The sequence below is a fragment of the Trachinotus anak genome, unplaced genomic scaffold (genome assembly GCF_046630095.1).
Source record: "Trachinotus anak isolate AG129_WGS33_773 ecotype Australia unplaced genomic scaffold, CSIRO_AGI_Tana_v1 ptg000025l, whole genome shotgun sequence".
Lineage (NCBI taxonomy): Eukaryota > Metazoa > Chordata > Actinopteri > Carangiformes > Carangidae > Trachinotus > Trachinotus anak.
The window spans coordinates 18,742,773-18,886,951 of record NW_027273876.1 but is presented as its reverse complement, the minus strand read 5'-3'; the positions used below and the strand labels follow the sequence as shown (position 1 = coordinate 18,886,951).

General features: G+C 40.4%; 3 protein-coding genes across 10 annotated transcripts in view; 1 reads left to right on the top strand and 2 right to left on the bottom strand.

The window, feature by feature from the left end:
• jmjd1cb (jumonji domain containing 1Cb) overlaps positions 1 to 27,009 on the top strand; it is a 124,705-nt gene extending 97,696 nt beyond the window's left edge. For 3 of the 5 annotated variants that reach the window (XM_071463645.1, XM_071463647.1, XM_071463648.1), the window contains 24 exons: positions 2,268 to 2,538; positions 4,059 to 4,604; positions 4,698 to 5,049; positions 6,447 to 7,434; positions 7,547 to 7,744; positions 8,850 to 9,022; positions 10,194 to 10,356; positions 10,866 to 13,395; positions 14,754 to 14,955; positions 16,456 to 16,670; positions 16,754 to 16,906; positions 17,322 to 17,411; positions 17,775 to 17,899; positions 18,185 to 18,431; positions 18,552 to 18,772; positions 19,056 to 19,403; positions 19,518 to 19,686; positions 19,777 to 19,867; positions 19,978 to 20,108; positions 20,321 to 20,443; positions 21,241 to 21,380; positions 21,510 to 21,686; positions 22,590 to 22,721; positions 25,385 to 27,009. In XM_071463645.1, the coding sequence (XP_071319746.1) occupies positions 2,268 to 2,538; positions 4,059 to 4,604; positions 4,698 to 5,049; positions 6,447 to 7,434; positions 7,547 to 7,744; positions 8,850 to 9,022; positions 10,194 to 10,356; positions 10,866 to 13,395; positions 14,754 to 14,955; positions 16,456 to 16,670; positions 16,754 to 16,906; positions 17,322 to 17,411; positions 17,775 to 17,899; positions 18,185 to 18,431; positions 18,552 to 18,772; positions 19,056 to 19,403; positions 19,518 to 19,686; positions 19,777 to 19,867; positions 19,978 to 20,108; positions 20,321 to 20,443; positions 21,241 to 21,380; positions 21,510 to 21,686; positions 22,590 to 22,721; positions 25,385 to 25,477 (7,878 nt within the window). In that variant the 3' untranslated portion in view covers positions 25,478 to 27,009. The remainder of the gene's footprint in view (positions 1 to 2,267; positions 2,539 to 4,058; positions 4,605 to 4,697; positions 5,050 to 6,446; positions 7,435 to 7,546; positions 7,745 to 8,849; positions 9,023 to 10,193; positions 10,357 to 10,865; positions 13,396 to 14,753; positions 14,956 to 16,455; positions 16,671 to 16,753; positions 16,907 to 17,321; positions 17,412 to 17,774; positions 17,900 to 18,184; positions 18,432 to 18,551; positions 18,773 to 19,055; positions 19,404 to 19,517; positions 19,687 to 19,776; positions 19,868 to 19,977; positions 20,109 to 20,320; positions 20,444 to 21,240; positions 21,381 to 21,509; positions 21,687 to 22,589; positions 22,722 to 25,384) is intronic. The other 2 variants (XM_071463649.1, XM_071463646.1) reach the window with 1 other exon arrangement.
• Positions 27,010 to 75,725: 48,716 nt separating this feature from the next.
• Positions 75,726 to 81,140, bottom strand: cyp26a1 (cytochrome P450, family 26, subfamily A, polypeptide 1). The gene is made up of 7 exons (XM_071463382.1): positions 80,282 to 81,140; positions 79,629 to 79,853; positions 78,621 to 78,902; positions 78,046 to 78,195; positions 77,774 to 77,908; positions 76,708 to 76,854; positions 75,726 to 76,570 (listed from the first exon to the last, which is right to left on the bottom strand). The coding sequence occupies exons 1-7, from the start codon at positions 80,468 to 80,470 to the stop codon at positions 76,232 to 76,234; spliced, it is 1,467 nt and encodes a 488-aa protein (XP_071319483.1). The 5' UTR covers positions 80,471 to 81,140; the 3' UTR covers positions 75,726 to 76,231.
• Positions 81,141 to 90,248: 9,108 nt separating this feature from the next.
• Positions 90,249 to 138,193, bottom strand: exoc6 (exocyst complex component 6). 4 transcript variants are annotated; one of them, XM_071462041.1, is made up of 24 exons: positions 137,984 to 138,193; positions 129,503 to 129,674; positions 126,710 to 126,757; positions 126,422 to 126,512; positions 125,939 to 125,984; positions 122,782 to 122,835; positions 121,310 to 121,460; positions 121,070 to 121,225; positions 120,624 to 120,692; positions 119,857 to 119,940; positions 119,546 to 119,592; positions 119,235 to 119,355; positions 116,481 to 116,552; positions 116,275 to 116,372; positions 116,049 to 116,154; positions 113,220 to 113,329; positions 112,985 to 113,096; positions 112,762 to 112,896; positions 111,863 to 112,042; positions 111,106 to 111,135; positions 105,789 to 105,930; positions 104,287 to 104,360; positions 97,809 to 97,921; positions 90,249 to 95,916 (listed from the first exon to the last, which is right to left on the bottom strand). In XM_071462041.1, the coding sequence occupies exons 1-24, from the start codon at positions 138,163 to 138,165 to the stop codon at positions 95,790 to 95,792; spliced, it is 2,520 nt and encodes an 839-aa protein (XP_071318142.1). In that variant the 5' UTR covers positions 138,166 to 138,193; the 3' UTR covers positions 90,249 to 95,789. The 4 variants fall into 4 exon arrangements, with proteins under 4 accessions (XP_071318142.1, XP_071318144.1, XP_071318143.1 ...); XM_071462043.1 differs by lacking the exon at positions 137,984 to 138,193 and adding an exon at positions 136,997 to 137,246; XM_071462042.1 differs by lacking the exon at positions 111,106 to 111,135 and having other exon boundaries at positions 137,984 to 138,192.
• Positions 138,194 to 144,179: the final 5,986 nt, after the last annotated feature.

Here is a 144,179-nt window from a genome sequence, read left to right as displayed (position 1 = left end):
TTAAAGGTGTAAGATGCCACCCACACTGATAATCTAATAATGTGTTTTTACTTGGAGTTAATATGAAAAATGTTTTCCCTGGTGGCCTAAATGAATTTATTTGCACCTACAAATTCTTTGCAGCACTGTTGAAAACTTCACATTGTTGTTCACATACAGTACACAGTAACATGCCATAGGAGCTTTTTTTTTAAACTAAACAGATTAAATTTACAAAAAGAAGCATTTTGTTGTCCCACAATGCAGTCAGAAGATGTCAGGGCAGTTGTGTTGTCTCTGTACAACAGATTTGAAATGAAAAATTTAACATAAGGATACATTTACTGTAGAGATCAGCAAGTAATTGAACAATTTATCAAAAACTTTAAGTAGTAATATTTAATATTTGGTATGATTTCTTTTTTTTCCTGTTCTCCAGCAGTGAAACACCTGATCACTTCACTGGAGGTCAGGTGACCAACTTGGACAGTCAATATCGTGCCCTTTTTATTTAAAAAACCAACAAAAAAAATGCTGTATTGCTTTTTTTCTGAGGCTGAAATTTGGAGTGTACATATAGAACTGGCTGCATGACATACACTGTTTACCCAGGGATGAGCACACTCTCCATTGAGACATCGAGTCATAACAATGAAAAACATATTACTGTCCTAAGACTTTCTGACTGCACTGCTCATAGCCAGTTTCAGTTTGTATTTTTACTTGTTTCTTTTCAGTCATTGTGTATATAAGAGAATTTCCAGTGTTCCTCTCTCATTTGATACTGATGAGTGTTTGGATCAGTTCATACACAATTCAAATGTTATCTTTTTTTTTTTTACCCTTTTCTGAATGCAGTAGCTAATTCAGAGAGTAAAGACCACTTCAGTGGAGGTTTCCAGAGCAGGTGTATTGTGTGGCTCAGATGTTGATACAGTCGCTGCAAGACTTTATCCAGCTTCCATTTACATACAACAGGGGAACAGAATACTTGAAACACATCCCAACATACACCCTGTCACCAGTTTATTAGGTCCACCTAATTAAAACTAATGCAGTCTAATGCAGCAGTCCTTCAGTAAATCCTTAAGGTTATAATGTTCAGTTTTTGTTTAGATGTGTTTCAACTGTATGGTCATTGGAGGATGTAGTTTGTGGTCCTTTTAAATGGCTGTTGGTTACACTGAGAGGTGTTCCTGATAAGTAGTAGACAAAAATATGAAAATGACCTCTCAGTGTTAATGTCACTGCCTCCAACAGCAGTACATGTGTTATTCATGATCCTTCCAGCGTGTTCATGCATAATTTCTGACTAGAGAGGAAGCTGGTTTCATGTGAGCTATCAGAGAATATTCTCTCTGTGACACACATGTTGTGTCAAAAGCTCCATGGATATCAAATATCACATCACTGGATATCAGCGATTAATAGGCAGTGATGATGAAGATCAAGTAATATAGAGAAGCTGCCATTGTTGTGCTCAGTCATGGAGCCCTCAGACTTAAGCTTTTGCAGTGATCATGTCATAAATGAGGATGTTCATATTTTAGAAGTTGACTGTAGACATTAGAACAGCTGGCAGTGGGGTTAGTGTTTGGCTGCAATAATTATAACTGATCAAAAAAAGCCTGTTCTGTGAAATGAACCTGAACTCCAACTCTAAGTATGGAGGAAAGATGGACATATCAGTTATTATTTGTTATTTTTAATTAGTTAGGGTTCTTTTTTTTTTCTTTTTGCACAGCAGTGCACAGTAGGATGATTGTGCACCTTGTTGTTAGATCCAACTGTCACCAATTCCAAAAGCTGAGCTTTAGTGAGGATATTTTTAGGCTACTTTAGGTCTCATATACACTGGTATGTGTTTCTTGTGTATTGCTTCCAGTCTTCGGTATCGTGATATTATGGCAGGACATTAATAATGTGATACCACCACCAGCACAACATACAGCCTCAAGAATTACCATAAAGTTGAATCAACACTGCTCTGAAACAGTTTAAACACAAAACACACAAAAACATTAAAGTCTCCATGAGGGTTGGAGTTTTTGTAGGACTGTTGGATCAGGATGGATTAGTTTTAGACTGGAGGACCTAATAAACTGGCAGCTGAGTGTAGTTTGAATCCAGTGTAACACCAGGATAAATGCACGGTTGTCATGTTAGGTTGCATTAGACTATAGAGGTGAATCTAATAAACTGAGTGTAAACACTCACAGTAATATTTCTGATTTTGGTCACTCTGTTTGTCTGTTTGTTCTGACCTTTGAATTTTCTTAATCTTGCAGAGTCATTACACGCGAGCCCAAGCCAACAGCCCCCGCCCCATCATGACCTCATCAGGCCCCAACCCAAAAGGTTCCCAGGGGACACTGGCCTCCCAGCAGCACAGCCAATCACAGCAAAGCCAGCAACCAGCCAGCCAATCACACCACTCACCCGGCGGCAGCGGACGGGAGCAGAGAGAGCAGCGCAACTCTCGCTCCTCCAGGAGGAAAGGATCAGACAGCAGTGTTCCAGAGGAAGACAAGGACAGGAGAGAGGAGACCACAGGGAGAGGTGAGGACAGTCACCATCAAACACTGCTGTAAAAAGATCAAAAGATTCTGTGTACAGTACCGGCATTTTTAAGGATTTGTGCTGTGCTTCTTTTTCAATACAGAATTAGAATAGATTTTACTGGAACGTGTTCTGTTTATTACAATAACATCCAAGCATTGGTCTCTATTATATATTCACTGTGGTTGTTCTAAACATTACACAAAACCTGCTACATCAAAAAAAATAAAAACAAAAAACAATCAGCATCAATTATGAAGCAATTTGACTTAATAATATAATATAGTAGTGAAATGGTCAAGCTCCATCGGTGTATACTGTTAATGATCAAACTGTGTTTATTGTTTTAGAAGTTTTGTATTTTCTTCTAATACATCATTAATAATGTCACTGTCAACAGTATTTCCAGGTAAAGAAATCATAACAAGTTTCCAGTTAGATGTTGCCCTCCAGCTGGGATCCCCCCCCCCCCCCCCCCCCCGATGGATGGATGTTGCTATCCACTGTCACCATTGTCATCACAGTCAGTCTTAATATAAACATTGGAAATGGTTAATTGTAGTGTTACAGAGGGAGTTTCTTTCACCACGGAAGTGATCTTTGGCTGAGCACAACCAGCAGCTTGCACAGAAACATTCACCAGAAAACAGCCAAGTTTCATTTTGGCCTGTTGGGAATTACCTTAAGGCAGGTGTTTTAATATGCTGCCAATGACATTTATCATTTTAACAAGCAAAAGCCAAGGAGCCACTGGCTAAGCACGAGAGCGAAGAGCAAGGAGAGACAAAAGATTTGTTAACCATGGACCTTAGTGAATTAAGGTATTTTATCAACCTTGAACCAGATCCAAAACCAAGCTGGTTATACTCCCTGCTGAACACATTTTATGAGCATAAAAGTGTCAGAGATTAGGCAGTTAACTGTCTGTGATAGTACTGAAATGATCAGTGAACCACCGACAATAAAAATGGTTTGTGAAATGTTCACTGAGGAAATTAATAGTAAAGATATGGTCTTCATTTGGTTATGTGTCTCTATTCTTTGTGTTCTTTTTGCGGTGTAGAGTTGTATGGTTTAATGTCAGTGCTGCTTTACACTGCACTTTGCTAGTTGTCAGTTATCACAGGAAGAAATGGAGGTTTCCACAGATGGGTGAATACAGGAAGCCATTTGAATAATCTCAGGCTGTTCTCACAGCAGAGATAGCATTGAGATGCAGAAATTTAAATTCACAATTTTGGATTTGAAAATATATCTATTTATCCCTATGATGGGTTGTACACACCACAGCCTCCAAATATGATTCATTGTAGTGGTCTAGGTTTTCTATTTCACTCTTTCAAACACAAAATTATCAGGACTATCTAGCCACTTTCCCTGGATTCAACTTGTATATCTTTATGTCAGTATAAATGACACTACTGCAGAGTAATAAAAACTACAAGCAACAGGATTCAAGTCAAGAATGAGGTGGAGAAGATGGAGGAGTAATCAAACCTTTTTCTTTTCTTTTTTTCCAGACTCCAAGTCCAAGGTGAAGCAGGCGGTGAACAAACGTAGAAAGGGTGAGGAGGAAGAGAAGAAGGCAGGATTAAAGAGGCTGAAGACTGACATGACATCTGATCTGTCAGAGAGTAGTGACTCAGAAAACCCACACAACAAGAGGAACGCCCACTCCTCCTGCTCCTCTTCCTCCTCATCATCCTCGTCATCCTCTTCCTCTTCCTCTTCCTCCTCGTCAGAGCCCAACTCTGAGAATGAACTTAAGACTCGCAGCAGTGACGTAAAACCAAGTGCCGTTTCCAAAATGGAGGAAGACGAGAAGTCGCTAATGCAGAGCACCAAACTTAACAATTCCTCATCTCTCATTGGTCGGCTTTCTCCATGGGTGGAGCTTCAAGCAGCAGAGGAGAACAAAAAGGGTGTGGTTAAGGAAACAGGCAAAATGATAATGAAGGAGGTGGAGGAACTGGTAGCGGTAACACAGATCACCCAGTCTCCACGGCAACAGTCTCTGATGCCTGACCAGGGCAGCATCATGGAGAGCAGCAAGAACACTGTGAAAGGTACAGTCAGCTGATACATGGCAACTGTCACTTATGTGACGATTATGAGTAAATGTAGCATTCTTAAAGTTTTTTTTTTTCTTCTTTTTTTAGCATCTTCTCGATCCCAGACCCCATCGTCGTCCCACCTCCATGGCAGTGGTGTGATCGACATCACAGATGACGCCCAGGCCACGGTGCACCGCGAGAGTTCAGAGGCAGTGTCAGCACTGCTCGCCTCCCAGAAGGCTGAGTCCACTGCCCTCTCACCTTACCTCCCCCTCAACCCCTCCCCAGTCTCCTCACCTCCCATTCCACCTTCTCCCTCGCCATCAGAAGGAAGCCGCAGGACAGATATTGAGACTCCCATGCAGCAGCAGCAGCAGCAAAGCATTATGGGAAGTGGCATGGCAGCAGCCAGGAGTTTAGCGAGCAAGATAGAGTTTGCTCCCTCTGAGGTCATCAGGTGAGAACAGAAGTCTTCAATTCAAAGAACCTTATTTATCCCCAGGAGGTCAATTTAAAAAGTGTGTAAATCCTAAAGGCAGGTTCTGAATATTATAACCCATCCTGCTTCTTGCATGTCCTGATATGGTGAGTAGGTGGCGAACAACAGTCTCTGCATGTATTTTTAATGATCATCCATGCAATTGTGGATGAGTAAATAAATATTCAGCAGAACAGCTTGTGAGCAAACATTAAACATTAAACAAGAGTTTGTGTGTGTGTGTCTCTCTCTCTCTCTCTCTCTCTCTCTCTCTCTCTCTCTCTCTCTCTCTCTCTCTCTCTCTCTCTCTCTCCCTCTCTGACAAGAGGCCATCTCTTTAACAAAGACATGAAGCCAACAACGTTATGTATTCAATATCTGAAAAGTGTTTTATGTGCACTGTACAACCTCATATGCATGCAGCAGGTCAGTGAGCAGATTTCTTCCCTACCTCAACCTTATTTTGAATACAATAATTCATTGCTGTACTGTGTATGCGTTCCTCTGTTGTCATAGTGATTCTTTCTGTCTAAAATCTTTTTACAAACTTTTTTTTTTTTTTTTTTTAACATACTTTGTTTATTGGTGTGTAGTTTAATCTACAACGATCAGAGATTAAGTTGGGCCAGAGGCCACACTTGCTGAGCTCCACCTCCTGACATCTGGATCGCACTTATCAGAGCTCAGCTCTGCCTCCTTTCGTTTCACAGCATTGCACAGCACTCTACTCTCCAAACTGAGAGAGGGGCTGTGAGCAGTTTATGTAGTTGGCACAGCAGAAGTAATTTCATTCATGATTTAAATCCTCTGATGTACATTGTGATCTCACTGTAACTTTATTAACAGGAATCCTTTAGTTTACAGCAAAAGGATGAGCTGTTACACAGTGATACACACAGTGGAATCAGTGAGTTCTGCAACATCAAAGCTGTCAGAGTTTTCAATTTTGCTCCTCCAAAGCAACAATATTTGCAACTGTGCCATCAATTAACTGATCTAATCACTCATGTAAATAAAATAAGGCAATAGACAATTATGGGCCTAATAATGAAAACAATATTTATTGTGAGACTGTAAGTTACTGCAGATACTGTAGTTGCATCAGTGTGAATCTAAGTGTTTCATAAATTCAATTAAAAAACAAGTAGTGTATTTGGCTGTAGGTCTATGCATTTGTGGTGTTGTATTATTATCTTCAGGTGCTTCATAGAAGTGAACATTTTTCATCATTCATTCACATAAAAGGTCGCTGATCAACAGAGGCAGTGATGGGATAAAATCACATGATTTGTCCTCATTTAAAATAGAAAGTGAAGGTAATCCTGAACGAATCCTGTACATATGTAAAATATCCGTTCCTCTGTGCTTTCTTTCAGGCCTGTCACATCAGCAGCTGATAATGTGGTGCTGGTGGAGAAGGAGAAAACTGTCCTTCCTCATCATCATCTTCATCATCATCAACAGCAGCAGCAGCATCATCAGCTGCACACACAACCACAGCAACACTACACATCTATCCACCCTGGCATTAAGAGCCCGTCTTTATCTGAAGAGACGAGAAAACATCCACAACAACAACCGCCCCCCCATAAGATGAACACAGCCCTCCCACCTGATGTAGCCAAGTCCAAAATGAGCCCAAACCCAAACCCTAACCCACCTCAACTCGACTCTCTGAAACAGAAACCCCAGCACCCCAACAACTCTCAGAGCCACCCCTACCCCAACACAAACCCAACTGAACTTCTCAAAGCTAAGTCCCAGCCAGGCCTGCTGGACATCTCCAAACCCAAACCCAACACCTCCCCAGAGGTCTCTAAGCATAAAATACCGAGGTACTCTGACACCTCACCACCTCCCACAGGCCGTTTGTCTGCCAAAGTAGAAACAGCAGACCCTGTGCGGTCTGGTTTCAAGCCGGTGCCGGCACGGCCTGAGTCGGGTGGAGCCAGTACAAGCAGCAGCACCAAGAGCCCTCTGATCATCGATAAGAACGAAACCTTCACTGTTTACAGGGACCCAGCGCTGGTCCGCTCTGACACAGAGAACTCTGCTGTTGCCACCGTCTCTTCCAACCACGTGGCAGCCTATCTCCATCCCCACCTGCACACCCTGCACTCCCCGTCCCCCCACTCCCCCTGCCTCACCCCTGCATCCCACCCCCATGCCACCTCCCACCTCCTTGCCACTTCTCACACCTCTGCCCTACCTCATCCACACCTTCTACCCCCTGGGGTGCTCCCAGCTATGCCTCCTCCTACAGCGTCTCTCCTCGGGGGACACCCTCGGCTCGACTCCCCCGGCGGGTTGGGTCACCTCGGCCTACCTCACCCGGCAGCCGCACACCAGCAGCAGTTCCTACAGGTGTGACTCCAGATAGAGAGAGAATTATTATCTCCACTCCTGATTGTCTGAGATGAACATTATTTACACCATTGTCTCTAAAAGCTAAAGTAAAAATTGTTTTTGTTTTCAGGGTCAGGGCCCCCCTCCACCCCCTCTACTAACCCAGGCTCACAGCGGGGCAGCAGGGCTGGGCTTGTACCCCATCCTCTGGCAGTACCCCAATGGAACACCAACCTCCTACCCACCAGGACTGAACCTGCCCCCCACAACTAAGTGGGTCCACCCCGAAAATCCTGTCACCGTAAATTCTGAGGCAACTCTCAGGAGGGTAGGTGTATTCGTGTCAGCATTAGGAACTATGGATGCACATGTGCATCTCTTTGTTTGATAGTTGTTGCGGAACAAGGAGAACAGTGGAGGATGGATAGAGGGATGTAGATAGAGGCATCTTTCAGGCACGGAGCTGGGCTTCGTTATAGTCCATCATGAAAATGAATTATTATAATGCCCTCTCAATGGTTTTTGACATTAAAGCTGGGTGTGATTATATTTCATACTAATGTATTAATGTGCCAACTTAGTAGAAGTTCACCTAAAAAAATTTAGCATGCTGGCGCACAGGAAGTGGTGAAGAAACAGGCAAAGTACAATAGCCCACAGTCTCAAATTCTGCCCTTCTGGCCTCAATCAATCACATAGAGCTTCTATGTGTTCAGCCAACTTATACCAACACAACTGTCAGAGTCACAGTGTTTGATGATGGCAGTAAGTGACACTGTCTGAAACTGGTACACTGATACAAACAATATTAGTTTGAACTATTCAATAAAATGACATTTCTATGAATGTATGTATGAATCTTAAAATCTATTTAATTAAAATACACAGTGACCCAGGGGTTCAGTTCTGTTTTGCTCACTGTCTATGGAAGAAATCCTTCATGACATTGCATTGACATACTCTTTGTGTCAATGCATGTTAGATATGAGAGACTGTATAAATCCACTCGGGTGTTTCTAAGCCTTTGTGACGTATTATTTTTGGTCTGCAGGTTGAAGTGGATTAAACCTCTTACACCATTTCCACTTGCGAGAAATCTAAACTTTAATATTGTCACAAAAGGAAACTTCAAACTTTCTCTTTACTCTAACAAGAAGATAGCAAAGTTACAGCTGAAATAGAAGACTGTGTGTGTGTGTGTGTGTGTGTGTGTGTGTCACTGATGATGATGTGCATATGTGTTTATCTGAAAGTGATCTGCACCACCCAGCCAGTTACAGCTGAATGTCCATAGTTTAAGACAATGTTATTAAATGAGCATGAAGGTTTAATCTATGGTGACATTATCTTATTATTATTATTATTAGATTATTATTATTTTAATGATGTTGTATTTGTGTGTTTGTGTGTGTGTGTGTGTATTATGTGTGCAGAACACAGCCAGTCCATGGCTGCACCAGGCTGCTGGTAGCGCTGGTGACGGTCTGGGTTTGCTGAGCCATGTTCCTGTTCGGCCAGCAAGCGCCGACCCCCACCGCCCCCCTGTCAAGATCAACACACACACAAGCCCTCCACTGTCAAAGACCAGCATGGATATTCATAAAGAGTGAGTAGAAATATCAGTAACGTGTAAAGTTCTTTTCTGAGATGTTGGATTGGCTTCAACTAAGAAAGTACCATCAGTCTATACCAAACAATTAATGGAAAAATACCTCAAGGCTACTCAAGACAGGGAATATGTTTAAAATGAGACTACTGAACATGTGTACAGCTATTATTCCACACATTTATAACATCAGATTATGTTCAGACCGTCAGTGAATCTCTCCAGTGTGTGATAGTGTCAGGAAGCTGGTGGAGTCAGTGGGAGCACGAAGCATTCCTTCAGTCTGTAGTTAAATGAAGCACTGGAGAGTTGGACTCAAAGAAACACCACAGGAGAAAGATGGGGCACAGAATATTTGCTTTGGACATTTGAACACCCTGCCCTTCCCGTTGTGAAGCATGATGTGTTCAGAGAGCTAAGTTAACCCTGAGAGGCAGACAAGCAAAGCCAGGTCAGTCAGATGAAGTGAAGTGGCACTAATCCAATATTAAAGTGGCTCAGACAGAATGCTGTTCATTCAGCAGCCTGTGCTCTCCTTATGTAACCACCAGCCATTATCTAGACACCACTGAATACACAAACACACAAAGACACAGCGTCACTGAGGAAACACCACACATTGCTTGTCTCTCTCATTAGCCTAGTTATGCCATGTTCATTAAAACTGCTGAGCAGGCAGTAATACCACAATACCCTGCAGATGACCTAAACCTGCCTGTCAATCAACTGTATTTAGACCTTCATACATCCACAATAATCACTCACATACTTGTATTTTTTTAGTAATTTGATTCTTTGTTTGGTGAATAATTTGCGTTTCATTTAGATTAACTGCAGTGTGCTAAAACTGACAGTTGTGTTTTACCAGTGAAAGTGATTCTCAGCTGATCTGCTGAACTTTATCTGCTGCTCCCAAAATGTCTGTTTTTTTTTTATTTTAATTTTCAGTCAGAATTCAGTGAATGTAGTGAAATGAATTTCAGTTTGTTTTATACGTTAATAAATAAAAATCTTTTTATTATAACAAGAAAGAAAAGCATGAACAAACCAGAGCAGAGTAACGTTTTAGAACAAACAAATCTTGTCTTACATTAGCAGCCATTTCATGCTTTAGTTTGTTGGAAAACCTCATGCACCTTATGATGTAAATGTTGGACTTGTCTGTATGCAGAGATATGGATAAGAAAGGCTTCATGGACCCGATTAGGACTTTGACGTTGGCCCAGCTGAAACAGGAGCAGACAGACAGGAGTCGCACCCCCACAGGGAAAGATGTCCACTTACACCGCCTCTACCTAGACCCCCTCAGCAAGGTTCGCCTGGCAAACACACAGGTACACAGTACTTTGATATTATTGTGAGCATCATTATTGTCTTTATCAGTAGCAGTAGTAGTATATTAGTTTGGATGTGTTAAAATGACTCAAATCCTTTTACACAATAGTGTTAATTTAAAAGTAGAACCACCATTTTAATAATAGATGAGTCACAACAAATAATTAATATTTTACAAAGCGATTTAAAAAATGTATACGAATAAAAGAGACAATAATAACAACCACACCAGCATGATTTCAATACATTTTAAAAATGGTGCATGTGTATAGCGTATTCTTATATTAATCTATAGTATTGAGTATCATTCTTCATACGTTTCTCTTTTGAGATCTTTTTCATCAGCCTTTACAGTTGTTCTTGGTTGACAGTGATCCCTCCCTTCAGACTGGAGATGGACAACACTAACTTCATGATGTCCAGTGTTAAATTATCAGACCCATACATTTGTCTACATGTGCTACAATCCTCAATCACCTCTTAACAGTGTTTGCATTTTCTTCCCCAGGATGCAGTTCAGGCAGCAGATCGAGCCAGTAAATACAAAGAGGAGAATCGGCAAATCCTGAAAGAGAGCATCGAAGTCGCTCCCTTCACTGCTAAGATCCAGCGCTCCAGTGACCCCGGGATGGACCGGGACAGGGAGCGAAGCAGAGATTCTGCCTTCCCTGTCCGGATACCAGCTCTCACCTCACCAAGCCCCAAGGTCAGCCACGCCCATCCCCACGTCATCCAATCAGAAAAGAGCAACTACTTCACCACACTGTCCAACAGTGTAGTGAATGAACCTCCAAGACTGTACTCCTCCAAGGAGCTCAGCTCTTATTATGAGAAAGCATCGGTCGGAGCTCCAGGAGTTGTTGCCAGTATTGGGGCTGCAGTGCCAAACCAGGGAGCTCTGTCCCTTGGCAGCCACAGCTCCAAAACCTCCCTCTCCAAGCCCCCTCCGCTCATTAAGCACCAGCCAGAGGGAGGAGAGGGTTTAGCAGGGAAAATCACTGAGCAGCTCAGCCAGCAGGTAACGCTAGTCCAACCGCAACATCAGCACCACACAGGTATAGAGAGGATAGAACGCCGCAGCCCTGCCATTTCTCCTTCCCTCTCCTCAACATCCTCCTCTTCAGCCCCCAACCACCATCATCATCACCACCATCACCACCAACAGCAGCAGCAGCAACACCAGCTCAGGGCAATGCCATCTCTCCACCGAGCGCCTGTCTTCCACCCCCCCACGCAGCACGCGCTGGAACGAAAAGAGGCTGCAGAGCGAGAGAGGGAACGAGAGAAGGAAAGGGAGAAAGAAAGGGAGAGAGCAGGTTATGGTGGACGTCTGTCCCCACCAACCCTCACACCCATCCAGCCAGTTAGCTTAGCAGCAACTGGTAGCAAAACATCAGCAGAGCAGCAGAAACCTCCCACACTGCTGCCGGAACTCAGGGACGTCAAAGGTCATGGGAATGCTGCCACCATCACCTCTGTGACCTCTGCCATCAGTGGGGAGATTATGACTTCATCAACAGACGGCTGGAGAGGTGCAGAGATCATTCAGGAAAGAGGAGGGATGTACTCTGGAGAGAAAGGAGTGTCGAGGAGCAAGCCCCAAGCCGCAATGGCATCAGTCATTGTACGTCCATCGACAGCCATTAAGTACGACACTGTTGGTGCTAACAAATCTGGTGCTATGATCCATCAGGATCTCACCCAGGGGAGGTTTTACCCATCCAAGCTTCAGGGGGAATGTCCGAGGATAGGGGGGAGTGTTAGAGACCCTGGTGCTGGCAGGGTTATCCAACCCAACTCGAACATGGATGACATGTGTGTCCAGTATAAAAAGACTTCTGTCTGTGGCCTGCAGGGAACTGTGTTAGCCAGTACCACAAACTCTGTGTGCAGGACTGTGGTTTCAGCCTCTTCAGCTTTTGGCATACAGAGTAAATGTGGGACAGCGGCCCGTGAGCTGGGTTACTCCATTTCCACTCGGAACGAAATTGCAGCTCATAAAACTGGCATTGGTGGCTGGGTGCTGGGTCACTCAGGACCAGGGGAGCACCCAGAGGGCTTTGGCTCACGTACCACATCTCCTGGGGGGTCACTGCCTCCCCCTAGTCCAGCAGGGACACCTCAACCCAGTCCAAGCCTCACCCCAACACCTAGCTCCATTTCTAGCTCCAGTCAGCCTTTCTCCTCCTCTTTTGTCCATCTCAAGAAGCACAAAGCTGCTTTGGCCGCAGCTCAGTCCAGAGGCAACTTCTCCACAGCCCCCCCATCCATTACAACTGGAAACTCCTCCCTGTCTGTGGACTCAGTTGACAAAGCTCCCATTCATAGCTCCCCGCCTCCACCCCCCATTAGCCAAGCCTCCTCATCATCAGTTGACAGCAGTAGCAGCAGCTCAGCAAGCGGGAGCACAACACCAGGGAAGTCCAGTCCCCTGCCTAATGGCCAGTCCTCAGGATCAGCCTCAACAAGCAGTGGGCAGCCCAGTAACTACCACAAGCTGAAGAAAGCCTGGTTAACCCGCCACTCAGAGGAGGATAGGAACACAACTGCTACAACAAATTCCACCAGTACTAAATCAGAGAAACTGACCACCACCACCACCAGCACCAGTAACACAAGTAACACTACAGCCATGTCAGAGATGATCAAACCCTGTACAGTCAATCTCAGTGCCTCCACCTCCAGTGACGTGGATATGAGTAAGGACAGTGGAAGCAAAGGTGAGAGAGAGAGACAGTCAGAGGAGAAGATGGGTGGAACAGCAGGAGGAGGTGGGGAGGAAAGGAAAGCTCCTTCATCAAGGCGAGGGAATAAACGGTCGTACGAGTCCGGTTCAGAGAGCGGAGGAGATGACTCAGACGCCAGCGAGAGCAAGATGGAGGGGCGGGCCAAACGTCAGCCTAAACCAACCTACAAGAAGAAACAGAATGACATGGCCAAGAAGAAAGGTGACAATGAAAAGGAGGAAGATGACATGAAACCCAATGGCATCTTCAGATCAGCTCGAGAGAAGACCAAGCTCAAACTGGCCAGCAGCAGTAAGTCTTATGAAGATATTTACTGTATCACTGACAGTCTTTTTTAATTAATTTCACAGGCAGAGAATCTGAAAACATTAGTGGCAGTTAAAGGATGAGGCTGGTGATATTCTCTACTTTTGTTATTGCTCTCACATCTCATGGACAGACTCCAGCCAACTGTGTGTTAGTCTCTCAACAGCTCTCAATCTGTAGCTCTCAACTCCAAACCTACTGATTCTTACTGAGAAGCTATCATAAAAGTAATTTTTTTTTAAAGTGATTTCCTGAAACAGCTGCTTACTGTAGGTTTTAGCAAATGTTACTTAGAGGAGGAAACAGTGCATTTGTCGGGGACTATTTTAAGCAGCAGATTAATCCACATTTGGTGCTGTGGTGAGTATTTGGGGCAGCAGGTCAGTGTGTGGAACTGAGTCAAAATAAACTACAGTGTATGTTCATGGTAATGACGGAACATGTCATGTGGCTCACTGATGTGTTTTTAATAGTTTTTGGACAGGAAACAGATACATCAGGCTGTGAGACACAGAAATTGCTTGTTAGTAGGAGACGGTCACTGTTGGTTTGGCTCTGCACATGAGATTTGTTGATAATGAAAACAATGTACAATATCACCAGGTTTTATCAACTGTAGCGGATGCAGGGGTTGAATATGGGTTATTTCGTTAGACGACCACCTCTGTATTGTCTGTATCACCCCGATGACCCCTGTTTGAAGCAATCAATTAATATTTATTGCTTGTGAAGCTAAGCAAAGAACCAATGTTACATCAGTATTATTACCCTACCTTTCTGACTGTCAGACCAAAATACAACAACTACTTCTACATCCTCTTATATTATTGTGATCTCCTATTTCAAGGCCACCACTGTGTCTACTGTTACCTGCCTCATTCACAGTTTAACTAATCAAATCATTGGTTAGCTACACCAGGCTGGTTTTAGAAACCAAATTCAAAGCTTATTTAATCCTTTTGTACCTGGGAATTCATTAAAGACAAATTTATTAACTATTATACATATAACACCAACACACTATGACAATACTTGTAACTTTTTCTCCCATTAGCTTATTTGCTTACTTTTAAATATTCTTAGAAGGAAGATTTCTGTAACTCAATGTTCCTGGATTTTGAACACAAAAATGTGAAAGTAGAGCAAGTAGATCCATCGTGTATCCCTCATCTTCTCTCTCCATCTTTCTTGCTGCCACAGTGGTAACAAGAAAAAGTTTTCAGACTGAGCATGTCCTATGTAAAAAGACTCAACATGGAATTGTTAGATATTAGGGCACGTGAATGCAAAACCCAACAATTTTTGAGCACTTTTAATGACTTAGTAATGTGCAATCTTCTCAGATGGGATCCCCCGCTCCGTGCTGAAGGACTGGAGGAAGGTGAAGAAGCTGAAGCAGACAGGGGAGTCTTTCCTGCAGGATGACTCATGTTCAGAAATTGGCCCCAACCTGCAGAAGTGTCGTGAGTGCAGGGTAGTCCGCAGCAAGAAGGGAGAGGAGCAGGCACATTCTCCTGTCTTCTGTCGCTTCTACTATTTTAGAAGGTAAATCTCTCACCTACTTTCCAACTGTTTCCTTTCCCCTGTTATTTCATCTCCCATTTGTCTTTCCTGACTACACTTGGAATTACATCCATCCACCAAACATGCAGTTTTGTTTAAAATCCCTCAGGCTCATCTGTGAATGTTTGGTCCCTTCTTACCCCTCATGTGTCCTCCGTGATGCACTGTCACACATTTACCTTCACCCCAGTTTTCTGTAAAGAGAGTAAGCACTTAGTTTAAGAGGATTCATAAATAAATAGAAAACCACAAATGGAGAGAGAGGACAGGACACAGAGATTATTAATCTTGTGCAGTATGCCCTACCTCCGTCTGTTCCTCTCTCTCTCTCATACACACACTTGCTTTGGACACACAGACAAGCACTTGTGTTGGATAAGCAGCAGCTGCAGTCTGGGGTCTAACAAGGTAAATCTGCCAAAGAGGATTTTCTGCTCCATAATCTTTTCCTCTCTGACTCACTGCAGAACTGCTGCTCTTGCAATCCACCCCCCCTCCACCAGCTCCATCCAAACCCCACACTTCTAATTCTTACTCTCTCACCTTATCTCACCTCCTTCCTGTCTGACCCAGTGGGCTGGGATTTCATAAGAAACATTCACCTGAGCTGACTGGGTTATGTAAGGGCACCAAGGACAGCTATGGTTTTACAGTGAGAAGCCTCATGGAGAAAAACATCCTCTCATTCATATACTGAGTCACTCTTGCTCCATGCCAACATAGGATTGAATATACCCTACTTTATATTGTTATGTGTTATGTACTAATTAGTATATTTCATTCACGATCAGGAATATATATATATATATATATATATATATATATATATATATATATATATATATATATATATATATATATATATATATATTCAGATTATCATATTTATATATATCAGATTATTATCAGTATATGAGTACTATAGTATATTGTAGGGCAAGTGTGGAGTGCTATCTCCCGAGCATCCTGTGAATGGTATAAATGTGCAGCAGGATTGATGGGGCGGTTCTTTGTTCTCCTTGTAATTTTCAGTGTCTGCAAGATTTAAATCTGTGTGCTGCAGTCCTGACCCTCATAGCTCACTGCAACATCTCTGCTCAAAAATGTGATATTGTGCATTTTCTAGTATTTATGGCACGATGTTGTATATCACGCAACTCCGAGTGGTGACGTAAACACTGGCGCTCTTAGCAGCAAATTGAGGCCATCTGCCACAGTGTTTATCAAAGCTTTTCTAATTTAGCAGCAACGTGAGGTCATTCCAAGTCCAGCTGCAATTTAACCAGCATGCAAACATGTCGTTGTGTGGTGTGCAGTGTGTAAAAGAGGCTTTCTGTTTTGTCCATCATGCTTTATTGGTCTGAAATAATACTTTTGTCACCTGTGGTCACAGTGGTCATGAAGGGTGCTATCATATTCCTCTAATGTCACAATTGTTGCTGTACAAAGCTGTTTGCTAATAACCTGTTTATTACCATCCAGGCTTTCCTACAGTAAAAATGGAGTCATTCGAATGGATGGCTTCTCCAATCCAGACCAGTTTGATGATGAGGCTCTGGCCCTGTGGGCCCCTGGGGCGATGGAGGAGAGTCACCTGGACCAAACCACCGCCAAGTACATCCTCAGCTTCATAGGAGACAAGTTCTGTCAGATGGTTGTGACTGAGAATACTGCAGCCACCTGGGTCAAGAAGGATGGTACGCTCTCTTAAAAATGGCTGACATTTTTAATTAACTAACCCTTACTGTGTTTTTAAATTGAACTTTTCTGTGTTTTTCAGCCAAGATGGCGTGGAAGCGAGCGGTCAGGGGGGTGAGGGAGATGTGTGACGCCTGCGAGGCAACACTTTTCAACATCCACTGGGTCTGTCAGAAATGCGGCTTTGTTGTCTGTCTGGACTGCTACAAGGCCAAGGAGAGAAGGAGCTCCAAAGGTCAGTATTGTTTCTGTCTGGACAGTTAGGAGCCAGATGAGGGGCCAGACGAGCTGACTGTACAGAAATTCTTGCATGCACTCGTATCACAGAACTGACTGGCACCAGTCCAGCCTGGATTAAACCCCACTGTAAAGACAGCCCCAGAGGTCATACAGTGCTCTTACTTCTGCAGAGTGTGTTTTTTGTACTTAACGTTCATTTTTTACATGTTCTGGTTTGGTTTTAAGTTTTATGCTTTTTGGATCCTGCATCACAGGTGGCAGTGACGCATGGTTTCTTGTGTGCATTTAAATATACTGGATGTATATGTAAGCTTCTATTGTAATCCACGTGACAAGTTCCTTCTCTTTTGTGTATTAGGCACATACGTGTATTATTACAGCAACTGACTTGTGTCTTTTTGTTTGATTAGATAAAGAACTCTACAGCTGGCTGAAGTGTGTGAAAGGCCAACCCCACGATCACAAACATCTGATGCCAACACAGATCATACCTGGCACAGGTACACTACATACTACTGTCTCTTTATCTTCCTGTTCACACCACGTCTGCATTCCACTGGCCTCTGTTTATCTCTTAGCTGCACATACAGTAGATGACTGTGTGGATGATGTAGAGATTAATAGTGATATTTTTGGACTGAAGTACTCAATAACAAAAAATCTTTTGTTTGTTATCTTTTGTTGTTTGTTTTTGGGTAATGAGCTCAGCCTAGTGTTCGACATCATCCTATTGCAGTGGTGTAATAATTGTCACTGGCCTACTGAGTGGGTCAAGTTTCATTTGGATAAAGGTCCAGGTTTGTTCTTCTCTTGTATTTTTCTCTGAAATGTTAAAACTATGCTGCATCTTCTTGGTTTGTCAGTGCTGACTGATTTGGTGACTTCCATGCACTCGCTGAGAGACAAACACAACATCAAATCCCACTGTCCCTGCACCAACAAACAGAACCCCCTCACCAAACTACCAGCCACCAATGGAGTCTCACAGGTACAGTCCATTTACAAGGCCAGGGCCACTGTTTGCTGCAACACAGTCACAATTTCTTTATTACTATTTTATAACTACCTAATAAACAGTTGCATTCTAAGTATTGAATAGATCAGAGATTTGTTATACAATTTGATGGGAAGGTTTGAATTTGATGGCTTTTTAGTAAGTTCAGCTTTTCACCATGTCTCTGACTTTCTTTCACAAAGAAGCCACTGATCATTTGTACAATAAGATCAACTAGTCAATAGTACTTAACCTCTGATTTCCACCTCTCTCTGGCAGGTTCTGCAGAACGTCCTTAACCACAGTAACAAACTGTCTCTGGTGAAAGCTGAGCCGGGCTCTCAGCAGAACTCTGATCCAGGAGGAACCAAGGCAGAGACTAACGGAGGAGGTGTTGGAGGAAGCAGCCCAGGCAGCGATGGAGGAAGTGCTCCTGTCACCCCACCAGAGTCTCAGTCACCTCTGCACTTCCTGGCCGACCTGGCAGAGCAGAAATCCAGGGAGGAAAAGAAAGGTGAGCGCAAGGGTACGAATCAGTAAGCTTTTAATTTTTCAGTCTTATTTCACCTCAAGAAAAGTCACAGACAGTGATCAGTGACCTCCTCCACTACTTCCACATGCCTCCCTCTTCCTCTTGCTCTTGCAGAAAACAAGGAGTCAGTGTTGCTGGGTAAATCATTGAAGGAAGACAAGGAGGGAGAAAGCCTGGAGGTCCTGCAGCAGTGTAAAACCACCTCACTGGTAGCCAACAGTACAGAGCAGGGATCCACACTCAGAGATCTGCTCACCACCACCGCAGGCAAACTGAAGCTGGGCTCTACTGATGCAGGAATCGCCTTTGCACCAGTCTATTCTACTGCTTCACAGGTACACACACACACACACATACACACTTATGATGTAATCGAGGAGTAGATGCAGGGGTTTGTTTCATCTGCTTTACTGCCCAGGAGAAGCATGTCCCACAATGAGTACACTGTAATCAAATATGTTTAATATATAAATATAGAAAATTCATCTGACAATGGCAGAAACAAAATTATACAGGCTGTACCACCTTCTCCTCTACAAAAGTTTGAAGAGTAGAGCTTTTCAAACTGAAGAGATCAAGTTTAAAATGAAAATATTACTTTTCCTCTTTTCTCTGAAGACTGGAAAGGGTGGGCGGACCATGCCCAATATCCTTGATGATATCATTGCTTCAGTAGTTGAGAATAAAATCCCCGCCAGCCGCCAGAGCATCACCACCAAGCTGTCAATCAAGCAAGAGCCTGTCACCATGGGTGGTAACAACACCAACAACAACGCTATCACTGAGGATACCAAACCAGACAGGAAGAAGTCAGTGCCTCTTACTGCAGCTGTGCCAGAGGAATCCACCAGTCAGTACCCAGACATTCCCCACTGCTGGTTAAACAACAGACGCTTACTGTGGCTCAAAGATCACCGCAACCAGAACAACTGGAAGCTGTTCAGGGACTGCTGGAAACAAGGACAGGTACACATCAGGCTTAGTAACACTAGCAGCAGTAGTCATAGCAACAGCACTGTAGTAACTGTTATTAGTAAATACATTACAGATAATAACAGCCATATAAATGTGTTTGTGCAGCCTGTTCTGGTGTCAGGGATCCATAAGCGACTGAACGCCAGTCTGTGGAAGGCCGACTCCTTCAACCAGGAGTTTGCAGACCATCAAGGAGACCTGCTCAACTGTAAAGACCAGGTGGTGTCCAACTCTGGGATCAAGGAGTTCTGGGATGGATTTGAGGACATCACCAGTGAGTCTTGCTCTTTCAGCCACTGGAACAGCACTGTCATTGATGAGCTAGTATTGATTCAGTCTGACTTGCGTCTTCATATCTATTCAGAGCGGCCCAAGTCCAAGGATGGAGAACCTATGGTCTATAGACTGAAGGACTGGCCGTCTGGAGAGGAGTTCATGGCCCTCATGCCCTCAAGGTGAACACACACACTCAGCACATACGTATTTCATGAGCAAACATCTAAAGAAGAATACAAACAATGCCAGAGTGACTGTTAAGCTCATCTAAATGAGATGTTTTTTGCAGATATGATGACTTGATGAAGAACCTGCCCCTGCCAGAGTACTCTGATCCAGAGGGCAACCTCAACCTGGCCTCCCACCTGCCGTCTTTCTTCGTCAGGCCAGATCTGGGGCCGAGACTCTGCTGTGCCTACGGTAAGAGAGACACTAACAACAATGATGATTTAACTTTGCAATGTTCATCATTTAACCTAAATTGTTTCTATGTGAATCTGTTAATGGGAAATAAAAGATTTGAGAGCCTCATAACTTAATGAATCTGAATCTGCATGAATTGTTTCCATTTAAAATGTTTGATGCAGATAGAATCCTGCCTTTTTCTTATGAATCAATGGTCTCTCCTCTAGGTGTGGCTGCGTCTCAGGACCAGGACTTTGGGACTGCAAACCTTCATGTGGAAGTGTCAGATGTTGTTTCTGTTCTGGTCTATGTTGGAGTAGCCAAAGGCAACGGAGTCCTGTCCAAAACTGGTAAGAATGAAGTCATCAACTTAAAGACTGAGTGGACTGACAGGGTACAGGGTGGAAAGGATAAACACTTCTCATTGGGACTGCTGTTATGAAGGACTGACAGCTGCTTTCTACAACCTTAGTCCTTGCCTCAATATTTCAGGCCGAGTAGATTTTTTTAGTATTTCCTACCGTCTCACCACAGTTCTCCTCCCTCACTCTCACACACTGACACTCAGCCCTTGCTGTCCTTTGACACATCCTAATACTTTTCTTCAAAGAGTTATCTTGACATGACATCACAGTGTAATCTTTATATGTATCCTGTCAAGCAGCTGTTTTAGGTGTGTATGTGTGTAAGAGTGACAGAAAGTGACAGTCGTTTTCTGACTTGAATATTCTGTGACACATTTTTGTTATTCTTGTCTGTTTAATACACAGCACACTTTAATCTTGGAGATTCGTGTACTGTGTACTGTACTGTTCCTTCTGGTGTTCTCACTGTTTCAGCTCTGCCATCTTCATAAATATTGTCTTTTGCATGAATTATGTACAAACAGTTAAGTTATTCATTCAGTAAAAAAATTAAACCAGGTTAGGTGGTAGATGAAGGTTTGCTTTCTGCTTCGTTTATCATGTTATAAACGGGATAGTTCAGAATTTCTGACAGTTGGAAAGAAAAACTTTAAACTAGTAAAACCCTTAATAAAGAAGGGTTTTTTTATTAACTAGAGAAAATAATCAATCCATTACCTAAAAAATGTAAATAAAAATAAAATGCAGCAGAAAAATGAGTGTGTGTGTTTTTGTGTGTGTAGGAGTGTTGAAGCGTCTGGAGGAGGAGGATCTAGATGAGGGAGTCCGGAGGAGGCTCAAAGACTCCAGCGAGACACCAGGGGCGCTGTGGCACATCTACCTCAACAGGGACATGGACAAAGTCCGAGAGTTCCTGCACAAGGTCAGCACTCTGAATAAAAATATTCACTAAGTACCACAGCTTTAAATGAACATACAACATTTAAATGAGAATGTAGTATTGACGTAACACTCCCCCACCCCCCCAACCTTCACCCACCAACCACCTCAGCTCTGTAAGGAGCAGGGATTGGAGGTGTCGCTGGACCAGGACCCAATCAGAGAGCAGGGCTGGTATCTGAGCAGGAAGCAGCGGCAGCAGCTGCTGGATGAGCACGGAGTTCAGGGCTGGACTGTGGTTCAGTTCCTGGGAGACTCTGTCCTTATACCAGCAGGGGCTATGCACCAGGTATGTAGTATACACACAAACACACACGCAGATCACCTCACAGGTAAGATGATTAAAATGTTTCCCCTCTTACTAAAATGTGATGTACACTGGTTGTCTGTTTTTGTTTTATATCAACATGAATGGTAGAGACAGCTGTCCATCTCAGACCTTGCAACATGTTTCTTCCACATGTGTCATTTAAATAAGTGAGGTCATACTCTCAGTTTCTTTGACTGTCAACAGCAAATATCTCCTAACAACCACTGTGTTTGTATCACAGCCTGATGTAGCTCCATTGAAAACACATCAATGAGATACACCTACTGTTGGACTCACGTTTGTTCAAACTACAGAAATTACTGAAGTGTTTTTTCAAAAGATTGATGTCTTGATAGGAACCAGTGACCTCAGACAGAGCAGGGAAGTCAGAAAGTGACCATATAACACATGCAACACATTGATGCAATTGTTTTAGTCTTTGAAAATATGAAAAACATAGGATAACACTACATTAACCTAAACCTTTTATGTTTGATAAATACTTTATGATCCTTTCTTCATATCTGCACATTCTTCTTAGTTTATGTACAAAACACAATCTGTCAGAAATCATATACATCCATATTTCACTGACTTCAAACTGAATATATTTCAGATTTCTAGTATGTTTTCATAATGTTTTTATTTCCATTATAAAGTGAAACCTGTTAATGTTTCATTTGTTTTATTTTATGTTTATGTATATTTATGTATTCATATCTTCTCTGGATTCATCCAGATGTTTGCTGTTATGTAGATTATTTGTCTGTTTAGACACGGTCAGGTTCTTGTTTCCTGATCCTTTGATTCGGTGCTGTTATTGTCTGAGCCAGTCAAAGTCTTCATAGAGCCCCCACACCCTCTCTCTTTTCTGTCTGTCAGGTCCAGAACCTCCACAGCTGTGTCCAGGTCATCAATGACTTTGTTTCCCCTGAGCATGTGGCCAACTCCTTCCATCTGACCCAGGAGCTCCGGCCCAGTAAAGAGGAGGTCAACTATGAGGATAAACTACAGGTGATAGATCAGAGCTCAGTCTCCTGTCAATCAGCACCGCATTATTACACCCTTTCCTGCCTTGGACTTGTTAAGATTTTGCTAAGATTCACATACCATTTTTAGTGTTAGTAGTGCAGCAGTCTACATTCACTTTATTAGGAACACCAAAACAACATGGTCACCTGACACATCAGTCATACCACAGTCAAAGTAACTGAGATCACATTTTTCCTCACTCTGATGTTCGATGTGAACATTAGTCCTGACCTGTATCTCCAGGATTTTATGCACTGCACTGCTGCCACATGATTGGCTGGTTGGATAATTGCTTGCATATGCAGGTGTTCCTATTAAAGTGCTCAGTGAGTGTAATTAGCTGTGTAGCTTATTTCTTTCACTGTGAGCCTCTTTCTGTCCTCCTATCTCAGTCACAGCCTACCCCTGTCTCTTTTCTAAAGAACATGTGTGTGCGTATGCGTAGTGTGTGTGTCTCAGTGTAAAATAAGGACAGACAGAATGGCAGTGAGTCATCGTCAGTGATGTTTTTTGGACATTGAGTTTGTCTGCTCTGTGTACACTCCACTCCACTCATCCTCCCATAGAGAGGGTTGTAAATGAGATGTGTGTCACCATCTTCTGTCTGTACTCCAGCAATGTTCATGCAGACGGGCTGCAGGGCAGGAAAAAGTACAGATCAACTCTGTTTGGTTCTACTCAATAAGACAATGAGCAGCGGATCATTGCTGGAGGATAAATCTGTAGAAGAACCATAGTACTAATAGAAAATCATCTTAATTTAATTAATGTCAACACTAAATGCTGTGCTCAGCCATGAGTGTCTAGATGTGCACAAATAAAAAATCCAGTATCATCGTAACTATAAATAGTGGGGCTGCATGAAATAATGTTTGTGCAGTGATTCTGTTTTGATTTATTACTGTTGGTACTGCAGCTTAGCTACAGGCACCAGGTCCAGCCCACCAAACTGTAAATAATATACATGAGCACTGAACAGTGTGTAAGTGGTACATATATGGAACTGGTCCCATCTCAGAACAGGTACTCTGTACTAAATCACACTGTCATATATCTTTTGCTGTTTGTGCTCCACCACCTGAGAGACCAGGTGATGGAGGTGTGTTTCTTCTGCTGTGACAGACCGTCCTGTCGCTACACAGGACCTCTGAATCAGAGTCATACTCACTTCTCACACACCAGTTTCCTGGACTTCATGTGTTGGGTTTCTGTGTACTGTGTGATTGCATAAAACAGGTGTGTCCTAGATACATGTAAACAATGGTGAAATGAAAATCAGCTGTTAGTCTCTAACACCTGTGAGAGATTTTTGACCACCAACAGTGCTCTCCATCACCATCATCAAAACACCAAATGAGGGAATATGTTGTGGAAGAACAGTGTCGTTCCTGCAGAGCTCAGTGATTCACAGAATCAATGCCAAGGAGCAGTGAAGCTGTTCTGGCAACACATGGTCACCCAACACCTCACTAAGACACTTTGTTTTTCCTTTCTCACCCGTCTACATGTTGATCTTCTCTAAAGTCTCTGCAGCTCTTCCTCTGATGTTCTTTGTTGACAGGCTGCTATGCAGGTCAGAGTGTAAACAGTGAATCTAATTAGGTGTGTCAGTGTCAGTCACAGTTCACCTCAGCTCCCAGTTAACATCCTGGAATCAGACCAGCAGTGACAGATATGGATAACTGTGGTCACTTTGTGTGTGTGTGTGCGTGTGTGCGCAATTTCTAATTATGTCAGTCAACTGTAGAATATATATGGTTAAACATCATCTTACATATGGAGAAAATAAAAAGTCATAGAACGTCATATTGCAGGAAACCTCACAGTGTCTGTGTAACTGAAGATGCAGCCTTAAAATGACAAAATAGGACAAAGTAGGAAATTGAAATTTCATACATAGATGTAAATGCACATTAAATGATTTTAATGATCATCATGATATGTTGCAAATTACACTAAACAATCATGAAACAATAATCAGGCTCGTATAAACACTGCAACAGTTTTTCCTCCTGTTCCCACTGTCTGTAAACGTCTCCTCATATTGCACCTTCAGTGTAAGAGATCGAAGACAAGCTCTGTGTGACAATGCATTCAAAAGTTTATCCTAAGCTAAAATGAGGCTTCAACGGTCTGAGTTAAACAAATCCATACCATCATACCATCTGAAGTTTCAGTTTCTTTAGTACAAAATGCCCTTTTTGTTTCTGTCCCTCCTCTGCAGCTCACATGGAATCACATAGATAGAATTTATACTAAAAACTTTGTTACTTTGGAGGAAACCTTGTTTGATTTGTCAAACTGTAGCTGCTGAATCCTCATGAACTTCAGATAAACATAGGAAGACATCACTCAGACTGAAGCTGCATTATGAAGGGATGTTTACCGACAGCATGAACAGGAGAAATGATGACACCTACTAAAACCTTGTCAGTGTTGATCTGGGCAGCTGATTAGTGTTTTAAGACAGATTTGAAAAATTAAACTTAAACTTTAAGTTCAGTTCAGATCTGATGCACAGCTCTCAGTCATTTCAGATATTTTACACAGTTTGTAGCCCAAGATTGAAATACGAGTCTGTTCCACAGGAAAAAGTAACATTAGTGTTGAAACTCTCCCCTCCTCTTCCTCCTCTTCCTCCTCAGGTGAAGAACATCCTGTACCACTGTGTGAAGGAGGCGGTGAGCTCCCTGAAGAGGAGCAGCTCTGAGGAGGACGATGAGGAGGAGAACTCATGACGGCCCCTCGTCCACACCTTCCACAGAAGGACACCACGCCCATCAGCACCTCCCCTCACCACACCCTCCCCTTCACGTGGAGGGCCATGTAACAGGAATGCAAGAGGTGGTCGGATCAGAGCTGGGCATGTGACCCAGGGGACCTCACGGTCTGAGCTCCACCTGCATCACACATCCAGGTGGCCAGTGAGAGGCACACCCACCTCCATCATCATCCCAGACCTTCAGTGCCAAGAGGAGACAAACACAAGACCAGAGGGCCTCTGGGCCGACAGGGATGAAACCTCAGCTGCCACCTCAGTGTTTCAGAGACTCAGAACACAGGGAGGATGAGAGGGGGCCTGACTGAAGCCACTACAAACCTCCACTGAAACACAACTGAACTCTTCAGTGTGACTGATGGTGCATCCTGCTAAAATCCAGTTTCCATGGAGACTCAGACTGTCCTGTAAGCAGAAGTGCACCGGTCTGATGGCAGCAGCAGTGATGATGGAGACTTAGAGACGCATTTAGCCCCCTGCTGCTCTCTCACTGTAATCTGCTGTGGATTATAAAGGCCAGGAGGTTTAATCCCTGTCTGTAGCAGCTGCCCAAAACGTCTTGGACAAAAGATTTCGCTGATCATGACAGCATCACCAGCAGCAAGCCGCATCAGGATCCAAACTGTCATCTCTGATGCTTAAAAAAATCAAGAAAAAAAGGATTTGAGGGGGAAAAATGCAAAACAGAGATCTCAGATGTTTCAGTCAGCAGTCTCTGCTGCTCCCTTGTGTTGTTCCTTATGTAATTGTCTGTTCTCGTCTTTTTTTTCTAGTTCTGACTGTCTGTCTGTTGCTGTTTTGTTCTTAATTTTCTTTTTCATACGAACCTTGTTTTATTTCCTCTGTGAAGATGTATTTATTTTACAGCTCTGTCATAACGTGGTGTTATTGAGACAAAAAAGCATTCATGTAAATGTGACTTGTACAGTTTCTTTTTTTTTTTCTTTTGTTATTTGGTTTTCAGTTGTAATACGGCTCTACTGTGATGGAGGACACACACACACATACACACACACGCACACAGGCACACACACACCCGCACACACCAGCTAATGCCTGTAACTTTGGGAAATGTTGATGCTCTACAGTCCTCATGCCATAAATACAATTTTTGAAAATGAACTGCCAAACTATTGTAAAGACTGTAAAGTTGTATTATGTAAAGAAAAAACAAAATGGCTTATTACACACAGCATTTTATGAAAAAGTATTCTCTGTAAAATGGAGACATTTACAAAAAAGATGTAATTTATTTAAGAAAATAATTGTCTTGTTTTTTGTTTTGTTAAGATTTACTATGGTGAAACTTTGAAGTTAAAAGATAAAATAATGAAAAACTTAACTGTAATGTGTAAATATATACTTTCACTGAGGTATTTTTTTAAAACATGGCTTGCTTCAATTTCAAATTTTAAAGTGCAAGTGTTACATGCTTTGTACATTGAAGTTCAAAAGGGTTTTACATTTTCCATTAAAATGGATTTATCAAAAGTTTGGTGTTGTGTTTTTGATGCTGAGGCCCACATAGTGTTCACTCTCCTGGAACTGTGGAAAGTTAGACAGCAGGCTGAAAAATGACAATTAACAAATTAGAAAATGTTTTAGAACATGGATGAGGTCGTAAAACATCTGACCGCACAGCCACAGCTCACCCGGTCAAGTTTGAGACCTTTTAATTGAGTACTTTTATTTGTGTCAAGTTAAAAAAAGAAATACACATACTGTAAATACAATAAGGGAGACACGTTTTGCCCATCATAAAAATAACTATTTCTGAAAGGAATTAATGTCTATTGAGCAATAAAAACCAGGTAAATTGAGAGATTGTCTCTGATTTTTCTGTCATGGATTTTCATAATAAATGGACTGTAACTCTGGAGGATACCTACTTCATTCAATTAACACACCTCATATTAGCTTGATATAAAATTATAATTACATCTTTGTACAGAGGGAGGACAGTGGATTTTGTCCCTGTAATTGATAAGTATGGATCTCTTCACATTTTACTGTACTTATGGGCATCTGATTACTGTTTTGAGGTGGGCTTGGAAAAAAATTTGAACTTATCCCAACTTGCATTGTGTGAACAATGCCACTGTGTGGTGCTGTTACTCCATATTAGTTGTGTTTCTAGTGACTCCAACCTCTGTAATGTGTCACCTCACTTGACTTCCCTTAAGGCAGACAAAAGGAGAAAAGATCAAATCAAATATTAACAAATCAAAGTTGGATTTTTCAAGTGAAGCATTTATTAGTAACTGATCCCATGTTTAAGTGCCAGTTCAACTGCTCTTTGTCCACATTTTATCTCAGTATTCAAACTCTATAGCCCTGATAACTGGTGCTGAATCCTCTGGAAAGCTTGAGGAAGTCTGAGGAGGGGGTGCAGGATGTATGCAAACGCTAATCCTGCACAGTCTCTTAGTAGGTCTGTAGTCGGACGTTGCAGATGAAAGTTTTTGCCAGAAATTATCTGCCTTCACAATATTTTATTCAGCTGTGGACAGGGTGGATCTATCACACTGAATTCATTCCCAAAATCAAATAATCACTTCTGTTTTTCTTGAAGAATGGCAAAGTTAGGCAGAATGAGGTGAACCTCTGTGGTATTCACTTTAACATTCAAACTGCACAATGTTTTTTTTTTTGTTTGTTTGGTAGAAAAAAAATTCACAAAAGCCACCATCCTTACTGAAAGCCTGATGACAGTGTTTGGGCTCTTCAGTGAACTGTCACACAGCAGCTATGCTCACACCTGCTGCACTAACCTTTCAGAATTTCAAATAGCCATTCTTCCCTTTTTTTACCTCTCTCATGTCAGCTCTGCTGAAATTCCCTTGAGCCGAGATAAAGTCAGTGCATTACATTAATCTCTCAGTTTAACACAGGTTGCTAGTTCAGTGTGTTGCAGGGCGAAATACATATAACATAAAGGTCACGCGAATTATGGACTTTTATCCTTTCATGTTGTCTTCAGATAAACAGTGAGACTCCAGAAAGTTGATCAGCTTCTAAACACTGTTACAGAGAAACAAAGACAACAGATAATCACATTAGTATGAGAGAGCTGCCGTGGGTGTCAATGAATGTCTTTCTCATTCTTTTGTTCAGCTCACTGTGTCACATTCAGGTTTGGATCTGAATTCTTTTTATACGCAGTCCAGAAATCCTTAGTCCAAAGAAGTTGATAGTTCTATATGAGACTACCTCTCAGAGCTGTGTTTCTGTCTTAATGTTCTGCTTACATTTCAGCATGGCCACAGTTAAGCACCCATATGACCAGTGAAACAGAGGGGTTTTTTTGTATTTATTTCTCCTGTTCATACTAGACAGGAAAGCATCTCTTCCTGGTGGGTTTTAAAGGAAGTGGAGCCCGAATTCTATGGTCCTCCTCCTGTGCACAAATGTATTCTAAAAGTTTATCCAATGCTAATTTGAGGCCTAAGTAGTCTGAGGTAGGGGGGGGGGAGTAAAGGGGGAATTACCACAGAAGCCAGCAGGATGTCTATTACTGCACTGTAAAACATCATGCAGGAAATTAGTAAAATCACTTTTTAACTCAATGTAAATAATCAAGTATTGCTACTGTGTTGTTTTGCTATGCTGACGCAGCTACTCCAAACATCAGCTGGGTCAGCTAACTCAATGTAACTGAGGACAATCGACAGGTTGCGAAGCCACCCCTACCAGAAAATGATGGTGATGAATAAACATAAAGCGTTGTTGAAGGCATCTGTGGTCAAGTCATTGAGGATTCCAATACTGTTCTAGAACATATGTAGGTAAGTAAAAGTCCATAATGCTGGAGCTCTTTTCTTCCTTCTTTGATGTAAAATGGTCTGAGGCAGTCAAACCTGCAGTAGTTGCTTGAGGTTGCAAGAGTTGCATCCATTTGCTCTTCCTCTTCTTCTGCTATCCTTTGTTGATACGTACATCTTCTGAACTAAATATGTAATATATATATGAGCTTGCTGATCCTAGGATCCATATGCCATTGAACAGAAGCTCACCCATAGTCATTACTTGCCCTTGATGGTACAGTTTCTCATGACAGTGTTTGATGAGTAATGTCGACCTGTTATAGTCTCTTGGTAGGACCACTGGCTGCTTCACATGTGGATGTAAGGCAGTATGAATTAAGCGACCTCCCAGTCTGAAGCTACCATGGTCATCTAGGAATGCATATAACTTGTGCGACTTGTTGGCCTTGTCCTTAATTTGTGTCTTGAACCTTGATCTTCTGCTACTTGTGATCTCTCCCACCTTGACTACTCCACTTGATAGCTCTTTCTGCCAAAGACAGTTGTGTCCTGTGAACCAGATAGAAGCTAAATGTTGCTTGTCTGTGAGACTTATAAGCCATGTAAGCCATGTACCTCAATTGCACAGACTCTGTTCTTCACTTGATGCGTTCATTGTGGTTTGCTATGAACACATAAAATTTCATCTCAGCTCATAAACTGGACCTTAAAGTTTGATAGAATGTAGTATCTCTAGATCATGTAGAAATCCAGGTCCTGGAACCAAAATTCCCACAATGGTTGAAGATCAATATGTAAGGTGTCATCACAACTGAGCTTGTCACAACACACCTGCTTAAGGATCTGTTTTCCCACCAGGATGAGGAGTGCCCCAAATCCAAGTGGATCGTATACTGAAGCTACCGTGGACAACATTCCCCTTTGGTTGGATGAATTTTCTTTGACAACCACTCTGAACTGGAACTCAACATAAGCCACGCACCACTCTAGGCTGAGTGCACTTTCTATGTGTAGTTCACCCTGTGCCATATCCAGGTCTTCAGCAGCATCGGTGCACTCTCCTTTGAGAATTCTAGCTAGGACATCCTTGCTGTTGGAGAAAACTTGTGCAGTTGGAGTTTATCTGTGCTGCAGAGCTTTCTTGCCACAGTACTACAGTAATCTTAGGTAATCTTGTTCTTTTGCCCTTACATGGAACTGGTGGAACATGCATTCTAAGTCACACATGATTGCCATGGGATCTCTACAAAAACCTTATAGCATCATATGTTTTTTCACATGTATCATAGCTTTCTGCTTGCACAGTCCTTTGAGCGATGGCCAAACTTCTCTTGAACAAACTTGACTCACTCAGAGATCGTCTCATAAAGTTATGACACTTGTTTAGATTGGGACCTGCCACAGAAAACACTGTCTGTGACAATAGCTTTTCTCATTGAAGATGATTGCCAGTACTTATGTTCCAGGGCCTCAGATCCTTTATCTTCTCGCTTTCATTTGGTTTTGGAGCGAGTAATTTTGACTTCACATGTGAGGAAACACTTGAGAATGTGTGACTTTGTTCTTTCATTTATATGAATTTCTTGCTCTATCTTGAGGTCAGCCAGTCTGGGAAGTTAGCGAGCATTTTCTGGTTCTTGCTGCTATTGTTCAGTACTTCACTGTCCCTGATCTGAGACATAGACTTTGGAGCTTACCCAGGGCCATGCATCGAACTTCTTTCTGAAGGCCTTGGTGATGAGGAATTGATTGCCATATCTCTCTTCTAGGATAGTCCAGGCTGCATGATAGACCGAATTTGTGCCTAACAAGAAGTAGTTCTCTATGGCTGTCTTGGCAGGTCCTCCAACGTTCCTTTGCAGATTATATATCTTTTCTCTGGCTGGTTTGTTGTCCCAGTCAGTGAGTGGATTGCTGTTGTTGGTTCAGATATAGATATGTGACTATGAAGATGGGTGCCCTGAACATACTTATCCCAATCAAGAACCCAATGCTGTTGAGATCTGTCCAAAGTACAGTTGCTCTGACTGTGCTGTAAGTACTGTAGTCTAAATCCTTGGAGCTATTCTCGTTAAGCTTTTTTTTGTCTTCTTCTTCTTCTTGTTCTTGAGCCAAATTCAACAAACAGAGGAGCAATTTTTTGTGCTGTCAGTAGGTTTCCTACTGTAGTGTTAATGTGTGAATTGTCTCCCTGCGCTGATACTCCTGATTGTAGTATGCACAGACCTGTGTGTGTCATGGAAGTATAAGGATTGTGATCAGATGTCTCTCCTTGATGTAATGAATGCTAGACATCTGGACATATCTGCGAAAGACTGTAAAGGTCAATAACGCAAAAAGATTCTTTCCCCTGTTTGGACAGGAGTTTGATGTGGATGAAAAGAGGGGCTTTGTACTACTGTATATCCAATTGAATATATATTTTCTGTAGCTATCATATACATGTAAGTCTAGTGAATATAGGCTACATATGTTTATTTTCCATTACATCAAGGGACTGACTTCAGACTTAGCCTGCTGAGGCATATTGCAACATGTCTTTAACACATACTGTAAGTTAACACAACCCATGCAGTAAATACGGGCCTTTCTTTTTGTTGGAATGGAATCTTAGTTCATTCCAATAAAATAAAATAATAAAAATAAAAGCTATTTCAAAGATCCATATAGTGATGCTACTGGCTGTTCTGAGTGACGAAGTGTTACTGTTGGGAGACAAATGTTGTCAGTATTCATGTACCAGAGTTGATCCAAAGGTGTGTGTGAAGTGTTTTGGTACATTAGTGTATTTTGGATGTGAAATGAATTGTTGTTGCTGAGCTGCATGCTGGTTAAGAGAAGTGTGTGATGACTTTTGTAAGAATGAAATATAGAAAAACCATTTGGAAAAATAATATGTGGCTATTGAATGTCCATTGCTCTGATTAGTCTTATCACTGCCAATGCAGACATGTTTATTTGTCAGTGATTTGTCTTGGTTTACTCATTTCTAAACCATACCTATCAGCCCAACTCTACTGTCAAATTCCAAATGTATCTTTTTGAATGTAAAATATTTTTTCTTGTTAAAATTACATTATTTAGGAGTGTCCTTTCTCTCCTCTCTCCTAGTCCTGTCCAGTTTCATGTTTTCTTTGCTGTGACGTGTTTGCTTTCAAAAACTGGAAGTCACATTTGTCCTGATGCCTGCTTGTGCATTCATGTGTTTCTGTGTGTGTGTTTGTGTGTGTGTGTGAGAGAGAGAGAGAGAGAGGGGGAGAGAAAGGCAGGGAGAGAAGGAAAGAAGCCAGTGCTGACATGACTAATGCTGGGATCAGCTCCCATTCATACTTCCAAAGCTGAACTGGAAACACACATATTATCCTGCTCTCCATTATATAAGCTGAAACTGTGCTGTGCCTCCTGGCACTGTGTGTGTGTGTGTGTGTGTGTGTGTGTGTGAAAGAGACAGGTTATCTGGAGTACACTGAGGCAGAAGTTCACCATTGAGTTCAGACAGAGGTCACTGTCTCTCCTCTCTTTCTCTTATTCCTCCTCTCTGTCTTTTTTAGTTTTTCTCTCTTCCTATTGCCCCATCTGCTCTTTTTCTTGCCTTACATTTTATTTTATGCCTTTTCTCTAATTCTAATTTCTTTCTTTCTTTCTTTCTTTCTTTCTTTCTTTCTTTCTTTCTGTCTTTCTTTCTTTCTTTTTTCTCTCTCTTTCTTTGAATTCTGCCTCTCCTGACTTTGTACCTCTCCGTCATTCTTGACCTCTTTATCTCTCTTGGTGTTAATGGCTTTTTAACAGGATTCATTATTTGCTGACTGCCTGTTTTCAAACCACAACAACTCACGTGTGTGTGTGTGTGTGTGTGTGTGTGTGTGTGTGTGTGTGTGTGTGTGTGTGTGTGTGACACGGACTTGTTGCAGCAGCCAGTGTGTACAAACAGTAACTGTTCTTCAAAGTGAAAAGAGGTGTCATAAATTGTGTCTGTGGACAGCAGGCAGCTTCCTGCTGCTCCTCCCCGTCTGAGGCTCAAAGCAGATCCACAAACAAGTGACAACCAGGACAATAGTTCACACAGAGCTCCACATGTACCTGCAAACAAGCTCAGACCACTACGACTGCTTCTATTGTCCATTTCAACCCGCAGTAACTTCGACCACAACGATGAATTCATGGCCTAAAATCAGAGGGAATCATCTCCAACAGGGGGCGGTGCTGTTCTAATGGTGCTGTTCTGAAAGGTTTTCAGTTCAGTTCCTGGTGAACAGGAGAGGTTTGAATGGAGGAAATGAAACAGCAGCACTCTGTCCTTCTTTCTAGCAGATGAGACTGTGTACAGAGACAGGACACGAGTTCTTGAGAGCTTTTGGAAGGGACTGACCCTTAGGTTGGGAACCACTGGACTAAAAAATGCCTGACTGTTTACAAAGTGGTTAAAACCAGCTCCACCACTGGCAGCTACAACAGGAAAATGCTGCTCACACAAAATCATAATATATCAGTCACAGGGGCCATTTTACTGCAGAACGAGTTCTACTTTTGATACTTTAAGTAGTTGTTGCTGATACTTTTACTTCAGTGGGAGTTTGTACACAGGATTTTTCTTCACATCGTGATGCCTGTAGTCCTCAAATATGCTGAATCCTAAGCTTCCCATGATGCACCTTGATAGTTTATTAGACCCGTCTGCTGAAAGCCCACAAACTCCACAACCTTCAGTTTCAAACACACATTTTGTTATAAATGTGTCCTCAGGGCTAAGCTGAGATGACATCATTATGACATCATCTAGGTTACTTCCTCAGCCTTAACAAAGCTCCTTCAGAGCCACAGAGGATATTACAAAACTGTTCTCACAAGCTGAGTAGTTTTAACCATGACTATTAAATTGAAAAATCAGTGAACTGTCCCTTTAACAATTTAATGCATGTTGCTTCACTACATGTGAGCCAGTTTAAACTTGTGGCTCTGATGAGGGTTCAACATCAGACAGATGCACAGCCCTCCCTCCCTGATTCCTCCATCAGATCACTGTGTGTGGAGGTCGCAGCCTCCTACTGTGTCTTCACCAACATGAACTCACTCAGGGCCTGCTAACAACAGCTGGCTGTCTGTGTGTGTGTGTGTGTGTGTGTGTGTGTGTGTGTGTACGCGCGCGTGCGTGTGTGTGCGCAGCATACCTCCATTTGGCTGACTGAGGTTTGCTCCCAGTAAAAGTGAACCACAGGTGCTTGTCTCTCACACTCCGACAGAAAAATCGGCTCCAAGATAGATTTCTGACCTCAGTCTCACATTCCTGCTGCCTGTTGGTTTATTCTACACACTTCCAACATTTCTACACAAAACATGCATTAAATTGCATACCAGAGAGGCTGAAACGGAAAAAGTAACTGAACACCTGTACCTATGAGGATGAGCATATTAATTCACAGGGGAAACATAACATGATCTTAAAATGCACTGTGGTTTTAATACTAGAACTGTATCAGCTACTGAGCAGAGCTGCTCCACGATAATCTGAAGAACAGAACGTTAGCATGCACAGATGTTACACCAAGGACAATGTGAATTTGAAAGCTTCTCTGCAAACGGCCTCTGGTCTTCAGCTGATTATTGGAGGGCTCAGAGGCTGGAAGTTTCTACAGCTTTCTACATGAACACACGTTTCCACAACATGTCGCCTGCTGCACATAATCACACAACAGAAATTACAAAAATATTGCAAACAGGATGAAGCAATCGGTGTATGACCTTAAGACATTTTTAATTTGCATTAGAGAAAGTGCAGGTGAAGGTAAACGGAAAACAATATTAGCCTGTTTATGTTACAAATTAATCTACTGGAACGAGTACTTATATTTACATTTGACTGTCCAATTCCTTCACAGATGAAATCCTGCTATATTGTCTCCTGAAGCCAGTTTGTTAATCAGTTGAGGTCCACTGGGATCCAGTTTGGACTTGAACCTGAGAGACCGCATTTAAGATGCTGGTTGATACCACTTCATCACATCAGGAGTTGAATGAACTGTGAGAGTGGGAAGTCAAGTCTGAAGGGTTGCAGTCTATTAAGTTCACTTTAGAGTCTGCCAACAGTCTGTCATGTATTAAGTTTATTATGGAGTATAATTCTTTTCATATTTTTTTGTAAATAATGCTTCCTTACATAATTCTTTCAAATCTCTACAATATGTGAGACTGTAATGACAGACTACCTGGAAGGTCAGGAAAAAGACAAGTTAACTTTCTTTGATATCTGCAGACATTGCCAATCATAGATTTTAAGTCATTTGTGTGTGTGTGTGTGTGTGTGTGTGTGTGTGCGTGTGTGTATGTGTGTGTGTGTGTGTGTGTGTTGGGAGGAGGATGGGGGTGGGTAAAAATGACAGAGGAGAGGCAAGAGAGGCAACAGGGGTAACAGGGCGGTGGGCATTGGATGTTGGGTGGGGGTTAAGGCTATGTGGAGAGGGCTGGGGTAAGATTGGGGTGAGGGTTTAAGTTGAGGGCAGAGGGGAAAGAGAGGAGAAAAGGTGTGTGTGTGTGTGTGTGTGTGTGTGTGTGTGTGTGTGTGTGTGTGTGTGTGTGTGTGTGTGTGTGTGTGAGGGTTTAATTGGAGGGCAGACGAGAGACTGCCTGTGTGTTTCTGTCCTCTGAACGACCCCCTCTACCTCTACACATGAACAAGAGGCTCCCATCTTAGCATGTGTAAGTGTTTGTGTGTGTGTGTGTGTATGAGGGATGCAGCAGCACAGTACAGGTAGGAGCATTTTGAGTGTGGCAAACATTTGTGTAGCTGAATCATAGAACATTAATAACTGCTGTGATACAGCCTGTCACATTTCATACCTAAAGTGCTGTAGTGAGAGATTCATTCATTAATCACTTATTTTTGATTTGCAGATATGATCACAAGTCAGCTGTTTGGTTAAATCATTGACCAAGATCTTAAAAAAAAACATGATGAACGAAAGTAGCATTGTTTGACATGTTTGCTCAGTGTACAGTTTGGAGAGATAAGACTTCAAATATCCCAGAGGAAAATGTTGTTCTCTTTTTTTTGTCTCACAGAAATAAATAAGCTCTTATTTTGAGATGACTGAATTTTCTCCTAAACCCACATCAAATGTTTGTTAGTGTCAACAAATGAAAATGCACTGATTTAGAATTTGTCTTTCACCTGATAAGTGAGCAGAGTCAGTTTTCCTCATCGTTTACACATGATAACTGGGCCTTAACTAAACTTGCCGTACTATGACACCATCTATCAAAAGACAGACCTATTTCTCAAAACTATAAACACTATTCCTCTGTTTTCACTCATGATTCAGATTTGTTTAACTTTTTGTAAAAAACTCTTCATTCCTTCATATATCACTGGCTGTGCCTGTGTGTCATGTAAAAATCACTGGCATTCAGTATCAAGTTGTAACAGCTGCATCACAATCAACACACAATTCCCCAGGTGGAAACATTATGAGTAAAAATTGTCGACACACCAATCAGAGCCTCAGGATAGACAGATAGATAGATAGATAGATAGATAGATAGATAGATAGATAGATAGATAGATAGATAGACAGACAGACAGACAGACAGACAGACAGACAGATAGATAGATAGATAGATAGATAGATAGATAGATAGATAGATAGATAGATAGATAGATAGATAGATAGATAGATAGATAGATAAAAGAAATATGACTCATCACTTGTTGGAATATTGATTAACAAAGACCTGAAGATAGAGGAGGAAGACACAAGGGAGGAGGTGGAAGAGGAAGAGGAAGGGCCAGGAGACCAATAATTTCTGATGAGATTTGTGCAACTCTAGCTGACCATGTCCTTTTCTGTGGGATGTCAATGGGGGAAACTGTGCAGGAATCTGAGCTTCCTCAAAGCAGCCTCTGTAATAGAAACCTTCAGAGAGTAAATAGGTGGGTAATTATTTGACAATAAATTGGCTGCAAAAATTAAATACAAATGTAGACACTATGAACACTGCTGCCTGGAATTCTACAATCGTTTTGAATTGTAGTCCTACCCATGTGTGTAGTAAACATGTATATGGTTCAAAATCCATTGACATGTTTATGAGATTTTACATCGCTACAGTCCATGAATGCATATTCAAAGAGATCTTGAAAAGATGCTTTCTCAGTAAATTATAACCTGATTTAGATACTGAAGTGAGCTCAGAACATGGCCATACGACTACGCCATTGTGAGTTCATTCATTCATTAGCCACACCGCTTATCCTTTTAAGGTTGTGGGATAGCTGGAGCTAATCCCAGCTGACACTGGGCGATGGTGGGGTGCACCCCGGAGAGGTCACCAGTCCATCACAGGGCTGACATGTAGAGACAAACAACCATTCACACCTACAAGCTATTTAGAGTCACCAGTTAACCTAACCTACATGTCTGTGGACTGTGGGAGGAAGCTGGGGTACCCACAGGAAACCCACACAGACATGAAGAAAACATAGAAACTCCACACAGAAAAACCAGGACCTTCTTGCTGTGAGGCGACAGTGCTGAACACTGCAGTACCGTGTCACCCGCCATTGTAAGCATTGTTTGTAAATGTTGGTATTTATGTAGTTTGTCTTATTTTGTTCTATTTCTTACATGTTGAGGATCACAAGGGAGAACACATTTTCTTGCTTGAGTAAGAAAATAAATTTTTTGTGTAGCTTAGGTGAACTCACTCTTTAAAGGTCAAACAGCTCATGGAGGGACGCTGCACTTGTTACTGAGCCGTCCTGACTGAGGATGATATCTGCAGCACCACACTGAGAATCACTGTTGTTCAGGATATGCATTCAAGATTCATTAAACCGTGTTTGTGTGTGTGCGTATGTATGTGTGTGTGTGTGTGTGTGTGTGTATGTATCCTGATGTTATCAGGTGTTTTCACACTCAAAGGTCCAACTGCATCTAGCCTGGCTGAAATTCAGAGTTGACCAACTTGTGGAGTTTTCTTGTGGACAATCAAAAGTTGTGTTTATGTTTAGTGTTTCAGAACACATAGCGTGTATCCTTGAGCTGTAACAAAAATGTTGGCTTATAGTTCCCTATTTTCCCAATAGGACACTTCGCTCTCTAAATGCAGGTCAACTTGTGGTTCCCAGAGTTAGTAAGAGTAGAATGGGGGGCAGAGCCTTCAGCTATCAGGCTCCTCTCCTGTGGAACCAGCTCCCAGTGTGGGTTCGGGAGGCAGACACCCTCTCTACCTTTAAGATCAGGCTTAAAACTGTCTTGTTTAGTAAAGCTTATAGTTAGGGCTGGCTCGGGTATGTCCTGACCCATCCCTTAGCTATGCTGCTATAGAGCTAAACTGCTGGGGGATTCCCATGATTCACTGGGCGCTCTCTCCCTATTTCTGTCTCTCTCCCCCGCTCTCTCTCAATGACTTCATGCCATTAACTTTGTTTTTTTTTTTTTTTTCTCTCCCGTAGTTTTGTGCTTCTCCTCTCTCTCCCTCTCTCTGTCCTCATTCTGCAGGTATCTCTGCCTCGGGAGCAGCAGGATCCAGATCCACCACTACTCATCTTTACTATTACTATTACCTGTCTTTATTATTAATAACGCCATTACCGACACAGCTGTTCCTGGTCTCTCTCTCTTCTCTCCCCTCTCCTCCCCCTCCCCCTCTTTCTATCTTCCCCTAAACCCAACCGGTCGAGGCAGACGGCCGCCCACCCTGAGCCCGGTTCTGTTGGAGGTTTCTTCCTGTTAAAAGGGAGTTTTTCCTCCCCCCTGTCGCCAAGCGCTTGCTCGTTGTGGGAACTGTTGGGTTTTTCTCTGTAACAAAGTAAGGTCTTGACCTTACCCTGTAAAGTGCCTTGAGATAATGTATATTATGATTTGGCGCTATACAAATAAAATTGAATTGAATTGAATTGAATTGAACATATTTCCTTCCTCATAAAACATTTGCAAAGCTGATTTTAGAATTTTAATTCCTGTATTGTTTTCATTCTTGTTTTCCTGCTTTCTGCATGTCTGTGGATCAGTGGAAGAGTGTGATACCATGGGTATAAGTGTGTGTAGTGTATAAGATAAACAAAAGAGGAACCTGCACACAGAAAAAATAGCTCCACAGTGCTACAATAAGTGTAAAACTCCACAAGGAACCTTAAATGGAGATATTTAATATTTCAGATTTGTCTCTGACCCCCATTGACCCCATTTTACACATGCACCTCACTACCTAAATGTTTATGTGTCAGTGTAATGTTTGAAAAAGATCCCAGGTGGGGTGGATTAGAGAACAACAGTGTCTGATCTCAGTCTATAGGCATCCAAGAAGCATTCAAGACGTATCGAAAAACAGACTGATTGTTCAAACCACCTCTGGAGGACGTTTGAGACGTACAGACTGTAATGCATCAGTCTCTCCAAGTCCGAGCCATGAAGACGATCAAACCTTTGTCTTGCTTGTAGATCATAAATACAATTAATTTCTGTTAGCTTAAGAATAGTTGTTAGCTAACTAACATTAGCTCCACTGTTACTGTTGTAACTGGACTGGCAGCCATGTTGTGTTTATATTTTTGCTCTTGCAAACTATTACTTTAATTATTAAACTTTGTGAGAGGCTTTTGCACAATAGTTAAGTGCACTAAACTAAATGACAAGATGGAAGTTTATTAGTGATGAGGCTGAAGTCATGTGACTGTGGTGTATTTCTTAGCTAGCTTTTTACTTCTGGTGATTGTATCTAGGCTTCAAAAATCACAAAAGTGGTGTTAATTTATGAAGCATATTGTACTGAACAAAAGAGGTGTCATAAACTTTTGTTAGTCACAGAGTTTATTTTCTGCAATAATTCAAAAGCCAGTGTTAAAATCCCACTGACTTTTTGTGGAAGGAACCAGGGCGATGCTAACACCTGAGTGGCTCTATAAAAATATGTCATCCCTGCATCACTCTGTGGGGTCCAAGTTACTTATCTGTAACTCTGCCTTTGTGATAATGGTATAAGCTCATTATTATTAAACTATACAGTTTAGCACACACATCATTCGTGTCTAAATGTCTGAATGTTTACTCAGAATATCACATAAAATCCTTTTATATATGCTCATTGGAAACAAATGCCATTTATTGGCCCATTGGTGAAGTCCCACAGAATTTTCAACTTTCATTTATTCCCTGTTTGGAAAAACTGCCAGTCTACACACTGAACAGCATGTGTGGAGCCCCCATTCACAATCCTGAGAGGTAGGTGCCAATGTCAACTTGCTGCTTTAGTTACTCATTTGCAACAACAGCAGCAGCAGACTGAACTAATGTGGAGGAACAGGGATAAGATTAAACTCCGTTTATCTCAGTTTGTAAATACTGACTTAGTTTATGGCTGATTCCCTAGAAGTCTGGGCATTACTCTTTAGTCAGTCCACACAGTATACCCTGCCAGCCATCACATGAATCTGCACACACACATACACACACAAACACACACACTCACACACACACACACACACACACACACACACACACACAAACAAACACACACACACGAATACACACACACACACACACACACACACACCCTGCAGCACTGTGGGCTGGTAGCCATGGAACAGACTGTCGGTTTCACGCTCCACAACGTTTTACCGGAACATTCTGCAGGAATCTGACTCGAGCTGGTAGAGAGGCCAGGAAGGACAGGTGTGTGTAGGTAGCTCTCTCTGTGAGTGTGTGTGTGTGTGTGTGTGCATGTGGGTGAGACAGAGGATTTGTAATTGAGAACATTGTAACATTTACTGAGTTTGTTGTGAATGTGTTTGACAGACAGAGACTGAGGAAGAGTGTGAGTGTTGATCATATCTCAGATGGATGAGATTTCAATCTGAGAGAGCACAGTTACTCCAAAGGTAAAATGAAAGATGAATAAGACCATTGAGGCCTTGTTTATCCAGCAGTCTGCAGACAAAATAAGATTAAGCAGAGCTGCTGCATGACCAAGACATTTGCAGGGGAAACAATGGATAACATCATAGAGTATCAACTAATTCATGAAAGTGAGCTTGAAAACTGGATTTCATTCTTGTAACCTTTATTTAGTCATCTTGTATGTTTAAAGCTCCCCTGCTGAGCTACATTCAATATTTCCCATCAAAACATATATTGTTCCCTAAAATATTAAAAACATCCACATTTGCTAGTTTGCAGTCTTCTTCACTGCCTTTGTTGGCTCATGGCTACCTTTTCAGTCACCACCATCTTTAGCATTAAACTGGCAGCAGGAGTGTGTATTGCATCACTCATGCATGTGTGTCATTGTGCATGTGATCCAAACATAATGGGAACTCTTTTGTTTGTATATTTAAATCTATGATTGGACTTAATTGTCTAAAATTTTCTTAATTTTTATTAACTTTAATGTCAGATTTTTTTTCTGTCTAACTCCATTTTGCTATTTTAGTGCATTTAACCCTCCTGTTATGTTCTGCGTCAAATTGACCCGTTTTAAAGTTTGAAGATCTAGGAAAAATAGTTAAAAGTATTTTTTCAGTATGAAACTTCTTCTGCTTGCCTTAATTAGTTTCTGCCCTTAATCAGCAGAAGCAAAAGGATGACAGTCCAGGAGGCTCTGGAAGTCACCATTGATCATGACAGTGAAATGGAGGAGGATGTGTCTGAAGATGAAGACCATCTTGAGCTAAATTCTGATTCTAATGATTCTGATTTTGAACCAGATGAGGGAATTGCTATTCCTATTCCTCCAAGCAAGACATTCATGTCAAAAAATGGTGAAATACAGTGGTCTTCATCCCCAAATATGCGTCAGGCAAAACTGTCTGCAGAAAACATAATCAAGACAGTGCCGGGACCCACTAGGATGGCAGTGACTCGTGTGACTGACATCAAGTCAACTTTTGAGCTGGTCATGCCAGATTCAATACAGAAAATCATTCTGGAAATGACTAATCTGGAAGGGAGGCATGTTTTTTGGGGAGAATTGCAAGGAGCAAGACAAAACACATTTAGATGCATATTTGGGGCTCCTCATCCTTGCTGGGGTCTATAAGTCGAAGGATGAATCGACAGCCAGTCTGTGGGATGCAGAGACAGGCAGGGCTATATTTCGAGCCACAATGTCTCTGGAGACTTTTCACATTTTCTCCAGAGTAATCCGATTTGATAATCGAGAGACAAGGGCTGGTAGACGGGAGAGAGATAAACTGGCAGCTATTAGGACTGTGTGGGACAAGTGGGTAGAGCAACTTCCACTACTCTATAACCCAGGCCCTAATATCACAGTGGATGAAAGGCCGGTGACATTCAGAGGTCGCTGCCCATTTAGGCAATACATGCCTTCCAAACCAGCTAAATACGGAATAAAAATCTGGGCAGCATGTGATGCTGTCACCAGCTATGCATTGAACATGCAGGTTTACACTGGAAAGCCGGTTGGAGGAGCCCCAGAGAAGAATCAGGGCACAAGGGTCGTGCTCGACATGGCTCAGGGTTATTACAATGTTATGTAAAACTATTGTGTTTCATAAGTTGGTCTTTCAAAAGCAATAAAGTGGTGAAACATTTTAAAAAAGTTTGAACATGCATTTTTTTAATGAAAAACAAGTGAATTATCCTAATTGAACCATTACCTGTTAGAGGTAAGGAACACCATTGCACTAAATATTGATAGAATAGTTAGTAATGGAGTTAGTAATGAAATATTCACAGTGCTTGTTAGGTTTTTTTGGTTTCGGACATCTTTTGTATAATTAAACATGCACTGGGTCAAATTGACCCGGGAACACCATTGTTGTTCCTGACAAATGAACATAACAGGATGGTTAAGCTTAATTTTAAAAGCTATGAGGTACAAAGCAAGAGGCAAACTCTGGAGTACAGAAATGGTTTTGGTCTCTATAGCTGAATTGTTATATAATTCACTCATTATAATTTTCCGAAGGGTTAATATTATGCATAATGGAGGGTGTGGCCACTTTGAGTGACAGGTGGGTGAGCGTATGCTTGCCACATACTGACATCTGCCTAAGTCTCAATTCCACACACACCAAACATGCCCTTTGCCATTTTTTTTGATTCGCTCCAGCTACTGCTTTCACTTTAAATGTGGACAAGCATGAGTGCAGGATTCAAAAGGTGGAGAAATGTGAATGATTTGCATTAAATACAGTATGACAAGCAAGAGACATTGTGAGGACATTAACTCATACATTTGCCATTTTCAAACACGCGAGGTAATGACACTCTTCCCCCCTGTGTTGGTGAAGTGAGTGAACAGAGACAAGCAGCTGCTGATTACAGTGATGAGAGGAGAAGAGAGGACAGGGGGAGTGGTGGGGATTGGGGGGGCACAGTGATGTTTTGTCGCTACGGCCTAGGCAGCAACATGAACTCTGTTTGACTCTGGAGACGGTGACTCAAGTTCAAATGTTACATAATATCAATGGGCTCCTGTAGACATGCTGCAAAACACACACACACACACACACACATACACACACACACACACACACACACACACACACACACACACAGGAATGCTGTTCTGACAAATCAGAATGACAATGTCAGTTGGTCCATCAGTCAGTCAATGCAACTTTTATGTCCACTCTGAAATATCTAAACAACTGTTACAATTGCCATAATATTTTGCACAAGCATTCATGGTCCCCAGAGGACGAACCCTAATGACCTGACTTTTCCTGTGGCATCACCATTAGCTTAGATTTTACACTCATCCTGTGAAATATGTAATGTTTTTTGTTTGCATATAGTTTCTTTCTTTGACATGCATTTTTGTTTCAATTACTGCTGGTCTGTCATCATTCCTGAATTAATATGAAGAAATTAATGGTTTTATAAGGTGTTGAAATGTCTCCTGTTCTGAGTTGCGCTGAACCCTTTTCCTTTAATTGGGTAAATGGGTATTAATCTGTTACTAGCCAATCAGAGATAAGGTTCTAGTAAAAACAGGGGCGAAAGAGATGACTTATGAGAGAAACTGGTGAAAAACAGAGACGTTAAGCACTAGTTATAAATGTTATCAGTGAGAACTCTTTTAAACAGAGTCAGCTGTGCTGTGGATCTGTTTTTTTTCCAGTCAGATTTTTACTGAACTATATATTTAGGCTACATCAACACTACTTTGTTTTAAAACGAAAACAATCTCCGGCGAAACAACTATTTATGCTCCATATCAGAAATAATCTGCGTTCATACACACAGAAAAATTCCATATCACAAGATCATTCACAAACACTGGGCAGGGAAGCAGATTTCTACTCTGCAGTTGATTAGTTGCAGAAAATACTTTGAATGAGAAGCAGCAACACAGCTATAGCATTAAAATGTAAACTTAAGCTGCACAACAGCTGCTAACAAACTCACCAAGGTCAGTAATGCTTATAATATGTTATCCATGTTGCATTCACCACTGGTAGTTGTGACTGATAAGCAGGAGGTGAATGTAGGTGTCTGTATCATTGTTTCGGGCTCCATTTTTTCCTGTGCACACTACAATGCCACACCAGTGTATAACTAAAGCAGGACTAGCAGCATGTCCAAAAGTCTCTATTTTAGCTTCTCAAAAACTCTGGAGTAGTGTGGACACCATGCGTAAGACGCTGTAAAATACAGCCGCAAGAGAAACCAGGGACAGATTGTTAGGACTGGTTTCTCCATCACACATCTCACAGCTGGACAGAGGGAAGGACTGTGGCTAACAGCTTTCTGAGTTTCCAAGCTGATCTCAAGGTGAGGCTCACACATTCCATTAAGATAAGAAGCTGTTGGCATACTTACTCAGACAGGATGAGCTGTTACATGCAGTCCATCATAAAGGTGGATATGAAATGGCTGACGTGAATCCAGCACATACTGACAAGCTGCGAAAGATCCTCTGTCTCATGTCCTAGCTGCCCCTCGCATAGAATGACTTCCAAACTCAAACCTCCAAGCTTCACTGAGCTGCTTCATGATGTAAGAGAAGACGAGAGGATGACCCTTGAAAGACTAGGTGTAAAGAATGTTGTTTCTTCAGCTGTGGGTAGGTGTGCAGGGTACAGCCAGTAGAGCCAGAGCCTGCACCAGTACTTGTCAAAGTAGAGAATGGCCCTGCAACAGTGTCTGAGTGAAGAATTTTAAGGACTTCAGAATGATGTTGCATACCCTGTGCCTGCCTCTGTAGCTGCATTAGAAAGTGTGCCAAACTTCCACACAACCATCTCATTGTAGTTTTACATCTGACCAATCAGAAGATCAGGGGGCTGATAAGAAGTATGTCATTAGTAGTCATTAGTTCAACAGTCACTCAGACTGTGTTCTGAGCAGGACTGTAGCCTGCTTCTGTAGCTTGGTAAAACTCACCAGTAAATGCAAATGGGGATGGTCAGTTGGCGCTACAGTGAGTGACAAATTTGGACTACCAGTCATATTCAGACTAAAATGCTCTGACTGGTTTTGGTGTGGAGCTGTGCACTGGAGCCTTGAACCTGGTTCCGGTGCAAACTCTGGGATCATCTGGCTGTGTTGAGGCTGTGACCATCTACGGTGTTGCCGCATCCAGGTCCATTGCAGGAGTGGGGGAGCCTGCTGCCACTGTATGCGTGGGCTGCAGAATTTGAGGCATCAGGGACGTGGGTAATTGGACAGCTGGGACAGCAAGAATAGAAGACTGCACATAGGGAATATGCATTTATTTGAATTATTCCCGTTTTCACAGATGATTTAGATTTGTTGAACTTTTGATGAAAAACCTTTGAAACAAATGAACACACACGTCCCCTGGTGGAAAAGTAACAAGTCAAAATTGTTCACACGCCAATCAGAGCTTCAAGATAGAAACAGATGAGAGGAGGTGGAAGAGAAAGAGGAAGGCCAAGGGCCAGGAGACAAATAGTTTCTGAAGAGTTTTGTGTGGCTCTAGTTCCTTGTCCATCCTTGTCAGTAGGATGTAAATAGGGGAAGCCAAATCTGAGCTGCTTCATAGTAACCTTATAATTCAGACCTTCAGAGAGAGAGATATGTCATTTAAACACACTGCTCTCTCCTGTAACTTTAGAGTGCTGGACTCTGCAATTTTTCATACTGTACAAAGTATGTGAGTACAGTGGTGTAGCTGTATTTACTGTAGTTCAGGCTATAGTGGCCTATTTTTGTGCACTACAGTAAAGTGTTTCAGAGTAGACATTTACTGTGCTTCATTCTGAATATGATATTGATGCCAGAGACCCTTCTCATTAACTCATCTTTGTTGATGAAGCACAATTGAATCTAAACAAAAGCAAGAGAAGGGAGAGGAACATAATTGGCCACTGGACCATTGTGAATGTCTGTGGCCAGTGAGTAGGGAATTCGACAGTGTCTGCTGCCATCAGACACGGGGAGTCCTCCACCACCACACCACCCTTGCTGGCTTTCCTCGATGGTCTGCAAGCTCATGTATACCGACTAGACCAGAGGGAGCCAGCACAACCACAGCGGCTGTGTTACGCTGTAGTTTGGGACAATGCCAGTCTCCAGCAGGTTCCTGTACTTTGTGACAGGTTCTCGAACAACCCAAGATTCAGCAACATCTTTCTACCTGCATATATTATATATGACTGAGCCTCTACATCTGTGTTCATCTCCCTCAGGACATGCAGGAGCCCTGTTCAGATATTCTGATTGAGGCTTACCAGGGGTGGATAAGGCATACAAGGGTCTTTTTCCCATTGCCTGGCTAGGACTAATATTGCCTCTGATGCTGATGAGAATCTCTGGCCTCACCCAGACCAGCGACACTGGGGCAGAATAAATGTGATTTCTTTCTTGATCTACAGTTTTTTTTATTGGTTTATATTGGTAAACACATGGAAATTATTTCGCTATATTTTACTTTTCACTCAATTTCAGTTTATTTTACTAATGTACATTTTCAAAATGTATAGATATGTTGTATCTTTATATTGTGTTCATAATTAAAAGAGGTTGCTCTGAGGGGAACAGGTTTTTACAGTAGTGTTTGACTGTTTGATTGTATAATGGCTGTTTTGTAGTGTATGTGTATTTGATGGCTTTTGTGTGATGTGCTGAAGGCAATGTTTCATTTGATGTTAGATTACATGGTGTTGAGTGGAGAGTTTGGTTTTGACATGGAAGTTTGAAGTTTGTGAAGATGAGTGTGCAGTTATGCATTTGTATTTAGAGTTTTGGCAAATGGAGCATAATTTTCTTGGTAATCAAAACAAAACTTTAAGATTGGAATTGACTGGAAAAATGAATGTTGTACGACAGTATCATTGTCAATATTCTTTATCTGCTTGTTCCAACACTTTGAAAGTGAATTTGAAAGTGTGATATATATCCAAACCAAAGATATCATTGTGTTTATGGGTGCACCATCCCATGAAGTGGAAATCATAGCTTTATTGTTACACATGTAATTCAGGGTGAAAAGTTTATGAGACACACAATAAAAGTAGTAAAAGCAATATTTCATGAGAATATTTCACATCAGCAAACCTTCCAATTAACTGATTTAATTACATTCATCTGTACAACCATATGTGAGTGTGTGTGTGTGTGTGTGTGTGTGTGTGTGTGTGTGTGTGTGTGTGTGTGTCTGACAGAAAGGAGGGAGAGAGAGAGAGAGAGAGTAGTGTGTCTCCCTGCACCCTGTGTTACCCCGGATGAACTGCTGCTGAACTCTGCGTGACTGTGGTCATGAAAAAGTCACACACACACACACACACACACACACACACACACACACACACACACACACACACTGTGGTCATGAAAAAGGCAGATGTTCCAGTAAGGGAACCCCAGAACATGCACATGCATGCCTCTGTGTGTGTGTGTGTGTGTGTGTGAGAGAGAGAGAGAGAGAGAGAGAGAGAGAGACATTGTTATGTACGTGCGAAGTGAGTGTTTAGGTGTACAGCAAATGGTAGTTCCTACACTGCTGATCCAGAGGCTTTAACCCTCCAGTCACCGTCAGGGCCTCCACCAGGAATTTAGGACCCAATGAGAAGACATCACACTGGGCCCAACCTTCACAGGCCATGTCAAGCTTGAAAATATAACACTGTGCAGACATGCATGCAACATTCTGCTTATAGTGGAATTTACTAATATCCTCTGTAAGAAATGTGCTAAAGGTCTGTTACAGTTTAAATGTAATTTTAATGGCATTACGCACTGCATGTGTGAAGGAGAGATACCGCAAGTATTTCCTTCCAGCTGCTGTCAGACTTTACAACAAACACTGTGCAAACCACACACACACCAAACGGACAACTCACCACTGTAACAACTTCACGTATCTGTCAATATCCCACAAACGCTGCTACTGTTGTTGTAAATATGTAATTTTTTGTATCTATATATCTTGTATATTATTATATTATTATTACTTATCTTCCTAAATGTTTGTTATTCCAGTTTCTCGCAGCTTTCCTGTGCTCTGCACTGCCACTTTGCTGCTGTAACACTGTGAATTTCCCCACTGTGGGACTAATAAAGGCTATCTTATCTTATTTAATGGAAATTGTTCTTAACAATGAATAACTGAGAAAATATTAATGTCTTCAATTAAAATAAATTTACATTGTCCTCTATAGAATTATAGAAGAATCAAAACAATAAAATTTTAACATTGGCTGTCACTTCAGTACAGACAGTCACTCAATACTTCAAACTGTCCAACATCCAATACTGACTATAGGCTGTCTTTCTTTCATATGATGATTATTATAGGAAAAAATAATTACTTATCATTGAAAAGGATTTAATCATTTAACTTTTTTCCTCATAATAATAAAAAATAATTCCCATGGACGTATTGCAATTATGCCAACTGATATTCATTCAACAGAATGCTGCTCACCTCCTTTATCAGGTGGAAGTAGAGCTGTTTTCTGGGGGTATGAGGATGAGGAGACTGAAGCTGTGTCTGTTGCGCAGCACCAGGCAGCCAAACTTTGAGCTAACTCTTGTGAGGTGTGACTTTGATGCCCTGCTGTCAGAACACACCTGTATTTACAATGTATAGCAAGTCATCGACACACACACAGCTGGAAATGAACATGCACACACACATACACATCCAAGCTGATTTACTGTATTACAGCATCTCACTAACACTGACAAACACTCTCTGTGTCTGTCATCCCTCCATATATCTATCCATCCATCCCCACATTCTCCCATGTCTTGTGTTGTCAACACAGGGCAGTGAGTGTGTATGTGCTGTAGTAACATGTTGTGATGAATCTGCCTATAAATCAGAGTTGTCAGGGTTCGAGTGAACTATTGGCCTTTAATGGCCAATAAATACAGGTTAGCAGGACAGAGGTTGACTACAGGTCACAGGGTGGAGGTGTGTGTGTGTGTGTGTGTGTGTGTGTGTGTGCGTGTGTGTGTGTGTGTAAGTGTGTTGCATTTGCTGTTGCTGGGGGTTCACAAATAGGGCTTACATTTGAATAGCTTATTTTAATCAGGTCAGTCAAACTATAAAATAATTGAAAACAAATTCAGTGTCCACTAATAATAAATAGAGATTATATTTTGTCACCGTGTTATTCCACATTTCATATCCTTCTTATTATAGCCATCATTTTTAAAATTCTCCCATAAACCAGTTTTTCACAGACAGCATTCTTCCTCTTCCCTCTATCTCCTGAACTCTTGGTCTTCCTCTCTGACTGGTTTTCCAGCTGGTACTGTCAACAACCCTCATCTTGTCGTCGCCCTCCTCTCATCTGTCCGTATCTGTCTTGATGAGACAGCGGTCACCTTTTAGCCCTGTGAAAGTCTCGGCCTGGTCCCACCTCCCATCATGGCGACGGGGTCAAAAGCAATCCAACCCAGGAAGTGATTTTACGCCCTTCACACATGTGAGGCGCTTTTAAAGAGCATAGAGAGAGGACAGGAGGCTGGAGGTGCAGTGATAAACACCACAGGCCTCAAATCTTCTAACCACCAGCCAATTCATGAAGACGTGTCTGCTCTTGATTCACCTCTCTTCTACCTTTCTCATGTTCTTTAGTGTCAGTGCTGTGCAAATTTACACCTGACAAGAGCTCACAGCTCGCTTCACACAGCTTAAAATTAACTAGTTCACAATCATAGTCCACAATTTTAAATTTAAACTAAGGTCACAGTCCCAAATAATTAAATAGTTCATGTTCACATTTTTAGTGGGCTCCTCTGAGCTTTTTTCTTTTGGCCAGTCACTGCCACATTACTGTGTACTACTATAGAACTACAGACAGAGATTACTTTTAAAGCCAAGAAAAAACTTTGTGAATTATTTTTTCTAATTACTTAGACAATGTTTCATAAAGCAGGACAACTCAAAACAGATCAGTTTACAAATGAAATTCAGCAGCTCTATATATACCTTTGCATAATGCAGAAGGTCAGAAAAGAAGTGCAGTAAAGGTAAACTGTTGATGCAATAAAAATTTCATTTAGCCTGAAGCAGTTCAAAAACATAAAATAGATTACAGGCTGGTACAGGCTTCAATAGAGTCGCTGGCTGAGAGATATGCTATGATTTCAGTTCACATGCCAGGTGCTGTAAATCCTGGAGTGCCGCCAATGAACTGTTTTTCTGCTTCTGATGTTTTTTGGTAGTTGGCAAACAGCTTTATAATGCTCCACATGGGGAGGGGGTTTGCGGTGGATAGATGGAGACCACTTCCTGTTTCTAACTGCCAATTAGAAACAGGAAGTGAACATGAGCTTCAGCATGACCATGATCATCCCATACACATAACCCCATGGTTACTACTGTAGCAATGATGATGAAGCTCCCATAACTTTAAAAAAGTATTTATTGTAATTTAAGCCATGATATTCCTTTGAACTTAACCAAGTTATTTTTGTGACATGGTCTGACCAAACCTTAACCAGAGTATTGTCACATTTTAAACAGTGACTTGAAACAATTTTACTAGGTACAGAGAAATAATGTCGTCCAGCTGAGAGTGGCATGAGATCAGAAGATGCTTCTTTATATTGTTCTTGAGGGGATAGACAAACAGGGAAATGTATTAATTTATGACACCAAAATTTTGTAAAATGTTCGGCGTATTTGTTTTTTGTCAGAACCTTTTTTACAGTGACTTATGATGATGTGTTTTTTAACATTTAACCAAAACCTGGTCTTTCTCTAACCTTAACCAAAATGCTAAACCACAGATGGCATGCACATTCAACCTGACAGCCATCCTACAACCTCTGTGCACTATAGGCCTTCATTCACTGAACATGATGCAGGCAGTGACTCATTTGTCATGTACACAAGATAATGTGATATCAGCCCATCATTTTGTGTTTGTATACTACTCTGTTCTTGAACTTTATATATTTTTGAATTTTAATAACCTTCAAAATGGTTGCACAGATTCACCCCTTAAATGCATCATTAAAAAGAAAGATTGTTTTGATATGCAGGTGTGACTTCAGTTTTTCTGCATCATTTCTGTTGAAGGATGGTAGATCTTTGGCAACCCTTCTTCTTCAGCAGTGATGATGCAAACTCTGTGGACCAGCTGACAACTATCACTGATCACTGTGGCCCTCTGTAATGGTAAATAGATGAAGTCAGCAGTGTTACAGAAACAAGCTTCTGTCTCCTCCCTCTTCTTCTTCCTATCCCCTAATGTCTGTCTCTCCTTACCTCTCTCCACTTCAATTTCTATTCTATTCTATAATTTTCACTGAAAGTACTAAGTATTGTAAAAAGTGGTCAAAGTGTCATGGAATGTATTATGTGATCTAACATGTGTGTGTACATATATATATATATATATATATATATATATATATACACACACACATATATATGTGTGTGTGTGTGTGTGTGTGTGTGTGTGTGTCAAATGTTGAATTATGCACTTCATACATCCACTATGTTCATGTTTGAAAAATAGAATTATATGATTAGAAGCATGTAATTTAGTTTGAATAAAGTTTATAGAGTTTAAAAAAAAAAAAGTAAGAGGACCTTTGGAAATATAGAAGTCAGAAGGCAGGGAAAGTTTGAGACTCACCAGCTGCCATCAAACAAACTTTGGCAGAAGCAGCCAAGGCCTACTGGCCACTTGGCAGCCTTTCGGGACACCTATATTTTCAAGGTAATGTTTGGTTGTTTTTAAAAAGATGAATGGATCTTCCACCCAAGAGACCAGTATATAAAATGAGGTTTAGGCACTGTGTTCTCAGTTTGGCTCTGGAGCCAGCTTGGGTTTATCTCGTTTCTAAGAATAAACTCTATTGCATTGAACTCAATCTGCCTCCAGTGAACTCCTTGGGGCTCTGGTGGATGTTCACTTGTGTTGAAGAATACGTGTTGGAGCAGAGGTTCAGGTTCTCTGGCCCATTTCTGGACTTCTGCCAGCACCACTCTCCCCCATCCCTCCTTCCGCTCTCTCCCCCTGATTTTGTCCATCCATCCATCCATCTCTTCTTCCTCATCCATGGTCTAACCTCTCGTTTACCTCTGTACCTGTGTTATCTTTGTCCAGGGTTATGGTGTGCAGCATACCTCAACTTCACTATGTGTGTGTGTCTGTTTGTGTGTGTGTTAGCTCTAAGCAGCAAGCTATTAGCCAGGAGTCAGGGTTAGGTCAGGTGCTGATGGCAGAAGGATCAAGCAGAAGGACAACTGCAACAAACAGTAACCTCCATTTTATTTGTGTATTGACCAAGACAAGCTGTATTTTATAAGATTGAACCCAAATGAAAAACTGGAGCACAAAACTGTCTTTGGCAAATAACCTCTTCTGGGCAGAGAACAGCCTCTTATTGGTTAACAGAGATGGACTGCACTCAGACAGTGAGCCAATGACATGACAGAACTCATTCGAGAAGGACAGTGCTGCAGCCCAATATTATAACTCATAACTACATACAACAGCTTCTTAACAACTTTATCTTTAAAGGAACAGTGCAGTATTATTGTCTTTGAGACACAGATTAAAGATAACATGAAAGGCTCCGTCTCCAAATGTGGTCATTTCTGTGCTGCTAAGGGGTGCAGGTGAACTTTGAAGCAGTCATTAAAAAAATAAAAAGGTAAAATCAAGATATCAAAAGAAAAAAAAAAGAGGGGGAACTTGTTCGCAATGTTTCAGAGTGGTTTATTATTGGTATGTAACATGGCTAGCAAACTAATATTATCTAACTAGGTGTTCAAAGTGCATATATACGAAAAGAGGGAAATAAAAGCCTGGTAAATACATTTCCCCACTGCAGTAGTCCTGTAGATTTTGACTCTGGGCAGCAGGGGGTATAGTTTCACTGTCTCGCTAAGAGGTCAGGAGGTGCCGGTAACACAAAGTACAACAAAATAAAACAAAAAATGCTGTTTGGCTGGGAACGGCTACTGCTGCAGACAGTGAGAAATGTATTCCCTTATTTATTCCTTATCCCTCATTTTTATTCTTTGTCAGTAAAAAATTACTCAGCGCAATACAGCAATATGGTAGTTAAATGTTTTCTAATGCACTTATAGAAATCTATCTTTTGTGTACTTACTAGATTTAGGAGTGCAGATGACATTTTTCTATTTGGTTTTTTTTATATAGCTCCAAATTATAAGATACACAATTTCAAGGCACTGCATTGGAGAAAAGTTAAAGGAGTCACCCACCATTCCTTTTGTCTGACAGAGGAGCTGTACAGGGAAGCTGCGTAGTGATTCATGCTACCCCTCCAATCTCATCACCTCTTAGTGCAGCAAGACAAGGCATGATCCCTCATCAACCTTCCAGTGGTTGTATTGGATGAGGAGTCTGGCAGAGCAAGGAAGCACCACTGCCAAGAATTAAAATAAGCTCTCTGCAGTGGTGTGCAGTTGTGTTTGCACCACCACCACCCACTTCAGTGACTAATTTATATTAGACAAGAACAAACAGGTCTCCAAAATTTGATGGGTTAGAGCAGATCAGTTTAATTTACCTGACACTTTGTAGAAACTTTTGTCAGGAGAGCAAGACCGTTCTGAGGAACTGGAACTTTACTGGTGTTTTGACTAGAAAAACCAGGAACTTAACTTTGTCCTTTCTGGTGATTCAGGTACTATCAGGATGGAGTTTGCCTCTGAACATCACTGATTGGTCAAACACAGACCCTGCAACTACAACTTATATACGAGGTGACTCTTGTATCAGTTTCCATCCACTCAAACATCAACCTTATCAACAGCAAATACATACACAAACATGATGACTGTGTTATTGTTTCTTCTGTTGTTTTTTAATCTGTCACTGGTCTAATTTGCCTTTCATCTTCATGGTTCTTCAAATGCAGTGCACTGATTTTATGAGCTAACTACTGGATGTTGTGTGCCAGGGTGGTGTGTTAGTTTGCAGAATTGTTACTCCAGTCAATATTTTTACTAGCTCCACATAAAGTTTACTTGTGTACACTGTTTCCATCGCAGCAACTTTTCCTGGGGCACACTAACCATTTCATAGACTCAGGAACCTCAATTCCAGTTCCACTTAGGGAACCAGCATGTAAATTTACCTCCTCTGATGGAAACACCAACACAACTGCACATGAGGGACTGAGTTCAGCTTCTGTGGCTCCATATTTCCTGGAACTATTTGGTTGAAGATATGTATATGTCTTTTTTTTCAGCTATTCCCACTGGAGCCTCACCTCTTTTCTTCGCTCTCCCCAGAATAAAAAACTCCTCCCTCTCTCTTCATTTCATTCTGTCTGTCTCTAGTCTCTCTTTTGTTTCAACTTTCTTCATGCCCAAAACTTCCATCTGGTCTGATCACTGTCTTCTGTGTCTGATCTGTTTGTATGTGATAGGAAAGAGAAACACACACACACAGCCAGGCATGCTACTACTTTGGGGTTACGAGGTGAGCAGGGTTCATGTGCAGGCCAGATAACAGTATGAGATGGAAGAAGGGAGAGGGGGGACTGTCACAGCCTTTACCTTTTATTGGTGTCAGCAGAAGCCCTTCAACATAAGTGCCAACTTGTCACACACGTGGAAATGATGTGCAATAACAACAGTCTTGTTATTTTACTCCGCTGCTATTTGCTTGTGTTGTAAATTATTTCAACTGGGTTTGATGAAGATTTTGTATATTCAAGGGGAGCAGTGAGGTTGGTGGATGTCACTTATCTATTGATGAGGAAAGTGTGCATTAATGAACACTTATAACATTAAAGCAAATAGTGTATGAAACAATATGAACGAAAAGAAACAAAAAAGTCAAATACAAGCACATATGACAATCTTCATTTTACAACAAGAGACAATATATCACAGAGGATGACAAAACTGTAGCATTACAAGCAAATACTTGTAAAACACATACATGACACACATATAGTCATATAAAAGAAGAGAGCAGTCACTATGTAACTAATAGTAGCCATCCTTGAAAATGAGAAACGGTCAGTTCCGCCTCAGTGAACTCACCTTCTTCGGCTACTGTGTCACCCCATCTGGCATACACCCACACCCCAACAAGGCAAAAGCTTTTGAAGGAGCCAGCCTCTGTGAAACACATGCAACATTTTCTTGGCCTATCAGGTTATTACAGTCACTTTGTTCAGGATTATGCTCGGCGCCCTGAACCAGTCTGTTAGGTTCTTCATTCACGTCTATCACGTTTTCATTTGTGCAGAGATTATGAAAGTTGCTGTGACATATGCTATTCCAAAAAATCATTCTCAACACCTAAATAGTAGTCCTATATTGCACTTATTTGGGCCACATTAGGCTGCACATTGAACGCCTCAATCTTCTGAGACCATATTTACGTGGCTGACCTCCCGCCTGTCCTGCAGGCTGGCCCAACGGTCTCTTTGTCTCCAGGTCAGCATGGTCTACAAGCCTGGCAAGCCTAATAAAGTGCCTGACACCCTTTCCTGCAATGGGTGCTCCCATGCATCTATTGACTCCACACATCGTCATCACATCGTGATTTGGACCTGGATCATTGTTTAAGTATTTGCAGTGGCCAAGGCCCATAAGAATTTAGAATTTTTATGCCTCCACTACAGGGCCAGAGGATTATTGGCTTATTGTTTTCCTTATGTATGTCCATCCCATTCTCATGGACACGATATCTCAGTAATGCCTTGATGGAATTTCTTCAAATTTGGCAAATCATTCACCTGGACTCAAACACAAACTGGTTACATTTTGGTGGTCAAAGGTCAAAGGTCAAGGTCAGTGTGACCTCAAAACACTTTTTAGCCATTACTCAAGACTTCACACAGCAATTATGACAAAATTTCACACAAATGGTTTTTATTTTATATGACTTGTGGAGACATACAACTGTGAGGTGTTAATTCTAGTTTTTATAGGTATAGAATTTTTTATATGCACATGCGCAGGGCCTTTGGTGGTGGTTTTGCATATGTGAGACCAACTAGTCCAACAATTTGTAAATAGTTATGTTGTCATTAATGAGAGGTATTCCCCAATTATTTGAACCACAGTGGATTTATAGCAAAATGTACTAATGTTCAGTCTGCAAACCCTACCTCTGAGGTAGGACAGTTTGTGCTGCTTACACGGAGCTTGACCTCTGCCTGCACTGCAACTTTTCCTCTGAATAAATGTTTCCAATGCTGCTTCATATGACTCAAGTAAATAAATGAAATCAATCAAAAAACAAACTACTCGTGCTGCTAGGTTGATTACAACCTATTCATGGTATCATCTAATATTACTTGGCTGGATGTTTGGCTGACTGCTGAGTCATATTATCAACATGATGAAACTGTTCATAAAGTCAGTCTGACATTTGATCATGTGGTCATAGTTGACCACATGATCCTAAACTTGCCACTGTAGGAACCAAGTGGCAACCCACTGCGATATCACCCATTGGTTAGTGGTCTGCTGCTCTGAATTTGGCCGTTGCCATCTTGGTTTTTTGAAACCAGAAGAAACCATATTTGGAAGAGAAGGTGGAGCTGAGGAGGAGTGAGGGGTGGAGATGACCTGTCGAGTGTGGTAGAGTCTCGTCAATCACACAGTAGCCCCACCCTAATGCATACCTTTCTTTATGGTCTATTTTGCTCTAAATGGGACAATAATAAAAAAAAAATTAACATCATGTTGTATTGAAAAAAACTTGAAACTTGTGATTGAGACCATAAACTCTTCAGGAAAACATTAACTGAGGTAATAAATTAAGAGAGAAGTAGGGTAATTTCCCATAAACTTCCATTCAATCTGACTTCTTTTTACAACCAGTGGAGTCATCCTCTGATGGTCATTAGGTAGAGTGGATGTTTAAGGCAGTTCTGCATTGACTTCACTTTTCAGACCCGGAGTGTTTTCTTAACCTTCATGTATGCACGTCATAGGTGCCCTCAGATGCTAAAACATATAGCAATTCACCTCTGACCATCATATGTATATCCATGAATTATATGCCGTCATATACTATATGACCTATTACCATTGTTTTTGAATCGAGAATCATTTTTGAATCAAGAACAGATATTGAATAGTGAGATTTTTTGAATCGTGAACCCCTAGTGTGTCCTTTGTGTATCAAGGCAGAAAGTAGGCATGTGGTGTGAGGCCAGCATGGTGAATGGAAGCGTTGTATGTCTTTCATGCAGGAGTCCGGAGTTTGAATCATGTCACACATGTTTGGCTTTTTATAAACTGCGACTACAACTGCCACTAACCATATATGTGTATGGATTATATTTTTGCTTCTTCCTAAACCTTAACCATATAAAATCATCCAATATCAACATTGTTGTCTGGTGATGTCGAACAACCCCCCCTTTGTAGACTGCAATGAACCCACTCTGCTCAAAATTACGCTGAATTAAATTTTTTAGATACATCAAATATACAGTGAATAATGATCACCCAAAATAACAGAGCTAACAAATGTAAAGTTAAGCTAAATTGCTATTTTAAATTTGTTAATTATGGCATAGTAATTGTATAAACAACCAATACCCCACAAGCTGTACACAGCATATTACACAGACACTGTGATAATTCAGCAGTGACCATGGAAGCTAGAAATCCAGACAAAGACCTGATGTTTCTGCTTTTAAATGAAACCCGTCTGTGATGCCTGAGCCTCCATCTCCCTCCGACATCACCCTTCATCTCTCTGACTCCACCAAAGACAGGCAGACATACATTGCTCGGTTACGCTCCATTTAGTTAGCTATATAGCTTCAGTCTATAAACTTTCACCTATGAAAGGGATACCTGCCCTCTCCATTACACAGTGACATTGGTGAAAAGGTGCTTGAATTTCAAAACTTTCAAGCCTGTTAGTTTGTGATGTGTTGGTATAGTTCCCTCACATTGATCAAAAAAAAAGTTACAACAAAACTCTTCCTCCATCTCTCCTTTTTTCTCTCCCTCTCACACACACACGCATACACATACCAACATCACTCTACACAGAAGACAAGATAATCCTTTGAAGGTGACAATGAAAGATGGCCGATAGCAGAGCAAACATTCAGACTGTGATGGATCATGGGAATACACAGAGCCAACATAAAGTGAAAGTGGATGATAAATGTGTTTGCACAAATGTGCATTTGTGGGTGTGGGTGGGTGGCTTTGCATGTATATGTGAGTGTATGTTTTTGTGTGTGTGTATGTGTGTGTGGAGGACATGGTATCGTGCCAAACAAAAGCCCTGCTCAGACCCATTATCCTGAATCCAGGTGTATCCAGATTGTGTGTAAATCCAGCTGAGACAGTTCACACCTTACATCAGAATGTGTCTCCAGTGACCACTGCTGGTCAGGTTTCACTTCCTTACTCACTTCTGATTTGATCTGTGGGGTTTGCTGCCAATACTTTCAGTCCATCTTTAAATTGGGGCGCAGTGGGGGTCCCAACACTGAAGGCTCAAAAACACAGGGTCATCTGGAAAAAAGGCTGAGTCTGGCTCATCTCACCTGAAGCTGAAGCTGTACCTGAAGCAAATGCACCAACACCACATAGTTGTGTTTGGGTTGTTTCTCTTCACAGTGTTATGTTGCTGTGTTGTTCATAAAAGAACAGAGTTACTCATCATATAAATCCTTGTAGATATCAACTGATCAAATTCCATCTTCTGATAAAGACTGTGTGATGTGGTTGAGAGCTCGGAAAAAGGTAATCTTAGCAGAAATGTAATTATGACGTGTATATCCTGATATCAGGAGTGATGCTACTATATTATGTTACCTATCACGGTATATATTATTATCACATATATACATCCTCTGCATATAGATAGATACAAGTTTAGAACCTATATCAAATAAATATGAATAGTAAAACTGGTATACATGCATATATTAAAAATATCTACATTATAATTTTTTATATGGTATAAAATGTTGTGACCATAACACACACACACACACACACGATATATATATATATATATATATATATATATACCCATTAATAAAGTCTTGTTTAAAGAATTATCAGTAATTATGGAATCAGATCAATAACAATTTATAATGTATGGCTTGGAGACTGGATTTTCTGATAGAAAATAAAAATGTGTAAAGTCTAGCCAGACGCTAATTTCTTCCTCCCTTGTACCTGTTTATTCATTTAACTGATGCACCTTGGTTGAACTGTAAGCTTACACCAGACTTGATCTCCATCTTAACGCTCTCTGTCTGTCACCAGCCTGCCCTTACACCCTCAATACATGTAGCTAAGTGCTGCTCTTTGTGGAAAGTGCTTGGATGGTAACCTCTCAATGCATTCCAGACCTGGGCATTCTTTCACGCCTACTCTGTCTTTCCCTCCCAGCCTTCCTTTCAACCTTCTCTTTTTCTTCCCCTCACACATCCCCCCACCACAGTGACTACTTTGTGATCAGACTTTCTCTTTCTCATCCTCATTCTCTGTGCTGGTACTAATAAGGTTCACTGGAGGCTGTGGGCAGACTGTAGTTACATCTCTTAAATGAGGTAGAGATGATTTGTACAACTTCATAAGATGATTCAATTTTATTCAAATGAAAAGAAATCAGGAGTTGTGACAACATCCCTTTCTCAATTAACTAAGCCTTGCAAGTAGGAGTTCAGCGATGGAAATTATCTTCCATATATGTCCATGACTATAACCATAACTCTATGAAAACATTAAGAGGTGCATGGGGCTGGGTCAGTCAGATTAGGTGTAGAGCAGGGGAGGCCTTTTGATTTTTAGCCATGCTCCAGACTGAAATATCTCACTGTTTCCTTGCCATGAAATGTTGTGAATTAATGGTCTCCAGATCATGAGTCCTAATGACCAGACTTAAAGCCCCACCAGCAGGTTGTCTCAATATCTACTGGGTGGATTGCCATGAAATTTGGTAACTCATTCAAGCCCCCCACAGGATGAATTGTAATATTTTTGGTGATCTACAAAACTATTGCTATTTAGCAAATGTTGGGATGCTAACATGCTAAACTAAAATGATGAAAATTATACCTGCTAAACATCAGAAATGTTAGCATTATCAGCTGAGAAATTAAAAACACAGCGAGAGACTACAAAACTTTGTGTCCTTCCACAAATTTTATGTGTCGCTGAATGCTGAAAGGTGGTGATGATGGAGTGGCTCCTCTTGTCTACTGATGAACAATAGTTCATCAGAAATCTGTATATTATTGTTGACATGGAGTAATGTGGAAAATTGCAGCACCAGCTGCACCATGTTCAAGATAATTACCACCTAGATCAAAATACTTCAAGTTTCTTCAGAAATTATATTTCCTGACAAACACATTTCATTATACTTGAACAGAAATACAATCAAAGTAAAAGATCCAGTTTACACACAGAATGTGAAGCTATAAAAGTAAAAATATAATGCTCAGATTATGTAACATTTTAATTGCACTATGGAGTTTCAATTTTACTCCTTCTATAGGGCAAAAGGTGTGTGTGTGTGTGTGTGTGTGTGTGTGTGTGTGTGTGTGTGTGTGTGTGTGTTTGGGGGATTTCTGTCCTTCCTGACAGGTTGGTGAAACAGTTATATTGGGGTCTGCTTGAAGACAATAGCCTTTTTCTTTCTGTCTGATCAAAGGATTGAAATGTGACATAGACCTGTTAGATCCTTTGGCCTCTCTTTGGCATCCAACCACAACATCATATCATCTGATGTGTGTGTTTGTGTGTGTGCATGTGCATGTGTGTGTATATGTGCATGTATCAAAATAACTGGTTAAGTAAAGGAGTTGTACCAATGATAAATTTTATAAACTGTAAGGATATTCTGCATGATTCACTAATTGCATATGTGTGTGTGTGTGTGTGTGTCCTCCGACTGGAGACCTCAGAGTCTATCCTGGGTCATCAGTGCTTATATTGCAAGGTGTGGTATTTGGATGTAAATGACGTTGTGGAGTTGTTAACGGCACTAGTGAAAAAGTGTTGTTTGTGTCTTTTATTTCCTTTTTATTGTCTTTTAGATGTTTGATTGCTCCAAGGCTCATGAAAGTGGGGAATCCTTGTAAAAGTTCAGTGACTGACCCCCGTGACCTCCTCACCTGCTCTATCCTGTCTTCTAATCCATCCTAAGCCTTTCTTTGAGCCTGGAACAGAGTGAGAGTTCACATGATATCCATTGTGGAGCATTAAGAAAACAGAATCATATCTTTTGTTTAATAAAGCCATGTATGCAGTATGCCAAATGCAGATTTGAAAAGTCATTATAATCAAGACTAAGCTATTAAAATCCTCTTAACTGCAACTGTAGCTACAAAGCACCCACCTCCCACCATATCTGCTAAATGATTGTATGATGTATGAAACTGACATTTTTTATTTTATTAAATCAAATGTTTTTAAACATAACATTTTACAATTTAAGCCGGACAACTAGAGCTGGCTGAGTAGGTGTTACTAGGTAACACTTGGTTCTGTATCTGAATTTCATCACTGTGGTTTTTGCTCTTCAAATTCATACTACATGGCCAAAAGAATACGGACACCCGAATAAAGTATCTGGACACCTTGACATTACACCCATAGGTGATCTGATAGGTGAGAATATCATTCCAAATCAATGAGTTTAACTGCTGTTTCTAGACTACATCCACACTTTTTCGCATTTTAAAATGAAAACAATCTCCATCCAGATAACCATTTTAGCTCTGTATCAGAAACAATCTGCGTCCATACTATCACATCTGAAAATACATACATACATGATTATTCACATACACTGGGCCTTTGCAGCAGTTGTTGATAAGACCCAGTCAGGGAGCAACTGGGTGTGACTACGTCATTGTTTCCAAAGGTCTCTGTTTTTGCTCGTCCAGGCTACAAAGCAACCCTGGAGTTTTCAAACCAAAACAGGGCCTGCAGTGTTTCCAAAACTCAATTTTCAGGGCTCAAAAACTCAGGAGTAATAGTATGGATGGGAGGCGAAACCCAGCAAAAGATATGTGTTTTAAAACAAAAATATAGAAGTGTGGATGTGGCCTTAGACTCAACTCTGCAGGGCCTTGGTCCCATTCAACCACAGAAGCATTCTTGGCGATTCATGGGTCCTGTTCACACCTGGTATTAAAGCAAATGAGGTTGTACTTCCACTTATGCAGAGGACGTCAGTAGAGTAGGCGCCAGGACAGTCGCTCTGAATGTGGTCTGAGCAATCAGATCTCAGTGCATCTTGGGTGAATTCACACCTGTCTGACCTGAGCTGTCTACATGTGATTAGATCACCCAACAAACATGCTAATGACAGGTATGAACAGGACCATAGTTGCACTCAAAGAGGCTATGGTGTAGATGGATAATACATATGAATGTAATTGCCAAAAGCTACAGTGTAGCTGATGCGTGCCTCATCAAAAATCAAACCATGGGGGCTAACAAATATAGGGGCTACAGCAGCTACTGAAAAACTCATGGAGACCACAAGAACTGCGAATGGCTGCTTGTCTTGTCTCCTTTCATCCCCTGATTCCAGTGGAGTTGATAGTAAAGACAACATTAATATCTCATTCAGACTGGCGCAGTGATGTGGGTCAAACCCACATCAGGCGTTTGTCTAGAACGAAGCAAACCTTCCCAATGTCAGCACCACAAAGTGCTGCAATCACATAAAAAGAACGAATAAATGAAATAATTAGAGAAACACACACACACAAAAGGCAAGTAATAGGGGATGAAGCCTCCAATGTACAAGGTCTGCCACAGTGCTGATCTCTATTGGTCCATGATGTGAGGAACCCTTGTGTCGCTCCTTGTAAAACAGACCAGCAAATTCAAATGGTACAGGCAGCTATAGATACAGTATCAAGCAGAAGCAGTACTTTAGATGAGGTATTGATTGCTGATACACTGTAAATTACTACACTGCTTATCCTGTTTTTCAGGCATTCTGTACTTCATAAAGGTATGTGATAATCTTCAACCTTTAGTGGGAGTATGAAAGCACAAGTGAAGGATCAGGGATTAATATAATCAATAGAAGGTAATCATGAAGATACAAAAATAAGGATGTATATTTTTGTACCTGGGTTAAACAACACTCAAATAGTTTGGCACAGTTGCTGCCTGTAAATTAGTGTTCATTCAGTTAGACAGTGTAGCGTGGGAATATTCTCAGGAAAAACATCACGCTACTGTACAGCAGGTTACAAGACATGAGGATGACAGCCATGAGTGATATATAGAAATGTTGCAGGTCTGTCCCACCAAGACTGCAATTGTTACTTGTACATAAAAGGGACCTGGGCGCTTAGTCAGGCATAAAATCAACATGCTAAATTAACATCAGATTAACAGAAAGAGTTGCTCGTTTGAAAGGCCCTAAAGACACACAGAGGAAATAGAAAAGATGCTCTTCGTGAATTATGATTAAATCATTGTTTAAAAATAGAGATAATGCACAAGTACACATTTTTAGACAGTATCTGAAACAACAGTTGTGTACACTTGAAGCACAGAGCTTGAGGAAGAAATTCTTACTTTTTCACCTCCAGGGGGATGTCAGTGTTGGACTGATGTTTTTGGACTTTTCATACAATCCCCCCTCCCCTCATATCAATGTTGGGAAGGTGTGAGAGGAGGTGCAAAGTTTCCAAAGCTCTGATGATGAATGTGATGATGATGATGATGATGTATACTGGCCGCTTTACAGGATTTTACAATGTGAATGACTATTTAATAACTGAATGCTCATTTACCAGAAAAAAAACTGGCTACCACTGCATCACTGCTGTGTGTGTGTGTGTTGCCTCATGGATGACCTCTCTGCTAAGTCATTAGTGTCACCCTCACCTTGGCCTCAAGTTGTAACGCCCCTGGAATCTTAAGCACTCCCTCAGCCTTAGTGAGAATAGCTGTTATTGGAAGTGCAGACCCTCAGAACAATAGACTGCCTGCCCCAGAGTCTCTGACAGAGTTCATGGCAATAGGGATCCAGGAAAATCTGCACACTGTAATCCCTGTGGACTTTGACAGCAGTACACAGAGGATTTCCTCATCTGAGACCAAGACAACCGCTCTTGCTTCATGGAATTGTCGGGATAATGGGTTGTAAATGTGTAAGCCTGCTCTGTACAAACCATGACTGGATCATTGAAACACTTAGAATAGATCAAACGTTCTCCATAGCTTGTCCCAGGCAAATAAGATAATTTGTTCCACAGATAGAAACAGAACTAATGACCAATATTCTACATTAACTCTAAGCCATTAACCGCAGTCTGTACAAACCCTATGAAACCTAAAGCTTATATGGATTTCCATTTTCAGAGAATAATGAAATGGCTGTGAATTTTTGGTGAGAGTTTCACTAATGATGCTTTAAACCACAGTGGTTAAGTCCTTTACCATGACCATCATCTTAGTTTAGTGTTGTATCATGTGACCATGTGCTTAACACAAACTACAGGTAACGATGGGAGTATCATTAGTTTTGCAGATATTGATTAATTTGAGAAACATTTGATGATTACGCCTCTATCATTTACACAAACTGATGTACTAGATATATACTGTATTACATGTGTTGTTTGTTTTGTTGACACTTCATGTGTTGACGCCTCGTGTTGGCTCACTTGTTCTGGGGTTTTTGACTGTATCACAGGAACTTCATCAACAGATGGAGATGTCTATTTATCAGATGTTTATTTTTCTGTGTGATGCATACAATAACTCGATAATTCAAGTAATTGTTGGTGAGGCTATTGCTATGTAACTATATACAACACATACATCAAGGGCATATGCCTGTCCATTCTAGGATCACATTTACTGTTTTGTGTGGAGTTTTTTTTATCTAAGATGACGGCCTAAAGATGAAGGTTTTTGTACACATTCTACAGATTTATGATTTTCATTTATAAAAATAAACTCACTTGACCTGACAATCTGATGTTGCTCCTAACAGGCCAGAATCATGTTGTGTATGTCATCACTGCTCAAGTCTTTGCTCTGAAAATCACCATCTTTACACATACAATCAACATGTGTAACTTACTATGAAATGTATCATTTCTCAGTAGTCAGATTTAGATAAATGCATGTGGACAAAGATACAGTTCAAAGAAGCAGTGTAGTGCTGCTCCTTTAAAACTACCAGGAAAACAAGCCCTTGCTATCTGGGTTACTGTTCTCATATCTGTAATGAGACTTGACCTGACCTGCAGGGTTCATAGAAAGTTTACTCACTTTTATTGCTGGCTGTTGGCTGAATGAATATAAACTCATGACAGCAGTCTGGGTGATGGTGACACTGTATCTGTGTGTTATGTTGATGAATGAGAACATGTTTTTGAATGACTAAAGCAGGTAGTGTACGATGAGTATGATCCCCCAGCAACAGTGTCCCTGCACTAAACGGTTGTTTGATGAGTACTTCAAATGACATTATACAGCTACTAATACCAGGGTTACTATTCATAAGCATTACATTAAAGGGGGCATTCCACCAATAGTATACATGAAGCTCAGTGATTATAGGGAGTACAGCACTGAAAAAACAGTTGTACATCTTCTTCTGTGAGTCTGGAGAAACTCATCTGATAAAATAACCCTGATGATGCCATCAGAGTGCTGACAAAGAAGGGAGAGTAACAACAAGACTAGGTCAAAACCTAGTAAATGGTCAATGTGCAACAATGAGGACACAGTTGAAACTGCTGTGGAACTGCTGTAAACAACTGACATCATTGCGTTGTATTTGCATTCTGCCTAGTGTCAATTCTCTTTATCTGCTTTTGTGTGCTCTTTATCTGTTTGCTTCTCTCCTCCTCTCTGAGCTCACATGTACAGTACTTTAATACAGCACAGTTCCCAATAAAGCTGTTATTATTTACATGTTTTTCTGTTTCTGTTGTCAGACAACAGAACAAGTTTGAAATAATGACTGAAGCGCAGCCCATTAAGATACATTCATCCAAGCTGCTGCTCTGCCACTGTTCAAATCCTGATTTTATAACCAGGACATTGTCTGTCAAAATCACCAAACACATAGGTTAAAGACAACGACTGTGCTGAGATGTTGGCTATATTTACTTGATCACTCAGTAAGAAAGTTATAAGTAATAGAATATCTTTCTTATTTTGTCTCTAACTCAGCATATAGCCTATGTCTGGGTAAGAATTGCTCCTCTGCCTCTCTGCCGCTCACTGAACACACAGAGAGGTGAACCTCCCACTGGCTGGCCATTAATGGTGACTCTCTCCCATGGAAAGGAGGCATTTCCTTTTACACGGTTGTTGCGGTCCAGCCAAAATGACTCATTGCATTATGGGAAACGTGGGACCAAAACTAGGGATTAAATGTCAGGATATTTAGGCCTCTGCTGCTTCAGGTTTGACCATTCTTTTTTAAATCTGTCGGTGCAAGTCCCCCAACTTTATGTAATAAATTCCAAGTTGACGGGGCACCCTTTTAAAAGACAAGAGACAGGTAATGAGACAGACACGAGTCACTCAACAAAATGCACACAGTAACTTGAAAACAGAAAATCATTGTTTCAGAGAAAGCCAATAAAATCAATCTTAAATGGTGCAGTTTCCTGCTTCAGACCATTTTATTCTCTGGAAATAGCATACTTTTGGAAAAGAAAAAAGAAATAAACATGCTATACATGATGGTGGGTTAGCCAGTAAGCTGCAACATGCATCATGCTATGGTACTTTAAGGCAGTAGGTCCTACTTGCATCACCTCAGGGTGCTCATACACTGTATTGCCAAAGGTACTTGCTCACCTGCCTTGATTCGCATATGAATTTGAGTGACATTCCATTGATAATCCATAGGGTTTAATATGAAGTCGGTCCACCCTTTGCAGCTAAAACAGCTTCAACTCTTCTGGGAAGGCTGTCCACAAGGTTCAGGAGTGTGTTTATGGGAATTTGTGACCATTCTTCCAGAAGCACATTTGTGAGGTCACACACTGATGTTGGACAAGAAGGCCTGGCTCTCAGTCTCCGCTCTAATTCATCCCAAAGGTGTTCTATCGGGTTGAGGTCAGGACTCTGTGCAGGCCAGTCAAGATCATTCACACCAAACTCTCTCATCCATGTCTTTATGGACCTTGCTTTGTGCACTGGTGCACATTCATGTTGGAAGAGGAAGGGGCCATCTCCAAACTGTTCCCACAAATTTGGGAGCATAGAATTGTCCAAAATCTCTTGGTATGCTGAAGCATTCAGAGTTCCTTTCACTGGAAGTAAGGGGCCAAGCCCAGCTCCTGAAAAACAACCCCACACCATAATCCCCCCTCCACCAAACTTTACACTTGGCACAATGCAGTTAGACAAGTACCGTTCTCCTGGCAACCGCCAAACGCAGATAGTCCATCAGATTGCCGGATGGAGAAGCACGATTCGTCACTCCAGAGAATGCGCCTCCACTGCTCTACAGTCCAGTGGCTTTACACCACTGCATCTGACGCTTTGCATTGCATTTGGTGATGTATGGCTTGGATGCAGTTGCTCGGCCATGGAAAAAAAAAAGGCCCATTCCATAAAGCTCTCTACGCACTGTTCTTGAGCTAATCTGAAGGCCACATGAAGTTTGGAGGTCTGTAGTGATTGACTCTGCAGAAAGTTGGCGACCTCTGCGCACTATGCACCTCAGCATCCGCTGACCCCGTTCCTTCAGTTTACATGGCCTATCATTTTATTTTTACACCTGTGGCCATGGAGGTGATTTGAACACCTGATTTCAATTATTTGGATGGGTGAGTGAATACTTTTGGCAATATAGTGTCTGGACCGGTTAACACACTTCACTCATCAGTTCATCATTCCTGATATCAAGTCTAATTGTTCTAAATCCCCCACTGTCCTTAATGAAGGACTTACATCGAGACAGATGATAGTGGGAGAAAAAGCACAAACTAAACTAAACAAAATCAAATCAGTAAAATCCAAAAGCTTACACAAACTTCAGTGTCTGAACTTGATCTTTTACCTAGTTTCTTCAGTTTCCTGGTTTTGTGACTATCACAAGTGTGTAGGATTTTTCATTCATAGACCTAAATAAACTGCTTACTGTGGCATAGCAACATTTTAATGCTTCCCCTTTTGGTTTTCACTATCCATCAAAATCTGGCATGGAAGCGCTGAGATGACATTTTTTCCCTAATCCTTTCCTCTCCTTTCCTTTTTTCCTTCCTCCTCCATCTCCATTTGTGTTGTTGGCGTGTTTAGAGCAGAGGTTGACAGAGGTTGGCCTGTAGCTGTCAGATGTTTTACGTTCAACTGTGAAGAGTGAAATCATCTATAGCAGCTAACTGTGGTGGCACTCAATTATGATGGCACCTCCAGCTCCAAAACCTCTTCAGCAACACAAATCACAAATCAAATCAAAAACAAATGCATTTTAATGAATTGTTAATGAAATTGGACTTGAGGATTGAGACGCTGGGCCTCATTTTAATCATACAATAACAAGGGCAAGGTTGTGGGTCTTGGGCTGTGTGGGCATCTCCACCTGCTATTTTGGTTCATGTACAGCATGCGCAGCAGTGGAAGAGGAATATAGATTGGAGAGTTGGGTGATCAATAAATACAATCTCAACCAATCACATGCTGGTCATATAGGTCTGAAATAGCTGAGCCAATCAAAGTGAACCATGACAACAACAGCTCAACAAATTTCAATATCAGGAAACCATATTGCTATCTGGATAGTGTGAAGTGGCACCACATATCTCCAGTTACAGGTTAATTAGTACACTGTTGATAGAAACAAATAATAATAAATGCTGGCCTCTGATGTCTTTAATTGTGTCGTTAATTCATGTGACAGCAGCGTTTAAATTTCAGCCTTCATCTAAGCACATTCAGCAGATATAGTTTATTCCAACCTAACTAAAACTGAATTGTGGTCTGGCTAAGGATCTTGGTGAATTATTGAATAATTCAACTAATTTCATCATAGGACTTCTCACAGTACCCAGTATAGAGTCCATCTTGACATTGTCCAGGGTAACTGATTGGATCTGATCCCTAGCAAGGTCAGGAACAGCGAAGAACACTTAAACCTCAAAGAAAGGCATCATTTAGAAGAGAAAAGCTTTGAATGAAACACAGTTATTCTGCTGGCAGGTATTGTGGGGTCACTGATCACTTGGACCAATACAAGGTATGTTTTATGTCTGTGAACCATGGGTCTTAGTAAACCACAGCACTAAATCTCAGCATTGTACAAAGCAGTCCACAGGTAGCCTGTATCTGGTTTTGCGTTGACTGCTGGGAAGCTTTCTGACCTTTTCTCTCCACAGCAAGAAGCACAGTGTTAGAGTGCAATGGCAACTCCCACGCAGACAACAATGCACATTGGTGGTTTTGGCTGAGGATATGGTGTGCAGATTGTGCTTCTGCTTCCCTTCAACCTAATATAAATAAATATATTACAAGTTAAATGCTAGCAGTTGTTTGTGAATGATCCTCTTCAACCCTGAACACATTTCACTACAAACAGTAGCAGGTAAACCTTGATCACAGTGTGATAAAGAAGTGTTGATGTAATAAGCAGCTCTCCCAGGGTGCTCAACTCTATCTGACCTGCTGAACTTGTCAACAATCTCTCAAATTATGAATAATCACAGTGAGCCACTAACAACCATGCTAACGATGCCATTAGCATCACTTATTGGGCACTCATACAGCTCCACAGCAGGGGCCGAGGGGGCCAGCGGACACTGTGCAAACGCAGTTTGAGGAATTAACACTCCCATTGACTTACATTGACTTCTCCACCAGACGCTATAAGCTGATTGACTCTCATTAAACTCTGTCATCAAACCAAATAGCTGCCCATTGATGTTAAAGTGCATCCTTACTGTGAATGATTAAGCACACATGCTAATAATAAAACAGCTGACTTTCACTTGATAAGATTATTTCCTTCTGCTAACTCTAACCCTATTTAATGCACACAGTCCCTTATAAATTACAAATATGAAAGAATAATAATTAAAAAGACAATAATATGATACCATAATTAAAGATAAATCTAAGAAATACTAATATACTGTCATTTGTAGCCCTGTATCAACTTATTTGACACAAAACACAAGCCTTATTGTGCTTTAATAACTTAAAAAAAAAAATTTAATATCTTGTTGAATGTATTTATACTCAGTAACTGTGATTACAGCATTCAGTTTTATTTTGGTACAGAGTGATAATGGGAGGATTCACCTTGTCTCATTAATGAATGGAAGACGCCTGCTATTCACTCATTCTGTTCACACTGTTTCAATCACAGTGATCAGAACCTTTGCAGAGTCTTTTCTCAACTTTGATCATGTGTTTTTCAGCCTCAACATTTTCTACCAGCATCACAAATGTATATAATACAAGCAGTGATATCACTGCTATGTACCCTCCATAGCACAGAAATGTAGGTGCATTTTTGAGGACATGCTTCAGTCATAGAAAAGCTACATGAGCTATATATGTTAAACGGAAACAACTATAGATCCACCTTAATAATCAGCCAATTTAACCAGATCATAAAGTGTTTTTAGATCAGCACAAAAGCACATTTTCTATAATAAACCTTTTGTTTGATTCAGTTTGCAGTGCTGGAATGCACTAATCACATTCATTCAAGAACTGTATAATTTTTGTATAATTACCTTAAAATTCAGAATAATTTTAAGGTATTTTTTTTTTAAATTTACCTTTCTATACTACATTTGTTTGATAGTTTTAGTTACAACTTCCTTTTAAGATGTAGAGTTTACATAATTGATAATATAACTTGTATTTTAAAATACAACACATTATTAAAGATGCTTGGTGATGATTTATCTGTGTCCCTGTGTATAAAATCGTATATAAAGTAATTCGAACTAGCTCCAGCTCCATCAGCGACAACAGTACCATGCTGCTCACACACTGGCACTTCAGTATTAATCATCTAATGATGTCATATATAATAATAAATCAGTCAGAGGGACCAAAGCAGTACTTTTACTTCAATACTTTAACTAAATTTAGCTGACCTATGTACCTTTATTTATATGGGACTTTTACTTGTAACTAAGTACTTTTACTTTGCTCTACTGGTACTTTTACTTGAGTAAAGAATCTGAATACTTCTTCCATCACTGTGGAGGCTATTTGTGTGATCTACTCATCTCTTTAGTTTTGAGACAGGAACTAGCAGCTATAATAACCATGTCGACATAATAGATTATAGGTGTGCTGTAAAAATAGAAAGAAAACTATTGTACTTCTAAAACAACCACTCATTTAAAAAAAAAAAACTTTCTCTATATTTACTTCTATACTTGATAGAGCGTACGATGTACAATATAGTTTTGTTTTATTTTGGGTAAAATGGTGCACAAGCATATTTTCCAGTGTTGGATATCTGCAGAAGAATCTGTAGTAAAAGCATGGAGACAAGTACAGTAATGGTGTCAAACAGTAGATACTCTATCTACACAAACCATCAGAAACCTCAATCCAAATGTATTTCATGGGAGAACCTAGTAATACAGATGACAGGGATTTTAAAAATCTTGAAACAGATCAAATCTTTGAAAACAGAGCAGATTTTCCCTCCTTTTCACACTCCTTTCATTTCTGCTTCCTCCAGTCACCGCCCCTCACCTCTCTCATGTACTGTTCATGGCAACAAGTGGTTCAGTGTATAAAAGTGCTGCCTTCAATAACACTACTTCACTGGCTATTACAATGATTTACTCTGGACCATGTTCAGGGCTGGGGATCTAAATGAAAGCAAGCTAGATTCAAACCTCTTTCAACACTGTGTTGTAAATTCACTACAATGGTCACAAATGTAGACAAAAATGGCCTTGGCCGTGTAAAGTTTTGTCTCCACTGGGTGATGGTGAACAATGGAGGGAAGCAGACGGCTCTTTAGAGTGAGGAGAGGAGGCAAAGTTCAGAAAAGTTCATTCAAATCGTTCGAGGGCTGGACCAGCGGGGATAGGATGGCTGGACATAAAGGTGTCAGCTACAATTTAGTATTACAATTTGGCCATTAAACTGAAACTCTCAGCCACAGTGACTAACAATAAGTACAACAGTTCAGCATTTGTGGATCCAATAATTGCAAGTAGCACAGTAATAAACAATGGTCAGGGACAACAGTACAATGCTAAGAAGCCGGCGTGGAGTGCAGGGATGTTGGGTGTAAATCAGAACGGCACCAATGAGAGAAACAACTTGTAAAAGAGGCCAAAGCACATCTGCCAGGGAGGCCGGAGAAACACTGACTCTTACTTTACCAGCTCAGTGCAGACTGAAGAACTACAAATATGTACAGTCAGAGCATTTCATGCTGCTAATTAGATTGACAACACTTCAAAATGTTTACTTTCAATTTTCTTCAATTAACTGTTCTGATAACACGGTCATCTACAGTGAGGTAAACGTAAGGAAAATGTGGTTTTTACACCTAAAAAGTCAAAACAAAAACACCCACCAAAAGCTCAGTGATTAACACCATGTATCTACTGTTTGGGCATATGTGTTTCTGCTGGGTGGTTGAACACACTGTGGCACTTTTTTACATTTAATTTTAAACAAGCAAGATACATCATGTAAGAGGTGGGGTAAGGAAGAGAGAGCTTTAGAGGTGCAGACAGTTTGAACTTTAGACAGAGCCAGGCTAGCTGTTTCATCCTGTTTCCAGTCTATGCTAAGCTAGGCTAATCACATCCTGACCTCAGCAAACAAGTGAATTATCCAGAGTGTTGACCTCTGCACTCTAACATCGTCAACTGCAGGTGACTGACTAATTTTTTGAAATGGCTCATTAAAAATGGAGAAACTTGTGACCCTTTATTAATGTCACACTAGCATTTATAACTGCAAACCTGCTGACTTTACATTTATAACTGCATTATATAACAGCCATGTTATTACTAAAACATTTTAAAAGGACACACTGATGCAAGAGTCTTTATTCAAACAACAGAATGGGAACTTCAATTTAAAAAGTCATCAAACAGCTCTTAACAGAAACATTTTATTCTTATTATTGCTGCACTATTTTAAGGTTTGCACAAATATCTACAGCCAGTCGAACTAGCATAGTTATAGCATTATAAACCTGGAGTTTTATATGGTAAATAGTTTATAAATGTGTTTTGGTCAATAATGGTGCTTCATCTGAATGTCTAATGACTTCACATGTTTCAAACAAAGTGCCTGTCAGATTATCTGACAGTATCTGGAGTGCTCCTTCTCAAGGCCGAATCGAGATGGAGGTTTGTCAGTTGTGTGAGGGTATGAAAAGTAGACAGGGTTTGAACTGCCTTTTTTTTTTTTGCGTACAATGAATACAACTCTTAAGGAGAGACTGTGTGACACTGCATGCCATTATCCACATGGAGAGATTCATTGTGGAGGCAGTAGGATGACAAAGCTGTGACGACCCTGCATTGGTCATTCAGAACAAATGACTAAGAATGTTTTCTCCTTTTCTACAACTCAGTCTGTTCCATAGATACTGAAGCATTTTACACCACATCAGCTGATCTCTCTACCAGCCACACTCCCATTCTCCTCAGCGGTCCTCTTCAATACCCAGATCCACACTTTTAACTGCAGTGAAACACCTACAGCAATAATCCATTTACTGTTTGTTATCCTAAATACACAGGAAGAGTCTTATCTCTGACCCCGCAGCAAACACATATCTATGCTACTGGCTCACTTCCACTGTTCCACTGGAGGTCTTTACTGGTTCAGTGCCCTGAAACTGAACTGATCAGTATGAACTCAGTTTCACCCTCCCTGCTCATCTGTCAGGGTCATCAGGCTCTGCTTTGCTTTCCCGCCTATGGATTCCAGATTTCTCTCCTATTTTCCTTTTCTTCTCACAACTTATTGATTCTGTAAGGATAATGGAATGTGTGTGTGTGTGTGTGTGCTTGTGTGTGTCTGTGTGAGACAGAGGGAGACCACCCAGTAAAACACATTAACTGTCATCAGCAAACTTTACCTTGTGTTTTTGAATAACCCAGAGAGCTGCTTTTTATCTCATCCAAACACAATCACACAGTAATCACTCATGACTTTCTTCTCATTTATAGTCATTATACTCAATATTTTTTTTAATTATAATAGAGTTGTGATTCCTCTAGTTTCCTGAAATTAAATGTAGGAATATTCTTATTGCAAGACCAGTACAGCAGGTGTAAAGGTCCCAGTTTTACATCTCCTCTCTCAGGCTTCTCTCTGGAGCAGGTCTGTGAGCTGAGTGTTTTCTGAGACATTGCATAAAAATATAGCAGATTTCAGGTAAAAATGGTGGCTGGTGGGTCCAGGTGGGCTGGGCTTGGGGCGTGGCTGAGGGCAGTGACTGCTTTGTTGTGACATCACAAAGTTCCAGAAGTCCTGACAGCTCATTTTAAGGCTCAGTTTCTGAATACAGGCTGTGTGCATTTCTCTGTGGACTGAGCACTTTGATACTTTCACAGTATTAATATAGAACCTAGACCTGCTTTATAATCAAAAAAGTCCACCTCAGTCTTGAAAACTAGGAGCAGGGGAAAACCAGTAACCTGACTCTGTCCACAACAGCTGGTTTTAATGTTGCAGCTGATTGGTGTACATTTATTAGTGAAACAAAGTTACTAAAACATTTATTGAAAAGACTTTGAAACACGCTAAAATCACATACTGTGAACATTTTTGGTTTATGCTGTTTGAAACATTGACACTTTATTATTTTGCTATTTTGATGTATTGTAACATTGGTTTGTCTTGTGGGAGGAGCCACCCAGTATAAAGCCAGGGTTAGCAGATCTTCTGCAGTGTTTGAGATGGAGACTGAGACAAATTTTTGTCATAAAATTGAAAATAAAAAGCTCACTACATTAACTCCTCATTGTGTGTAAGAATTGCTGTGGGAGTGTGTTAATGAGATGGGAGGCTGAACTGACTGTGCTGTCAGGTGCACTCCAGTAGCTGGTCATAAACATTAGACTTTAACCCTTTTCATTTGTGCATTTACATTTAAATGAAACAACAAAACCAAGATTTAATGCAAAAAAGGTTTTATTAAATAAAAAGCCCATACAATGTCACATAAGTCACTTAAATAAGTTGGGATAAGATACAGAAGTTATATAAACAGACTCTACATTATATGTATATATATATATATATATATATATATATATATATATATATATATATGTACATAATCCTATAGATACACCTCTGAGTTGATTAAAGTGTTCCATGTCTGTGTATAGTGCGTCTCGTTTAGTTTGTTCATAGCTTCAAAAACAACAACAAAAAAAGAATATATACAAAGTATTAACACCATAATATAAAAAGAAACAGTTCTCAAATCATCTACAGTATGTACAATTCATGCCAAAAGACCACACCGACACGAATCCACAAGAACACCTTTTCTGCTCATGTCTGAATGCAGCCTTTTATCCGTTTCATAAGAACACCAGAGTGCTTCCACTCCCCTTGTGGATTCAGAAGTAAAACACACTGATTTAGTAAACAACACTCTTCGTCATCTCAAATTAATTTTGTACATAGCTGGTAAACTTGGTTGGCAGATTGTCCACAGGATAGACAGTAGGTCCTGTTTTCATGGTGGGCGGCCCATTTAACAGAGTCCAGTGACACTTTGTGACCACTTCCACCAGGAAGATCTTCAGCAGTACTTTGGCAAATTCCTTCCCCACGCACATCCTCGCCCCCCCTCCAAATGGGATGTACTGGAACCTGGAGGAGTCGCCCGAGAATTCGGTCATGAAGCGCTCCGGCCGGAAGTCTTCCTTGTTGGGGAAGATCTCTGCCACATCGTGGGTGTCACAGATACTGTAGATGACATTCCAGCCTTTGGGAATTTGGTAACCCTGAAGTGTTGAGGAGAAAATGATGAGTGAGCAGCTAGTTTGGACACATGCCTGTCAAATTCTTGTGGCAGCCTAAGGTTCGCATCATCTCCAAGCTGCCAAATAAATAGCCCTCATAGGAATCTTTGTTAACTTACATTGAGTTCAAAGGTCTTGAGGGCCACTCTGAAGCCTCCAGGGACTGGAGGGTTAATCCTCAGAGTCTCTTTAATGACACAGCCAGTGTATTTTAACTGCTCCAAGGACTCGATGTTCAGGTTCTGGATGTCCATCCCCTGCTCCTCCTGAACACAAAGAGGCAAACAGAAGACAATATTAACCAGTGTCATGACGGCTGGTGAGAAACAAAATTGTGCTGGTTTTTCATTTCAGCCTAATTTGTTATTTCATAGACCTGAAATAATCTCAGTGCTTGACGCAAAACACAGTTGGTGGTGCTACAAACTGAAATCAATCTATTATTACATTTCTAGCTTACTTTAAGCTAGCTTGTTAGCCCTGCTGGCCTTCAAAGTTCAGACAAGCTTTGTTATTCAGTAACAGCTCACACAGGGAAAAGCCCATGTTTGTGACTGATCTAAGTAGCTCATTGCTGTTCATCTGATCCAGCTCCTGATCAGGGTTTAATGTCTTACACTAATTAGTTTTCCTGGGAAAGCTTTAATGTGGATCTATATCTATCTCTATAGGGTATACTAACCCTACTGTGTATTTTAATATAATAACATTATTACAGTAGATATTCGCAGGGACTTTCCCCAAAAATAAGTTGTGCTAAGTTGCTTACTCATTGTCTACCAAAGCTTTCAGTTGCATCTCACGGTTCTCCTTAGCAGATGCAGTTTTTCCTCAGCTGTCATCATATGAGCCAAATATGATGACTCAACTATCGCCAGGACAGCTGAGCAAACTCCATTTGTTGAGGAAGGCCATGAGATGTGATTGAAAGCTCAGAAAAGGGAAGCAAGTACACTTTAAGTTAAGACCCTTTTTAGTCAGCGACTGTTTGCAAGTCAAGAATGACTTTTTCCTGCTTGTGTGTGATAATTAAATATGATGGTGCAAGTTCTCATAAAACGATCACATGAATTAAATGAATTCAAAGTTATACTCTGTCTGTTTCGCCGAATGTTGAGCATGAAAACTGAATCACAGCAGCCCCTGCAAAAGGTGTTGGGACAACAATTAATGCAGTGTAATTACCTTGTCCATTAGTTCCTGCCTCAGTCTGTCCACAACTTCAGGGTTTAGGCCCAGGAACATGATAAGAGAGGTGGCTGTGCTGGCTGTGGTTTCATGTCCCCCGAACAACAGCTCAGTAGCAGACTCCTTAATGGCCTGGACACAGAGAAGCACACACAGAATTAACCCAGGCCCTAAATAAAACAATGGCTAATAAGGATAGAAGACATTAGAGATGTCTTTCTTGTTTTGTCGTTTGACAAGTAATTGTTAGGTGATCATGCGGTCATTACCTGCATGCTGAAGGGCTCTCCGTTCTTCTTGCTACTGTCTATGAGCTGCTGCAGAGCATCTCTGTGATTGGACCCCATCTCTGACTCCTGCACCTTCTTCTTGATGTTCTCCTCGATCTTGGAGTGGATGAAGTTCCTCGCCTTCAGACCCTGGATGGCAGGAGGAGCAGGAACGGAGTGAAGGATTGAAGGGGCAAAGAAGAAGAAGAGACAAAGTTAGGAGATGAATTAGACTGACACTTGCATTCATATATCACTGTATCTGCTCTGTACATACAGACACATGTTTCAACCATTTCCCTATTCTGCTCAGCTCATGTGATGTGTTTGTGACTTAAAGGACCAAAGTTTTAGGTCATTACTACAAACCATTTACATTTCAGACAGCCATTGGCCTCCATTCATTTCATTTCTAGACTAATTTGTGCAAGTCAAGTAATCCACCATGTTGAATATCATGTGTTTGACTGTTGATGTCAGCATGCTTTTATTATGATTCACTCTGATTTAACAAGCAAAATGGTTGTAATACTTAAAAAGCATAGCTACATGATGATTAGGAGTATCTCTCTTACCCTGTACAGTCCGCTGAAGGGCACGTCAATGGGCAGAGAAAACAGATTCTTGATCATTTCCTCGAAAGCCTCCACCAGCTCCTGCTCGTCGGTCTTGATCTGCTCCGGCTCAAAGCCCAGCAGGATCCTCATGGCTATGCGGAACATAAGCCGCTTCATCTCCGGGTAGACCAGCACACAAGAGTCCCTCGCCAGCCACTCCTTCACTGAAGCCCGCACCTCCTCCTGGATGACGGGGATGTAGAGCTCCAGAGCCGTCCTAGAGAAGGCCCGCATGATGGCCTGGACAGGGGCAGAGGGGTGAATGGGGTTGTTGGAGGATGGTGGTGGTTGGGGGTATTATTTTCCACCCCAACATCCAAACTAAATTTCTGAGTATTGAAAAGTTACTCTTTAGAGAGTGTGCTCAATTAGCAGATATGAAGACCAAGTAGATCTTGTTACATTGTCTTAGTGCAAATTAAACAATCAACCTCTGCATTACAAATGTTTAAACCTGTTTCAAAGTGCAAATCACCTTACTTCAAGTAAGTAAAATCAAATTGGACTTTTCTGGATTATAGCGCAATGACTGGTCTTATTCCTGTTCCAAGGTACGAACACAATTTTTTAGAAAACCTTTTAAAAAAAATTGATGTCCATTGGAAATAGGTTCAAATATAACTTTTTTTCATTTAAAGATAGCCTATAAGGTTTCTTATTAGGTTTTCAGACACAGAACTGAGATGGTACCACAGTTATATTAGCTGTATAAATATAAAGTAAAGCAAAAAGTGAAAGAGGTACTTTCTCCTCATTAATATGCAGTCAAATCTAGATTTACTGTAATTAGACTACAGTGCCTCCTGTTATCTTCTATGAAAAGTGAAGGTGTCCATGACAGAGGTTGTTAGACAGTACTAATAGTTTTGGACTCTACTGGAAAGTAACATCTCAGACATACTGATAATGACGATTCACATCCCTTTAGAGGTGAAGCCGGAGGGTTTCATATAAATCCTAACTTACCTTCTTCTTGGTCTTGTGCAGGGCTCCGTGGACGTTGGACAGCGTGTCCGAGCCCAGGATGGTGCGCACGGACGCGGGCCACTGCACGGACACGAGCCTGTGCTCCCCCAACAGAATCTGCTTGACGTTGTCGGCTCCGGTCACGCGCACCGTGGGGTTCCCGAAGAGGTGTGTCCGGTAGATGTATCCGTACTTCTGCCGCTTCATCCGCAGGAACCTTCTTCTCTGGAAAAAACATGCACAAAAGACAAGACGATTAAACAAATGTAAACACTAAGACGCACCAACAGATTTAAAATGAAAATAAAAAAATCTAAATAAAATAATAAATAAATAATAACTTTATGCATGGATTAAAAATTTAAAATACTATAAACGTGATGTATTTCAATATTGTCTCTTAGTCTTAAAGACTGGGTAAAGTTGGCTGGACTTAAATGAAAACGGTATATTTACTCCAATTAAATACAAAGTTTAACGCTGTTCGTGGAAGCGCAAAAAAAGTTGAAAGCAGCGTTATTTGTATGCTAAAATAAAAATATATATAAAGGTTCAAATTAAAATGCAATTTCCTCATAGTGTTTGGAGCATCCTTATACATATGTGGATATTAGTCATCATAACGGAGGACTGCAGCTCTGTCAAGCAGTTACCTGGAGGATGAGCTGCAGCGTCTCTCCAATGAAAGGTAACCCCATGGATCCGGGGGGCAGCGGGCTGAGACAGCTCGGGTCTCTGCCTCGGATCATGTACACCTCCCACAGCTTCAACGCCACCAGAAAGAGCAGGACGGGGAGCACGATGGTGCAGAATAAGGTGGCCAGCAGTGTGCTCAGAGCCATGTTGCAGCGGCTTCAGTGACGAGCAGCGTCTCTTTGCAGCGTTGGATCCGTTCAGGTGAAGCGCTATCAGCTACTGAGGCTCCAAGCTGCTCATCCTGCGCTTTTATAGGCTGTCAGGACTGCGGGCAGCCTGTTACCTTCTCCTCCCGCAGATAAATTAGTTCACACAAAGTTCATCTTTAATTGTGGGTGTCGCTCGGCCCCGCCTACGGCCTGTACTGGCTGACTTGGCTCACCATTTGCTCCAAGGGCCGCATCTTTAATCCCTACCTCCTGTTGCACGCAGACAATCCGCGGCGGATTTCACTGAGAAAAGGTGATGGTTTTCTCCGAGACAATGGAAGCACGTCCCAAGACGCCTTTGTTGGCAATAAGGCAGCTAGTTTACACACTCATTACCTTGGCTTAAGGCCCGCACGTAGGATCAGTGATCATGCCTGCAGGGCGGCCTGCATTCAAGAGCAAAAAGCTTTAAAGCAGCACATTTTCAGCTGCTTCAGAAAATGGAAACGAGGGTCCGGGTTGAAGAGCGTCTTAATCCCCCTCCCTGTGGATCTCACTGGTGCCATTCAGAGTTAATCTTTATTTAAGTATATTTTACTTTTTCTTTATTTTATACTGAAGCCTAACTGCACGCAGTTGCGCTTTTTATAATTTGATTTAGATAGAATTAGAATTGACAAATTTAGCCACCCAAATGTGATCAAAGTCAAACCACCCTGATTCTTGTCTGCTGCCTTGATGGTGCATCAATATAACAACGAGGCTGCATGTGAGAGAAAGATGAAATGATGATTAACACCTGACTGGAAAGCAGCTCTGTCCTCTGCTTGACTCGCAGCTTCTATCAGGACACTTACATCTTCACCGTCCTCCTAATCTAGAAAAAGACTTTAACCTGCCCTCTCTCCGCATCTGTGTGCGTTATAAAAATGATATCTCTCTCAGTGAGTTCAAACCCGGGTCAGCAGAGACGGGCGGAGGGACGCAAGGTTGTCCCCTGTTACACTGCATGAAGAGTAAACAGCGCGCAGGGGCTCAGCAGCCAGTCACCACATCCTCACTCGGCGTTTGGACTCTGTTTTTTTTACGACCTGCCATAACGTCAGGAGTGTGTGTGTGTGTGTGTGTGTGTGTGTGTGTGTGTGTGTGTGTGTTTGGCACGGCCAGTGAGTCAGTCAGTCAGTGAGACAGCTTGGCTGCTGCTTTTACAACGACACATTACATGGATGGATCTGACTGTTCTGGCTGACTGTGTGTGTTTTTAAAAGAGGGTGCCCTGAGGTTCACCCTGGTGGGCAGGCACGGCAACTATCACTATTACAGTCTCACAAAAGCATAGAATCTGATCTCCCGTCTTGGCTTGGACGTCAAATTCAATGACTTTACTTTGACTTTCTGCTGGTTAAAAACAGGTTGGCAACTGACTAAATTCAGTAAAGTGGAATAAAGGGGCAACATTCCCACCTTGAACAGGCTGTGTAAGGGGCTTTGGAAAGCATGTAGACCTTTATTTGGCTAATAAAATAGTAACACTATCATGAGTGTGCACTTTCCTGACAAGGAGTAGCTAAATGTCTGCTGGAAGTAGCAAAATAATCTGGTACAAATCAAAACAGTATTTTCTGACACAGTTAGTTTAGGTAGTTTAGGGGAATTTAAAAGCATATTCTAAAGGAAATCCCAGTGTTCAGGGGGCCTATTTTTATCCTCAACACAACGACTGAAATAAATTAAAATTAAAAAAAAAAAAAAAAATTATGCTAACTCAATAATCTGAAAAACAAAAACAATTTAAAGTTTGAGTTTCCCTTTTGGGTATGAGGTGGGGAATGTGTCTCATGACTGAAGTAGAAATGCAATTCTTCTTACTTTAGCCTTTGGCCTCAGTTCCACTTGGGTATTTAATGTGATGACTCTGTAAGTTAGAAAACTTATTTTAGTTCGTGATACTAAGTGATTACTATGTTAAATTTACTTGTATTCACACACTTTCATGAATAATTATGAAGTAGCCTGATTTCTCATGAGAATCTCATATGACAGTATTTCATATGAATACAGTTATTTTGACTATAGATTATTTTCATCTGTTTTTAGACTTTAAAGACAGGTTAGACAACTCTGAACATGACAATGTATATACAGTGTCTAGAATATTGAAAACTGAACACAACATCAGCAACAATATTAATGGACAGATCCTTGTTTACTCTGTGTTGGGACAGACAGCAGTGGGTGATGCATGTTCAGGGTGAATGGGTTTCCAGCTGGACATGCTGTAGCTGGTGAGTTTTTCTCATCACAGTGTGAATGTGTGAAACAGGATTCTGCTGCTCAGGTGTGATAAAGCAGGAGTAGGAAGGAGGAGGGGGTGGGTGAAGGGAAGTTCAAGTGTAGAGAATGATTCCCGGCTGTTTATATGTCCTCACCTCGTCATGTTGCTCTAAGAACTCATTTTAAACCTGCTGATAAGCTGCTGGACTCCACTTCACCTCAAGACTGACCTACACTGATCTACACCTTCACTGCTGCCACTACAGTATACAGTTCATAATGTATCAATGGATATGACTATAAAGATACAATTTACAGTGCTTTTATCCTGCTCCAAATACAGATTCATCAAGATCAAGAAATATAAAGCTGAATACATTTCTTTAACTTCTAATAATAGTAAAAAAGAGAAAAGGTTCTAATAAGTTAAAAAAAACTGTTTTGCTCTTATATTTTTATTTCATCAATTTAATCATGCACCTATTCTCTATTTCCCCCACCAAACATTTCCTACATCATGTTATTGGAGCTAAAGAAAATAATACAAAGATTTCTCTTTTTTGCTATAGGTGACTTGAGGTTAAAGGAAACCTAGAAAACCTAGTAAAGCTTTATTTCTTTTTACACTCCATTTTAGTGAGTCAGCAAAATATAATTAATTTTTCTAACAGTTATATTTTTCAATTAGATGATAACCTAAATAAAAAAATCCTTTCAAAGTAAAAGTGTTCATTCAAAAATATATATGAATGAATAATAGCAATAAAACATGTTTACATATCAAAAGTAAAAATACTGAATCTGAAGGTTGGACTCTTTCATGGTGAATAGTTATGTTCAGTTATGTGTACTTTATTTTACAGTCTTGTGGCAGAACAGGTTGAAATTTACAGAAGTAACTCAAAACTTACTTAAACATTGTCTGAGTCAGTGGACGTGGTTACTTTCCATCTGTGTTGTGATGATGATGAAAGCTCAGGCAGCATGGCCCTGTTCCAAACACACACACACACACACACACACACACACACACACACACACACATACTTGTACTTCTATCTTTGTGAGGACACTCATTGACATAATGCATTCCCTAGCCCCTTACCCTAACCTTAACCATCACAACTGAGTGCCTAACCCTGACCCTAACCTTAACCTTAACCTAAACCTAATTCTAACCATAACTCTAAAACCAAGTCTTAACCCTCAACATGTGATTTGAAGGTGTCTCAAAAAGTGAGGACCGGCCAAAATGTCCTCACTTTCCCAAAATGTCCTCACTCTGTTAGTAAAATACTTTTTTTGGTCCTTACTATGTAGCAAGTACAAGTACACACACACACACACACACACACACACACACACACATACAAACACACACACACACGCACAAACACACACACACACACACACACACACAAACACACACACACAGGCGTGGGCAGAGAGCGCGCGGTCAGCACATGCGACAAATAACCGCGGTGCACGCGCGCGTTTGTAACGCTCCTCCCCCAGCTCGCGCGCTGGCTGACCTGCCTCTGACCCTGACATCCTGGTGAACTCCTGTGTGCAACCAAGTTCACTGCCCGTCAAACAGAGAGAGAGAGAGAGGGAGTGTGTGTGTGTGTGTGTGTGTGTGAGAGAGAGAGAGAGAGAGAGAGAGAGAGAATTTGAACTAGTAGGTTACTTAGTTTTTTAAATATGAAATAATTGTTGACTAATGTAAGTACTGGAGCACAGTCAGTCCCACCAGTCCACAGTGAGCCGAGGGCTGTTATAACTGTTTTCCATGAAGATTAACATGAATAACTTGGAGTCATATTTTAGCTCCAACCTACAACATGAAGTTTTCTTATTGCTGTGACACTGGGGCAACAGAGTCCAGGGCTTTTCTGGGACCCTACTTTGAATTTGACCCCCAAAGAGTCACCCAGACACAGTTATGATTTCAGTAACATAAATGCAAGATGGAACTGACATTTTACATTATGTTCTTCTATGTTACATTTTATAACAGAGACGTGAGGAGTGACAACAAACCACCGCACAAGGGTTGTAAGCTACATAATTACTTTAATGTTTCGTCCCTTTTACAACTGTTTACTTTATCAGTTTTAAAGTGCCCTTTGTAATGCTCTTTGTAGGACGTCACAGGGCACTTAGCAGCTGCTTATACTTTACTTGTACAGCACCTCTACCTGGCTGCACCGGGGCTAATGAGACACCAATACCTCATTCAGATCGACACAGTGACACAGATCAAACCCATGTCTGAGTCTGTCTGAGTGGATGCAGGTTGGACACTACGCAACATCCCTGAACTGGTGTTTCTATGTTCATTTCAAGCCATTTGGAGGGGAGAAAAATTGGATCATAATAGCTTTAAAACCATGTTAGTGGGCAGTAGCACAAGTGATCTGTCATGAAGTAATGCATGAGAATCAGGTTAAATAAAGGTTAAATAAAGGTTAAAGAGGCTAAATGATCTCAAAACATCTGAAAATGAAAGTTGACGATGTTTAATTAAATTGTTTGAGTAAAGGGAAATCCACATTCCAGACAGTGAAATCTAATTGTAACCAAATATGAAAGCAATAGGTTGATTTTGTATGTGTATGGTATCTCTGTGGTAATTAGGCCTGCACTGTGTGAATGTGATCAGTTCAGTTGAATAGCACAGGGACATAAAGCTAATCCTATCCTACCTGCTCTTCTGCTCTCATCTCCATCACCTTCTCTCTCACCCTCTACAGCCACGTAGCGCAAGCGCACAGGCTGCTCCAGTCTCATGCTACTGCTAGCTTGATTTCCAGATATATATTTCCTGATATGTAGCTTCAACCGATCAAATGAATCTCCTATCGTGAACGGTGTTGGCTCACACTGTCCTGGTTCACTCCCAGTGTTGTCGTAGTGTCTGTTCGGCCGCAGCAAACAGCTGTTTTCAGAGGAACAGCTGTGAAAAGCAATAGTCCAGTACCTGCTCAGCAGCAAACAGCAGACAGACACAGTTAGAGACCAGGTGGTGAACATAGAGCATTTAGCAGCTAAAGAGCCAGTTATTTCACTCAGAAAACATATACAGAGCTAAAAGAAGATTAAAGATTGGAATATTGGACTGATTTCTGATTCAGATTTCCTTATACAGTTTGAATGTTCTGCCTTCTTTGGGGGTCAGCTGGTTGTGATCTATTAGTGGTTCCTAAAATTAAACATGGAGAAGCTGCTTTTGGCTTCACTACTCACATCTGTAACCAATTACCTGAAGATCTCAGACTGAAGACGATGCTGATTACTTTTAAATCTCAACTGAAGACACATCTGTTTACCTTTCCTTTTAATTAGATTTTAGAGCTGCACTTCATAATTTTAATCTTTTACACAGCCTTTTTTAATGTGGTTTATTTGTATTTATTTCATTTAATATATTTTACTTCTTCAACTTTGATTCTTTTCATTCTTTGGAGCACTTTGAATTTTGTTCTGTATAAAATAAATGTGTCCCTGATCTCCCCTACTATCATTGTCATGACTCTTTTTGCTGAAGAATACTTCAACTAGGTGAGCAGGACCCTGTTTGTGCTGATTTACAACACTCACTTTATGGTAACTGGTGTTCCTCACTCCTGGGTTTTGCAGTTTGAGGTGCAAATCTGAGGTGCATTCCCAGCGGGAGGAGGTCAGAGGGAGTGTCAGGCTCCTGGTTCAGCACAAGGTCACTCACTGTTTGTCTACTGATGTCAATGTCTCTGTGTGTCAGTGTCTCTCACTGTAGAAACTCTTCAGCTTTCAACAGCAGAGTGAAAAATGAATTAAATGAACCAGCCACTTCAGAGTGCTGAGTAATAACAGTTAAACCAACCATCTACACTTTCCTGGCAGTTCAGTGATGCTGGTTTCAATGACCCATTCATATATATAAAGTGAGTTCACTCTATAAGATGCATCATATCATCAGATGTAACACAGCCTGGATTATTATACAACAACTTTGGATGGTTCATTAGTCTACAGGAAATAACTGCACTCCTCAGTAGAAGCACCTCCGCCAAAGTAAAGGAAATAAGGAGATTTCTGAATTAACATCTGGGAAAGTTTAAAACCCTTTTTCCTCATTGTTTGTTACATATGATCCAACTCAGTGAAACTGTAATGTTGATGCGCCCCCTCTCTCTTTGTCTGTGTATATTCAGTCCAGTGATGCTTTAGCATCATTGCACTACTGTTGAAAGAAAAGCTAACAAACAGGATCAATGATGAATGAGTGTCACTGATAAAAACAAATGAAATGTCCCCAGTGATTTTAGCATGACAATAAAGCCAGCCTTGATCTCACCAGCAACATGATGACACTGATCAACTGCACATCAGAGTAACAGAGTCTTTTATTAGACCCTCTTTGCCTCTAAATGCCTACTTTTTTCCCCCCAAACTCCACACCTTTACTTTTGAACTCAGACTTCCTGTTGTAAATTTTAAGTCTCAAGATGAGACAGACTTTGGAAAAAGCCACATAAGACATTATACAACTGTTCTCCCAGACTGAGAAGTATCCGTCATGATTCTGTGTATGAAAGTGTTGGAGTGATGCTTTAATTATATTTTCAATACAGCAAGAAGAAAAGCTGTAACCCTGTAAAAGATGAAGAGAATAAGCCAATATGGGGTTCACAACCTGCCTCTATAGAATGAGGAAGGTTCATTATCTTTCAGAAGTTAAAATAAGACTTACAGACACAGTGTAACACTAAAACACTGGTGAAGCCAGTGTGTGTGTGGATCAGAACATGTAAAGGAGGTAAGTAGAGGTGTGGAGGTATGTGTGTCCTCCTCCTCTGTCTGTCTGCTGTATTGTTGAAATGAATGTAAAAGCTGTTTACTGCCTTGTTAAAGTGTTTGATCTCTGCCCTAAAATACTTGTCACTCCTGTTGACACACAGGAAGGACCCCCCACCACTGCCACCCCGTCTGCCTCCCTATTGTGGTGACTTGTAAGTAAGTCATAATAGGCTTTAAATTAACCCTGGCAAAACACGTATATATATAAAAAATTATATACATATATATATATATTTATTTCATATAATTATACAGGTAGCAGTACTGATAAGTAAAAATACTCCATTACAAGTAACAATCCTGTATTTAAAATTATATCCTTATCACTGAGACTTTAATGTGTAATTAGCATATTAGTATAGTAGTTGGTTGAGTTATATTGTCAAATATAAAATATTTTATAGTCAAACAGTGGACCACATCTTATCTTTAAGTTGATAATGAGCTGATCTATGTGTGTAAATTATTAACATACAAAATAATTAGTAACTTGTAAGTGAAAACTACAATACTTCATTCTGACATGTTGGGATGTGGAAGTCTAAAACAGCAAATAATAATAATACTAAGCTGCCTAAAAATTTTACTTAGGCTAGTACTTGAGTACATGTATTTAATTTTCAATACTACTTTTCATAGCTGTTGGTTTGTTGTCACAGTGAACATCTGTGACAACCTCCTTGTAGCTCTGCAGCAGCTTGAGATATAAACACTGGCCCTGATGTTGCTGCACAAATGTCCAAGACAGTAGGAGTGTGCAAGCGATAAATCCACACTCACTCTGTAGATGCAGGGATGGAGGAAGTATAATAAGTAGTTAAAGTAGAATACTGACAGAATGTAACAGGCAGTAGAGTAGAGAGTGCACACTAACCCTCTGAGGAAAACAAACAGATTTCTGAGTGTGTGAGTGTGTGTGTTGGCAGGGTGGCTGCTGTCCAGTGATAATAGAGGTCTCCAAATGTCTCTCGCCTCATTACATCTGTGGCGACAGGGATCCTCGCATTCAATCGCTGACCCAGGCCAAAGTTCACTTGCTGTTTCCCTGTTAGCGTGTGTGTGGTGGGACACAGCGAGGCTCCAACGGTGAAGACACAAGACAGAAAACCTTCACAGAGCAAGTGACACTTCAGTCTTTGTGTGTGTGTGTGAGAGAGAGAGAGAGGGAGACAGAGAGCACCCATATTTAAATTGTAACTGGTGGTACAGTTAAAGTTGAGGCACTGCTTCTCTCATTGGTTTTAAAGGACCAGTTCACCCAAATTACTAATAAAACACAGCAAAAAGTATCTTTTCCCTCCACACAGAGCTTTGATTTGATTTGTCCAGGTTCTCAGAGATCTGTTTTAATTTGTGTTGCTCACAGCACTGAAAAAGCATCTTTAAAAATGAAACAGTAATGTGTCTTTCACTGTTCACTGTACTCTACTTATCTTTATCTTCTTATGTATCAATGTACATACATGCACATAATACAGCATCCTTTGGTTCAGTCTTAACAACTAAAGATTTACTGTCTAATTATGTCTGCATTGTGAAATGTGCTGAACATCATCCCAAAAGCTCTGGGTGGGGGGCAATTGTTGTCTGTTGACTAATCTATGCTAGTCCGATTATTAATAGTGGGGACACTGCTGAATGTGTGAACAGCTGCAATACAGCATATGTGAACTATAAATGCAAGACCCTGCAAAAGAAAGGGAGGACAGCAAAGGAAATCAATGAAGTGCCCCTCCCCTCTGTTTGGGACATGTATCAGGAGCGATGCCTGCAGAAAGCCTCCATTGTGAGGGACCATTCTCAGCCTGAGCACCTACCACAGACTGTTTGCCTCTTTGTCCTCCAGGAGATAAACTTGAATACACAGTTCACAACTGGAGACACTTTCAAGGCCACATATGCTGTATCTGGCCATGTTTTTAATGCACTTTTTAACCTTGGCACTCAGGATATTTTAATTTCAACATTTTATTTGAATCTTTTATTAGTTTAATAATAATCCTATCATCAGTGTCTTAGCACCACTGTCCCACAACAGCTCTCTGTATGTTAAATATGTAGCCAGAATGACAGGCTAAGCTCTGCAACAGTTTCAGATGTTCCTTCACATGTACAGTCTGAATCCTTTACTGATGGGTGGAGCCAGTGAACAGAGGGAGACTTGACTGAGCAGTAAGAAAAACTGCACTGCTGACTAAAACATTCATTCATTTTCATTACTGTCAATATGCCAACATTTGCAGAAAGAATCAACAAGATTGAGACAAGATTTAATATTTTAAATTCTCAAAATCAGAGAGAAAAATGTTATCTTGTGTTTTTATTGTTGTATTGAAAACTGAAAAGAGCAGTGACCTCAAAGCACTGTATCCACTGAACAATTATTATTATTTCTTTGTATTATTACAGCCTTAATGTCACAGATATGATGTCTAAAATTACAAATATAAGAACCAATTTGTAGATGTAGTTTTATCTTTAATTTTCCACTATACATTTCATGAAGATGTGGAAGTTTTCCTTTGAGACACTTTGTCATAGATCAGCCTGATGGTCGCAGTAATGGGTCACCAAGTCTGTCTCCATGAATAACCAGGACAAATATTATACAATGTTGCCACAAATAGATTGTGATGTACAATATGCTCAACAACAAGCAGACTTTACTGTTGAATAAACTTTTATTACAGCACACAAAATAAAAACAACATATTTAGGAAAACAGCATCTCAGTCAGGGTCTCACTGAGAACAACAACAAAGGTAAAGCAAGGATTCCTTTGGATATCAAAATGTTCCCTCTCTCCACTTCTGTGGAGGACAAGAAAAACAATCTCACTTTTTTTCATTTGAATTGAAATAATCATTGGCACACAAGCAGTGTGATGTAAAATCTCCATTTTTTAAATCTTGATTTGTGCCATTACGCCAGAAAGGCTCTGATCAAGTGACCGTAGATTATGTGACACATTATGTTTTATATTCATGAACATTAAACACATATTTCCCTCAACTGCTGAGAGTCAGGCCTTCCCTTGTATTTCATCTTCTTTTACAACCCTGTCTCCTCAAAATTACATTCATATACAAATCATTCCCAACAGCACGAGAATGCAGAATGAAATGTATCAGTGACTGGATTAAGTTGTTAATTAACATCCACTGACAACATATTTCATATGTTTTTGGTCAAAATACCCAATCTAAAATCTAAAACAGAAACCACTCTTTCTCTAACTTGGATATGAACCTGGTCTTTGTTAACCAGTCACACATACTGTAAACCTAATTTTTTTCAAATTTTTTGGAGACAGGGTTGTGTTTTACAGGAAGCATCTCTCTTTTCTGATTTGCTCCTGTTTTTACTGGCGGTGTGTTAATGTAAACTCAACACCCTCTCCCTCCATGTTTACTTGTAGTTTGATGCACAGTCCAGCACTATGAGTCAGGCCATGCTCACCACCTTGACTGCTCAGGGTTTCTGTTTTCATACGATCATTTTTTTCAAAAGCTTCTACTTTCTTCTACATTGCTTTAACCACTGTTAAGCTGACAACACTCAGCTCTTCCTGCAGAGTGCTCCAGCTGCTGAAAGGACACACTTCCTCCTTTTCTTTCTTTAGTTGCCTTTAAACGTGAAACCCCCTGCACTGACAGCAGCTTCGAAAAAATCAGCAAAGTAGAAACAATTGGAAACAAGTAGTGAGTAAAAACAGTATTTGTGGTTAAAAAAAGAAAGTGAGAGCAGCAGAATGGTGAGTATGGCATGAAATACATACTATGCTGTGTGAGAACAGGTGCTCCATCTGTCCTCAGTGATTTATATCCAGCCTGTAAGTGATTGGTCCGGTCCAGCTTCTATTCTATAAACTTGACAAATATTTGAATTATGGTTTTTATTTGAGAATTTATGGAAAAATTGACATTTTGGGAGAGCTGAGTGATACAGGTCTTACACCTCCAACCAGGAGAACCAGTTTCCACTCAGAGAGGAGAGAATCCCTTCCACTGAAACTGAATATTGACCTGCCCTTTATTTTGTATTTTTATCCATGAGCCGTTCAGCTGAAATCTTTTGGACCAGGATTAAAATAGTTCATATTGGAGTATTATGCAGGACCTCTGCTAGAACATAACATTTTTTTTAATAAGTTGACCATGCCAATGAGTGGAGACAAGGTGCCAACATACGTCAGTGAGCTCCTCACACTGCATTCGACCGTGTTCACCAGGTAAGCAACAAATTCAGCAAATTCCGACTCTGACTAACGTCATATTTACTTCAGGTGTTGATGGAGGTGAGTATCACAGTGTCAACCTCCAGTTCTGTTTGTAGCAGACAAACTGCTGTAATATCTTCTTTACAAAATATGCAGTATATACAGTGGCATTTACAAGCAACTATTAAAAAAGGCAAAACATGAATCTAAAAGAAAAAAAAAAAAACTTAATCAGCTTCAGTGCAAAAACGCTAAAAGTAGAGCACAGACCCAAAACATCAACAGAATAGAAACAGTCTCATTATAAAATGTTTTCATCAGGAGTCCTGTGCAAATTTTAAATAATCAATCAACCTGACTGTGAGGCTGTAAAGGAACCAATTCATTATTGCTGTGCTTTGTGAAGAGATGTGGGTTATGAGATTCTAAAGCTTAATTTCACCCTGAGGAACAAAACCAAAAAATTTAGAAGTTGAGCTGTTAAATATATATACGTATATATAATCACTACTAACATGACAACCCCCTCATGTGGGGCATGTTTTCTTGTAAGCAAGAGTCAAGTAGTTTGGGTGGACTGTAAGACAGAACTGCAGTTAACTTCACATAAATAATGTCCTTAACTACAACTGACAGGAGTACAGAGGGAGGAAGAGGGCATGCACTGATGTCACCTTTCACATGAAACCATCTGAACCACCACCGAGGGGCCAATCACTGCTCTGGTTGCTGTGAATGAGTACAGCTGTGATGCTGGGAGGAAAACAAGCTAACGGTTTATAAAGTAAAAGTCATCAGATTTGAAGTTGATGTGTACGACTTACTACTCGGTCTGTCAACACTGAAATGAGCCGGGGAATTTAGACCCAGCTCCACCTTGTATTAACATGTGATATAAATCTGAGAGATGACATCTGATTACAGGCCTCTGCATTTACACCTGATATTAAAAGGTGTCTGTCCACACTGTGATATGCAATGCAGGAGTCACTAAGTGGGCTGCTATAATGTGCAAGGTTAGAGAGGCACCCAAAAACATGTGCAAACTACCTGCTGAATAGTGCAAATTATACTCTAAGTATCTCAGTAAATTTCCCTCTGTCTGAGCTGCTCAAAGTTGGAAGCATGTGCAGACTGTACATGAGGATCATTCTCTCCAAACTGCACACATGAACATGTCTGCCTGTACCAGAAATGACTGCACACTCACTGTGTCTGCTACAGGTCAGGAGTATATTTGTCTGATAACAAAAGGGCTGATAAAATCCAAAACAGACACAGACAGCAGATGTGGCTCTGTCTACACAGCCCGGTGTGATTTCACATGTACAGTCACATATTTTTGAGCTGGAGCCTTGTGGACGCAGCTTAATCTCTCAGTTCAGGAGAAACCAAGTAAACTTATGTTTCACAGCATTGTCTGACAAAAATGAATCAAAATACAGGTAAATAACAGCAGCTGTGCAGCAAGATCGGCTATATCACCTTGTAAAATGAGTGATGACAGAGGCTGAGATCAGATACACCTCCACAGGCAGTCTGGCTGATCCACTCACACTCCAACTGCCATGTGCTCTGTTTGCATTGATGCCATATATACAGTTTATATACTCATACATGATTTACATGTTAATACCAGGTGTCAGTATCCTGTGACCGAGACATTTCTCATATGATGACATCACATGCTAACCCTGTGTCAGGACTGCTGCATGCAGTCTTCACTTTGACGCTGTGACCCAGAATCCTCGTCAGCTGCTTGGAGCTTTGTCTATACAAAACCAGATGAGTCCACATGTACAATCTATTAGAATCCAGTTAAACAACCTACGTCTGCATGAGTTTGTGTAATGTAATGTAATTATTTGGTGTGTTACATTATGTCGTCCAACCTGTGTAAACATATTGGACCAAATAAAAAGAAAAATAAAACACGTCACCCTAATTTCTGACATTCTCACATGCAACATGAGAAGATTCCAACTACAATCTGGGTGTCAGAGACTCGTCCTCATTACATCTCTCCGACACTGAGCTCCTCCATGTTCAGTCACTGTGAGGCTCTGTCTCAGTGGGGTGGGTTTAAATGTACAATGTGAGGAAGAAAAGAGGACAAACAGCAAGCAAAGCTACCAAGGAGCTTCAACAAAACTTCACTTTTTTTTCATGAACATCAGTCTTTCAAGACGTCATCATCCATTCTTCTGTCCTTCCATCAATCCATGACCTCAGCATCACTTTATGTCTGCTCACACACACACATACACAGAAGGGACTGTTGAAGTGTTGGGACAATGAGTTTAACTTGGTCTCAAAACTGTCAATGCTGCAGCTCCATACCCATAATTCAGTGGGAGAAGATAGACGGTGAAAACCAATTGGAGGCAGTGAGATGTTTTCAGAGTAACCATTTGAGATCAGAGTAATTCAGCAGAATCTGCTATGCTGGTTCACAAGGTCCAGCTTAAATGAGGAGATCAGAGAAACCAGGTTATGAGGCTGGTCAACAATGTAAATGTTCAACTCTGTACAGCTGTAACAGAATCACCCCTGTGAACCATGTGGAGCAGTTTATTCTCTGACAGCGGGGTCCTTATGGGCCTCTGCTGCTGTCTCAGCTTCTTTAGAGGCTGTGTTGAAGTGTACATGCAATCCTGGTGCATATTTACTTTGCCTACTTTGAATCTCTTGATTCAGTCTGAAATTTCACAGTCACAAATGCTGGAGAGGACTTTCCTCCATGCATTGAAAAAGACAGTATTGCAATGTGACTCCACATGGAGCTAGACCCGAGGTCTAAAGACAGCATGTATTCAGGAATCTGGGTTACATTAATCTGAGTTCTTTAATGTCATTTAAATGAGAAACCTGTTGAGTTCATGGTAGAGGATTAGGGAGAGAAACCTGATATATTTCCATAGCTACATTCCACCTGCAGAAACCTACACTGTATACATGACACTGGTTTATCATAATCTTTTCAAATTTGCTTTTAAACAAAGATAAACAGCCAAGGTTATAAAATAATATCATGCTTAGTAAAGAGATCTGGATACTGGTCTGCTGCATGTACACACGCAGCTGACAGTAACAGGTCTCTACAGTACTGTGTGATCACCTGCATAACTTGATTTCTCTGAGTAACCTGGTTTCTTGGTTTTTCTACTTTTAATGTGAGACTAATGTCAAATGGACAAACAGCTGCTTAAGGTGAAGCTGTCCATCTGACAGAACTAAAGACAGTTGATTTGTTTGAACAGAACAGCTGGATCAATATATTACCGATAACTTTATCTCTCTGAATCAACAATTATTTTGTTATTCTTCAAAATGAAAACAAGAAAATACATCCTGACTTCATCCATGGAGGACAGGAGTAGTGTAATATCATGTTTACATGTGTTGACCTTTAACCTCATTGTCCCAGCACTTGTGTCACTTCCTGTGCTGCACCAGTCTCCCTCTGCAGCTACAATCATTTCACTCTCACAAATGTACAAACATAGTTTGTCTTATCATAACCATTAAAAATACTTTACAAACATTTACTGTTCAGTCCAGTAAACTGTTTAGAGAGAGAGAGAGAGAGTGTGTGTGTGTGAGTGTGTGTATGTGAGAGAGTGTGTGTGTGTTATTTACATTGAATATTCATTCAGGTACAACAGTAAGGAGAGGATACAACTTCATATGTGTATGTGTTGTATATGCTAGGAGTCAGTTCCCTGCATGCCTTGTACAATGTGTGTATTGCTGTGCTGTTATGCGGTGTGTGCGTGCGTATGTGTGTGTGTAAATTCCCTGTGTGGTTCCTCTGTATGTCACTGTCATGTCGTGTGTATCACTCCTTCCATGAGTGTACAGTTCAGTGTGTGTGTGCATGTGACTGCATGCATGTTTCATTCATCCCTCAGCGACACCCACATCACTCCTGTGTGTGCGTGTGTGTGTGTGTGTGTGTGTGTGTGTGTGTGTGTGTGTGTGTTTTCATGAGGACATGCCATTGACCAGACTCCTCAGCTGTTTCACCACAGTCTCTATCAGCTTCTGTTTGTCTCTGTCGTTCTTCCTGAACTGAGAGAAGATGTTGTTCTTCTTACTGGTGTCCTTCATCCTGGAAACAGAGGAAGAGGTTGTCAAAGAGACAAGTCAGAAGGATGTATTCTCTCAGCTGTGGGCTCACTTGCTGTTTATGGGAGGGTTAATATTTAGATGATGATGATATAAAGTAAGGAGGACAGAGGGGGAGTTATTATTGAAGGTGTTTTCATACTGAATTTATTTGGTTAAAATGAACTCCGGTGGTGTGAAAGCTGTCAATCAAACTATGGTGCAGACTGAGCAACTGGATTTCAAGCAGATGCTTGTGTAGTTAATTTGTGGTGTAAAAGCAAAACAAACCAACCACAGCATTTCCTGACGGGGCATTTGATTTTAGTGTGAATTCAAAAACATAGTGATCACAAACTGACAGTCATCCTACTGTGATGTTAGGCCATCACTGTTAATGATGCAGCAGGTCCAGTTGCACATGTGACTAATAGAACTCATCATCAGTTGTGTCCTGCTGTAAACTGCAGTAAGAAGCAGGATTATCTGTCCATTGCTGCAGTTTCAGTTTCCTCAGATGGATAAAATGTAGAATGACTGAATGGATGACTGAAAAAATGTAGAAAATCATTGAAACTATCTCCTCAGTGAGTTACCTGCCAGGTGCAGGATTCATAGTTGGTAAAGGGAAAAGCAGGAGCATCTTTATATTGGAGTTTAGCTTCTGAGCTTGATTAGACTAAACAGACAATGTTTTAACAGGCAAATGGCTCACATGACAAAGTCTTTATATTCACAAAACCAGTGACACCATGCTGATGTCATAGTTGTATCAAACATTTCAAATAAAATATCATATTAGACACAGATAAAAAACTGTTTCAAATCATTATTTTTACTTTGAAATGTAGCTCATACGTCAACGCATGAGCCACTAGACAACTTTTCCTGTTTAATCCTTTCACATGTCAATGCACACAAAATGTAATGGATAAAAAATAATATGTATGATGGATCTGAACCTTAACAAAAATGTTACCCATAGTTCAGACTTAAGTTAGTATAAGACAAACTCTACTGCAGAGCCAAGACATGATATCAGAGCTGGCTGTAGAAGAGCAAAGACAAGCAATGAGGAAGCTGCACCTACCCCCTGTAGACTCTGAGCAGCAGCAGCAGTAGAAAAACACAGCAGACAGAAGAAGAGTTAAAGCAACAGGAGGGAAACAAGGCAGCCACGTTCAGATCTGAGCGCTTTATAATCTATTTAAGTTATATGCAAGAATTCATGTGATCAAATTATGTTAATATGAGAAGATGTTTGAAAAACCTCTTACAAATCATACTAATAGAAAAAGCCTTGATGTGTTAGCATGCCATAAGAATACCATAAGAATTTTTGTTCTCACGAAATCTCACACAAACCTCTTATAGATTTACAGGCTTTCCGCAGGAGTGTTTAATATCACATTGAATGAACTTTAATAGCCATTTCGTTACTGCTCAAACTATGACAACCTAGATTGATTTAATGTTTTATCTATCACATTTTTTAGTACTTCCCAACAGGAAATAGTAATTTCCAGTGTTTTCCACTCCAAATTAATGTCACCTGGATCTGGATGCCATGGGACCAAGAAACCATGACTTGGCCTTCAAGCCTTTTTTGAGGAAACTGAATTTATCACATTTTAAAAAACACCTGCAGAGACCCTGATTAATCCAAGGGCATGTTTGGAAGCCCTCATCTTATTTTATTTTATAATCATCCATACTGGAGCATCCTTTTCGAAAAATACTAGCACTGATACAGGTTAAAAATAAATTTTAGCCTGTTTCTTCTTCCCAACACACCCTGAGCCTTACTCCTGCTAAAACATGCTGCTATAGTAAATACCATTTCAAAAATTGTTCATGAAATATTGTACACACTTCCACTGCAGTGTTAACACTCACTTCTCAAGTAGAGCCAGGGCAGTGGCTGGGTTCACTCTCAGGTATTTGGAGGTTGGCTGGCCATAATCTGCCAGATAGGTGGACCAGTCCCACACCATGAAGAGGTCCAGGAGCTACGAGACACAGAGATACACAACACTCAGACACACAACCGAACTTCTCTTAGGAGAACCTCAGACAGAACCTCAGAGAGGACGAGAGAAAGATGGAGGGCAGCAGTTTGATTGACGAGAAGATAGTGACGTGGTTGTTTTGCGTCTCTTTGTTGGCAGCTGTCAGTCTCACTTTGGATGCTGAGCTAATGTTACGTTAGCCAAGTTTCACAGTGACAGCTCCCAATGCTGTGCGGCTCCTTAATTCATGTTTTTTTTTAACCTAAACAACAGACTCTGTCTGCTGTACAGACGTGGAGGGAAGCCTGAAGAGGAAGAGCTGCAGAGAGAAGAAGGGAGGAGGGAGGGGCCTCTGCTGCTACATGATAAGTGTGAACAAGAAGATTCAAAATGACCACCCCACGACCTCTGGTTAACCTGATGGAGATGACCCCCTTACCCCACCCACACACACAGTGTATGCTAATGTCATAGGGTGAAACAGCTGGGTGTTTGGGTCACGTTGAATGAGCAGTGAAAGAGCAGCTTAGTGATAATAGCATTATTCAGCTGACTGAGAGACTCCGACACACAGAGAGAGGCTTAGCAACAATGCCATTATTCTCACCTGGAGCTAAGTGATGAGCCTCTAGCAGGCATGTAGAGGGTGCCACATCTTACCATGACACTCACTCAGCTCTCCACAGCTTGCAACAACTGACAGGATCTAAGTGACTTGGTGCAATTTCCCTTGAAGAAAAACAAATTGATTCTTAACCACCAAACAAACTGCTGAGAACTGGGAGACAAGAAACGCAAGTATAGAGCTTAGACTTCATGGTTCAACTTGCCAGAATGTTGCACCTTTACACCTCGCCGTTCTGTATAAGGGGGGTAATGTTGTTGCGTAGTCACAGAGCTGGATTGATGTCTGTGTAAAACGCAGAGCCGGCGTGATGGGACAGACACTGTTGTGTTGTCTTTGGTAAACCACAGTTTTTAGTGTCGTCTCTGGTCTGCTATACTGTCAACAGCGCACAGACGCGCTGTCCTGGGTGTACACATACACATACCTGGGTGTGAACTTAAACAATAAACTACAATATCATTCATGTAAACAATGTGAAACATTACATTTTGTGTAAATACACTGATGGTGTTAATATTTTTCTCTCTTTATGACTCAATACCTTCCTTCATCTACACCCTGCTGCTGCTGTGGAATTAATAAAATTCATCTTATCTTAATGTGTGTTCCTAATAAAGAGTGTTTATCTGATGACAACAGTCAGTGTAATCTAGAAGGATCCTGCTGGGCGAGCTGAGTCATGTTATCTTAACAGTGAAATAAGAGTAAAATGAGGAAGGCCTGACTCCAGGTGAAAGTGTAAAGTTTGCTCCCAAATTCAAAATGCTGCTCTCTCATTAGCTCTCTACAATGAGTAGGGATAGTGTTTGAACGATTATTTGGTTTAAAGCAGCTCATTTTGATTTTTTTAAGGGTGCTTGGGCTCAGCATTGGACTTCTGTTGAGGAGCTCAGACAGCAAGTCTGACAAATGTTGAAAAAAACTCAGTTAAATAATTCTTTATTTGCTATTTTACCAGTCACATGTGAGTTTTATTTGCCATTGGTCCAAATAAGGACAACAAGATTTGTGGTCAGAAATGTAGGGATGGTCCTTGCCACTTAAATCTCATCTATGTCTCATCTATGACAATGGAAATAAGAAAATGATTCGACAGAGGCTCTTCATTTGTGCATATGCACAGGTAAGCATGACAGGAAGAGTCCAGCTGTTTTTAAGATCCTACTCCTTTGAGATGCTTTGCATTTATATGTTGGTGTATGACATTTTCCCCATTCCATTCCATACTGTTACCATTTGACTACTGGGAAAGAAATTGTTGATGACTGTGAGACGATTCTCTGTCATTAAATCTGACAGGCCAATAACCCCAAAACAAGTCTGTGAAGCAGGAGAAGGAATTCTACAGTTTTGAATAACAAAACGGCGTGCTGTTTACAGTCATTACAATGTGTTTAAATCAAGCACAGAGTATATGCTACAGCATCAATTATAAATGACCTGTGTATTCAATAGGCTGCAATACACAAAAGATGATGAAAGGCCACCTCTACACAAGAATGGAAATGTCTGCTGAAGAGGAGACGGAATGGCGGAGACATGACGGAGCTGCATCCAGCTGACGTACTCAGTCAGGCTGAGGTGAATGTTTACGATTAACGGAAAGAGCCCGAGAGAAAGAAAAGGAGAATGAGATGTGTGACGGTGTCAGATAAATCATCATCTCTGTGGCATTACTTCATGGGTGTTGTGAAACTCCCTGGTTTCACCTTTACATTGAAACAATAAGCCAGGGCGGCGTTTGAAACTCTAGAAATCCTTCTCTGCTTTCCTTCCTTTTATGCACTTGTGAAGCTTCACTTTGGACGTCTCCTGCTAGATGCTGGTTGTCTAACTGACTTGTATTGTCTGGCATAAAAGGAGTTGGAATAGATGTGTCTATTATCTGTCACTGTGGGCTGTCAGCAGAGTCTGGTGGTCCAGAGGTGAGGAAAGGTTAACTCCAGGTGTCACTAGATCATATTTACAGGAAGTCTAGCTCAGTTTTTACACCTGTATGATGGATGATGGTTCTGTCATGAGTGACTGAGGGTGCTGCTTGAGTGAGCACCTGCTGTCACATGTCACCTTCATGTGTGAGAGACAATGCCTCAAAGTTGTATTATTCTTTGTCAACTTCCACAACTCATCTGCCTCAACTTGCAGTTATGAGAAGGGCTGAGCCAGTCAGTGCTCTACCCACAGCTCTGCAATGAAATAAGCTTTTATCCACTAGAAATGACAAAATCTTTTGGGTTCACAGTGTGTTGGGACTAATCAAACTGTAGCAGAGGAAGTCAGTACAGTATGTGTTCTTTCAATGTGGCCAGGATACATTTGCGTTCACACTGCAAAGAGAATGTGGCCATATGTGGCCCAGACCACCTTGTACTCTTCTTTTTCCCTGTATTTGCTGCAACATTGCATCACTCATCCACAGCTTTACCAGAAGTCAAACATTCCACTGTCCTTGGTTTTCACTTCCACTGATGGAGAATTAGCTTCACCCACTGTCTGTCTTGATGTGGTGAACTCCTCATGTTTGTGCGGATGTGGACAATGTGGACAGTGGAAACGCACATTCATTTGCATTTTCTTTTGCAGATTTGTTTAAAATGTAAGCGACTGGAGATGGAAACTTGACTCTTGCTTCGGCCACTGTTTAATACTGACATGTGTTTGTAAACACCTGTTAGCTTGTGAGTAAGCACTGTGTAAATAAGCAACCTATGACTTTCTAGAACAATTTACTCCTTCTGCCAAGTAGCACTTCAGATTTATTTTTACCATTTGACTCAGTGTCTTCAGATGTAATCATGACAATGTGTTTTTGTCATGATTACACCTGAAGACATACTGTATAAATGCATTACTCTGCCCAAGGCGGCACATTGGTACAGAGATTAGCACTGCTGCTTCCCCCACAAAGGTTCGATGTGGATGAAGCTGATCCTTCATATGGAAACTACAGCAGTATAGTTTATTTCATACATGTATTTACTATGTTTTTATAAAATGTTTTTTATTATGAGACTAAAAATAGCAAAATAAGTAAAAGTAAAAATGTAATGAATGAAAAATACTGTATGTGTATCTTATGCTGTTCTTTATACACCAGCAGTGTAATAATCTGTGAGCTCAAAGACTCAAGCTCAAATGTTCTTACGCATGAAGAAATCAAACAACGCTACTGTATAAATGAGCAGGTTTCAAGCTATAGGAAATGCCCGTATGTAATTTAAAGACTATATGACTTCATGTGGTGAATTTAATGTCTGAAGTGCAGAATGTTATTAATCGAGATTGTTTTTAAGTCAGTACATTAACGTTAACTCCACTGCATACAAATCTGTCTATGATGACCAGAACTGCATTTCATCCATTCATCAGTCTAGAGTTTTGACTTTCAGTCACTCTGACTGGTTACAGGATAACGATCTAAAAAGCAGTCGCTGCTACAAAATCAGCAGCCACAAGATAAAGGGAAAGTAAAAGGTTGACCTCTGTGTAACCTCAGCCTGTGGATGCCTGCCAAACCCTTTACCTAAGGCTGGGATTAACGGGTCAACCAAGCAGCCGGTATACAAGGGAACATCATTAGACACATCTTGTCTAATGAGCTGCATCACAGGAAACTGGGAGCTCTACTTAGAATCAGACCCGGGCAGGGTTGGAACCACCACCCAGTACACTGAGTTCACATCCTACTGATGCTTTCTGGGTATTAAGGCATTTTAACAACCTTGATCAGTGTTTATATTGTTATATTAAACAGCTGATTCAAGTATTTTAATCTTTAAATTTATTACAAATTATCGTGAAAATACAAAGTTCCAGTATTGCAGTTATTTCATCGATTAGTCGATCAGCAGAAAATTTGTAAGTATTTTGATAATGAATTAATTGTTTAAGTCTTTCTTTTTAAAGCAAAAATGCAAAAAAACATGATTTCATTATCTCATTTTTGACTATTTGCCTGTTTTATTAGTCTTCTGTGATAACACACTGAATGTCTTAAACATAGGAAAAAACATATGAATACCTCAACTTGCAATAGTCTGTTCTCACTGTTTCCTTACATTTTACAGCCAATTAATAAATAAATCAATCATCAACAGATTGATGGATAATGAAAATAATCACAAGTTGTAACACTGTTGTGACGAGTTTATAAACAGTTGTTGATTTCCAGAGGGACTTTCCCTGCAAGAACTGCTCCAGCTAAACCCAAGCAAATATTAATTTTTCATATAATGGTTTTTCAGTTTTTTATTACCTGTTGAAAGATTTACTTTGAAAGATATACCCAATTAAGCACTGCCTCAGTTTCATACATAATAGACACTAAATCACGTTATACTTTTCATGAAATTAGATAAAAAGAAAGTAAAGTAAAATAAATAAAGATTTAGTTTACCAGCATTAAGAAGGGAGAGAGCTGTAAAACAGTCCTTGGACTCAAACCACTGGGGCTGCAACAGAATCAACCAACATCCTGCCTTCATATCCCCATCTCTAACTGTCGCTTTTCATTTCTTGTGACATAATTTCAATCGAATAAACAGGGTGGGAAAATGCACAGACAATTTTTTTCAAACTTCTTGCAGTGATTTCAACAAACTGACTCTTTTTAGTGCTGTGACCTGGACTGGATGCAGAGCCGAGCCTCCACCTCAGGCTCAGATTAACAGGTCAACGCAGACACAAGTTAATGAGACAAAGCAACACTTTACATACCACTGCTGTTTACAACAAAAACGGAAGGGGGTTGTGTGCTGTGTGTGTGTGTGTGTGTGTGGTGGGGGGGGGGGGGTGTTCTTGAGCAGGTGAACTGTAGGACAGGTGAAAGTTGAAAAGGCCAGTGAAACACAATATTGTTGAATGTGATAGAGGTGAAATGTGGGACAGCTGAAGCAAAAGGTGCATAAAGGTGAAATCAGCTTTAAGTAACAAAAATGAATTTTTAAGTAAACAGGTTCTTATTGTATTGGTGACTCTGTGACTCTGCCATCAGCTGTTTCGTCTTGACCATCCCTTTATCATCTTTGTTTTGTGCTTTAAAGTCTCTGGGCAGGTCTGCATGTTTTATCTCATGGCTTCAAACACTGCTCTTCCCTGGTCATTGCCTTTGACTGGTCCTACATCTGATCCAGGGACAGGGCGAATGACGGCCCGAAAGTGACACAGGCTACATCCAGTTTTGGTTTTAAAACTTGTTTACACCTGCTGTACACACTGCTCTGGAGTTTTCAAGTGTCTAAAACTGACACTTTTTAAAAACGCTGCTGACCTTGTTTTAGCTTGAAAACTCTGGGGTTGCGTTTTAGTCTTGACCAGCAAAAACAGAGACTGGCCTGGACTACCAGTAGTGAAAGCAGCAGTGAATAATGAAATACAAGCTTTACTGACCTTGTTGTCTTTGCTGATAGCTGTTGTGCAGTTGAATTCTGCATTTTAACGTTACAACGACTGTCTTTACTATTCCTCGTTCGTAGTATTTTCTGCAATAACCAAATGCAGAGTAGACAATTTGCGTGAATGGTCATGTATGTCTGCATTTTCAGGTGTGTTAGCATGGACGGAGATCGGTCATCTTAATGGAGATCGTTTTCATAGTAGTGTGGACGTAGCCATAAAAACTTTAAACTGAAATGAAATGAAATAATTTGTGCAGTTAATGACGCAGTTCTAACCTTATGTGGGCGAAGTCTGTACATGTAAATGTATTTCATCTGTGCTGCTCAGTGACATATTTTACCTGTCTTAAGTCAATGAAGGCCAGTTGGAGCGTGTCTCCTTGGAAACCAGGGACGGGCTCTGAGCTGGCAAACACTGAAAAGAAAGAAAAATACCACCAGACAACAGTCACTTTAAGCCAAGTGGTTAGGACGCATATCACATGAGCGCAAATGCTCTTAACTGGTTCAGCTCCTGACTGGCCCGACTCTTTGCTGCATGTCATTCCCCCCGCTCTGCCCCCTTCCTGTCACTCTCTACTGTCCTATCAAATTAAAAAAAAAATCCTGAATGCATATAAATTGATCTGTTACAGATTTTATTTATACTTTGAATATTAGATTACACAATTTTTTTTTTCAGGTAAAATTTAGATTCACTGATCTTGGTTTATGGCATGAGAACAACACCCTGCTTTACTGTTCACCACAGAGCTGCAGACTGAGGTAATCTATTACTCAGTAGGATTACCTGACATAGCAACTAGAGATGGGTGATAAATATTACCATTACCAATATTAACTTAATAAGCCTAATGTTCAGTGTGATGGAACTGTTTTGTTATTAAAGTAGTTAATACAAAACTTGGTCATGCAAGATGCGCTGTGGATTTCAAGAAGCCATTACTGTAGTTCAATAATATGAGTTTTGAACTTTCAGTATTGATTAGTCATAACTTTATCTGCGCATCACTACTGATCATTTTCAGCCAAAGTGGAGCTGTTCTACGTTACTGCTAAAAAAAACACAGTAAAAGGGCCTGGGACTGGGGCAATTACACACCCACCAGAGGAAAAAACATAATGAGACTTAACGTAACAACTGCAGTATGTTTTGTTTATATACCACATTGACTTGGTTGGGTGTATTTTTATATTTTAATCGTAAGGAATATTTTCCAAAACCCCAGAATTAACTTATGACAAATGATGATGGTTGTTGTGCATGAATCCTACAGGTTGAACCATCACTGCCTCTGCAGCGGCTCAGTGGATCTCTGGAGTCAGTCATGTGTTGATCTGATAACCTTTCATTTCTTTGTAGAAATTCACAGCATCACATGAGGATAGAACAGGAAAGTAACATGATATCATTCTGTTGTGACTCCCTGGATCATCTGACGTGGCGCTGAACTTTGGTTGACCCATACGCACACGCACACGCACACGCACACTCACACACAGATTCACAGCCATATTTACAGAGGCTCTGTTGAAGTTACACACTAAACATACACCTAGATGTGAACACACAAAATCTACCAAAGTGCGTGTTGACAATATTCCTAATATGAAATGTCCATGTGTAATAATGCAGTACAACCTTGGCAGTCAGGATTCAGACCATGTCTCAAAACCTCTTGACACAGTTGACAATATTTCAATGAAAAGAAAAAAAATCATGCTTAACTGATGACAACAACTTTTACCTTGTCAGGAAAAACTAAATCAGAAGTTTCAAATGTGGATGTGTCATTGAATTACAACATAAATAAAATAAAATGTGATATTTATTGATACTCACATTCACACTGAATTACATCTAAGTTGAACTGCTGAATGGCTCCCATACTGATCTGTTTGAGCTCCGTGTCCAGCAGCATTTGCATCAGTGATGTGGACAGATGCTTACAGGCTGACATACAAGCTGTCTGGGCCACTTTACCCTGCAGGGAGAAAGAAACGGGTGGAGGGGGGTGAAGAGAGGAGGCAAGAGAGAGGAGAGAGATGGAAAGGTGTAGGAAAAATGAGGATGGGGATGAGAAAGATGGAGAATGAGAAGGAGGGAGCAAGACAGTCGGGATGAGGTCACAGAAAGGGGTGAACATTAATAAAGAGGGGGAGGAATTGTGCATGGAAATGATTGGGGAAGGAGAAATTGTGTAGGAAGGACAGACGAGTAAAAGGAGGAGAGCAGAAAGGTATAAAAAAGATTGTGTGAAGCAATTAGCAGGAGAGTAAAAGGTTAGATGGTGACAGTACAGATGGAAGAGGAAGGTAGAGGGAGGAAGATACAAGAGTAAAAATAGATATAGGGGATAAAGAGCAGGAAGGGCAAAAAATAATTCAGCGTTAGTTGTTATCTTCACACACTTCACACCATCTACTTCCGAGCCCAGGGGTCAGGAACCTATGGGTTTGTGAGTGCTAAAGTTTTGAATTATACAGCTGCCGAACCCCACCTGGACAGAGGGGAAAACAGTAAATGAGTTCTGTTAAACACAATATATTGTAAATACAGCAACAACTATAGCTATTAATGAAGTTATTCTTGACCAAAGGTCATTGGCTGCTCAACCAGGTTACTGGAAATAAACAACAAGCTTTGGATTAGGCTAGGCAGCAATTTTGGTATAAAACTGTCTAATATCAAATGTAGTCAGAAAGAGCTTTGTCAGATTTTAAGGCACGCTCACATCAGCTGGAAAAACTGTGAAATTTTGCAGCCATATAATTTAGATACAATGAAATTGCTGCAGTCAGCTGATTCGCCCCCCTGGACAAAGTATATCCGCACATATTTTCAACTTTGATGAACTTTGACATGCAACTTTGCACTGATGAGAAACTGCAAACCACATTGGCAGTGCTGGTCTTTGAGGGAGGAGACAGCAAGAGAGCCCAAAGCAGAGAAAGCTACAGTGCACTTTGCTGGTCAGCTGCAGGAGTTCAGATTCTAGCAGCACCAGTTTAGTGAAGCCTCTCGGATGAACTCTGCTGTGCCACTTTCTGGTGTGACAGGGCTTTAAAGTGTTTAGGCTCAACGCACTGCTGTCATTTGCTTTTTTGGCAAAGTGAACAGCTGATTGCCTACAGGATGAGTTTGTTTGGTACCACAATCAAACCAAAAGGGGAGATGCTGCTGCAAACATGCTGAGAGACGTATTCTCAGCAAGGGCAGCACTGAAGTGAAGACTGGTGAGGCAGCACTTACTGCATGCACTACAGTCCCTACACCACGAATCCTAAAGCAGGGATTTGTGTCGACGTCATGCACAGTCTCAATACAAATGGCAATGATAATGACAAAAACAGAGACAAAATGGCAACAACAGATCATGTGGCTTTTTGGTACAAACGTTGATGATGAATGAAGCAGTGTACAGATGATGTGAAAGAGAGATCGGGAATGCAATTTGAATTTTCAGTTTTGAATTTTGTTTGTTTTTAAAAATACCTGTCCTCACTTGTGTCTGGTGGTATCTGTCTCCACAGCACTGTGATTGTGAGCCTTGTCTGTGAGATTCATGCCACCCTCCAGTGGGAGGTTAGGACTTTAAATGGTGGTGCATTGGAAGTGAAGAACTTGTCTGTGCAAAAACAATATACCGATTCATCTGACTAACTCAATGTGAACTGTTTTCATTGGAGGTTTGTTCTATCAAAGTTAAGGTTAAATTTGGCAAAATACCACCAGGAGAACATCAGAGCAAATGCTTGTGTGAACTGACCCTTTAAGCTCGGTTATTAAAATCTCACATGCGTTTGCAGCTCTTCACTCATAGATATTTATTTTTTTATGTTTTAGTTTTGTCTTGATTGTATTAAAACACTTAAATGACACTGACCATGAATGGATTCAGTTACAACACTGACTGACATATTCTGACAGAATGACAATCACAGTTAATGACAAAATACATTAACTGTTATTCATCTGCATATTACAAGACAAATGGAATATGTTATGAATTAAAGAAGACAAAGTAAATTGTATATTATGCTAGTAACCTAATTAATACCATAAACACTATGACGGGCACTTAAGACCCTTGAAAAGGTTCCCAACCCCTGATCTAAAGAGCTACCATGCAAAATCCTATTGAGAATCCTCACACATAAAAACAATTCAAATCTACTCTGGAATTTATTTTTATGTTTTAAGAGATTCTTTAAGAGAATATCTCTCACCTTACCATGAATATCTGCTAAAACACGCTTTGATTTCTGAAATGATCACGGCATCATAAAATCTGTCACAATATAAGACCATTTATGGCGCTATTAATTTCCCAAGATGTGTTGTTTGCAAAACATCACACATATAACAAACAGATAAGCCAACGCATGCAGGTCAGTCACAACATCCATACACATAGTGAGCGTTTCCATTACTTTAGGTTTTATTGAAACTGTGAGCTGGTATGTTTTAACTACTATGTTTCCACTTTGACACAAGTGGAAGTTACACCTTCACTCAAATGTCTGAAACACTAACAGTAACTGAATGGTCAGTAAATTACAGTTAGTGTTTGTGGAAAACAGGGACAGAACAGCAGAGCAACACAGTCCATTATCACAGATACTCATGCAAAAACTCTCACAGGGATGATGTGGTGAGCCCAATGTCAAGGACGATGCCACTAGCGATCTTATTGAAATACACATTTACATAAGACATAAAAATAAAACTGAAGAACACAATCAGTGATTCAAAAAACAAAATCACTGATGGTGCCTCACAAAATATTTTTGGAGCCACAGAGGACTAATGTAAGAATCAATGTGAGTGTTCAGCTTCCTTAGTTTGAGCTCCACAACATCCCTGTTAATGTTCTTCATGCTGACAGTTGACCAGCAGACAGACAGCAGTGATATGTGGTGTGCCAGCAGTGAAGGCTGCAAGGCTTCACTCCAAATGAGCAGCTATCACAGCTCAGTCTATTGACTCCAAATTCGATTTAGGTCACACGAACAGATTGTTGACTCTGGATAGACCACTAGCCAACTCAGGGGCCGTTCACACAGAGATGTGTCACTGAGGAAAAGACTCTGAACTCTATGAATGAAGCGCCTACTCACATCCACACTAAATGGGCTAGATTTGGACATTAACTTTTAATTTTGGCATTCTATCCATTTGTGAGGCCTGAAAACTGAGCTTTTTGAAAAAAGGCTGGTTGGGGACAGTCTAGCAGTAACGTCAGGACGAAAACTCTCTGTCAGTTCTGTCAGCTCGGTGGAAGTGGGAATCTCTGTCAATGTCATGATTTGATTCAGACTCATTTCTCAATTCAAAACCAATCTTGAATTACAATTATTACACAACCACTATTCACAAAATCCTTGACTTTTCTTCTGAAAAGCTCATTAGTACATAATCAAATCCAAAGTACACCCAAATGCTGCCCAGATAAAATATAAGATTACAATAGTATTTGTGCACTGTACACAGCCTGTGTTAGTCTCACTGCACTACCCTCACTTTTCATTCTGTCAACATCACGTTAACCCAATGATACCACAAAAATCTAATTTTTGGCATTTGTGAATTAATGAAAATTAAAGAGAATAACTTTTCTGGATGGATTGATATATTTACCTCTTGGTCTCAGTATGCTTAAATAATTTAGATTGCAAAATGTGACACCCAACCACATCTAAGGGTAAAAATATTTGTACCTGCACTTGGTTGAACACATGAAGAGAGTCCGAAGTAGTTGTGTGAAAAATGAAAGAAAAAAGCTTAAGAGGGAAATTCAAACGCGCATACTTACTCCCACCTGCACCTGAAGAACTACTGTGTAAAGTGGAAATTCTTGTTGGATTTTCTTTAAAAAAGTTTGAAAAGTTACTGTACACAGCCCCTGATTCTTCAGAAAAGAGAGTTTCAGACAATCCAACAGCCACTTAATTTATTTATCATGGTGTGGCCCGAACACTCTCTGAGATCACTACTAATTACTTACTAATGTCAGTATGATAAAAAATTAAACTGGATTTATGTTTATCTGTCAGATGTTGATTATACAACAGTGATTTTACTGACATCAGTGTACCAACCCAGAGAGTATTCTTCACTTGGCAGCATTAAGTCCAATCACTATTTTGTTATTTGTTCAGTTTTCAGAAAACAGAAACTAACTCATGAGTTTGGATAAATTAAAGGTTTAAGTAGTTGAGACTCATCAGAGCAACTACACTGTCCCACAGCACGTTGCTTTTTAAAACAAATTAAAAACACTAGTCTGTAGACCATTTCGAAAATTTGTGTGGGTGCAGCTCTGGTGCCTTGACAAATGGAAATTACAGCAACGTTTGCACCTTTTTCCCACTCATTGTCATACATGTATCTCGTGTTTCTCTGTGTAAACAACCACTGACGGCTGAGCATTTTCCCAAAGTAAGTATGTGAAGAATACTTTTACTTGGGCCACTGTCCTTTTCTACTCAGACAGACACAAACTGTACAATGACAAAGGATACAAATGAAGGATGACTCGAATGCTTTCATTACATTAATAGACTTTATCTACAGCTACAGTGCATGTAAGAAGTAAGAGAACTTGAATGACTCTTTAACTAAAAAAAAAAAGTAACAGAAAAGGGGGCAGGCTGGATGATCTGTCATCTGTGATCCAGCTCCAGAGGATCACAAACTGCCCTACTATGGAGGACACGTGTCATGGAATTAGTTACAAAGCATTTCATTAACTAATAGCTAATTACATAAAAAAAAAAATGTATATATGATTTTCAAAATGTATTTCTTGTTATTCTTAGTTGAATAATAAAGTTACAATTATTACAGGATTAATGAAATAATGGATTCTTGAGTTAATAATGAAAATTCTAAATTAATTGCAGTTAAAATGTAGTTTAAAAAAAGTAAAATGACTGATTTCACAAGTTGAATTCATTTTCTTGCTACTTTTTTTGAGCAGCATCAAGCAGCCATTATAGGAACTACAGCTTCAGTGTCTTCAGGACAAAACGTGCTGAACGAACCAACAAGCCTGGAGTAGTGGAGTCTCCACAGTCAAACATAAGCATGCTTGTCATCTCCCCTCTGCCTGTACAATGGCAGCATAGTGTTGTAACAGCCAGGCAGAAATACTCACCGACATCGATGCATGGTCATTGTTGTTATTCTGAGCAGAGACACCCCAAAACCAAGCAAAAATGGAAGAGGGGAAGGGAAGGAGGGAAAGGACAGGAAAAGAAATGTGGCAACAATAAATGGACAGGAGGAGGTAAATTCAACTAGCGATATCTCGCATGCTTTACAAGTCAACATAAGAAAGAAGTAAAACAAATCAGTTATAGCGCTGTTCTGGTACAGAGGGTGTCAAAAGATGGGGAGACCAAAGACATTCTTGAATAAAAAAAGCAAAATGGAACTAATTCAAGATGCGATAAGAGATGTTGGAAAAAAGAGCAGGCAGGTGATCAGGCTGTAGCCTCAGCTATCTGGGCCAGAACACATTCACTGACCAAGTCCTTCAAACTCTGCTATATCACTGAATCTGCCTTGTTCAGGTGAAGATTAGCAAAAGCAGTTTACAAGTCTGTAACAGCACAGTTACCATGCATATACACAGATCATCAACGCAACACACTCAATTCAACCTCAAACTCACAATGTAAAACAGTCCACTTCCACACAGTACACACACTTTAATAGGGATGTGATGGACAGAGCAAAATATCAGAACAGGGTTGGGGATTTGGGGAAAATGGAAAGAGGACAAAAAATACGGAATTATCGCATCCAAATTATTTACAGCTCAAATGAATCTAAAAACCAAAAAGACAATGTCCCACAGTTCCCTGAGAGAGGCGGCGGCTTCAATGGGTTAGCAGGAGGCTCAGACTCACCGGGAGGTGGGTGAAGACCTGGAAAGTGGAACGCAGGAAGTTGATCAGGTCCATGAGGTATCCAGAGGCACGACCGTCTGACTCAGCCATGCCCCATTCATAGTCTGCCAGCTGGATAAACTCATCGATCTTCTGGTTGAGTTTGGTATAAATCTCTCCCTCTGCAGCATGACGAGCGTCCTGTAAAAATGTCTTTAATTAGCCCCTGTGACGAGACTTAACAGAACTAAATACAGTTTAAAATCATTTTACCTACAGTCATCCCAGAATGGAGAAATTTACTGTTTGCAAACCCAGGACTATTTTCACGAGCTGTTATGTTGGCAACAGACATTAGCTTGATTTGACTGTTTGTGATCTGATACAACCTAGATCATCTTGAGAGCTGCCTTAAATTTATCTAGAACTCCTTGAAAAAGTGCTCCACTGACCTATCATTGCATTTATCTATTTTTTTTAATGCATCTATTTTTCTTCCTTGTAACCCCCCCCCCTCCCCAAAAAAAAAAAAAAAAAAAACCAAGCCCTGAGGCTGAGTTCTGCAACATCCATGTTCATCATGTGACACACAGTGGCCCAAAAAGCATTTCTTCTCATTCACAATCATTGGAAAAGAAGAGGCTGAAAAAAGACAAAGAATTTTTTTTTGTGCATCACCAACCCCCCAACAGGAGTCTAAGAATTTGATCCATTCAGTTCAATAATGTTTCAACAGACTGTCCATGATTTAATTATTTTATTGCATTTATGTGTGTGGTGACCCAATAGGAAGTCAGTCAGCAAGGCCCACTAAGGTCTCAGACACACATGCATTAAAGTGGCTTGACTGAAGGACTCTCGTGAGCATGTTCTCTGGGGCAAACAACGCAAAAGTGTGAGGAAGTCCACGGAGGCTTTACCTTGAATGTGGACAGGCCGTACAGTCTTGTGGTGTGTACCGTTTCAGGGGAGACATTGGTGATGTTTGTTATGAACTCCTCCAGATACCTGCAGGCCTGCTCCAGGTGGGTGGTGTTAATGATGATCTGCACCAGCTACAGAAAGAAGGTTACAGTTTAGACTGAAAGATTACATCCTCTGGTTTGGATGGTGTGTGTGGTGTAACAGCAGCGTTGTTCCTACCTCAGTCAGGCCTATGTGAGGTTTCTTGATGAGGTTTTGCAGACAGCTGCTGAGTGTTCTTGTCAGCAGCAGGTTGGTTGATTTTCTTAGCATGTCGTCAATCTCTGTTGAACTGGATACACAAATAAAATAACTCCACAAAGTCCACATATTCTAGAGTTACCCAAGACACATGAAATTAGGGAGTCCATCTCAATATAATGAAACTACGTTTACAGTGATTGTAGTGACCTACCTGCGGTGTAGTGACTCTGAAAACTTGAGGCTGGCGTAAATGAACTCTTTGACCTGTGTGTAGATCTGAGGAACAGACTGGGACATTGGCAGTTTCTTCGGAAAGTCCTGCTGCTTACACACACATTAAAAAAACATAGAAAGCATAAACATTAAATGACTGTTTCATTATCTACCATAAACCCAAGTTAATAATTTTTAGTTGTATTGCTTTGCTTCTGGATAAATGTTCATGGGCAACCCCCCATTTCATTTTCTAACCCAATGTGATAGTGTTGTTAAAATGTCATGTCAAATATCCCATAATAAGACAGCGCACATTTAAAGGGGCTATATGTAAGTTTTCCCTAATGCCAGGAGCAGTTGGTGGAACTTTGGCATTTGTTGTGTTTACAAAACAAGAGGTTATAATGTGTCATTTGAGCAGCACTACACAGATTGAGTGAGTCGCTATCTGAAAGTGACAAGACAGGCCACAGCTAGTTGCTCAGCTTGCTAACTTCAGTAGAAGAAAACATCTGTACGAGACAAGAGTTAGCCATTGGAGCCACCACTGGAGACGGAGCTTGGCGAGTAAAGGAATGAAGTTTGATGCTGAACTCATAACGTTTCTTCTGGACTGGTAAGAAAACAACTGTTAATGCTAATGTTACCTATGTAGTGAGAACATATATTACACATAGCTCCTTTAAATTCTAACTGTATGATAACTGTGTGGACTTTTTTAAAGCTGTTCTTTGGTTATGATTCTATGACTATAAATGATGTGGAAGTCAAAGGACGGTAAGAGAGTGTGGTGGAGGGGGCTCTGGAATTATTATGGAGGAGCATGTGGGTCATACAAAGAATATATACAGCTCTGGAAAAAATTAAGAGACCACTGCAATTTCTTCTGAAATCAGCATCTCATGTATGACAGCCATTCCATTCCAGCGTCTGTTGAATTCCAACACAAGCACACCTTATTCTACTTAATGAGGTACTGATTAGGTGATCACCTGAATCAAATCTTATTTAACGAGGAAAAGTGTAAAAACCACTGCTGTCGTCATCACTATCCACTTGCAATAGGACCAACTGGATGGCAAAAACAGTACTAGTAGTAGCTCAAGAGCAATTGGAATCAAAAAATAACTATTGACCATGCCAAAAGAGTTGAAAAGAAAAGTTTTGAGTGAGGAAAACAAGGGTTCAATTCTGGCTTTACTGGCAGAGGGATACAGTGAGCGTCAGGTTGCTTTCATCCTTAAAATTTCTAAGACGGCAGTTCATAAGAACAAGGTCAAGCAGCAGACATTGGGGACAACAAAGCTACAGACCGGCGGAGGGCGACAATGACTCTCCACTGACCGGGATGACCGTCAACTCATTCAAAAGTCACTCAGTAACCGTAGGATGACATCAAGTGACCTACAAAAAGAATGGCAAATGGCAGCTGGGGTGAAGTGCACGGCGAGAACGGTCCAAAACAGGCTCCTTGGGGCAGGGCTCACTGACATTACAACAATGCACAATATAAATTAAAATTCAAAATAAAATGTTTAACTTGACCCCACTCATGCGTACATTACATAGTAATGTACAGGCTTATAACTGACTGGCCTGCTGAAAGACTGTAAAATTAAATATGTTCTCTCATAAAAACACAAAGTGTCAAGTGCTTTTTAAATATTTCTCTGTAAGACTACTACACACGGGAAATGGGATAAGAGCCAGCATGTCTGCGGTGTGGACTTATTTCACTATATATATATATAGCGATTTGCAAAACATGCAATGCTGAAATTTCAAGAGGGGGTGCATCTGCAAAGAGTTTCTCCACGTCGGGTTTAATTTATCACCTGAAATCCAAACATCCCCATGACCATTCTGAATATGAGAAGAATGCTGCTGGCTGCGCTGTTTGCTCGCGATCACGTTTCCCGCGTGCTGGACGCGCTGTCTGCCGCATGATCACAAGTTTCGGCTGTGTTGTTTCGGTGAAATTTTCGGCCGAAAATTTTCGGCGGCCGAATTTTCGGTGCATCCCTAAAATTTGGTATAGGATCGGTGATGATCTGGGGGTGCTTTAGCAAGGCTGGAATCAGGAAAATTCGTTTTTGCGAAGGACACATGAATCAAGCCACGTACAAGATTATAAGAAAAATTGCTTCCTTCTGCTCTGACAATGTTCACCAACTCTGAGGATTGGTTTTTCCAGCAGGACAATGCTCCATGCCACACAGCTAGGTCAATCAAGGTGTGGATGAAGAACCACCAGATCAAGACCCTGTCATGGCCACCCCAATCTGCAGACCTGAACCCCACTGAAAACCTCTGGAATGTGATCAAGAGGAAGATGGATGTTCACAAGCCATCAAACATAGCTGAGCTGCCTGAATTTTTGCACCAGGAGTGCCATAAAGTCACCCAACAGCAATGTGAAAGACTGGTTGAGAGCATGCCAAGACGCATGAAAGCTGTGATTGAAAATCAGGGTTATTCCACCAAATATATATTTTTTATTATTTTGACCATTTGTCATTTTCTGCAAATAAATGCTCTAAATGACAATATTATAATTTGGAATTTGGGAGAAATGTTGTCAGTAGTTTATAGGATAAAACAAAAATGTTCATTTTACTCAAACACCTACCTATAAATTGTAAAATCAGAGACACTGATAATTTTGCAGTGGTCTCTTAATTTTTTCCAGAGCTGTATGTTTTGTGATGATCATTATTTTGCATTGCATATCCTCCACGTGTCTATATGTGCAACTACATAATAAAACAAGAGGTCTTGCTTTGGATGTGTAGGATTGTGAGTCTATAGTACTTGAACTCATTACCTTCTCTATCTCAGCATCGTGGAAGGGAAAGCGGCTGACAACCAGTTTATACTCGTCCTCAGTCTCCACTGGAATGGGACTGTAGTTATCCAACTCAAAGATCTCCCTGTGGAAATAACACTGTTTTAGGTTTGTGCACACTTACTTTTTGGTATAAGAGCATTGAGAATCTCTCTCTCTTCTCAAAGTAGTAGTAATGTGATTTCATCACATGAGAAAAGCCCACCTGAAAACCAGTGCCCACTTCTTCAGCAAAGTTTCATTGTACTGGTCTCTGACCTCAAAGAGCAGGTCAAACAGTCGGTTCACAGGGAAGCCATAATCCTGTACATAAAAAACACAGGCACCATAGAAAACCAAGTGTGTTAATATCAGCTGTCTACACACTTCAGAGTCATACGCTGCTCAAATGAAGTCTAGTTCTGGACCAACCTGTAGTGTGTCAGCGAAGATAACTATGAGGTTCTTCAGCTCCAGGACCAGGTCTGGGTCATCACAGTAAGACTGGAGATAAAAATACCAAATCATCGATGAGAACAGCAACAACAATAACGTGATTCATGGTGATCAATTATTAAGAATTGTTCACAAGATTTCTTAAGCACTGTGTGCATTAAAGTTTTCTGCGACTTCATTTGTGAACCCCATTCACTGAACAATGACAGCTGTAGCAGAAGAGATTGGAGAGTGCTATTTTTCATATCACCTTCGCAAAACTTAAAATTCAGGAGCACAAACACAAGGCTTGGATCAAACAACGTTGGCTGGCTAACTAGTTTAACAACTACAGTAGAAAACTATTTTTAAAGCCAAGAATGTGCATATTATTAGCTAACTACATTATTACATTGAAAAACCTCCACTGTAATAATATATAATAACCTGTAACACAACAGCAATTCAGCTTTTATTTCTATGTCTTTGACACAACTTTTAGCCTTGGAGCTGTTAGCGTTAACCTTTAGTCTTTCCTCCTTCTTTATACAACACTGGTTATGATCATGTTTAATTTAATTTAAATATAAATGAGTTATAATAATGTTTAAGGCAAATAAATTCTGGAGACATTTAAGATACTTTTGTAGGTTTCCTATTCTCTAATAAGTTGAAGCACGGTTTCCCACCAACTCACAGAGAATGTTAATTGGCTAGCTAGCTGCCAAAGCTGCTACTAAAACCTGGCAGCAAAAGTTGACCGTGCAGCTGACAAAACTGATGCTCACACATGAAAAATCTACAGATGGTGACACATTAAAGGACAAACCTAAATAAATATGTGGAAAAACGCTTCCACACAGGTGCACTGTGTGGTACAATTCTCATGTTCTGTGGCCTGTATAAAAATGCAGAGGAGGCCCAGTTGATTCTGATTTTGTAGACGGCAAGACGAAAAGATCTAAGTGACTTTGAAAGAGGGTTCAGTGTTAGGGCACAGAAGGCATTAAGACTGCTCAACTGGCCAGTGTTTCAATAGGAACAGTGGCAAAAATGACATGTGCATTTAGCCCTATGTGAGAGACATCAGTAAATACGGTTGGACATTGTGATCAACAGCTCACTTATGATGACTGTGATGCTCGTGCATTAGTGCAATATGTGAGGAAAAACAGAGGAGAAATTCTTCCTCAGGTGACTGAGAATGCAAGATGTGATCAGACTGTGTCAGCAACAACAGTCTGTCCAAGATTACATAGAGAGGGCTGCAGTGCCTGACTCCCTCATTACAAGGACATAGCACAATTGAGAGCTCAGTGGTGTAAAAACCACAGGCACTAGTCTACAGAGATGTGGAACAAAAGTGATCTGGTCAGTTGAGTCATCCTTCACCATATTCTCCATAAGTGGCGTACACCAAGAGAACAGTGCAAGCTCCCAGTGAGGGCATCAGTGAGGGCCCAACAATGCATTACATTTGCTAGATGTGAATAATACAGCTTTGCATTCCCACACCTGTTGAGTGAAGAGGCAAATTTAATGCTTATTTAGTTAACCTTGTAAAATTAACTAAAGTTATCCTTGTAAACGTAATACATGAAGTGCTAGAATAGAAAGCTTGACAGGCATAACAACAGTAACTGAAAGGGGAGTGGCTTAGCCAAGGGTCACTCAAAACCAACAAAGTGCCTCTATTTTTCTGGAGTACAGAGTGATTTATGACCCTGAAAGTAGAACAGTTGAGTCTTTTAACACTGACACAAGGATCCTGCCAAATGCAAGAGTGTGTAAATCAACAGAGTAAATTAACACAACCTGAGATCTGATGTAAAGCAGTCGCTGCCTGCCTCTCTGTTTACTCAGACACACACACACACACACACACACCAACAATCAGCTGGAGACTCAACTAAACAGAAGCAAATGACAGCAGAGGCAGGAACGTATCCCACAAGTGTATTATTCAATAGCTACCATATTCTGATCCACGATGTATATGAATATGACATAATGTTTCAGTCATGTAGTGTAAAGTTTCTTTTAGGTTTTTGTTTCTTCTCAATTCTCAAATTTGCAGTTGTGAATGATGATAAACACAGTTGTTCTTCATCAATGAACAGAACTGGTAACAGTTGGTAACATTTGCCACTAATTTCTACATATTTTCATCGTAAATTATCCGTGGACTGGTTCATGTCATCTTTGTGAAAAGGACTGCCCTCTGTGGTCTCACCATGCAGTGGCTGTAAGTGCAGGAACCTGGCACTGTGGTCTGCTGCACTGTGGCCTAGAAGAGGGGCTGCAAGCCAGGGGGGAGATATGGAGCCTTTGTTAGTCCTCTCACCCCACACTGTGCGGCCCATTTTCTGGCCTGTTAGCATAATCCTCTGGGTCATTTACAACTGACTGGAACCCAGCAGTCAGGAATATGCCTTCTTAATCTGCTGTTATTGTTGCAATCTGTCTCTCATTAAGGCCCCAATGACCTCCTCTTTGGCTGCATGCGTATGTGTGTTTTGACCTCTTCTCTTTAGAGTGACATCATTAGTGTGTTTGTGGGGGCACTGACCTCCACAGCGGTCTGTGTGTGTGTGTGTGTGAGTGAGTGAATGAAGGTTTTTCCAGGATAAATAGATCCACAGCAGGCTCTATTATCTCTATTAACTCAACAGTCTCCTTCTCATTCAAAGTCAACTCCCTGCTGTTTGCGTGTGCATGTGTTCATGTATGTGATTGTGTGTGAGAGCCTACAGAGTGTGTGCGGAGCACAGCAATGATCTTGGACAGGGCCATGTTCCACAGTTCATCGGTGAAAGCTCTGGTCACCAGCCCCCGTGTGGCATGGAGGATATGATCCTCCACAACAAAGAACCTGATGACACACACACACACAGGAAATACACACATCTTAATACTGTTATTTGCAGTTTATCCACAGTGAAACAAACAGAACTGACTGACAAACTTTGACACACAAATGAAACTGAGTTTTCAAAGTCAGCAGAATGTCACATTAAAGGTAAAATTCTGTGACAATTAAGTGAAAATGAGGAACATCTTACCCTACAATCTGATTGAAGTATCTTCTGTAGCCTTCCACTGTCTCATGCTGGATACACACAAAAAAGCCATATTTACACACAGTACACAAATGCATAAAATATTATATAAACAGTATGTTCTAATTGTGTGGTATTGCACACCACTGGGAACACCTGTTCATCAGCTTATTCATACAACTTTCCAGTCCGCTTCATCCAAAATACTTTCTTCAGTTTAGTCAGGAATGTCCTGGTATAGATTTCAAATTTATTTGGGTTCTTTGATTTTCATAAATATGCATGATGTGTGTTTCATGATGTGTGTTGCTCACCATGTTAGCCTGTGGCTGCAGCACGAGCCTGGCCTGTTTTTTCCTCTGTTTCCTGTAGTAATTCTCAAATGTTTCTCGGTCACCCTGCAAACACAGATAAACACAACAACCTTCGTGAACCATGAAGTTACTGATGAGGGGAAGTTATTGGCTCAAGATTATTTTAGCAGTTACAAACCAGACTGTCTAGAATTTCAAGAATCGTGAATGCCGCAGTGGAGAAATACTCACCCAAACCATCTACATTTGACAATGCAATAATGTAGCTTTTCAAAAACATTCTCCATGGAGGTTTATCTTCTTCTTCTTCCTTTTTTTTTGAATGAAGCTTTTCCAAATGTTTACAAATGTTTGTAGCGCCCTCCACTGGGCTTGCTAATAGGCGCAGTATATATTCTCTGCGATATACATCATCAGCAGAGATGAGGACAGCTTATCAAATTCAACAGAGAAATATAGTATTCAGTATGGATAACCTCACATCAGCACACTGTTACTGTTCTGCTGTAGATTTCATTCTGTTTTACTTAAGACTGCTAACATATCACTGAACCTCCCAGTATCTGTGGGAACAGCATCAATACAGAGCGTATTTTATTAATCATGTGACATTCTGGAATTATAATGCTGCTCTAACACTTTTCTTCATTTCTGACGCCAGTGTTAAGATTCATACTTGTGAAATGTGTAGTGACACTCATTACACTGATCTTATTTGTACGTATGTGTGTGTGTGTGTGTGTATGTGTATGGGCAGAGACACCTACCAGCACAGTGTAAATGTGTAAACATCTGTAAACAGGTGAGAAGTCCACCAGGTCTTGAGCTGTAAGAATCTGTCAAACACATATGAGGAAATGCGATTATATTGTCTATATTCATGTAACACTGCTGTTCCTACAGGCATTAATCAACTAATGAAAAATAATAGAATTACCATATTCACAGAAAATAAATAGTGCTGACAATTATCTACCGGAGGTGCTCAATAGGGAGCTCCTGATAACAAACCCATATATAGACACAATACTGAGAATGATTTTTACAGCATACAGCAGAAAAACACAGCTCTACCGGCATGTTCTATAAATATCAAGCAGCATTATACAAGACAGTACTAAAGAGTCTGTAAAACTCAGTTATGGAAAAGATGAATACTATTATTTTAGTGCGAATATATTGTCACACCACAATACACACAATGTTTCTGTACCTCTTCATCTGCTTCCTCCTCATCTCCTGTGTCGTCGTCTGTCATCAGGCCATTGTGAGTGTGTGTTCGTCCATTGAGGGAGTACAGAGGCTTGGCGTAGTGGCCAATAGTGGCCTGCTTTGCCACGGCACTATTAAAGGTCCTGTGCTGTTGTGCCTGGAGGGACATCCATACAGACCGGTGAGGTGATAAATACCTCTTCACAGCTACTGGGGGATTCTTAAAAACAGACTCTCATACCTGTCTCATGGCAGTCTCTCCAACCTTGTCAGAGTGTTTTCTGATGCTCTCCAGGAAGTCCTTGAGGTCTGACATAGAGATCTCCTTGATCTCCTCTCTCAGTCTGGGTAGGTTTTCAGCCATGATCTGACAGAACCTGTACTGGCTGACCCTGCAGAACCAATCCACTTCTGTCAACTTCAAGAAGTACAGCCCTGTTCACACCTGCCATTAACATGCATCCCGGGTGATCTGATCTTACGTGGACAGCTCTAAGTCAGTTCACACCTGGAATTAGAACGCATTTCCATGTGCATCTGGAGTGATGTAATGAATTTTCTGCACCTAGTCTGCTGAAATTTAAAAGAAGACAAAATCAAAACAATACAGACTCAGTCTAGTCCAGGCAAACCAAATCGGCCAAGATGTTTGACGCACTTTTAATATGTCTCTATGGGTTTTTCAAAATTTCGAATGTGGTCTGAGCAATCAGATCTCAAAGAAACGTGGGTGCATTCACACCTGTACTTAGAGCTGTCCACTTCAGGTCATTGGAGACGCATGTTGATGCCAGGTATGATCAGGGCCTGCTTTCAAATTCAAACTGATATTATCTAGTTTTGTCTGAAAAAGATTGAATTACAACAGCAGGGAAATTAACCAAATCCAATAATGAAACCATCAATCCATCAATGCCACACTACTATTACCCAGGCAACATTACTGTCAGCTGGGTTATAATGATAACACTTCCAGCCAGATTTGGGATTTATCTTGTTTTTTGCTCTTCAATACCATTTATAAACATTTTAAAAAGGATTGAAGGCATAATTGCTTCCTGAATTAAAGACTTCACTTTTTTAGCCTTTATTAGTTCAGTGTTTTGGTTTTATTCAGCTAAACTTTAAATAACGCAGCTTTACGTATAGGCCACTGTTATAAAGAGAAAGACGGTTTGATTTACAGGGTCAATTATAAACTGTGAAAAGATGTGGTTGAACTTTTTAGTTAAGGCTAATAGTGCATCATGAGGTCATCATTCATATTTAGCAAAACTGCATCACAACTCCAATATGCGATTGTAAATTTTTACAGTTTTTATGTGTTACTGTATCATGTTGTTCAATAACCATCAACAGCAGCATTACCACAGCACCAAGAGCCAAAATAAACCTATGGTGGTATCACAGTGATGTTTTCTGCCTTGTTTTCCCAAGCAAATTTAAATGTGGTAACATTTGGACCAGGAGTTTACAGTTTAAAATTGGTGTCCTCTATGTTTTCAAGAGTACTTTATAAAGGGGTTTCTATTTTGACGTGGGTTTTTGCTATAACTCTGAGTCATCAATGGAATATATTTAACTAAATCTGAGCCCGCCAACCTTCGAGCCTGTCAGAGCCATTTCTGAGGCCTACATGAAGCAATTATCATATTTACTGAAAAGATGTTTTAATGAAGTATTCATTCAAGAACCCTGATGGTATAATCCTACCTGGGGATGTAGACCTTCTCCAGCTGCTCCATGGTTTTCAACGCAGCATAGTATCTGCAGAAACAAAGGGTAGAGCTTCAGCTACAAGGCACAGCAATGGTCCATTACTGAAACACTTAAAGGATAGATTTACACTTTTTCAAGTCAGTCTTAGAACAACAGTCAGGTGCCAATATGAAGACTCCAATGGGTTTTTCTTGCTGTAATTGCTCCAACTGCCCAGAATGTGCTTCCAATGTAAGTGATGGACACCAAAAGCCGTCTGTGTAAAAAATCATTCCAAAATTTTATCTGAACATTAAGATCCCTAATCTTCTCAAGTGAGGAGCTTCCAAAGGTGCAGTCCTTTTACTGCAAAATTCCCTTTCTTTCTTACTCTCCCCGCTGCAGACTTGAAAAATTGTGTACCTTTCCTTTAAAGTAAAGGTAACTTCTGTATTTGGTTTATTGAGCAGTATGGATTTAAGACTAATGTCATAAAATTGTGACCAGTGTATTAAAATATGGTGGGATAGTAACATCTCCTTTAGAAACCCAACAGATGGACTCATGTTTTAAAGGTTAAGGTCAAGATTAATTATACCGTCTCCAATAGGAGGAAATGATCTCAAATCAAGGGAACTGCTGCATAAAAACCATAAAATCAAATATTGAATAAGAGTGCACATGCAAACACAAGCTGGAAAAAAACATATAAATGAATCACAAAATCATTCAAGTATACTTAAAATCTCAAAGTATACAGACCTTAGTAAATGAAATAGCAGGAAACAATCATCTCTCTGAACATGCTGACAAACAACAAACACAAGATCAAGTGAAAAGCTGCCTGTCTACCCTCCTGTCTATCCTGCAGGAGTTTCCCATAAATACGTATGCCCCTGCACATCTTTCCAGAATTAATTAGCACATACTCAGAGTTCACCACACCGGAAGGTTCAGATAGGATGCTGCTGACCTCCTGAATAGTAAGCTGCTCAACAATTAAAATATCTCCCCTGCCATCTTTGCCAAACTAATGATACTTAGCTGTCAGGTTTCCAAACTAGCTGGTAATACCATAATAAAAAATGAACTCTGTGGTGGTGCTATAAAAAAATTACATAACTATTTTATTCTCAGTGGCTATTCTGAAACCTGTGTAATAAAGATACTGTGGTCACATCAAAAGGGTTCAGCCTTGGGTCACTGTGCTGAGCTCCCATCATTAGGCTGATAGGCAGGCTGTGGAGGGATCTAATTGGTCGGTCAGTGAGTGTAAAATGTGTTGTATACACATGAACAGAAGCCAGACTCATAAACTGTACAGTGAAAAGGTTTGTCAGAGTGCAGGTCACCAGGACAGAGACACAAAGGCTGAAAGTGCCAGGAAATTGAACAGAATGTGACCTGGGCATCAGCACATACAGTACAGATAATAATGTGCATTTGTGCAATACAAACTCATTCCAATACAGTAACAGTGTATGGACCATGTCATTATGGCACACACAGATCCAACAAGGTGGCCAGCATGGTCTAATTGTCTTGGATTGGCTGTGGGCCGTGACAGAGCTGAAGTGAGGGGGCCTTGTTCTGAACAAGGGCACACTGAGGGTCAATTGTCCTGCCAGTGAATGGCCTCTTCCTTTGGTACACACTAATGAACAAGAAAGGGTCATTATTTTCCTGTCTAAAGTGAACTCTCCTCCCCTCTTTATACAGATAGGCATGTAAATGTGGCCAAACATGAAGTTCATGGGGTAAAAATGAAGTTCAGTCAAACCCACAGAGCAGCGGATGAGTTGAAACCTGTACCATGAAGACTGGATGATTTTTGCAGACTGGTTTAGAAGGATGTTTGATTACTGAGCTTTGCTTTCCAGAAAAATACTCTATGTTGGCCCATTGTTTCAGTAAAAGTAACATAACATCTGGTTATATCTGCCTTTTCACATTTAATCTGATCACAGAATTTAGCATGGGGCTCAACTGAAAACCTCTTTGATGATTTTCTGAAATATACTTCTACAGCTTGAAGCAAGATGAAAATATGAAGAAAATAATATTATGACTAATAAAATCCTCATACTTTATACAGATTACAGATTATTTATGACCTGCATCAGATATACAGTGTTTTCACTGACAGAAACTGATACACATACACTAACAGCCAAAAGTTTTAGAACACTTCCATTTTTTCAGCTGTTATTTAAATTCACACGATTCAATGTCACTGAATCTTCTTATTCTATGATAGAAATCAAACATTGTTCAGAAAGTTGGTTTTTAAACTCTGTTACAGAAGTTCCCACAAATGTGTTGCACTTGCAGGTTGCTTTGCTTTCACCACCTGTCCAGTTCATCCCAAACCAGCTCCACTGGGTTTGAGTCTCTTAACTGTAGAATGAAACCCTAACCAACCAGTCTGTCTTTGTTACTTTCCTTTCACTCACCATTCTGACAGTAGTATACAGTACTACTTCCTGCAGCGCAGTACTGTCTTAATAATGTTGTAATCAGAGGGTGTAGTAACACAGTTTGTTCAAACACTTTCCTTGTGCAGACAGAGGGTTTGTAGAAATTGTTTGCATTAACTTTCAAGGCTTCATTTACCTCCAGTGAGTTAAGGTGCGGGTGTATATGTAGATTTTAGTATTTAGTTTTATGTATTTACGTAATTTTCATTGTTGCTTTCATTGATTCATTACATATAATATATGTATATGTACATACATGTACATGTACATGTACACACACACACACACACCTGATTTCAGTGTTTTGCAAATATTTCTAAAATTCTGTTTTCACTTTGTCACAGCATGAAGCTGCAACATAACAAAATGTGATCACTGGAGGTCAGCTAGAGCATTTGTTAAGTTTTTAAGGGAGAAAAAAAAGACAGCTGCAGTAGCCTCTATTGGCTGAAAGGTTTAAGTCTGGTTAAATCTCTGTGATGTAGTGTGGTACTATAATGCTACAGTACATTACTGCTGCACATGGTAGGACACCACTGTCACCATTAGTGGACAAGGCAGCAGGATTATTAGACTGGGCAAAGTCAGTCTTTAAGACTCTGGAAACCTTCAGGTTTTCAAAATTCCTATCAGTTGTCTTTAATATCGCAGTCATACATTTTACATGATGATGAAATGCTCTGTGAGGTGATTACCTTTTGGATTCCAGCTGCTCCTTTAGTTTGCTGTACATTTCTAGAACTGCAAAAGAAGAGATTAGAACAGGATCAGTAGAACCCCCCACCAAAAAATAAAAAAAATAAAACCAGAAACATGATCATCTAAACCTAAAATGTCTATATCTAATATCTATTAGTTGTGGGAGGGCAGTATTCCCTTTCCATTTATAAGCCCTGCGAACCATTAAGCTACAGGTGAAGCTACAAGGAAGCCCTAAAAGAGCCTGAATGTTTAAAGAATTGCATAAGCTCTTGTCATAGCCACAATCTAAATACTTATGGATCTGTTTGCCTGGTTTGGAAGAAAACGACTCACTCAACGTGCTCAAGATTTTCTCTGTGCTGAACTGGTCATATTCAAGGCACAAGTATATGTATAAAGAGCAGTGGTGCCCTGAGGTCACTCAGCTAACTGACACTAACACCACATTAACACTGACACGCAGGCAGCAGTAGTACCTGGTATACAGAGCTGGAGCTTCTCAACAGTCGTGGCCATGTTCCTCTGCTGGATCCGACAGCAAATCACCTCCTCTGTCTGAGCTGTCACCTGAGGGCAGGAACGCACAGTGGAGGGAGACAATGAGAAAGAGGCCAGGCCACTCTTAACTTCTGGGTTAAAGAACGGTCATGTCTAATGCAATACTGTCTTCGCAGTTAATGAGCCCACATACATCCTGACAGCACAATAAAAAGCACAGTTATTGTCTTCTGCACATTCATGCATACAGGAATATGTGGATTTACCTCCCTTCCGGCTTCTTGTAGTCTTCGATTAGTGTCTGTCACTTGACCCTTTGAAAGCAAACACAAACATCAGTTTAATTGCATAGTCTCCACATTCTTTCCTTTTAATGGATTTTTCTTTATTCATGGCTTTCATTTCTTTATTTTACAATTCTACCCTACTGACTTTATCTCACGTGTCTCATTCCTTTGAGCCACAGCGCTCCATTGTTGTCCAAAACCTATTAAAAACACATCAGTGGGCCACTCTGTTGCACTGTGTGACCTGTTTATTTTGACTCAACTCTGTGTTGGTACAAATACTCAAACGTTGTTCAGTCGGCCAGTTAGACTGTCCCCATCAAATGCACCTCTTGTAACATTTGTCATAAACTACAGTGACCACCAGTTTTAAGACGTTAGTGAAACTATATATTTGTGAGGACTTTGAAAGCTTTATGTCTTCAGGAGGAACCAGTGGGATTTAATATTGAAACATCTTGCAAGTTGACATCTAAAAATTAGGGGATGTCTTCCTAGTGTGGTCAAGTTGGAGGTGATGAAAATGTTCATACTTTTTTTGGTTTGTTAATGTTGTTCATTTATGAATTTTGGTTTTACTCCATGACTCCCTTTTAATGACTGCTTCTATTTTTTCATGTAATTTAGACAGTTGAGGACTTTTTCAGAGTGTGTGAATACCTTGGTCTTGGTCCAGCCACACATGCTGTCACATGTCTATCTGTCTGTCCTCTCTCTGTCTGCTCCCCCTCTCCATGCCCTCTCTTTTCCCTCTCTACCTCCCTCGCTGCAGCTGCTCAGCCTTGTAATCAGCTCATTGTCCATGAAGGGGCAAGGACAAAGGCAGGAAAATTCAGATTAACCAGGCAGTGGGGACCTGAACCCATCACTGGTGCACTGGGCCTTTCATGGGGTTTAATGGCTTGTGACAGGCTCTTTCTCACAGATTCAGTGACAAACTTCTCGATTCTGGATGAGGATTTTTGAACTCTCGGCTCTTGTCACACGGCTGAGAACCATGACCCAATTGACCAGTCGGCTTTTTGATGACAATCCTTTCAACAGTGAAGCTTTCAAACAAAAGGGACTGACTACATAATCACTCCTTCTTTTTTCTTTCAGCAAGGCTATGGTACCAGAGGAGGAGTGAAGTAACACTGCTAGAAACTTAACCAAGTCTGTTTTCTAAAACAGTAAAAAGGCTGCACTGGTCAGATACCAGAGAGTACAGCCTATGACCTCTCCATTATGAGACAGTGTCTCTTCTCATTGGATACTGCGACTCACACACACGAGTTCGTACAAATTCAAAGACCACAGAGATGCCTCCCACGTCATTAGCTTGTCACACTGTCATTTTGAAGCAGATTTGCCAACAAAGATGCTTCTTATGTTTTATTCCAACCACCTGATTGTAACTGTAAGATTTGAATAAGCATAGTTTTGTTATTTAAAACCAAAAACTGGTACTACCAAAGTCTGCACCAAGAGCAAGGGCTGTTGGGAAATGTTACATAGCTATAGTGCAACTGATGTGCACCTCTGCAAAAACACAACTACACATCAGAATCAGAATCAGTTTTATTGCCAAGTATGTTTCCACATACAAGGAATTTGTTTTGGTGATTGGTGCAATTGGAGGTTCTTGGAGGTTCTTGTAAACAACAGGTTTACACAGTTTTAGTTTCTGCCTGTATGTGGGAATCAGGTGGACCATGACATGGTCAGAGTGGCCCAGTGCAGCCCGGGGCCAACAATAGCTACACAGATACTTGTGCTTCAGATGATGGTGGATATGATAGTGAAAAAAAATTATGAAGAAAGTTGAGAGAAGACTCAGTCAGAGTCAGATATATCCACAGCTGCTCTGGACGAATGAATGTAAACACAATAACTGTAGAGCGATAGTCTCATATTCAGTAATGAACAAGGCAATGTTTCATTTTAAGTTGCAATTGAAGATGTAATTTCAGTTGTGTGTAGCCCATCATCACTATATTTCACAGTCAGTGAAAGTCAACACAGTTACTGTGAGGGAAAAAGGCCTAATTAAAGCACCATAAGTCTCATGCCCTCATCTTATAATCGTTGAAAAACATGGGGAGGTCAGCCCCATGTTTCAATTTCATTCAATAACATGATGCTGTCAAATAATCCGGATTTGATCTCACGGCTGTGCTTTGTTGTCAAACTCAGAATCACAATCTCACAGTTAACTTTTGGTAGTTACACTTTCAATATTTGTGGTTGTTAAATGCAATAAAGGGCAGGACTGCTCTTTGGCATTGTTGGATATCTATATGATTTTTACATCAATAAGAAAGAAGATAAATACAGTGATTTGTCAGGCATTTCATCTGTTCATTTTATTTTATCCAGCATTTTCTCAGTTGACTTTATAGAAACTTATATATGTACATATGGTGATATAAAATCATACAGTATATGCATTAAAAAAAAGTTTTCTATATCACCAAACCCTATTTGAATATGCTTTAAAAACACACTATTACCAGTTTAGGAATTACGCGCTGGAGTGCGCTGAAGAATAAACCTTTTTTTTGGAGGTACCAGTATCAACTAGCACTACAGTGACCAAGTGGATAATTTCAGAATAAATTCTAGCCTCTCTAAAATACTTACTCTACCAAACCCAATCTCAGAAATCCATATTTAATTTGGTTCTGCGGACAATACAGTTAGTAGCTGGTTGGAGTTCACATGGCCATAGACCAAACTGTCCTGTTGTCATCTCTACTTGCCTGTAGTCTTCTTTACAGTAATCTCTCTTACCATTAGTTTCTCTGCGTCAGTGCGGACTTTGAGGAGTTCTGTGATGGCGTCCACAAAGCCTTGGTGGTGGAAATTGCACATCTTTTCAATCTCACGGTCATGGTTCCTTATCCTGGCATCCAGCTTTTCCATGAAGCGCTTATGGGCGTTGGGCTGGTCATCGTAAATAGACCTGAAAGACACAAACCAAGGGAGGAAACAGGGGAGTGGAGGGACATGCAGCTTAGCACTACAACTGCACTGGAACAGCTCACATATCTATGCATGGGTTGTTGCTGCATGTGCTCCAGGTTGTGTATTGATGCATACGTGTTATGGTCTGTGTACATGTATAGTATTTATATGAAGGGTGAAGGTTGTTCATAAAAACAGCCTTTCTAAGCTCTGGCCCTTTACAAATATTAAAGCTGCCAAAAAACAAATTAACACTGTTTAAAACCTTCATTATTAAAGCAGTTATAACACAAAAAGTAAAACCTGTTTGAGGTGTCATTTGAACTGTGGCACTGTACAGATGTCTCTTTTATAATGGCAGTTTGCATGGTGAATGGTTTTAGAACCACAGGAGCTTTTGTTGTTGTAATACCGTACTGGCCACTGTGACAAACTGACAGCAAGATTTGCAACACTTCATCTCTCTAACATCCCTGAAGCCCTTGCTAAAAAATATTGCTATTCTTCACAAGAGACTGTGCTTAAGTGGTGATAAAAATGTAATTACTGCAACATTATAATAGAATTACATGCTGGGAGAGTGCTGATTTAACATGGTGAAGTACTGATGTTGCTGATGGGGGTCGGCTTTGGTTCGAGGTTTGCCAGCCACTTATACAGTCAAATGAAATCTATCAACATACATGTTTTCTTTGTCTTGGACCCACAAGAAGAGATATGCTGTTTATGTTATATGCTGTCTCATTTAAAGCTGTGACATTATTCTCATTTTCGGGCTCATCATATTTTTATTTCAGGTGCCTGCTACCAGGAATGGTTTACATGCTTTACCGCATTATTTTTTTCTTATACATCCGTCTGTCAGTTATGAAGGAAAACAGCTACCTTTGTTCATTCTATCTCACAAAAGCATGGTATATGAGTACAGTATTTTTGATGTCTTCCTGTTCTCACCATCATTTCTATTGGTTATAGTAAAAGCTAAGAACTGTGCTGCATCTAATTGTACAGAGAAGGAATTCATTTTGTTGTGGCAAGCTTTTAAAGCATGACTCACTCCTGGCTATCAGGTATCAACAAAAACCATCTCCTCGCAGACATTAAGCCTTTCTTTTTGAGTTCATAATCTATGATGGTTCAGGTAACGGTCACACTGATAAAAGCAAAGATGCCCCCTTTAGTGTGCAACAAGACAATTTTTGATTGGTACCATTATGTCTGAACTGTCATATTGAAACTCACAGTCACTCTTTATTGGGAAGTCCTAGATGGGCAGTTGTTTGCATTAGTGTAAACTGATGGATTTAATTGTATAATTTTGAAAATATTCTTTGAATTATGTGCTCAACTTTCTATCTGGGAAAACTGGTAAAGTCATAACAAAGAATGGTTTTGATATTAATGGACAGAAATGTTGCATTCTTAATTCAACTGCTTATCATTTTCAGTAAATTCTATAGGTAAAGAATGGGTAAACAGAAAGAAAGCACAACTTCACTTTCTTAAGGATACTAAATTACTGTATGTTACAACTCTCTACTTGCTCTAAAATAAAAAAGTAGCAAAGAGCTGAAATATTTAAATTTCCTGCTACCTAGTAATTTATTTCTACTGAATGTACAGCTTCCTGCATTATTCTTACACCTGAGCTTTATTTATATTATGTTATGATTTCAATCCAACTCTATGTTTCTTTTTCTGGTTCTTACATATATATGTTCTGTGTTCTGAGTTTATACTTGTTTTCAGTGGAGGTTCAAACAATGTAGCAGGGACATGATGTGAGAAGCATCCAGCTTGTACAGTATAAAGATCAAATGATGGAGTGTGTTGAAAACAATGGCTGCAGCCTGGAAGCGTATCCACTAGCAGCTACTGTATATGTGTTTTCGAGCAGACACTGACTCTTGCATAGTACATTCACCATCAGGGCTTTGGGATCACATGACAAAGATATGGATACAAGAGCTAAATCTAAAGTCACAGAGCTGATTTAACAACAAGGATATAAAATATAAAAAGACTTAGGTTAACCTATAATAGGTTTAATATACTTCTGATGTGAGAGGGTTTAGGAAATGATTAACGAGGATCCCAACTGACAAATCCTATGAGTCCATGGAATCCCCATTCATTTCACCTGGAGTAACAGCTCCATCTAGTGACATGCTATGCTATGAAATGCGATGTTCATAAACTGTTGATAAGAACTATACAGTCAAGCAAATGAATAGAGTTATTTTGTGATTCTGAACACCGCTAACATTCATTTAGGGTTGATGACCTAACATTTACTGAAACTAAACCAGGACTAAACAGAGGTCCTAATGATTGATTAAAAAGGGCAGAGAGAGAAACTGTGTCTACAGTTTAGTTCACTATCTCAGCACCGTACACTTTAGGCAAGACATCTGGGTGTTGTCACTGAGTCTGATGATTCCTGTCATTTAAGGGAACAGGATTTAAAGACTAACAGTTTAATGTGATTAAGTAGACATCTGTATCAGGCAGATTACAGATATTTCAGTCCAGACTAAAGTGATGGACTGACTGACCGACACACAAACATTGTCATCCCTAGAGCCCTGCCAGCAAAAAATGTGTATGTGATGTGGTTTTACCACAATAAAGTCTTCATATTACACCTACTCACTGAAAAATACAGAATCAATGAATATGTAAATCCACGTGTGCAGGAGGTTTCAGGTTTCCACATACTGAACTATTACTAGTTTCTACACTTGTGTATCATGCCTGTATGTAGAGCTAAAAACTACCAGCTTTGCTGTTTTTCTCTACATGATATCATTGTAAAGAAGAGCTGGGTAATATGTCTCAATTATATAGTTTGTGCACCAGAAAGCACCAAGTTTTTTCACTGTAAAATATCCTGCTGACTATCTTGTTTAAAATATTGAAATATCATCTGAGATTTTTTTACTCAAAAATAAACTAGATAAATTGATTGTTGACAAGAAAAATGGCAGATTCATTGATAATAACAAATAATTGCTAGTTGTAGCCCTGCTAATTTGATAGAGTTTTAATCCATAGGTTTCATTGTTATTGTGACTTAACTCAAATACAGGCTAGGCTGAGAATTACCCTGAACAACTCCATAATCACTCCCATAGGGTCAATAAACTGTTAAACTGTTAATATGCAACCATGTGTTGAGGCAACGTATTGACCACCTTTATGGTAAAATCAGATCTGCAGTCACAGGTGCTTTTAATGATTTTCAGAAATGTCTCTCATGGTAGCGGCTGGAGACAAGACAGACTGTTTTTATGATTTCCAAAATACTAATTAATTACATTCTATGGAGACCCAAACGTTCAAAATTAAATGAATTAAATAGGACATCATAAAATATATAATCTATAATATATATCTATAGTGGCAAGATGTCTTCTTAAAAAAGCTGTTTTTATTCTCAACATCATTTTTATTTATTTTTATGAATCAGCAATAACAGAAATAATTAGTTGCAACCCTAGTCGGTGGAACCTATTAAAGAAAATGTTGAATTTAAAGGTACTATATGTAGCAATATGAAGCAGTTTATATGTATTTATCTCTTTTTTATTGTCAATGTGTGAACAGATTGTAACGTAACCTACACCATGAGACCTTCCTCTACTTTCTCAGTTGCCTGTAACAGCCAGTGGACTGATGTCTAAACGAATTTTCCTAGAAAATCCAAAGGATGTGATGCTTACGTTCATTCCCAAGTGCCTTGCTTCAATACTTAAATGATCTCCTACAGCATCAACAATGTGCCACAGTATCTAAAATTAGCTTATAATATTCCTTCTAGTTCACAAACTGTTATCATCTAGCAAATTCAGCTATGATGACACTGTTGAACCTCTCAATAAAAGCTAAACAGTAATTAATTAAGCAGACTAGCTAGGTAATGCCAATATACAATATAAATGAAATCATCATATGTTGCAACAAGAATGTTCAACGTCTCTAGCCTATTTTGTGCTATCTAGGAAGCTGCAAACAATATTACGCTTTATAAAAAATACATAACGTAGTCAAACTATAGTCTCACATAGCCATTAATGAAATATTATTATAATGAAATATACAACATGTAACAATAAAGTATTATAGTAGAAGAACAAAAGAAACGTGTTATAGGTTCTGTTTTCTTAAAGCAAAGCTATCCTCATGTTACACATATAGTTAAACTCATTGTATCTTCTGTAATAAAATTAAATAAATGGACAAGACTATACTAAAAATAATTATTACACCTGACTAAATAGGATGACGGAGCTCTTCAACGTTCATGCAAAAAATACTGACATTTTACAGAGAGGCTCTGGATTAGGGACATCCTGAACCTTTGGGCCCTTGGCCTGCGCCCTATAGGCCGTTTTAGTAATCGATGGCTATGTTGTGTTTGTTGTGCTACTAAACATCAGTCAAGTCCTGATCCCATTTTTATCTGTTATGTTTTATGCAGCCATGTAGAGCCATGTAGGCTAACAGCAATCTGCAAATTGTTATGAACAAGTTAAAAACAAAAGCTAACCCACAGTACATGACAAACACTGAACCCATTTTTTTACTGCACTTATCAAAAGGGACCATTACACCTAATCAATATGAGTAGTAGACAGGATGAATCTACTCATAAGAATACTCATCCCTACTGCATATGTTGGCCTTGTTGGTGGCCATTTTACAAACACAATTAGTTTTACTTCATGCTCTTGCTAAATTTAATTTAATTTTTGTTTTATTTCATAAATGTATCATTTTTTACTGTTTTTATCCATCCATCCAGTTTATAAGAATCCATATACCAAAATCCTTAAACTCCATTGCTCTGACAATCATACCCAGCAGCCAACAAACCCCAATCCATTAGTCCCGACCTCCATGGAGCAACAAAGCAGCCAACAGTTGGAGGCATTTTGTTAAACAAATCAGATTCTGCGTCACCTTATCAAATGTTCAAACTTACTTTCAAATAATTTGCAAAAGAGTTAGATGACAGCTGCATTCGCAGAAGAGAAGTTCAAGGTAACATCTGATACAAGAAATAACAATGACATTTTTAGTGAGCCATATTTCAATATCACAAGTCCAAAATTACGACTATGTTGTAGAGTTGTAAGAGAACAAGCAATATTTCCTATCCCTTTTGGGGCTGAAAATTTATGATAATGATAAATCTTTTTCTTTTTCAAAGTTCATTTAACCTACAGAATATAAATAACAATTTAAAATTACTTTAATTATCCCCCCCCCCCAAAAAAACTCTGGATATTCAGTTTATGCAGATATGACACAGAGAAAAGCAGCAAATCCTTACAATGGAGAGCTGGCACTGGCTAATGTTTGGTGTTCTTGATAAATAACTGATTACTACAGAACTTCTCAAGGAACTGAAGCTAAGAATTAGGCTTAGTATAATGATCAACACAGCACATGCAAACTGGACACAAGCACATCCATGCAGCTCAGTAATCATCAGTCTCCATGCTGCCATATGAGCTTCCTCTTTCCTGCTATTAATAATTGAAAGCAGGTGGTTGCTGAAACAAATAGATCACTATCTTCCTGCTTCCTGCTAAGACAGGAAGCAAACTTCAGCCAGTCTAAAGTGGCCTCTGGGTTACTAACAATACGCTTTATCCTTCTCCCTTCCAATATGTGAAAAGTCAGTCAGTCATACCACCAATCCCCAGATACATATATAACACATAAACCTCTTTTATAACTTCATTTTTTTACAACTTCCTCTTCGGTGTCGGTGTGTTAGTCCACACCAAAGAGGAGGCGTACACCACTGCCAGGCCACACTGCCTAAAACAGCCAGCACAAAAGCTGGTATAAGGAAGCACAGCAACTTGCATCGAGTACATAGGAGAAGAAAAACTCTTAAGAAGTAAAGGTATGCAAACATCATACACCAATACACTTTGGTTTCAGGGTGGTTTGATGGTTAGAGGAACTATCTGGTTTTGCCCATGTCTCCTGCGACTGCAAGTTCCAAATAAATACAAGTATACATCATGTTTTAATTTCTGATTGTATGGGTACTGAGTACCTTCCCTTTCTGTCAAGCCATTACAAAAAAAGCTGTGTAGACAAAATATCTCTAACATAACAGCAGTTCTGTTCACTGGCAGTGTGAGAGTTAAACTCATGTCATTAAAGATGCATGAATTTAAAACATCATCTCAGCTAGTTATCAATTGACAACAGCATTCAATATATCCAATAATGAGTCAATTCTATTGTTATGCTAATTTACCACATATAAAATCAAGAATGAAACGAGAACGTTCACTTCAGACAGGTAAAACACTAAGCAGAAAAAGTCAGAAACTAGACACAAAGGCTTAAGAATATAACAAAAACAGACAGAAGCCGGACCAACTATTAAAAAGAAAGGAGAGATTATTTCTGCACTCAGATTTGGAATTAACACCAAGATCGTTAATAGATGGCCAGGCAAAGGGCATAAGCGACATTTTATTACAACTAACCTTGATCACCTCTGCTGTTAAAAGAGTGACAGTGTTGATAACATCATAAAAGAATCAAGCTACCAGAGGTAAAGCATATATTCACTGGTTTCCCCAGATGTGCTAGGTATCTATCTACACAACAGGTGTGTGTGACAGATGGAGGCAATCATCTTAAACTGGAGTCAGTTTATAGACACTAATTTGTCAAACTAATGTCATTCACTATGGCCTTGGTAGCTAGCTGGGTAGCTACCTTCCATAACCAGTGCAGCATGCTAGAGACCGTTAGCTTGAGCAATTCAACATCCCATTTCACCGTCAACAAGCTATTTAGCAACCACAACACAACACAACACCAGAGGGTCAAAATGACTCATCCAACCACGGCAAAGCGGAATGTCAGTAGCGTGAACTTTCTGTTTTTGCTGACCAACTAGCCAAATTGCTAGCACCGCTAGTTATCATCAGCAAGATGTTAAGTCCCACAGCCACACCCACAAATGATGTTTACATTTTTGACAGGTCACCAGGCGTTCATCAGTACACAGAACCAGGAAAATCCCACACAGACTCAGTTTGACTAAAGCTGCGTTAAACTGATTGAAACACTGCTCAATGTTAGCCTGCTAGCTAGCAAACCGCTCGGCTCAAGCCTAATTTCAACTCCATATAGCCTGCTGGAAGACAGTGCTAACGTTAGCCTGCCGGTGGCTAAGTTAGCTAAGCTAGCTCACGAACAAAAGGTCTGATATTGTAGGTGATGCAACCAAACGCAGAGACATTATGATTGATAAATGCTCTCTAAGAAGCCATATAATCTCACCGAAGAGTGGGACCGACACAAGCCGTGTCGGTGCTCTCAATTTCCTGTAAAATCCGCTCGTGCTCCGTTATACACTCCAGGGTTTCATTCTCCGCCATGATTGTTGTGAGTGTATTGTGGCTATCACTGCAGCTGCAGCGGAGTACAGCTCAGGATCTGGTCTGCGGGGGGCGCACTACAGCTGCGATGAATTCAATGGCAGCAGCATAGTTTCCACACATCCCGTACGTTACAATACAATTGGTCACAGCAAGAAAATTGCGCATCCCCAGACCTTTACCCAAAAGTAGGTCCTGTGGCCAACATGGTAAACCAGTTTGGCTGTTGGCTGCGTTGTTGAATTGTAGAGTTTCTATCAATCTAGCAAGAAATATATTACAATTAAATATTTTATAATTTAACAAATTAATTATTAAGTCTGTATATTAGTGCACTAACCCTAAATAAAATTACATTTAGTTTGATTGACATGATACTTACTGCAGCATTTGCATCCTTGCTAAAAATAAATAAATAAAAGCACTGTTACTACCCCACCTTTGATTGACACTCATGTTTAGTGTCTTTAAAAAAAATCACAGTATAATTACACATTGTCAGCTGTAAATTTGAAATATAGATTTATAAACTATTGCCACAAAAACATGCAGAGGAGGCACTGATATTCCTTTCAGCCCTGTGTGCAGACTTTCATATCAGACATCACATGGCCCCAGCAAAACAGCAAAACCATATGCACTGCTGCTCACAAACCTAATTACTTTCTATGTTTTAAGTGTTTTTAAAAGTACATTGCACTACATATTAAATTACACCTTTGGCATTTTAAGCAAATACAATATAAGCACGTTTGTTTAATTCCTTCTCAAATATAATACACACAAGTCTCCACATGCTCATAAAGGCATCTCTTGATTCTTGGTGTGTAGATTAAGATCAATCAGTATTTTACATCTCTCACTTTCAAAATCAGATTAATGAGTTTACCTTATGGTGGTTCCGAGAGGGAGGTCCACAGATTCTAACTCTGCAAAAATATTCCCAAAAGCTTTCTCCTCTTCTTTGTTGTCCTCTTCATTTTGACTGGGGGGATCAGGTAAAGCAGCATGGACCCTGTCACTGGTCATTTCTCTCTTCCCACTCAAAGGACGAGGACTAGATCTCTGCATGTGTGGGAAAGGACAGCAAGAACTATCTGTTTCTGTATGTGTTTTCCAGGGCACCTGCTATGGTCAGCAGAAAAAGAGGGTGCAACAGGAAAAAGAGACCTTGTGATTCACCGGACTTTGAAACCAACAACACTAACTTCAGTTGCTCTGTGTTAACATTTGTCTCATCTGCTGTAAACCCTGAGGAAATACACAAAGAAACCTGTCCACCAGATACATAGCAGCTGGCCAATCACGTGAAGTATATGTGACTGTCTTTGCTCGTTGGTTTTGGAGAGTTACACAAATGAGGACTGTGGATGGAACATTTACAGTGACCAATGGTGCTTTCAATATACATATAGGCATGTCAGTATTGGTTAAAGATAGACTTAAAAAAACTATCCTAGGAGGACTGTGTGTAAATGCCACACAGAAAGCTGTGAATTATATTTACAGAGCTCATAATCACAATAAATTGGAAATCTTTGTGTTTTCCATTTTCAGTGTGTTTTCCATTGAACTGCCTCTATCCTTAGACCCGCAGTTTGGATAAGAATAAAACAGTTTAACAGGAAAGAAAGTGAAACCCTTGGTAGAGCAACAGAGGAGACACCTCTACTCACTCAGACCAGTTCCTGATTCAAACCATGGACTTTCTTGCCTTGAGGTAACAGTGCTCGCGACTTTGTTGAGTAAAACTACAATAATTCCCACTGAAATGTGCAGAGTGGAAGTAAAAATTAGTAAAAGGGAAGTGCATCAGAACTGTATTTAAGCCAAGAACTCTAATACGTGTTCTTACACAATGTCCATAAACAGAAATACTGTTAAGTTTATTGTTACTTTATTTTGTGTGCATTTGTGTGTGCGTTTGTGGTATTATAAATAGCCAGAGACTTGAGTTTCCTCATCGTGTCTTAATAAGTGGTTGTTTTACGGCATAATGAATAATATCTAACACACTTGTCACATTATGTCAGTGTATCAGAAGCCCTTCAACGATATCACAGAAAGGTCACCATATTTTCTGAAATTACATTTTGAGTAAGGCAGCAGACCATGACCAGCTTACACAACCACTTTCTATTTCCTGCTATTCTTCTCAAAATGGATTGGGCCATTAGGAGTGTGGACGTAGTGGTTGACAATAAGCTTCTTACAAAAGCCCTGACTATGAGTTTCCTTATTACTCCACCAAAAACAAGAAGTGAGTCACACACATACACCCGGACAGACACGCACACACACCACACACACACACACATACTGGTGTAAAGACAGCAATGTGTGTGTGCTTGAGTAAAGAACATGTTTGTGGTTTTTGCCTGTATGTTTGTCAGGCCTGCTTGCTTGCACCACCACCACATAACATCCCTCTACACTTCACCTGTCTCAGCTGGGAGACATACATCAGCTCTTAGGCCTTAAAGACCCTTAAAAGGTTTGTCTTTGAAGGACAGGGCCAGTAACCAGACTCACACTGAGGCTATTCTCTCACAGACAATCTGTTGTGGTGCATAAAGGACCAGAGCAGAGAGTCTGAAAGACACAAAGGAAGAAGACACAGGGGAAGAAGAGACACTCAGGACTGTTGGACATTTACTTAAATTTCTTAACTGACTAAATAAGGATTTTTATATTCCAGTGATAGTGTACTAATATATATATATATATATATATATATATATATATATATAAATCTCCCTCTCAGCCCCCCTGGGGTGGTGTGTCTTCCTCAAGCTTGGGTCTGAGGGTCCTGCGCAGTGTCTTAGGTGTTCCTAGAACTGTGCTCTTCTGGACAGAGACCTCTGAAGTTGTACCTGGAATCTGCTGGAGCCATTCTCCCACTTTGGGGGTCACAGCCCCCAGTGCTCCAATTACCACTGGTACCACTGTTGCCTCCACATCTTTTCTAGCTCCTCTTTAAGCCCTTGGTATTTCTCTAGCATCTCGTGCTCCTTCTTCTAGATGTTGCTGTCACTTGGGATTGCTACATCTATCACCACTGCCTTCTTCTGTAGTTTGTCGACCAACACGATGTTTGGTTGGTTAGCCATCACCAGTTTGTCAGTCTGGATCTGAAAGTCCCACAGGATCCTAGCTCGGTCATTCTCAACCACCTTAGAAGGTGTCTTCCATTTTGACCTTGAGACTACCAGTCCATACTCGGTGCAGACGTTTGTGTACACTATGCCAGCAACTTGGTTATGATGTTCCATGTAAGCTATTCCTGCCTGCATCTTACACCCTGCTGTAATGTGTTGAACTGTCTCAGGGGCATCTTTGCACAGCCTGCGCTTTGGGTCCCATCTGGTGTAGTGTGGCTCTATTGATCTTGTACTGAGTGCCTGTTCTTGTGCTGACATGATTAGTGCTTCTGTGCTGTCTTTCAGTCCAGCTTTCTGTCAGTGGTACATGCTGTTTAGGGGCTCATCCCTCCATGATGGTTCATCCTCCTCTTTATCATCATCCTGATTTCTGGTTTCTACTGCCTGATGTATTCACTTAGCAGTTCATCTTTGGTGGTCATCTTCCTGATGTTCTCCTGGATCTTAGTTCCTTCATCCTGGACAGTGGTCCTTACACTCTATTGTCCTCAGCCTCCCTTATTTCACTAAGTGTACAGTCTGAGGGTGCTGGACTTGGGGTTAAACCCTCCATACGTTGTGAGGAGCTTCCTTGTCTTAATGTCGGTGGCCTCTATCTCCTCCTTTGGCCAGCTTATTATACCAGCGGGGTATCTGATGACCGGCAGGGTGTACGTGTTGATGGCTCAGATCTTGTTCTTCCCATTCAGCTGGCTTTCCAGTATCTGCCTTACTCTGTGTAGGTATTGGGCTGTGGCTGACTTCCTTGTGGCCTCCTCATGGTTTCCATTTGACTTTGGGACCCCAAGGTATTTGTAGCTCCCCTGAATATCTGCAATGTTGCCCTCTGGTAGTTCTACCCCTCAGCTCTGACCATCTTCCCTGTCTTTGATACCATACAACCACATTTATCTGGCCCGAATGACATTCCAATGTCATTGCTGTAGACCTTGGTGATGTGGATCATTGAGTTAATGTCTCGCTCATTCCTGGCATACATGTCATCCATGTAGAGGAGGTGACTGATGGTTGTTCCACTTCAAATCTGTAGCCACTCTTTGTGATGATCTGGCTGAGGGGGTTCAGGCCTATGCAGAACAGCAGCAGGGATAGTGCATCACCTTGGTATATGCCGCACTTGATGGTGACTTGTGCAATTGGCTTTGAGTTGGCCCCTAGAATTGTTTTCCACAGCCCCATTGAGTTCTCGACGAAGGCTCTTATTGTCCTGTTGATGTTATACATTTCCAAGCATTCCAGTATCCATTTGTGTGGTACTGAGTAGGCTTTCTTGTAGTTAATCCAGAGGTTGGTCTGTCTCAAGTGACTGCTCTATTGACCAGTAACTGGTGCCTGGCTCCCCTAGTATTGCTACAATTTCCTCTCTGGGTCCCACTCATGTACTGGGCCATGTGCCTACTCATCTTAGCTGCTATGATGCCTGACAGGAGTTTCTATATTGTGCAGCAGCAGGTTATTGGCTTAGTTGGATGGAGTCGCTCCCTTCTAAGAATCCTTAATGATCAGTACTGTCCGTTCTTGGGTCAACCACGCTGAGTGGGTTCCATCAATCAGCAGCTGGTTAATTTGTGCTGCTAGGCATTCATGGAGTGTTGTTAGTTTCTTTAGCCAGTAGGTGTGGATCATGCTGGGCCCTGGTGCCGTCAATTTCTTCATGCCTGACACTCTTTCCTGCTCTTAGTTTTGTTAGCCACTGAGCATTGGTGTGATGCGATGCATCTTTCTCCCATATGTACTTCCAGTATTGTTCAGTCTCATCCCTGAGTGGATCTGTTCTTGTGATATTACCCTGCCATTGAGAGCACGCTTTGGATGGTTCGGAGGAGAGCATCCTGTTTATCCTCTTAGCTTCTGCTTCTCTTGTGTATCTCTTCAGGCAGGTATCCATGTTTGGCAGTCTCCAGTGCCTCAGGTATAGACAGTTTGTTGTACTTCTGAAGTACCCCTTTCTTCATCACACCTTTCTGTAGCTCTGAGAGCTGACTCAGATTTCTCAGACTTCTCTCTTCTCAGCTTCTCTCCATGTTACCTTGATCTTGGCCTCCAGCCTCCTCCTCCATGAGGAATGTCCTTTGTGGCTTATCTTGCTCAACTTGTTGTCAAGTGTCTCTAGGATCACTGTTGCTGTGGTGCTCGTTGGTCACAGTGTGGGTCTTAGCAGGGATAGTCTGTAGTGCTGCATTCACATCTTCTAGCAGACTTTTAGAGGGTACTTTGTCACTTAGCCTCATCCTGAGGTAGGCTGATAGCATTAAGGATCTTGCCTAAGGGTCCACACTGGATATTACCCCCACCTTGACCAGGAATCGAACCCCCAGTCTCCTACATATACACGTGTAAAGTCGAGAGAATTCATTTTTAGTGCATTAATGTTTATAATGTTTGTTATGATGATGATATTGTTAACTATAAAGTCAATGTCCTGGTCGTTAAGATGACTGATTTTGAAAGATAACTGGATTTGAAAAATTAGAAATCTATATAAATGAATTTCTATAAGGTTTGGACCATGTCACAAGCCTAAAACAGGTGCTGTGTTGTTTCTACATTTATATGGGTCTGGCATGGTGAAACTACAATGTTGTGTTGCTTTAATTTCTGCTGCTACAAAGAACTGTGGGACAGCATTATCTCCTTTCCTTTCGTAAAGGAAAGATCAGTGTGTCCTATGCCAAAGGTGATAAGATAGGAAACACTAAAGCTCCTTCCCTCAGCATTTAGAGAATTGGACCAACTCTTATCATGGCTGCCACTCAGATACTTCCAGGTCATTTCACTCAGTTAAGAACCTCCCAAAGCACAACAGACTTTTTGAGTCATCCACTATAGACACAATTATATTGCCAGGTAAACTCTGGTGCTTTTCCTTCCCCATAGGGCCTGAGGTAACACTGAAAGCACTGATGAGTTTTTCAGGAACCTATCATTGCATTAAAAACATGAACACATTAAACACTTAAATTCAATACTTACATTTTCTGGTTTAAATATTTGTAATGTCATGCCATCATTTAAGCAATGCCCCCTCAGAGCACACTGATTTATCTCCTCTCAATCTGCACAGAGTCTCAGATGTTTGTCTGGACAGTACAAATTAAACGTTGTGTTTAAGCCAGTTTTAAAATGCCTGTCCAGAATCAGGATGTAGAATGATGAAATTAATAAAAATCCTTGGCCAGTATCATTAAATCATTGAGGCCAAGAAAACAAATTAATAAATTAAAGATTAAATATAAATATATATTATAGTTATATAAATAACTCCACCTGAATTTTAATCAGCATTTAGACATTTACACTGGAAAACTTTATTTATTAGTCCGTGTTGATTTGCATTTTTGTTTTTTATGCATTAAAAAATATATTTTTAATTTTAATTTTAATTTTCAATATTATTGCTTTTTAACACGTCTTATTAATTGGATTTGTTTATTCTATGATTAGTAATAATAATGTTATATGTGTACATTGGAAACTCACACACACACACACACGCACACACACAATTATGTTTTTCCCCATTTGAGTCATTTTTTGTTTGCTGTTTCCTAAAAAAGAAAAGAAGCAGCCCCTTAAACTAAAATAAAAAATCCAATAAAAAAAAAACTGCAGATATTGCAGATCTGTTCCTATGTAGACAAGCTCTTGTCTAAGAAATGTCACTTAAAAGGGCTGATCATATGACTGCTCCTTACTGTGAGTGACTTCCAGTCTTCTGTTTAATTACTGCAGGACTACAGTTAACTGACAACAGTCCCAGCTGAAGACTTTCAGGAGTGAACTGGATTTAGCTCCTCTCTGTCTTATAAGTGATTGTGGAACTTGTCAAACTGAACCTTTAACAGTCATGAAAACACGTGCATGATATTCAGCTGATTTAATTAGGAAAGAAAACAGTTAGCTCAGTTAACTGTCAACAGCCGT

Bases quoted from the DNA above. Each gene is read 5' to 3' on its own strand.
- exoc6 (XM_071462041.1), bottom strand. From the start codon at position 138,165: ATGCAGAGATCTAGTCCTCGTCCTTTGAGTGGGAAGAGAGAAATGACC. The intron at 105,931-111,105 runs GTGAGTATTTCT...TTCTCCCTGCAG, and splicing joins ATGACCATGCATCGATGTCG to GGTAAAGTGGCCCAGACAGC. The intron at 95,917-97,808 runs GTGAGTGTTAAC...CTCTGTTTCCAG, and splicing joins GCCCTGGCTCTACTTGAGAA to GATGAAGGACACCAGTAAGA.
- cyp26a1 (XM_071463382.1), bottom strand. From the start codon at position 80,470: ATGGCTCTGAGCACACTGCTGGCCACCTTATTCTGCACCATCGTGCTC. The intron at 79,854-80,281 runs GTAACTGCTTGA...TGTTTTTTCCAG, and splicing joins CGCTGCAGCTCATCCTCCAG to AGAAGAAGGTTCCTGCGGAT. The intron at 76,855-77,773 runs GTAATTACACTG...CTTTGTGTTCAG, and splicing joins GGCAGGAACTAATGGACAAG to GAGGAGCAGGGGATGGACAT.